This window comes from Muscardinus avellanarius (assembly GCF_963383645.1).
Source record: "Muscardinus avellanarius genome assembly, chromosome: 10".
Lineage (NCBI taxonomy): Eukaryota > Metazoa > Chordata > Mammalia > Rodentia > Gliridae > Muscardinus > Muscardinus avellanarius.
The window spans coordinates 74691432-74832458 of record NC_137796.1 but is presented as its reverse complement, the minus strand read 5'-3'; the positions used below and the strand labels follow the sequence as shown (position 1 = coordinate 74832458).

Genomic DNA, 141027 nt, shown 5'->3' with positions numbered 1-141027 from the left:
GTGATAAAAATAAAAACTCTCTTACTTACCACATCACTTGCAGCATAGGAGCCTCCTCTCCCGTTGTCATGGAATTGACAATACCGATAAGATCAAAAGGACCAGAATAGACGCTACAGCAGTTTCCCGCTAACTCTCAGAATTTCTCTCTCTCTGAAGAACATTCTAGGCACTGTAGTGTGACCGTCCATCACTCCAAGTGCCCGCACCTCACTCTGCCCTGGGCCAACGCCCATTCTTGGGAAAAGCCCCCTCTCTCCACCCCCGCCATGTGACAGGCTATCCAACTGCCCCTGGCCAGTCCTGGTGACCACGTGGCCCAAGCTGGGCCAATCAGAATTCTGCCCTGGGATTTTGCCTATTAGGACCAGCAGAGAGGGGTCAGGCCCTCTGGGGACACAAAGGCATCTCTGTGAGCCTGAAGCTGTGGCTAAGCAGAGTCAGAAGACAGAGAGGGCCCTGGCTCTAACCAGGCCTAAAGTCCAGCCTCATCCTGGCTCTTCCCTTGATGTCTGTTTTGTTTGTGGTACTGAGGATTGAACCGGAGTTTTCTACCTCTGAGCTACACCTCCAACCCTTTTTTAGCTTTTGTTTTGAAATAGAGTTTTGCTTGATGAGTCTTGCTACATTGCTGAAGCTGGTCTCAAGACTGTGATCCTCCTGTTTCAGCCTTCCCACTACTGGGATTACAGGTGTGCACAACCTCGCCTGGCTTAGATTACGTTTAGAGTCTATAATTTGCTTCTGGGCATTGGGGATGGAACCCAGGGACTTGAACATGCCAGCAAGTAATAGACTCTCAGCTCTACCCTCTGGGTCTAAACTCCTCTGACTGGGTTTGTGTTCCAAGAAACTCCCCAAGCTGGCCTGGGCCCCGGCCCACCCCTCCTTGTGCCACAGGAGGGGCAGGTGGCCTGTCCCCATCTACCAGTCCCCTGGCCTTCCTGGATGCTTCTGTCTTATCGCAGGCTGAACATCACCTCCTCCAACACCCCCCCCAGCCACCCCATCTAAATGAACCCTGGCTCCCCAGCCAGCCCCCTCGATTGTTTCCGTCCTCACATTTGTCTCAAATTGTAATTATACACAAGTGGGCTGTCTCCTCTGTCACTGCACGCACTGCGAGGATGGGGACTTAGTTTGTCTAGAGGAATCTGGACTTTCAGCCACAGGTTTCAGATATTTGATCCTCCAGCAAGAAAGGGAACCACTGGCTAGACAGCTGAGCGGCCCAGGCAGGCATGACCTACAGGCCTTGATCCCCTACTGGCCTCTCCACGTAGCCAGGTCAGCCTGGTCAGGAGCTTTGTTACTCTGGGGAAGGCAAACCAGGCCCCTCTGTCCCTGTGTGCAGAGCAAAGCTCAGGGAAGCCTTTAATTGGTCCTGCTGAGGTCACATGGTCAGCACCATAAGCCAACCACATGGCTTGGGGTAGAGCATCACAGTGGATCAACCTGTTGGCCGCATCCAGACATCAGCCTGAGAGCAGGATGCAGGGAGACATGGTTGCATGGTGGTGGGAAGGGGACCCTCCTGTGGAAGGACACCTGCACGTTCTCTGTGGGGACAGGCTGGCCACCAATGTCACACGGTGGCTGCGGAGAGTGGACACTGATCGGCATGTATGATTGATGGGTGATAGAGTGGACACAGGCCAGCCCTGCCTGCCCTGTCCCTTTCTAGTGCCTCGCCAAGGGCCCCTCACCCCTCCTCAGGTTGCGGTGGCTCAGCGGGATCCACAGATGGGTTCCATGTTCAATGGAACGTTGGTGCCCAAAGTGGGGAGGTGATCACACCCATCTGGATCAGCCAAAGGACCTGAGGCCCAGACAGCAAAGGCATGTCATCAGGGGTGTGTGAGGCCTGGAGCCCTGGACCCCAGCCCCAGAGGTTCCCGCCCCATGCAGATATTCCACCCGGAGGCCACGGGCTCTGCATTCCCGGAGTGCACAGAGAAGTCAGGCAGGGGTGTGGACAGGGACTCTGTGTCAGGGAGGAGGCCATGGAGAGCCAGGGCAACTGCAGAGAGGATCTCAGGCTGACCCCAAGGAAGCATCTCTAAGATTCTAAGATGCTTAGAATGAACAGCAGGAACCAGAAAAGACAAGCAGAGGGAGAGGTGCAGTGAGGCCCCTCCAGGCAGGCAGCTTCAGGGGACTCCAGGGACAGGATGCTGCTGGGTCAGAGGGGTACGGGCACAGCGCTCAACGCCTGTGATGTTGGGATAATTTGTTAGGTGTGAACCAGGCATGCCCCTATAATCCCAAAACTTGGGAGGCTGAGACAGTAGTAGGCTTGTAGGTTCTAGTCCAACCTCAGCCACTTAGTAAAACCCTCAGCAACTTAGCAAGACCCTTACCTCAAAATAAAAATAAGCAGGGCGTAGTGGCACATGCTTGTAATTCAAGTACTTGGGAAGTTGAGACAGGAGGATCACAGGTTTGTGGCCAGCCTCAGCTACTTAGTGAGGTCCTTCAAAACTTAGTGAGCTGGGCGTGGTGGCGCACGCTTGTAATCCCCGTGCTTGGGAGGATGAGACAGGAGGATCGCATGGGTTCGAAGCCAGCCTCAGCTACTTAGTGAGGCTCTCAGCAACTTAGTGAGACCCTGTTTCCAAATAAAATATAAAATGGGTCTGGGAGTATAGCCCGGAGGTAGAAAGCCTCTGGGTTCCATCCCCAGCACCACACACACACACACACAAAAAAAAAAAAAAAAAAAAAAAAAAAACAACAACAGTGAGACTGTTTCAAAATAAAGAATAAAAAGAGGGCTGGGGGTGTAGCTCAGAGGTAGAATACCCTGGCTCAATCCCCAGTACCACAAAATAAAAATAAAATTAAAATAGGGCTGAGGTCGAAGCTCAGAGGCGCAGTGGCCCCGGGTTTAGCATCCTGTGCCCACCCCCAAATTGTTAGGTGTAGTTGCTGCTCAGAATAACACTTCATCCTGCATCCTCCTGCTGCAGCTTTTGCTGAAAACACATCTGCATTTAAGAGTTCTACATGGAACATCATGATCGCCAACAACTCTGGCCAGCACCCCCATTTCACAGGTGTTATGACCAAGGCCAGTCACCTCCCCAGGTCATACCAGTGGTGCTGGCACTTAGAGTCCCAGAGAAGCTCCTGCCATCTCGGGCCCTTCCCTTCCTTCTTCTGTGCATCAAAACACCAAAATCCGACTCACCCTCAGCTCCCAGTAGCTCAGAAGGCAGCCATACCATCATTTTTTTTTTTTTTCAGTACTAGGGATGGAACCCAGGGGCATTCTATCTCCGAGCTACATCTCCAGACCTTTTTTCTTTTTTAAATCCTTTATTTCAAAACAGGGTCTCACTGAGTTGCAAAGAGCCTCACTAGTAGGTGGGAAATCTGTGAACCACAATCCTCCTGTCTCAACCTCCCAAATGCTGGGATTACAAGCGTGCACCACCACGCCAAGCTCACACCATCAATTAGGAAGCAACACTTAAAGGCTAAGGAAAAGCTGGGCATGGAAGCACATGTCTGTAATTCCCGTACTTGGGAGGTGAAGACGGGGGAATGAAAGTTTGAGGCCAGCCTAGGCAACTTAGCAAGACCCTCGGTAACTTGGTGAGACCTTATTTCCAAGTAAAAAATAAAAGAATAGCTGTGCGTGGTGGCGCACACTTGTAATCCCAGCATTTGGGAGACTGAGACGGTAGGATCGCGGTTCACGGACAGCCTCAGCTACTTAGTGAGGCCCTCTGCAACTCAGTGAGACCCGGTTTCAAAATAAAGAATAAAAAATAGGACAGGGGGTGTAGCTTGGAGGTTGAATGCCCCTGGGTTCCATCCCTAGACCCGAGAAAGAAAGAAAAAAAGAAAGAAAGAGAGAGAGAGAGAGAGAGAGAGAGAGAGAGAGAGAGAGAGAGAGAGAAAGAAAGAAAGAAAGAAAGAAAGAAAGAAAGAAAGAAAGAAAGAAAGAAAAGCTGGACATGGCAGCGCACACTTGTAATCCCAAGTACTTAGGAGGCTGAGAAAGGAGGATCACAGGTTTGCGGCCAGCCTCAACTACTTAGTGAGGTCATCCACAATTTAGTGAGACCCTGTTTCAAAATAAAGAATAAGCTGGGCATGGTGGTGCATGCTTGTAATCCCAGTACTTGGGAGGCTGAGACAGGAAGATTGCAGGTTCTTGGCCAGCATCCGCTACTGAGTGAGTGAGGCCATCCACAACTTAGTGACACCCTGTTTCAAAGTAAAGAATAAAAAAAATTGGGCTGGGGGTGTAGCTTGAAGGTAGGATATCCCTGGGTTCAATCCCCAGTAACACACACACACACACACACACACACACACACACACACACACGGATTCTGAGCCAGGTGTGGTGGTGCATGCCTAGGATCCCAGCACTTGAGATGCTGAGACAAGAGGATTGTGGGTTTGAGGCCAGCCTCGGCAACTTAGACCCTGTTTCAGAATTAAAAAACAAGGGCTGAGAGTATGGCTTCTGGGTTCAATCCCCAGTACCAGAAAGAAAGGAGGGGAGGGTTGTAAATCAACAGAGTGAATTATAAACAATGTATTGGGTGTCTTTCTTTCTTTCTTCTTCTTCTTTTTTTTTTTTTTTGCAGTCTGGGATGGAAACCAGGGGCATTTGACCTCTGAACTATACCCTCTGCCCTATTTTTTATTCCTTATTTTGAAACAGGGTCTCACTAATTTTGCGGAGTGCCTCACTAAGTAGCTGAGACTGTCCGCAAACCGTGATCTTCTGGTCTCAGCCTCCTGAATGCTGGGATTATAAGCGTGCGCCACCACGCCCGGCTTGGTTTCTATCTTTCTAATAACCTAGAAGGTCAGGTGTGAACTGATTCCCTGCCAGGACACGGTGGTAGCAGGCAGGTACACCCTGACATCTGACCCATAGCTGCTGGTCCTAACCAACTTCAGACCACTCCTTCCTTCCTTCCTTCCTTCCTTCCTTCCTTCCTCCCTCCCTTCTTTCCTTCCTTGCTTGTGTGTTACTAGGAATTAAACTCAGGGGTGTTTTACCACCAAGCTGCACTCCTAGCCTGATTTTATTTTATTTTTTATCTTGAAGCAGGTCTTGCTAAATTGCTAAGGGTCTCACTAAGTTTCCAAGCTGGTCTTGAACCTATGATCCTCCTGTCTGAGCCTCCCAAGTACTGAGATTACAGTCATGAACTACCATTCCAGGCTGGTTACATAGTAGTCCCACTATGCAAAGCATGGTGAGAATAACTTCAAAAGCTAGACAATAGCCGGGTGTGGTGGCGCACGCTTGTAATCTCCGTGCTTGGGAGGCAGAGACAGGAGGATCGCACTGTTTAGAAGCCAACCTCACTGGCTTAAGAGACCCTGTTTCCAAATAAAATATAAAATAGGTCTGGGAGTATAGCCCGGAGGTAGAAGGTTTCCATCCTCAGTACCAAAAAAAAAAAAAAAAAAAAGCTAGACAATAATAAAGGAATCAGGAAGCTCCAAGTTCCCATTACCTTTGTAAGTTTATTGAATTTAATTTAATTTTTAATAATGGCCGAGTTTAACGTTTAACAGTCATGAGGAAAATGTAATAATTTGCTCCCCAGGGCCGGTGGGCACAGCTCCGGCATAGTACAAAATGTTCTAGCACTCCTTCCATAGGAGAACCGTGGAGCCATCCACCCTGGGAGCCCAAAGGACCCGGTCCAGCCCCTCCAAGAAGCACCACTCGCCTGGCCGAGACCCTGCCTGCGGGGATCGATTTGCATCTAGTGGCAAGATGCCCTGGGCATTTTATTGTTGGTTCCACCGACCACAGCTAAGGGCTGCTGGCTTGACAACTGTCACACATCCTTAATGATGCAGCAGAGACCAGGGAGGCTGAAGAGCTTGTCTTAGGTGTCAGTGCTGGGCGGCAAGGCTCAGACTCGGACCCTTTCTACTCTCCCAAGGTGGGGGAAAAGAACAAGATGTGTGTGAAGGGTGCCTGGATGGGGGTAGGTAATCTCCCCAAAAATATCCCAGTCTAGCTGCAGCAGCAGCGCAGGCCTGAAATCCCAGCACTTGAGAGGCTGAGACAAGAGGATCACAGGTTTTTAACCAGTCTCAGCAACTCACAGAGACCCTCAGCAACTCAGTGAAACCCTGTTTCAAAACAAAACAAAAATAAAAATAAAAATAAAAAGGGCTGGGGGTTTAGCTTGACGGTAGAACATCCTTGGGTTCAATCTCCAGAGCCACACGCACACAAGAAAATTCCAGTCCACCATCTCCCCCCACCCATGGGCCCCCGACACAGCCAGCTGCTTAGAGAAGGGTCAGGAAAGATATTCTTCCCGACAGCTGTCCCCCTCCAAAAGTAGATACTCGTTCAGCGTACCTTTCTACATCATAAACTTCTGGATCAGTGGATTATTATCTTTATATTCAGAGGAAACAATAAAGCTATTTTCAGCTTGGGAACAAACGAGTCCAATGATAATAAAACCCCAAAGGCAGCTTCAGGAATACCTGCCGTGCCGCCGCCGAGGCGCAGCCTGCTCCTCCGCGCGCCAGCCCGAAGGGGCCTGGCAGGAGGGGGGTACGGGCAAGAGGTGAGCTGCAGGGAGGCACAGGGCGGGGGCATCCTGGAGTCACACGGCTGGACAGGCCCCTGGGCTTCACAGAACCACACCCTGAGGCCCAGAGAGGCAAATGCCGTGCCCCGGGACACACAGCTGCGGGCGCCAGCGCCCATGCTCCCAAGCTTTGCTGGGTGCCATAGCTCCGGCGCCGACTCCAGTGTTTTCTCAGCACTTGGGAACAGATGGCTCCAACTCCCACCCACGGAAGCCAAACATTTTCCCTGGTTACCTTGCTAATTTGCTCACAAGCCTCCTCTTGTAAATAGAGAGTACAAAGGATCCTCCATGCAGCGTGGCTGACGGAACACCCTGGCCCCAGGAGGAGAGGCCTCCAAGGGAGGCCAGGGGAGGCCAGGTAAGGCCAGGCCCCTCAGCCAGCTGATGGGTCACGGGAAGGCACCGGCTTGGGCCCGCCCGGCCGGGGTTCTGGTCCTGGCCGGGGACGTTGGGACAGCCTCTGGCTCCCTGGCGGCGGCCTTGGCATCTGTGAAATGGGTGAGCTGATCCCTAAGGAGCGAGGCCGCACTGGTCTGTCTGTGCTCTGGGCACCAGGTGTGCCCTGGAGCCTGGGCGTCCGGGCAGGTGGTGTGGGAAGACCCTGGCCCGGGGTCACCAATCCTCTCTTCCCTCCTCCGCCTGGCCCAGGGCACAGAGAGAAGCCCATCCCTTCAGGCTTCTCAGCTGTGTGACCCTGGCCAACTGCCTTCACCTCTCTGGGCCTTGCCCCTCCTGGAAAGTAGGGTGCCTTCAAGTCTCCCTCAGAGGCCATATGCATATGGCCCCAGATAAGATGAGTGCTGGGGTTACCCCTTCCTCCCAGAGGTGCAGGGAAGCTTCCTGGTGGAGGGAACGGGGTTGCTTAGACCTGAGGGAGAGTGGGCGTCGTGGTATGCAGATGGGCCGGCCCCCCAGGCGGTGGGAACTTTCAAGGTAAAACATGGGTAAAAGAGGCACCTGGTATCCGGGCAGGCGGCGCATGCTTGTAACCCCAGCATTTGGGAGGCTGAGATGGGAGGATGGAGGTTCATGAACAGCTTCAGCTTCTTAGTGAGGCCCTTTGTAACTCAGTGAGACCCTGTTTCAAAATAAAGAAAAGCCGAGCATGGTGGAGCATGCTTATAATTCCAGTACTTGGGAGGCAGGCGGAGACAGGAGGATTGCAGGTTCAAGGCCAGCCTCAGCTACTTAGTGAGGCCCTCCGCAGCTTAGTGAGACCCTGTTTCAAAATAAAGAATAAAATTGAGTGGGGGAGTGTAACTTAAGAGGTAATATGCCCCTGGGTTCAATCTTCAGTAGGGAAAAAAAAGAATAAAAAATAGGGCTGAGGGTATAGCTTAGAGGTAGAATGCCATTGGGGTCTATCTCCAGTACTGCAAAACAAGAAAGAAAGAAAGAAAGAAAGAAAGAAAGAAAGAAAGAAAGAAAGAAAGAAAGAAAGAAAGAAAGAAAGAAAGAAAGAAAGAGAGAGAAAGAGAAAGAAAGCAAGCAGGCACCTAGTGAGCAGGGCACACACCTGAAATCCCAGTACTCAGGAGGCCGAGACAGGAAGGTTGAAGTTTCGAGGACAGCCTCGACAACTTAGCAAGACCCTGTTTCAAAATGAAAAATAGAATAGGATTGGGGGTGTAGCTCAGAGGTAGAACATGCTGGGATTCAGTTTCTAGCACCAAACAAGGAAAAGAGGTGCGTGGTGGGGTAGAGAGATGCCGCAGTTCGTCGGGATGCCGGCTTCCAGGGAGAGCTGTCTGCGGGTTAGTGTGGAAGGGCTAGAGCCCACAGGGGTCGGGCCCAGGGGAGCTGCAGGCCCAGGATATCTGAGGCTTCTGGTCTGCAACCCCCCCCACCCCCTTCCCGCCCAGCCAGCCTCATCCTCAGCAGCTGGTAACGAGAGCTGCTTCCAGCTAAAAGCTCTTGGCGCCTAGCCAGGCAGCTCCTCCCTCCCTCCCTCCCTCCCGCTGGCCTCCAGCAGCATCTGCGCCCCAAGGGAGCCTTCACCCTCCTCGCTGGCCTGCGCCCTCCTGGGGAACAGAGCCTCAGAGGCCACAGTGGCTTGGAGCACCTGGGAGCCTGGCCTGAGGTGCCACTCTCTAAGCTCCAGGCCTAAGGTCTGGAGGCGGGGCAGGGAGCAGGTACGAAACAGCCTGGGGGCTGGGGAGGAACAGGCGGGCATCTGCCTGGCTATGCTGTGTGGCCTGGGTAATCTCCTCTGCCTCTCTGAGCCTCCTCTGCCCTCTGAAATAGTTGTCCTTTTCAGAGGCACTGGGAGGAGCTGAGCCAACTATCCCCAAGCCTGGCACCGGACCCTGTGCTCTGAGCCCCACAGCAGGACCGCACGCCACCCTCGCCCTCCTGGAGGGACTCGCGGGTCCCTTCAGTTTATTCAGCTTGCCTTTCTGCCCAGGTGGTTGGGTCTCCTGTCTCCCAGAGTCTGGCTCCGTGGAGGCAGAGCTGGCTGACGGACTTGTCTCCCCGCCGAGCTCGCAGGACGCTTTCTGTCCAGGCCAGGCTTTGTAACAAGGCCACTGCTCCCCTGTCCTAGGACTGTTGTGGGCATAAATTTGGTTCCTGTGTCACCGTGACATGTCACATCTAAGTCCCACCACCCTGGCCGGCCGTGGTGGCTCACACCTGAAACAGGTTGATGAAGGCCAGCCTCAGCGACTTAGCAAAACCCTGTTTCAAAATAAAAAAGAAAGCCGGGCGTGGTGGCGCACACTTGTAATCCCAGCATTCGGGAGGCTGAGACAGGAGGATCACGGTTCGTGGACAGCCTTGGCTGCTTAGTGAGGCCCTCTACAACTCAGTGAGACCCTGTTTCAAAATAAAGAATAAAAGCCAGGCGTGGTGGCGCACACTTGTAATCCCCGTGCTTGGGAGGCAGAGACAGGAGGATCGCACAGGTTCGAAGCCAGCAGCGATGGCTTAAGAGACCCTGTTTCCAAATTAAAAAAAAAAAAAAAAGAATAAAATAGGTCTGGGAGTATAGCCTGTAGGTAGAAGAGTTTCCAGGAACCCCAGTACCACAAAAAAAAAAAAAAAAAAAAAAGAATAAAAAATAGGGCTGAGGGTGTTGCTTGAAGGTAGGATGCTCCTGGGTTCCATCCCCAGTACCGCAAAAATAAAATAAAATATAAATAAATAAATAAATGAAGCTGGGTGTGGCGGTGCAGGCCTGTAATCTCAGTAGCGGGGAGGCTGGGACAGGAGGAGGCTGAGAGGAGGTGTGGTGTAGGCAAGCCACACGCTGCACAGGGGAGCGGGAGGCGGCAGGCCCCCCTTGGCCAGCCTGTGGCCCTGCTCTTGCAGCACCGTCCTGTGTCCTGAGCAGCCTCACTCAGGCTTTCTGGTCAGCTCCGCTGCTCGTGGGGTTGATGGGAAAGATTGTAATGGGCTTTAAGCTAATAAGTTGGGAATAAATTAGGTTTGCACTCACGGGAAGCAGGTGGCATGGAGCCCGGCTTGGAACAGCCCCGCCGGAGCGGACGGGGGAGGGGCGCCCTGCACTCTGCCCTCCCCCCCACCTTATCATGAAGATTCCAAGCACAAAGAACAGTGGAAGGGCTCTGCGGGGACGCCCTCGCGGGCTTGCTGCGGTTTCCGCTGGACTTGTTGGCTGGCTGTTGATCCCCTCCATCTTGCTTCACAGGCAGTCATAGACCAGAGCTTGCTTCACCCTTAAACGTTTGTCTCCTGAGCTAAGGTCAATATTTGCTTTGGAGTTGTACAAAATGCATTTTTTTTTTATTATGTTGCAGGTGGAACCCGGTCCTCACCCAGCGAGGCACCTGCTCTACCGCTGGGCTACAGCCCGGCTGGAATTGCACAAATATTTTTCTGTTTTGGTACTGGGGATGGAACCCAGGGGCCTTCTACCTCCTTGATCCACATCCCCAGACCTATTTTATTTCTTATTTGGAAAGAGGGTCCCACTTAGTTACAGAGGCTCTCACTAAGTTCCTGAGGCTGACTTTGAACCTGCGATCCTCCTGTCTCAGCCTTCCAAGAACTGAGATTACAAGGCCACCACCATGCACAGTTGACTTCTTTGTTTTTGTTTTGTGTGTGTGGTACTGGGGATTGAACCCAGAGGCTGAGGGTCTGTCTCACTAAGTTGCTGAGGCTGACAGGTTTGAGATCCTCCTGTCTCAGCCTCCCAAGTACTGGGATTACAAGTGCCACCACACCCAGCTGTTTCCAATTTTATACTATTATGAATAAAATTTGGACAGCATCCCTTGGTGTCTGTGGGGGCACTGGTTGCAGGACCCTCACAGATATTGAAATCTCTGAATGCTCAAGTTCCTTATACAAGATGGTCTAGTATTTGCATTGAACCTATGTACATCCTCTGGCATATTTTGTTCATACATATACATATATATATATACTGTACCCAGTCTCTAGTATATTTTATATAATCTCTGAATGATGTAAAATCCCTGTAAATAACCCCTGTATGTAATGTCCAGTAAATAATTACTGTACAGCCAAGTGTGATGCGGTACACCTGTAATCTCAGTGCTTGGGAGGCTGAGACAGGAGGATCACAGGTTTGAGACCACTCTCAGTAACTTAGGAGGCCCTCAGCAACTTAGTGAGACTCTTTTTCCAAATAAAAAATAAAATAGGGCTGGGCGTACGGCTCAGAGATAGAGTGCTCCTGGATCCAGTCCCTAGTGCTACATACACACACACACACACACACACACACACACACACACACACACATTGTTGAAATATGTTGTTTAGGAAATAATGACAAGGAAATATGGACATATTTGAAACAGATGAAATTTTCTTTCTAAATATTTTTCTTTTTTCTTCCTTTTATTTTGGCACTAGGGATTGGACCCAGGGGCATTCTACCTTTGAGCCACACACACCCCCCTAGCCTTTTCTGTTTTGTTTTGAAACAGAGACTCGCTAGGCTGCCGAGGGCTCTGCCAAGTTGCTGTGTGCTCGCTTCCAACCTAGGATCCTCCTGTCTCAGCCTCCCACATACAGGTACACAGGCATGTACCACCATGGCCAGCTGAATATTTGGAATAGTTGGTTGAAAACTCAAATACAAAGCTCATAGACATGGAGGACCGACTATCTGTGTCTTTGTGTGAACATTCAGTTTATTATTTTTATTTTTTATTTTTTAATTTTTATTTTTTGGTGGTACTGGGGTTCCTGGAAGCCCTTCTACTTCCAGGCTACACTCCTAACCCTATTTTATACTTTTTTTTTTTTTTTTGGTGGTACTGGGGTTCCTGGAAGCCCTTCTACCTCCGGGCTACACTCCCAGACCTATTTTTGCATTTTTATTTGGAAACAGGTTCTCCTAAGCCAGCGCGCGGGGCTAGCTTCGAACCTGCGCGATCCTCCTGTCTCCGCCTCCCAAGCGCGGGGATTACAAGCGTGCGCCACCACGCCCAGCCTATTTTATACTTTTTAATTTTTGGAAACAGGGTCTCTTAAGCCAGTGGGGCTGGCTTTGAACCTGCGCGATCCTCTTGTCTCCGCCTCCCAAGCGCGGGGATTACAAGTGTGTGCCACCACGTCCGACTTCAGTTTATTTTTAAATTTACCTTAAGCCCGGTGTGGTGATGCATGCTTGTAATTCAAGTTCTTAGGAGGCTGAGACAGGAGGATCACAGGTTCGTAGCCAGCCTCAGCTACTTAGTGAGGCCCTCTGCAACTTAGTGAGACCCTGTTTCCAAATAAAGAATAAAAAACAGGGATAGGGATATAGATTGGATGTAGAATGCCCTGGAGTCAATCCCCAGTACCACACACACACACACGCGCGTGCGCACACACACACACACACACACACACACATACACACACGCAGAATTTACCAGACCTTCTCTTCTCCCATATAAGACAACTCTGCCCTTCATAAAGCCACCTTAAATTAGCTAGAGGGAACAGACAGGAAAATGTCTCCGCAGGACCTCTGGTTTTTGGTTGGGCGCGCTCCCCCCATCTTGAAGGTGATGGGGAAGGCGAGGTTCTCTAGGGCACGGCTGGCTGCCGGCTGACCTAGGAGGTTCTGCCTCAAGATGAGGCTTCTGCTAGTCTGCGAGTCCACACCAGGCCAGCCCCCAAGAAAGGCTCCTGGCGTGGCCAGGGGGTCCGCCTGCCTTCTCACGGTTCAATAGCCAGTAAAACACACACACACACACACACACACACACACACACACACACACACGTATTCCAGGGTGCCCTATCTTATTGGCATTGCAAAGAAAGTTTTCTTTACGTGCCTTTTTCTGATTGTCTTTTGCACCCATGGAGGACGGCTGTTGAAATGTCTTAAAGTTATCTGGGTCACTTGAGTCCTTCGCCTACATAATCCCATTACCTGAAAATAACAGTAATTTAACTCTTTTCCAGTCTTTTACATGTTCTGTTTCTTCTCCTTGTCTTACATCAGCTCGGATTGATTCTAACGGGGAGGAGGAGGAGGTGACGGACCAGAGCAAAAGCAGACGTGGCGGTCATGCCGTATGCTTGCCGGTGCACCTCTTGACTGCAGTAAAATATCCACTGACTTCTACACTATTAACGCTCTTTTGTGTGTGTGGCACTGACTGGAGATTGAACCCAGGGACATTCTACCTCTGAGCTACACTCCCAGCCCTATTGAATCTTACTCCTTGCTGAGGTGGTTTTCAAACCTGAGATCCTCCTGTCTCAACTTTCCAAGTACTGGGATTACAGGCATGTACCACTATACTCAGCATTATTAATGCTTTTTATATTACAAGTGCATATTATATTTTGGGGTTCTGGGGATTGAACTGAGGAATGTTCTATCTCCAAGCTATACCCTCAGCTCTTTTTTTTAATTTATTTTTTATTTTCTTGGTGATACCTGGGGTTCCTGGAAACCCTTCTACCGGCGGGCTACACTCCCAGACCTGTTTTATACTGATTTGGAAACAGGGTCTCTTAAGCCAGCATGGCTGGCTTCGAACCTGTGCGGTCCTCCTGTCTCTGCCTCCGAAGCGCGGGGATTACAAGCGTGCGTCACCATGCCCGGATTTTTATTATTATTTTTTAAACAGGGTCTCACAAAGTTGCTGAGGCTCTCTCTAAATTGCTGAGACTGGCCTCAAACCATCGACCTCCAGCCTTAGCTTCCCAAGTATGGGGATCACAGGCACGCACCACCACACCGGTACAAATGCATATTATATTTTATCAAATGCTTTTTCGGTATGTAGATAATCATAGAATTTTTTCTTTTTTCTTTTTTTTCTTTTTTTTTTTTGTGGTACTGGGGTTCCTGGAAGCCCTTCTACCTCCGGGCTACACTCCCATACCTATTTTTACATTTTCATTTTGGAAACAGGGTCTCCTAAGCCAGCGCGCGCGGCTGGCTTCGAACCTGCGCGATCCTCCTGTCTCCGCCTCCCAAGCGCGGGGATTACAAGCGTGCGCCACCACGCCCGGCAGAATTTTTTCTTTTGATCTCTGAATATGATGAATTATATTAATAACATTCTTTATGTGAGACCATCCTTTCATTTGCAGTGTGTGGGATATTCTTATTTTAATATCTCCTGGATTCCTTTTGCCAATATTTTTCTTAGGATTTTATGCTGATATTCATAGATGAGACCGGTCTGTTTTTTCCTTGGGGTTTAGGAGTCTTTGCCGAGTTTAGAAACTTTTTTCTCCCCCCGCCCCCCGTGCTCTGACATATTTTAACCAGCATCCTCTCACCTTTCAATTATGCTAGGATCCATAATTCAGTGAACCCGGGGAAGCCAGGTGTCTGGGGAGCAGGGGAGTACGAGTTCTTTATCAGATGCCTCTCTTTCCTCTCTAGGGATTGTTCTATTTAAGTTTCTTTCTCTTCTGATAGCAGCTTTTCTGCTCATTTATAGTCTCCCAGAAAATCATTTTCCCAGCTTCTCCAATTTTTTTTTTTTTTAATGGAGTGGAAGTTATCTTCTGCGTTTCTTCCCATTTCCTATTTGTGTGTCACTTCACACCCGCATACTGCCAGCTCTCGGGATGATTATAAATCCTTCCTAACCACACAGCCCCGCAGCCTCAGAGTTCTCTCGAGGGTTCCACGATTCCAGTAATTTTCTTGGGTTTTTCCAATGCGACGATCTCGTAGTCCCCCGGCCTCACCCCGTGAGGACTGTGACTTACACACCCGCCTTGGGCAGTGGGGCTACTCGCTTCTGTTATGATCATCTTTGGATACAAAGCCTTTTCTATATTTAGAATTATTTCCTTGGGCTAGATTTTCTGGATCAAAGAGTAACTATGTTTTTTAGGCCAATTTACTTTCCAGAAGGGTTGTTCTAATTAGCACTTGCACCAACAACCCACCAAGGGGAAAGCTTCAAAACCTGGGGCCATTCTTCTTATCACCCCATTGAGTGTGTGTGTGTGTGTGTGTGTGTGTGTGTGTGTGTGTGTGTGTGTGTGTGTTTCAGCCTTATTTTCCTTTTTATTTTGAAACACAGTCTTACTAAGTGACTGAGGGGCTGGCTAAGCTGCTAAGGCTATCCTCAAATCCACAGTCCTCTCGACTCAGCCTCCCAAATCTTGGGATTACAAGTGTGATCCTCTATCTTTTTTTTTTTTTTTTTTTTGCAGTACTGAGGGTTAAACCCACTACCTCTAAGTTACACCCTCAGCCTCATTTTTTTATTCTTTTATTTGAAACAGGGTCTCATTAAGTTGCGGGGGGCCTCATTAAGTAACTGAGGCTGGCTATGAACCTGTGATCCTCCTATCTCAGCCTCCCAAGTACTGGGATTACAAGCGTGTGCCACCATGCCCAGCTTCCCCCCCCCTTTTTTTTTTGACAAAAACTCTCTGGGTCTCCAATTCCTTCCAGTGACCAACAAGAACTTCCTTTGCTGTCTTCTGTTCCCAACCCCATCTCCTGTCCCTTGTCCACCCTCCCTGTGTTCCTGACATGCTGCCTGCACGCATGAATGTAATGAATGAGCTTTTATTTATTTATTTGTGGTACTGGGGATGGAACCCAGGGGAGTTCTCCCTCCAAGCTACACCCTTCAGCTCTATTTTTGTTTATTATTCTTTATTTTGAAACAGGGTCTCACTGAGTTGCAAAGGGTCTCACAAAATAGCCGAGGCTGTCCAGGAACCGCGATCCTCCTATCTCAGCCTCCTGAATGCTGGGATTACAAGCATGCGCCATCGTGTCCGGCTCTGTAATGAGCTTTTTTCCAGCCTATGCACTTCATACTGCCTGACCCCCTTGACCAGAACATCCTTCCACAAACAGCCAGCCTGCAGGCTCCTCTTCATCCTCTGATCTCACAGCCCAGGTGTCCCATGCTCGGACTGGCCTTCGCCGACGGTCTGGATGACCGCCCATGCCCTCCCCCATGGCCACACGATCGTCCACTCCATCACTCTGTCTTACCATCTTCTGGGCACTCCGCGCTCTCAGAATCATGGCCCTGGTTATGGCCAGTGTCCTCCTCCATCAGGCTGAAGCTCGATGATTCCCCTGCATCTAGGACAGTCTCACACCCATGGAGTTATTTTATTTGGAAGCCTCCCACACCCAGGCAAGAATGCCGGTCAAAGCCAGGCTCATACACTTTTATGGGGTTTTGGGGAGAGTGATGGTACAAGCATGGAGACAGACCAAGGGTCCAAGCAGAGGAGTTCATTCAGCTACGCAGGGATGAGGATGGGGTTGAGGATGGAGATGGGGATGGGGATGGGGAAAGTGATAGGGTCTGAAGAGAACTTTAGCCCACCCACTGTTGGGCATTGCAGCCTTCATAGCACAATATTGGGACAAGGTCAACTAATAGTCAAGGATGGGAAGGGGGAGACATTTGTTGTTATGGGGACATTTGAAGGTTATGGAACAGAAAAACATTCTGCAGTATGTTGACAGGGCGGTCACGGGCAGAATGTCCCTGACAAGGTAATGGCCGGGCCCCATGGGCCAAGAATGAGAGGCTGAGAGAAGGGGTCTTGCATACCTTTTCTTACAACTTTGAGATTAAGTTGTGGGCCAGCCTCTGACCCAGCCCACAGCAGAGGAAGGGCTGGGTGACACATCCCACCATTAAGAGTGGACACAGAAGCTGGGCATCGTGGCGCAGGCTTGTAATCCCCCCTCCCCCGCTTGGGATGCAGAGGCAGGAGGATCGCGCAGGTTCAAAGCCAGCCTCGCTGGCTTAAGAGTACCTGTTTCCAAATTTAAAAAAGTATAAAAATAGGTCTGGGAGTGTAGCCCAGAGGTAAAAGGGTTTCCAGGAACCCCAGTACCACCAAAAAAAAAAAAAAAAAAGAATGGACACAGGCACTCAGCTGGACACGGAGAACCAGGAGGAGGTCACTAAAACAGCCTCTATTCTCAGGGGTTCATCTTCCGAGAGGTGGATGAGTCCCTGGTGAAGACCCCAGCCCTGGGCGGAAGAACCCCTGGCTCTCTGGGGGGAGAGGAGCGGGACCCAGGCGGGGGAGAGCTGTGCGCTCCAATTGGGGGGCACCTGGGTCCAGGTGGCGGTTTCCTTGGCGGGCACCGCTCCTGGTCCCAGATGGCGCCTCAGTCCTGGGCGGCCCTCTCCTTATCCCCACGGAGCGACCCAACCTGGAGGGGCCCAGGGCGCTATCTGCTTCCCACCGGGTAGAGAGCCGAGGCGCCGCGCTGGGAAACCACCTGGTAGGGTCGGACCCAAGGCTGGGAGGAGGTGCGGCCGGGCGAGGGCAGAGGCACCCCCAGGCTGGCTGGAATCGCGGCGGACACTTTCTCTAGCTCTCGAACTTCTATTCATCCTGAAAAACTTTCAGTCTGGTTACCCCCGCTGGGGAGAGGAGGAGAGGAGCTCTGGGGGTGGGCAACAAAGACGGAGGGTAGCCGACCCCTCTAACAGTGTCGGTGCTGGAAAAGACCTCAGCCTCGGTCCTACCTTCGCCCCTGAGGGGTGGATCCGGAGCGGGACTGTGCAGAGAGGGAGGGAGGGATGGGGAGGAGGGGTGGGGGACTAAGAGGGAAGGGAGGGGCATGGGCGGGGCTAGAGGAGAGGATTGAGGGAGGGGGAGGGGAGAAGGGGGCGAAGGAGGGGAGGGCGGGGTTGGGGGCCGAAGGGGAGAGAGATGGATGGAGAGGAGGGGAGGGAGGTAGGAGGGGCTTTGGGGCAGATGGAGGGATGGAGAGGGGTGGGAGGGAAAGGAGGGATGGGGGTCTGCAGGGGGTTGAAAAGAAGGGGCGGGGCGGGGCGGGCCTGGCGGGGTGGGTAGGGATGAGAGGGGCGGGGCCGGGTGGTGGCAGGGGCGGGCCAGGGAGAGGTGGGCGGGTCCTGTCTTAGGCTGAGCGAATGGTGCGCTGGGGGCGTGGCCTGGGGGCGTGGTCTGTGGCTGGGGCGGAGCGCGGGCCCGGCTGTGCTCGCCGCCGCCGCTGCGCCCCCCGGACGCGCTCGGGGACCCCGGGCCGGCGGGACCTGGGCACCGGCGGAGCACGCCGGCCGCGGCGGGCCGGAGCGCGGTGGGCGGGCCGCCGAGGACCCCGGCCGGAGCCGGCGGGCGAGGTAAGCGTCGCCGGGGAGGTGGCGCGCGGGGCGGGGACCGGCCGAGGCGCGGGGAGCGCGGGGACCTGTCGGAGCCTTTGTCTGCGGCGCGCCGCCCCACTCGCGCCCCTTCCCCACGCCGGCGGGGTCGCCGCGTCTCCCACCGTGCCCCTGTCCGGGAAGAGAGGGGCTCCCCCCGACCCGTCCGGCGTCGGAGCGAGCCAGCACGCAGCACCCAGGTGCGAGCGCGGGACTCCGACCCGGGAAGGGGACGGCGGCGGTGGCCCTGGCCAAGCTGGGTCTGGGAGCCACCTCCTCCTCCGGGCACACCCCAAGTTCCTCCTGGGCCTCCCTCCACTCATCTTATCCCTTTCCCCAGACATCCCTCCTAGTTCTTGGGAAAGCTGCTGGAAGAGGCGGGGCCTGGGCCCAGGGGTCACCTAGTGTTGTCTGAGGGGTCTCCCTTTTGCCCAGTTGCCGAGGCTTAGGATCCAACTTTGCTGCTGCTGGGGCCTGGCAGACAGGGGTCTTTGGGGCTGCAGGCATCTGGGAACTGCAGGGACCCTGGCTGGAGAGGGAGGTGGGCCTGGATCGCCACCCAGAGCCTACCCCGCATCCCAGGCCCTGCCCAGCCTGTGGCTTGGCATTCATCTGTCCTCTGGGACTCCGGGAAGGGGATGGGCAGAGGATCGTGAAACCCACCACCCTGCTGCTGTGAGTCAAACAGCCTGGCAGCTGGGCTGTGGGAAGAACACCTCCCCCCCACCCCCAGCCTGGCCTGGGCACAGGGGACGGGGCATCCAAGGGCATTCAGCTAAGCAGGACTTGTGGCAGAGCCAGAAGTTCAAGGCCTAGGAGGGCGAGCAGGCTGGCTTCCTAAGTGGATTTGGTTTCCCTTGTCCCCTCTGCTGGCTGGAATTGGAGTGCAGCAGCCTCAGAGCCTGGCATTAGGGTCCAGACACCCAGCACGTCCACTGCCTGGGCATGTCCAGCAGTAGCTGCAGTGTGGGGGCCTCAGCCAGGTCAGCTGCCAGACCCAGGAGTTGGCCTCTTTGTGCCTCAGCCACCCTTTCTGCAAAGTGGGGGCGTGAGCCCAGCCTTGGAGGACCCCGAGGGTCAGGAGCCTTGTGGCCCACATGGTGTGCTCTGAGTGGCGGCTTGTGCCACTATTGAACACTTACTGTGTGCAGCTAAGCCTTTCCTACCTACCCCCTAGCTCCTCTCCATTTGTGAAGTACTCTTTCCCCCCTCTTTTCCACTACTGAGTCTTCATAATAGTGAGGCTGGGAAACTGAGGCCCAAGGGGTGGTCCAAAGGCCAAAGAAATGACCTGTGTCTTCTCAGCTACTCTATGGGGCTGGCACTGAGGGGTTCCCAGTGGCTTGGGGCGGGGAAGCAGAGAAGTGCCCTGTAAACACTGGGTTTTAAGCTTATATTTGCATCCTTACATTTTAATTAAAGTGGACAGGGGAGGAGGCTCCGAGGCCTCCCCGAGCAGCTGGTGTTGGAGTGAGGGGCCGGGAAGGAGGGAGCCGAGGGCCCTGGGGACAGTGCTGGAAGGGCAGTGTGGGTGGCAGCTGCCCGCCACGCCACCCGCTCCAGCGGGAGGGAGCAGAGGCCGCCTCAGGCTGGATGCTGAGCACGTCGCCTTCCCGGATGGCGGGGCCTCAGCTGGGCGGAAGCCTCACATGCTGGCCGGCCGGGCATGGCCGTGCGAGTCCTGGAGCTGCGCTCAGGAGCCCTGCTGTGCATGAGCCAGGCCCTTGGGGGTTTTGATGCCCACCAGAACTGAGCGTCCATCCTGGGCAGATTGGTGGGAGGAGAGTTTTCTGGGGACTGTGTTCTGAGAAGGGACTCTGTGGGCTGGGACCCTGAGGAAGGGTCTTTAAGCCTTTCCGAACCTAACAACTCTTGTGGTAAGGCCATTATGTCCAGTTGGCAGGCAAGGACAGATGGTGCCCAAGGCTACTGTTACTCAAGCCAGGTCAGCTCTGTCCCAGGCCCCCCCTCCCCTGCCCCCACCCACCGAGGAGCCAGGCTGGCGGGGGGGGGGCATCCGGATGCAAGAGTCAGGAGGGGAGGTGCACCTGGCTTCTCTGCGCCCAGACCGGAAGCCCCCCAGGCTCTTCTCTGCCGACTGTGGGTACCGATCACCTGGGTCAGCCTTCTAGCTGACGGCGGCGACTGAGTTTCCCCAGCTCTCCAAGACCAGAAGCAGGCTTCTGGATGCAGGCTCCAAGACCCCAGGGAGGCCCCAGTCTGTGCCCCTGGCCTCAGTAAAACTATATAGGAGTGGGGCGTGGTGGCTCACACCTGTAATTCCAATACTTGAGGAGGATCGCAGGTTTAAAGCCAGCCTCAGCAACTTAGCAAGATCCTGTTTCAAAACAGAAAATAAAATAGGGCTGGGGGTGTAGCTTGGAGGAAGAATGCCTCTGGTTTCAACCTCCAGCCCCTACCCTCCCCAGAACAAAACTATATAGAGAGCTAGAGAAGAGGAACCCAGGCAGAGCAGAGCGTGGTAACCAGTCAGCACAACCCACCTGGAGGCTGGGAAAGGGGTAAACTGAGGCAGGAGACTTCATGACATGAGGCCTCGGAGGTGGCACAGCAGCAGGCAGGAGTGGTTTGGGGAGGTCAGCCCCAGAAATGACTGAGTAACTCTGACCTGGGATCCCCGGGTGGGCCTCTCTCCCTTCCTCCACGAGTTCACACACATCTATGGGGCCAAGGAGGCCAAGGCTCCGCGTTCCTGCCCAGTACCATCCAGCTTTTACGCCCCGCCCCTGTGTTTGCCTCAAGTCCCTACAATGGACACAGATCCAGTCTACAAACATAAATTAATCAGTGTTATTAGAAAAGTCAGTTGAGCTGGGCGTGGTGGCGCACGCTTGTAATCCCCGCGCTTGGGAGGCGGAGACAGGAGGATCGCGCAGGTTCGAAGCCAGCCGCGCGCGCTGGCTTAGGAGACCCTGTTTCTAAATAAAAATATAAAAATAGGTCTGGGAGTGTAGCCCAGAGGTAGAAGGGCTTCCAGGAACCCCAGTACCACAAAAAAAAAAAAAAAAAGAAAAGTCAGTTGATAGCCAGATGTGGTAGTGCATGCCTATAATCCTGGTATTTGGGGGGCTGAGACAGGATGATTGCAGGTTTGAGGCCAGCCACAGCAACTTAGTGAGACCCCATTTCAAAAGTAAAAATAAAAAGGGTGAGAAGTGTAGCTCTGAGGTAGAACACCCTGGATACAATTCTCAGTACTCCTCCTAAAAAAAAAAAAAAAAACAGAGGAAAAAAAGAAGTCAGAACTGGGTGTGGTGGCACATGTTTGTAATCCCAGGTTTGCAGCCAGCCTCAGCTACTTAGTGAGGCCCTTTGCAATTTGGTGAGACCCTGTTTCAAAATAAAGAATAAAAAAAGGCTGAGGATGTAGCTCAGAGTTAGAATGCCCCTGGATTCAATCCCAAGTACTGCTGCAAAAAAAAAAAAAGAAGAAAGAAAGAAAGAAAGAATAAAAAGAAGTCAGCTAATAAAAGTTTTAGGGAAGAAGCCAGACATCTTGTGTATGCACAGGCTCGCCTATATGGTGGGGGCATTGCTCCATCATAGATCACTGGGCTCCTTCCCTTACCCCAAAGGTGCTAGCAGATACAAATAGAAGCAAAAAATAGGTCAGCCAGGCGTGTTGGCCCATACCTGCCATTCTGGTACTTGGGAGGATGAGACAGGAGGATCCCAGGTTCAAAGCGAGCCTCAGCAACTTACTGAGACCCTCAGCAACTTAGCAAGACCCTGTGTCAAAATAAAAAAGGGCTGAGGGTTTAGCTTGGAGGTAGAACCCTACTGGGTTCAATCTCACCCCACCAAATAAAATAAAATAAAAAAATAAAATCCAGGTGTGGTGGCACATGCCTGTAATCCCAGTACTTGGGAGGCTGAGACCAGAAGATTGAAGGTTTGAGGCCAGCCTCAGCAATTATTGAGACCCTGTTTCCAAAATAATAATAATAATAATAATAATAATAATAAAATAGGCCTGGGATGTAACCTGCAGGTAGAAGGCCTCTAGGTTCCATCCCCAGTACCACCACCTCCAAAAAAAAAGAAGAAAAAGAAAGGAAGAAAAGAAAGAAAGAGAGAGAGAAAGAAAGAAAGAGGGAAGGAAGGAAGGAAGGAAGGAAGGAAGGAAGGAAGGAAGGAGAGAAGCACTGAGGCTAGACCATAGGAAGAACTGGCTGCCGTTGAAGGAGGTTGGCCCCAGAGTTGAGAGCCATGTGACTCAGGGTCACACAGACCTGCTTTGGGGTTCACACTGCACTAGTTTCTGCCTGTGAGACCAGAGTGGCAGCCACTCAGACATGACCCTCCTTTCCTTCAGCTGAATAATGAATGAACCTGGGCAGCTCCCTCCCAGGGGGAAGTGTAAGAGGCTTCCAGCTTGGTGCCCCCCACCTATTTCTCCCAGACTGGCTGCCGCCACCCACATGCAGGCCACCCTGGTTGCTTCCTGGGCGCAGCCCCTGCGCTGGACCTCTGAGCTCCAGCCTCCACTCTGCCTTCCCGTCTCCATAGCAATGAGGGTGCACTTCCCAGGACGTGTGAGGCGTCACCTCCCTCCCAAGTTTGGACAGGAGGGGTGAATGGAAAGGGCTGCCCGGTGGTGTCCCTTGAGAGCTGGCAGTGCGCCTGGTCAGGGGTGCCCTCTCCTTCCTCGCAGCACTGGCTGCCATGGGCTCCGTCGGGAGTCAGCGCCTCAAGGAGCCCAGTGTGGCGGGCTCGCCTGACCGCAGCGTGGTGACCACCAGCTTTGGCTTCCAGCTGGAGGCAGCAGCGGCCGAGGCGGCTCGGGACCAGGGCCTTAGGGCCAGGGGCATCTCGACCTCCATGGACTCCGGTGAGTGCGGGTGCGGACCAGGCGTCCACCCCAAGGTGGAATTGGCAGGGGTGGCAGGTCCTCCACCCACTCTGTGCGTCCTGTGCAGGAGGCCACCTGCGTCCATAGGCCGGGGCCGAGGAGACCCTGCCTCCCCTGGGCTCCCGCACATGAATCGTGTACTGACCTATGTGGCTTCTTGCATCAGGAAGTGACAAGGCTCACCTAGGTCACATCCACTGGGCAAAGCAAGTCGAGCCTAAGGAGACAGGAAGGAAGGTCGGATGCATGCTCTAAAGCGCTGACCTCTCTAGCCTGTTTCCGGCAATGGGGCCGGGTGACTCTGAGGTTGGACTTGCAGAGTGGGTCTGAAGTGGACCGCCTGGTCCACCCCGCCTGCTTGGGGATGGTGTGGGGGAGCCCCTGTTCTTCTCTTGCGGTTGGTGTATTCAGCTGGGGCCAACTGAGTTCATAAACCCTTGCTCAGGGCTGGCCCTGGCACCCGGCTGCCACCCACAAGTGGCATGCTCGTTTGGAGAGGGCTGTTGTTTATACCAGCAGCACTTCAGGCTCCAACATGTGCTGATTCTCTGGTCCCCTCTCCGCACGTGGGCAGTGGAGGTTCTGCTGGCTGAGCCCGTGGTGCGTGGGGATGGGCCTCTCTTGGGGAGGGGGACCAGCTCGGGGCCTGTCCCCCAGGGGTGGCAGTAGACATTATGGAACAGGGCCTTTGGCAGCGCTGGGCAAGAGGGAGTGGTGGGCATGGTGGCAGCACTGATTTTAACTGTGATGGCCATGGTGAAAGCAGGCCTGCTGATGGATCAGTCAGGTTTCCACTAGAGAAACAGAGTCCATAGGAGATAGGAGGGAGGGAAAGAGGGAGGGAGAGATAGAGTTATAGATATGATATAGAAATATGCATGTCTAGGCATGTATATAGGTTAATTACAAGAAACTGGCTTACTAATGTGAGGGCTGGTAAAGTCAGTGTCTTAGTCTGTTTTCTGTTGCTATAACAAAATACCAGAAACTGGATACATTATTTAAAAAAGAGGTTTCTTTAGCTCACAGTGCTGGAGATTCAAGAGTATGGCATTGGCTTCTGCTAGCGTCTGGTGAGAACCTCATCCAGCCCCATCCAGCTGGGCACTGCAGTGCACAGTCTGAAATCCCAGTACTGGGGAGGCTGAGACAGGGGGATCGCTGGCTGGGGGCCATTCTCAGCAACTTCGTGAGACCCTGTTTCCGAATAAAAAATAAAAACCTGGCGTGGTGGTGCACACTTGTAGTTCCAGTACTTGGGAGGATCTCGCAGGTTTGAAGCCAGTCTCAGCTACTTAGTGAAGCTCTCAGCAACTCAGTGAGACCCTGTTACCAAATTTTTAAACAAATAGATGATAGATAGATAGATAGATAGATAGATAGATAGATAGATATAGTCGGGAGTGTAGCCTGAAGGTAGAAATCCCCTGGGTTCCATCTCTAGTACCAAAAATAAACAAACAAATAAAAAATAAGCCAGACATGGTGATGCACACCTGTAATTCCAGTACTTGGGAGGCTAATCCAGGGGGATTGCAGGTCTGAGGCCAGCCTCACAACTTAGGCCTATTTCAAATAAAAATTAAAAGGGCTGAGATGTAGCTTGCAGAAGAATGCCCCTGGGTTCTATCTTCAGTACCAAAAAAAAAAACAACCTGTCCACTAATGGAGTCGTGGTGGTCCTGATGGACAGCGCACACGGTGGTGACGCTCATGTTGACGGGAGCGCTGGCGTCGTGGCCGCGGTGTCTGGGGCGGGTGGCAGTGGGCATGGTGGCCTCGGGGTGCCGCCCTGGCCTTGCCGGTCTCACTGGCATCTCCGGGTCTAGCGATGGAGGAGCCGGTTCCGGACGATCGCTACCACGCCATCTACTTCGCGATGCTGCTGGCCGGCGTGGGCTTCCTGCTGCCCTACAACAGCTTCATCACCGACGTGGATTACCTGCATCACAAGTACCCAGGTGGACCGCCCACCCGGCTTCCCTGAAACCCCACGGGGCGGACCCTGCCCTGGACCCTGTGATTGCTGAGTGGCCTTGGGCAGCCGCTGGCCGGGCCGGGCGGGGCAGAGGGCAGGGCCGCCCTGAGTGCGCTGTCTGTGTCACCTGGCCTTGCAGGGACCTCGATCGTGTTCGACATGAGCCTCACCTACATCCTGGTGGCCCTGGCCGCCGTGCTCCTCAACAACGTCCTGGTGGAGAGGCTGAACCTGCACACCAGGATCACCGCGGGTGCGACCTCCACCCCAGCTCCCGCACTCCGCCCCGCATCTGCAGAGTGGGCAGGTTGCCTGGGGGCGCCCTGGTGCCTCCTGAGCCAGCAGCGTGCCTTGACCCCACATTCAACCCTGGGCCCCTGCTCAAGCGCCCCCCCCCCCACGCCCTGTGCCCCTCCTCCTTGACCCGCTTCATGGCGACATCCAGCTTCAGGGTTCAACCGCGATGGCGCTTCCTACAGGAAGCCCCTCTAGACCTCCCTCCCAGTCGTCCCTGGCCTGCCCATTTTTAGGGGGAAGGGCAGAGAAGGGGAAGGTGAGGGGCGCCCCGGCCAGCCTGCCCCCCTCATCAGCCTCTCCCCGCAGGCTACCTCTTAGCCCTGGGGCCCCTGCTCTTTATCAGCATCTGTGACGTGTGGTTGCAGCTCTTCCCCCATGACCAGGCCTACGCCATCAACCTGGCTGCTGTGGGCACCGTGGCCTTCGGCTGCACAGGTAGGGAGGGGCCCCGGTGGGCAGCGCTGGGCCGAGCTCGGCCGCTGGCTGCCACCACACCCCACACCCCGACGCTCAGGCAGCCCCTGGCCTCTGCTGATTCCCCAGGCAGTGCTCCCACCTCACTCCACTGCTTCTCCAACTTTTCCAACAGTTTTTTAAAATTTGAGCCAGGCAGGGTGGTGTACATCTGTAATCATAGTACTTAGGAGGCTGAGATAGGAGGATTACTGCTTTGAGGCCAGTGCGTGGTAATTTATCAGGATTCTATTTTAAAATTAAAAATAAGCAGGCTGGGGTGGTGCACACCTGTAATCCTTGTACTTGGGAGGCTGAAACAGGAGGATCACAGGCTCAAGGCCAGCCTCTGCAATTTAATGAGACCCTCAGCAATTTAATAAGACCCTGTTTCAAAAAATTTTTTAATTAATTTTTAAAAGGGCTAAAGAAATGCCGGGCATGGTGGCGTATGCTTGTAATCCCAGTCCTTGGGAGGCTGAGACAGGAAGAGCACAGATTTGAAACCAGCTTCAGCAATTTAGTGAGGCTATCAGCAACTTAGAGAAACCCCGTTTCCAAATAAAAAATAAAGTAAGTCTGGGATATAGCCCAGAGGTAGAAGGCCCCTGGGTTCTATCCCTAGTAACACACACACACACACACACACACACACACACACACACCACACACAAACTAAGGGAACCAGGCATGGTGGCACACGCCTCTCATCCTTGTATTTGAGAAGCTAAGACAGAAAGACCGCAGGTTCGAGGACAGCCTTAGCAAGGAGTGAGACTCTTACCTACCTAGAAAGACCCCGTTTCAAAATAAAAACAAATTAAGGTTGGGCATGTAGCTTGGAGTTCGAATGCCCCTGGGTTCAATCTTCAATACCAATAAATAAATTAAATAAATAAATAATAAAAGAAATTTTAAAAACAGTTTCAAACCTACCAAAGGATTGCAAGAATAAAACAAGGATCACCCACATGGGCCCTCCCTTCTGTTTTCTCTTTTCTGTGGGTATATAAACTTCCCCCAAGCACATATAAATATACAATAACACATATTTTCCTCTTACGCCATCATTACCTTTGTTGCTTCAATTCTAATGGTTTAGGGCGTATTTTCTAGTTTTTTTCTGTGGTGAAGAGTGAACATAGGGTCTTCTGCGTGCTAGGCAAGCGCTAACACTGAGCTATATCCCGACACCCTCCTTCTTTTTGCAACTTTAACAAGTCTTTATTATAAAATCAGTAGGAAATAGAGAAGGCAGCGGGCAGCTACGCTGAAGAGCCTGAAAGTGGAACTCTCTCTCAGCCCTTTTTTAAATTTTATCTTGAGACAAGTCTTACTAAGTTGCCCAGGTTGGTTTCAAACTTGCGATCCTCCTGCCTCAGCCTCCTAAGTTGCTGCATACACGCACCGCCACACCCAGCTTCGAAAATACTTTTATAACCATATTACAGTTGCTGAAGTTCAGAATTTCACACTAATACAATACTATTATCTAAGGTAGGATTCGTATTTGCTTTTGGTTTGTTTGTTTTTGCAATACTGGGGATTGAACGCAGGGGCATTCTACTTCTGAGCTACACCCCAGTCCTATTTTTTATTCTTTATTTTGAAACCGGGTCTCACTGAGTTGCAAAGGGCCTCACTAAGTAGCTGAGGCTGTCCTCGAACCGTGATCCTTCAGTCTCAGCCTCCTGAATGCTGGGATTACAAGCGTGCGCCACCACGCCCAGCTGACACCTTTCTGTTGTTGTTTTCTTAATGAAGGATGGTTCCTCTGTCCACCTGTGTCATTCATTCATTGCCATGACATTGGGAAGGGTCTAGGGCCCGTAGTAGTTTTGTAGACTTCCTTTTGTGTGTGTGGTGTGTAGTGTGGTGTGGTGTGGTGTGGTGTGGCTTGGTGTGTGTGTGTGTGTGTGTGTGTGTGTGTGTGTGTGTGTGTGTGTATTACTGGGGATTGAACCCAGGGACAATCTAGCTTTGAGTTACCCCCCCCCAGCCCTATTTTTTTTTTTTTGGTGGTACTGGGGTTCCTGGGAACCCTTCTACCTCCGGGTTACACTCCCAGACCTATTTTTTATACTTTTTTTATTTGGAAACAGGGTCTCCTGCAATCCTCCTGTCTCCACCTCCCAAGTGTGGGGATTACAAGCGTGTGCCACAACACCCGGCCCCCCACCCTATTTTATTTTTTATTTTGAAACATAGTCTTGCTAAATTGCTGAGGTTAGCCTTGAACCTGTGATCTTCCTGTCTCAACCAAGTACTGGGATCACAGGGCTGCAGTTTTTTAGCAAGGCTCAGGATAGAGCCCAGGACTTCCACAAAGGCTAGGCAAGCACTCTCCCACTGAGCTGCACCCCCAGCCCTCAAATTTGTTTTTACCATAACTTCCAGGAAGAATGCACTAGATGTGTGCGCATGTGTGTCTGAGCGAGCCAGGCTTCGTGAAGTCGTACTCTCTACGCAGGCAGGGTCTGTTCTGTTGATTTGTCAAAAAGCAAATGCTGAGCCTGGCGTGGTGGCGCTCACTCGTAATCCCAGCACTTGGGAGGCTGAGACAGGAGGATCGCGGTTCAAGGACAGCCTCAGCTACTTAGTGAGGCCCTCTGGAACTTAGTGAGACCCTGTTTCAAAGTTAAGAATAAAGCTGGGCTTGGTGGTGCACACTTGTAATCCCAGCATTCAGGAAGTGAAGACTGGAGGATCGGGGTTCACAGACAGCTTCAGCTACTTTTTGGTGAGGCCCTTCTCAACTCACTGAGACCCTGTTTAAAAAAAAAAAAAAAAAAAAAGACTAGCCGGGCGTGGTGGCGCTTGTAATCCCCACACTTGGGAGGCGGAGACAGGAGGATCGTGCTGGTTCAAAGCCAGCCTCGCTGGCTTAAGAGACCCTGTTTCAAAATAAAAAAAATATATAAAATAGGTCTGGGAGTGTAGCCCGGTGGTAGAAGGATTTCCAGGAACCCCAGTACAACAACAACAACAAAGACTAAAAAATAACTTAGCAAGACTGTCTCAAGATAAAATAAAAAGGGCTGGGAGTATACCTCAGTAGTAGAGTACCCTTGGGTCCAATCCCCAGTACTGCAAAAAAAAAGCAAATGCCAATTTTCTGGAGGGTTTAGCCTGCCACGCCCACCCTGACTCAGGCCAGGCCTGGCTGGGTGTGGACTTGTGGGGTTCCAAGTCCGAGCCACCACGTTTCCCCTGAATCCTGGATTTCTATGTTGGACAGGACAAGAGAGGCTGTGCTGTCATAACAACGAAGCCCAGAACTTGCAGTGGCTTCACAGAACAAGATTTATTTCTTGCTCTTGCTACATGTCCAATGCGGGGGTGGGGGTCTGTTCCATAGTCCTGGGGGGACTCAGCCTCATGCCCCCTTCCCACACACATGTGGCCTCTTCTGTTCATGGTGGCAGAAGACAGAAGGGTCAGGAAAGTTTGTGCTACGTCTTCCAGAGTGATCACACCGGGGCTGCTCGCGTCCCATTGGCCAGGGTTCTTCTGTGGCAGGGATGTGGACAGCATTATTTTGAGGGCACCTCTGTTGCCACCATGGGCTGCCAGGTGGTCTGAGCAAACTGCTGGGCCCCCGGTGATGCTGATGTCTCCTTACACACTTGCTCTGCCAACACAGGGCTCTCGGGGTTCTCAGAGTTGCATTGTTTACAGCTGATGGGCGACAAATGGTATCTTAAAGCTGGGTGTGGTGGTACACACCTGTAATCCCAGTACTTTTTTTTGGGGGGTGGTGGTACTGGGGTTCCTGGAAACCCTTCTACTTCCAGGCTACACTCCCAGACCTATTTTATATATATATATATATATATATATATATATATATATATATATATATATTTTTTTTTTTTTTTTTAAACAGGGTCTCTTAAGCCAGTGTGGCCGGCTTCGAACCTGCCCTGCGCGATCCTCCTGTCTCTGCCTCCCAAGCGTGGGCCACCACGCCCGGCTTAATCCCAGTACTTGAGAGGCTGGGACTGAAGAATTGCAGGTTCAAGGACAGCCTCAGCAACTTAATGAGACTTTCAGCAACTTAGCAAGACCCTGTTTTAAAATAAAAAGAGCAGGTCTGGGAGTATAGCCCAGAGGTAGAAAAGCCCCTGGGTTCCACCCCAGTACCACACATACACACACACACACACACACACACACACACACACACACAAAATAGCTGGGTATGGTGGCACAAGCCTGTAATCCTAGTACTTGGGAGGCTGACGCAGGCTCGAGGCCAACCTCAACAATTTAGCAAAACCCTGTTTCAAAATAAAAAGGAGCTGGATTCTGCCCCCAGAAGTAGATCACCCCTGGGTTCCATTCTCCAGTGCCAAAAACACAAATAGTGAGCCAGACATGATGGCACACCCCTGTAATCCCAGTACTTGGGAGGCTGAGGTAGGAGGATCGGAGGTTCCAGGACAGCCTCAGCAAGCAGCGAGCGTCTCAACTTAGCAAGACTCTGTTTCAAAATCAAAGTGAAAAAATAGAACTAGGGGTGTAGCTCGGAGGTAGAATGTCCCTGGGTACAGATGGACAAACAAGCAAATGGTGTCTCATGGTTTCCCCTCTCTCTCTCTCTTAAGTGCAGCAATCCAGTTTCTATGGGTACACGGGGATGCTGCCCAAGAGGTACACGCAGGGGGTGATGACCGGGGAGAGTGAGTATTGCCGACCGGAGAGGGGGCACGGGCTGCTGCCACTCCTCAAGCTGCTTCTTGGGGAGCCCCTGCCGTGTGCCCGGGACCCAGAGAAGCTCTGAGCGTGCCGGGCGGGGGACAGTGGCCACATAGGTCCTCCCTGGCTGGGGCTGGGGCAGAGAGTGCACCCCCTGCACACGTACCTCGGAGCACTGCGGGGGTGTGGGAGAGGCTGCGCGGTGTGGTGTGGTTCTGTGCATGCTCTCAGTTCCCGAGCGGGCAGCGGCCGCCCCTTCAGCGCCATGCTCTCCCAGCCCCTTGACCCACCTGCCACCCCTGCTTGGCACGCACACTTGAGGGCCTCACTGGCTTCCCAGACGCACTTCTCCAGCCACCGCGCCACCTCCCAGCTGCCCCTTCTCAACACATGGCGCCTCCATCACTCAAGCCCCAACTGATCCAGGTCTTTGAGTTGCCCCCTTCGCTCCAGGGCCTGGGCTGAGCACCTGGTGCCTCTGGTCCTGATACCTCAGGCCCGGCCTGTGCGTGGGGGCCAGTGCCTGGAGCCACCTATTTTCGGTCTCCCAGGAGGGCGCCCTCAGACCACGCCCCACCTTCCCCTTGGGCGCCCTCTGCCTGGTGGTGAGGCCCACCAGATGCCCTCCGGACCTGGGGGTCTGGCTCAGGGGTCCCCGCCCACCTGCTCTCCTTCACCTCCCTGCACAGGAGCGCAAGGCTCACGCCAGCCCCTGCCGCCATCTCGGGCGTAAGCTTGTGTATCCACAACCCCAGCCTGCATCCCACACTCCATGCCTGTGTCCTGCGACTCATTTGGGCCTGCCCCCACCAAGCCCCAGGAAGGCAGAGAGCCTTCCTGCGTGTCCCCACTGGGTCCCCAGGATGGGATGATGCTGCTTCCTCGGGAAATGCCCAGCTCCTGGGGGTCTGGGCCCCTGGAAGGACCAGGAGCCACTGGGAGGCCGGGTGGGCCTGGGGGGGGCAGTGAGACCAGACTTCAGTGGGCCAGGCTGGGGGCCCTGAGGGTGATGGGAAGACTGGAGCTGGGCAGGGCTGGGGGCATCGACGGGGAGGGGCTGCCCCTCTCCATAGGGTGAGCCTGGGCGGGGCTCTGGGATGGGGATGGGGGCGTGCGGGTGCTGGGGGAGCGGGACCAGGCCCGAGCCCCCCCTCCGGGCCCCCAGGCACCGCTGGAGTGATGATCTCGCTGAGCCGCATCCTCACCAAGCTGCTGCTGCCGGACGAGCGCGCCAGCACGCTCATCTTTTTCCTGGTCTCCGTGGGCCTGGAGCTGCTCTGCTTCCTGCTGCACCTGCTGGTGCGGCGCAGCCGCTTTGTGCTCTACTACACCACGCGGCCGCGGGACAGCCGCCGAACCTGCCGGGCTGGCTACCGCGTGCACCACGACGTCGCCGCCGGGGACATCCACTTCGTAAGTTCCCCGCCAAGTGCGGGTGGTGCGGGCTCTGAGCCTGACGCCAGCGAGGAGAGCCGGCCTGGGCGCATGCCTTCGCGGGGTCGAGGCCCTATCAACGGTTCTGCCCACTTCTTTTTTTTTTTTTTAAGTATTTTTATTTTTTGCAGAACTGGGGATTGAGCCCAGGGGCATCCTAACAATGAGCTACATCCCAGTCCTATTTTTTCATATTCTTTATTTTGAAACAAGGTCTTGCTAAATTGTGGAGGGCCTCATTAAGTAGCTGAGGCTGGCTGTGAACCTACGATCCTCCTGTTTCAGCCTCCCAAGTACTGGGATTACAAGTGTGTGGCACCACGCCCACTTCTGAGGTCGGAAGCCCCTCCAACTCCTGCGTCCTGTGATACAGAGGGCACATGGTCCCTGGCGGCTGTGACAGCCCACATACTGTAAAGTCCCATCCTGTTGGGACAGCTAGGGCTGAGGCTCCTTTCCGCTGGTTCAGGTGCACAGCCGCCACAGCCAGGGCGAGGAACCCAGGGGGTGTGGCAGGACCCAAAGCCAGGGAGGAAATAGAGAAGCCTGTAGGAGCAAAAGAGGAGGCCAGAGAGGGAGGGCAGGGCCGGCTTCCGAGCACCTGGCTCTGCAGAGGTCAGGGCCCAGCTGCTGTCAGCTGCTTAGCTCCTGGTGAGGCGCTTCCCTGAGTCTTTGGACGGGTGGGCCGCCACGTTCCTAGGAGCCGGGGTGCCCTCTGGAGGCAGCAGTGCCACATGGCACCCCTCACCTGAGGCTGTTGGGTGTGGATACCTGTCTGCCAGGGCCCCAGTCACAGAGGGAGACAGGGCGGTGTGAGCTGTTGCTCTTTGGGAACCAGAATGGTCAGGCAGGCATTGATCCAAGGAGTCGCCTGGGCCCTTGGTTGGGGACTATGCAGTGAATTGTCCCTCATAGAGTCAACAGACCCAGAGATGGACCTGTGATGGAAAAGGACAGATGTGAAAGGGCTCCCCATTTGAGGGGTCCCCCAGGAGGGGCTCGTGGGCTGAGTGCTGCCCACCTGAGGGGGAACACAAAGCCCACCAGAAGGGCACAGGGCTTTGGGGCAGGGGCGTGAGCGCGGAGTCCTGGACTAGGGGTCTCTGGGAAGGCGGGAGTGGGCTGCAGTGTGGGTAGGGGATTCATGGGAGTGACAAGATGGAATTTACCATCTCAGAAATATAAGGCACACTCTGTAATCCCAGTACTTGGGAGGCTGAGCAGCAGCGCAGTGAGACCCTGCTTCAAAATACTTTTGTAAAAGGCTGGGGGTTGTGGCACACGTTTGTAATCCCCGCGCTTGGGAGGATGAAGCAGGAGGATCGTGCAGGTTCGAAGCCTCAGCTGGCTTAAGAGACCCTGTTTCCAAATAAAATATAAAATATGTCTGGGAGTGTAGCCCGGAGGTAGAAGGCTCCTGAGTTCCATCCCCAGTACCACCAAAAAAAAAAACAAAAAACAAAAAAAACCCAACAACCTTTTGTAAAGGATTGGGGGTATACTCAGAGTTCAGTTCCCAGTAAAAGAGAAAGAGAAAGAAGTCTAAGGCTTTTGTAAGCAAGGAAAGAGGGGGTCTCTCTATACGGTGGGCACTAGCTGAGTGCCCACCTGAGCTTGGGTGCCTGACCTGCGCCTCCATCCCACTGTGTGGTCTCTCCAGGAGCACCCAGCCCCAGCTCTGGTCAACACTGAGTCCCCGAAGGACAGCCCGGCTCACGAGGTGGGCGGAGGTGGGGGCACCTACATGCGCTTTGACGTGCCTCGGCCCCGCGTCCAGCGGAGCTGGCCCACGCTCAGAGGTGAGGACGAGCCCCGGGAGCCCTCCAGGCCACTCCTGGTCTGCACATGTGGGCAGTGCCCAGGCTGAATGCGGTGCCGCCCTCTAAGAGACACCCCCGTGTCCCCAGCCCTGCTGCTGCACCGCTACGTGGTGGCGCGGGTCATCTGGGCCGACATGCTGTCCATTGCGGTGACCTACTTCATCACGCTGTGCCTCTTCCCCGGCCTGGAGTCTGAGATCCGCCACTGCGTGCTGGGAGAATGGCTGCCCATCCTGGTCATGGCCGTGTTCAACCTCTCGGACTTCGTGGGCAAGGTGGGCCACCTGCCGGCTGGGGGTTGCCTGGGCAGGTCCCTCGGGCCTGCAGGACAGCTCCCATGGCGCCCCTCCACCCCGTGGTCAACTAGTCAGTGGGTTTCTGGGGTGACCCTCCCCGGGTGAGCACAGGCGGTAGGCAGGGTCGCCCAGAAGTGGCTCCAAGGAGCTGGTGTGTCAGGGCCAGAGTAGGGGCCAAGCTGCCATTTCTGATACGTCCTGCAGGTACTTCCTGCAGATCTAGGGCGGGCCTGATCAATGAATGACTTGGGGCTCAGCGAGAGGAAGCCATTTGCCTTGAATCACATAGCTGAAAAGTACAAGAAACCAAGCTTGTGTTTCCTAAGGGAGCAAGGCTGAGAGCGGGTCCCAAGCCCAATCCCGCTGCTGACTCAGACTTTCATGTCTCAAATAGTGTCAGTCCTCACCTCTCAAGAATGCTGTGAGAACATTGGGGACACGCGGTGTTTGATCAGGAGCAGGCACGGGGCAAAGACCATCTGTTGATATCACGAGCGGGATTGGTGGGCCGGAGGGGGCTGGGACCTGGGCTGTGCTGGACACAGGCAGGGTGTGGCTAACACACAGCTCCCCGCAGATCCTGGCAGCCCTGCCCATGGACTGGCGCGGCACCCACCTGCTGGCCTGCTCCTGCCTGCGAGTCGTCTTCATCCCCCTGTTCATCCTGTGCGTCTACCCCAGCGGCATGCCCGCCCTCCGTCACCCGGCCTGGCCCTGCATCTTCTCCCTGCTCATGGGCATCAGCAACGGCTACTTTGGCAGCGTGCCCATGATCTTGGCAGCAGGCAAAGTGAGCCCCAAGCAGCGGGAACTGGCAGGTAAGGCCGCCGACCGAGGGACAGCGCCCCCTAGTGAGGAAACCGAGGGCAGCCGTCAAGAAGGGTCCTGGGGTCTAGGCAGTTGTAGGTGTGGGGAAGGTTACCAATTAATTTCACTCATTTGTCCCACAGCTACTTCCTGAGCTTTTCCTATGTACCAGGCAGGGTCCTCGATGCCAGGGACACAGTGATCCCGTGCCGTGGGGCTACAGTCCAGTGGTGGGGACAGCCTATAATCAGCCAAGGGACGGTGTCAGTGGTAGAGGCTGGGACAGGAGGATCACAGGTTCAAGGCCAACCTCGGCAACTCAACAAGACCTTCAACAACTTAGCAAGACCCTGTCTCAACACAAAAAATTAAAGAGGGTCTGGGGTTAAGCTGTGCATGATGATACATACCTTAATCTTAGTACTTGTGAGACTAAGACAGGAGGATTGCAGGTTTGAAGCCAGCTTCAGCAACTTAGTGAGGCTTTCAGCAACTTAGACCCTCTGTGTGTGTGTGTGTGTGTGTGTGTGTGTGTGTGTGTGTGTGTGAGACTGGGGGTGGAACCCAGAGACTTTCTACCTCAAGGCTATACTCCCAGACCTTTTTTATAATTTATTTGAAAACAGGGTCTCACTAAGTTGCTGAGGCTGGCTTCGAACCTGTGCGATCCTCCTGTCTCAGCCTCCCAAGCGTGGGGATTACAAGCGTGCACCACCACGCCCAGCTATAGACCCTGCTTTAAAATAAAAAAGTAGCCGGGCGTGGTGGCGCACGCTTGTAATCCCCACGCTTGGGAGGCTGAGACCGGAGAATTGTGGTTCCCAGACAGCCTCAGCTACTTAGTGAGACCCTGTTTCAAAATAAAGAATAAAAAACAGGGCAGGGGGTGTAGCTCGGAGGTAGAATGCCCCTGGGTTTCATTCCCAGACCTGCAGAAAATAAAAAAAAGTAGGGCTGGCGTTATAGCTCAAGAGATAGAATACCCCTGAGTTCAATCCCTAGCAACCCCTCCAAAAAAATACAGATATTTTGACACACTATAACATTGATGAGCCCTGAATATATTACCCTCAGTGAAATTTGCAAGTCACAAAAAGGTAGCTCATGTGAGGTCCCTAGAGGAGGCAAATCCACAAAGATAGAAAGTGGGTTCATGGATGCCCGGAGCTGAGGAGAGAAGAGCGGGGAGTTAGTGTTTAATGGGGACAGTTTCAGTTTGGGGAGATGAAAACCTTCTGGAGCTGGCCGGTGGTGACGGCTGCTTGGGTGTAAATGTGCCGCCTGTCCCTGGACTGCCACGTGAAAGTGGATAAGGCCCTCAGCAACTGAGACCCTGCTTCAAAGTAAAACATAAAATAGGGAGCCGGGCGTGGTGGCGCACACTTGTAATCCCAGCATTCGGGAGGCTGAGACAGGAGGATTCGGATTCGTGGCCAGTCTCAGCTACTTAGTGAGGCCCTCCGCAACTCGGTGAGACCCGGTTTCAAATTAAAGAAAAAAGACTGGGCTGTGTGTGTAGCTCAGAGATAGAATGTCCTTGGGTTCAATCCCCAGCACCACATACACACACAAAAAGTAAATAAAATAAAATAAAATAAAATAAAATAAAATAGGGTTGGCTGGAGGTATAGCTTAGAGGTAAAATGCACCTGGGTTCAGTCCTCAGCATATCCCCCCCCACACACACACACACATACACACATACACACACTCACATGGCAGTAAGGGGACAGAGGAGCACAGAGGCTGGGTGCTCCGTGGGGAAGGAGCACCTGCCCAGACCCTGAGAAGGGTCACGGGCCTCGGGGAGGTGTGCCCCATGTGCCTGGGCAACTGTGGCTGTGCCCCCTCAGCCAGCCTTGTCCACAGGGAACACCATGACCGTGTCCTACATGTCGGGGCTGACGCTGGGCTCTGCCGTGGCCTACTGCACCTACAGCCTCACCCGGGACGCCCACAGCAGCTGCTTCCGCACCGCCACGGCCAACGGCTCTGTCCCCACTGGCCCCTGAGCCTGCCCCGCCCGGGACAGCTGCTGGGGCCCAGAGGGGCCCTGAGGCCCGAGGCCCCCTCCCTGCCCCTGCCTGCCGTGCCTGCGGGGCCCCGGCCTCTTCCTGTGCCAATAACACCACCTTGCTGGGTCCAGCCTGCCCCTGCCCAGCTGTGTCCTGTGTCCGGCCTCACGCCCACCCTTGCCCTCTGTGTGCGTCCAGTGGCCCTGGCTCCATCAGGAGCACTCTGTAGGGTCAGACTCACAGCCATCCCTACCCAGGATGGCAGACCTAGTGTCCCCGTGTCCGCCTCACAGTGACCACCTCAGGACCTGCCTCCAGGGCCCCATCATCCTCATCACTGTCCACGGTGCTGGCCAGGGTGGGGAACCCCTCCTCATGGACAGAAGAGGCCCCTGGATAAGAGGGCAGTCCCTGGCCTTGTCCCTGTTCTGAAACACCAGGCGTTCATTGCTAGGGAGGAATCCCAGCGCTGGGGCATCTGCGTGGCCCTCTGCCTCCCCGCTGCCCTCGTCCTGCCCATGGTACAGAGGGGAGACAAGTTTAGGGGCCACGGAGGAGTATCCCTGGGATCTAGGGAGGCTCAAAGAAGTATAAGTCAAGCCCAAGAGACCTGGCAAGAGGGGAGGGGCCAGGGGACACTGCCAAGGACAGTGTTCCCAGGGGAGGACACCTGCCCTTCTACACCCGCCCCTGCTGTCACCACCCCCTGCCGTGTCCCTCACCTGTGAGTCCTCTAACTGTACCGCACTGGCCATTAAAAGATGAAGGTAGAGACCGCGCTGCCTGCCTCTGAACTTTGTGGTGGGGTGAGGGCGGGACTGCCATCTCAGCCACTGGAGTGGAGGCAGGGGGCCTAGAGACACGGCCACTTTCAGTGCTGGGGCCTCCCACCCGTGGGGCAGCCCTGCCTGCACTAGGCTGGCGGCCAGGTAGCAGGTGTCTGCACATGGTGGGGGGTGGAGGAGCAGAAGCTTTGGGGTTCATGGCACACCTTGACACCCCTCCAGCCCCCATGAGCATCAGGACAGATGGCTGCACCCACCTGGCTGGAGAACTCAAGGAGGGAGGCAAAGCCGGGTTCTAGGAGTTGGAGCTTCCCAGGCTCTTTGCTCCAGCTTTGTGGCTGATTTGTGCGATCTGGACAAATTCCTACACTGCTCTGTGCCTAAGTTCCTCCAAGGAGTGGGACTGGGTCTCTTGGAAGAAGGTGGAAAGCTGCACAAGTTCCAGGTCTGTGGTCTCTGGAGGAAGGTCCTGGATTTCAGGACCTGCACAGGTAGCAGGTGGGTGAGCCAAGCCCAGAGGGCGATGCCAGAATGGCCACCAGGTGGCGCCCGTGCACCGCCCTTTCTGCGCCTCGGAGTAGGGGTCGGCCATGGAGCGGGCACATCCTTAGCGCGGAGGAGCTGCCTTCCCAGTGTTAATGCTTGTCGTGGCCTTGCCTTCTTCCACAGTCACTACAGCAAAGCCTGAGTGACATCTGCAGCCATCCAAGGTGACCGCCGCTCTGCAGCACTGGGACAGCCTCTCACCGCTTCCCAGGCCCAGGTTTTGGGGGCTAGAACTGCCACCTCTCCCAGCTGCAGGGGTGCCACCCCGCCCCATCCAGGTGGGGCTCAGGGTTACTTGGACCCTTGGGGCCTTCTCCAGGTGTGGCCATGAAACCTTTTTTGTGGTACTGGGGATAAACCCAGGGGTTACAGTCCTTTTTTTTTTTTTTTTTTTTTCAGTACTGGGGAATGGAACCTAGGGGCATTGTACCTCTGGGCTACACCCTGTGTTTTAGTCTATTTATTTATTTATTTATTTATCTATTTATTTATTTTTAAAACAGAGTCTGAGTTGCAAAGGGCCTCGCTAAGTAGCTGAGGCTGGCCACAAACCGTGATCCTCCGGTCTCAGCCTCCCAAATGCTGTAATAGTCCTATTTTGTAACACAGTCTAAGGGTTTAAGTTGTTGAGGGTCTTGCCAAATTGCTGAGGCTGGCTTCAAACCTGCAATTCTCCTGTCTCAGCCTCCCAAGTACTGGGGTTACAGGTATGTGCCATCACATCTAGCTGACATAGAACTTTTGAAATGCGGGACCTGATCTATTATGTCCTGAGCACTAGAAATGTGGCGGTACAACCAAGAAACAGCTTTTCACGCTCCTTCATTGAAATTAGCTCAAATTTCAACACCCACATGTGGCCTGTGGTTGCTGGGTTCAGCTAACTCCAGGCCTCCACGCGCCTGTCGAAGCCGGGTCCCAGAGCCCCAGACGCCAAGTCCACCCTCGCCGCAGAAATGAACCACTCCAAGCCACGGTATTTTTTTCCAATTAAATCTTTTTCTTTTCTTTTCTCTTTTTTATGAAAAAAGATCACACAGAATTTGCCAACAAACAAAATTGCAAAAGAAACTTAAAAAAAAAAAAAAGGAAAACAATTCCCCCAAAAAACAAAACCAAAGTCTGGCTTTTCCTTCCCTCAAGATTGTCTGCCGGAGGCCTCCTGCGGGGGTGCGGGGGGCGGGCTAAGTGCTTTCTGGGCCAGCGGAGGCTGGGCCGGGCTCCCTCCCTCTCCCTCTCCCAAAGTCCTTCTGTCTGGGGGCGAATACAGTACACGTGGGCTGGGGGGGTGTGCAGGGGGGGGCGGTGAAGCCGGGTGCTAGACACTCACAATCTAACAGGAAATAAAAAATAATATTCTGCACGTCAGAATGTGTTCGCTTTTTTTTATAATTTCATAGCTATTTTTCACAGTTTAAAAAGTTTATATTTATATATATTTATATATATTTATCTTTATATATATAATTAAAAAGTTGACTCCATTTAAAGGCTTATGATACAGGGGCAGGGTGAGTCTCAGTACAATAAAACTGTACAGGTTAAGAACTGCTGCCTCCCTCCGGGTGGGAGGGCCGGGCATGGCCGGTGAGGGTTTCAGCACCATTTGGGTTTTCTGTAGTGTGAGGGTCTGGGCTGGGGGAGCCAGCTGGTGCCTGGCTGATGCTCCTGGGCTCCCCCCACTCGGCTCCGTTCCTCAAGTCCAGGCCATCCTGAGAGGGTGGAGGTGGCTGTGGCAGGCACCGAGTGGCCCGGCATGGTTGGTGAGGATGGCCAGCAGGGCACACCCCATCCAGTGGTGGGTGGGCTCCTTGCTGAGGGTGGCCGAGAGCTCAGAACGAGCGTCAGTTTGGGTCCTTAGAAACCCCTTCCCCACAAAATCCCCAGCCTTCTCTGCCTGGGGGGCTTCTGGGCCTGGAGGGGCAACCGCCAAGTGCTTACAAGGTGCTGGGGGCCGGCAAAGCCATACCCTGATAGCGGAGAGGGCCCCCTGTCCTGGGGGCACTGAGGGGTTCCAAGGGGCTGCAGACGTGTGCACATGTGCGCACACACGTGCATGCATACAGGCACACACATGTACACACTCACACTGGCCCAGGGCGGCCACGTGCACACGCCCATGGGCACACTCGCATGCACACAACGCACGTGGTCCTGTGCCGCGGCCGAGGCGGAGGGGTCCCTGCGGGCCCTCGGCGCAAGGCTGCCGGGCCGGGCCGCGCTCAACAGAGCACAGGCACGCCGTCCGTGGAGAAGATCATGCCCGTGGTGGGCTCGTAGGTGCCCGCGAGGTAGTACAAGCCCTCGCTGTCCTGATACTTCTTGGTCTTCAGCATCTGCTCGTACTGCTCCAGGCCCACCACCAGGCACTTGTGCGACACCGTCTGCACATCGTTCTCGTCCACGTGTGAGGACTGGTACAGGGCACGCTGTGGGCGGCATGGAGGCGGGTGGTCAGGGGACCGGAGGGACCGAGGAGACCCTGAGGGTATCCTGAGGGTAGAGGCCCAGAGACAGACGGGGGCCAGGACCTCCAGAGACCAAGAGGTGAGGGGTCAAAGACATGGGGATCGGTGAGGGGAGACTAGGGGGTATGGGGACTGAGGCCAAGAGTGGACAGAGACTGAGACACAGGCCAGGAGCAGCGAAGCTCAGGGCTGCAGGACAGGGGCAGGCAGCCAGGACAGCCAGGCGGTGAGTGCGAGCTGCCACTGGCCGGGCAGGGCTGAAACAAGGTGGCCACCCTACCCACCCAACACCTCCTACCTCCATGAAGTCCTTCCTCTGGCTGGAGGCCCGCAGGGCCGCGGGAAGGCTGCGGCCGGACTTCTGGTCCCAGTGCTGTGGGGGAGAGACGAGGGCCGGTGAGCAAGCCCTGGCCCCACCTCGCTAGGTCTAGAGGGACCTAGGCAGGCCCTGCCTCCACCTCCCCACTGGGTCGGGCCCTTGCTCCCCAGCTCCCAGAAGGCCTGGCCCGGGGGACCTCAGGCCCATCTGAGGGAGCCTGTGACTGGACCCGGGGGAGGACACGCAGCCGGCTGCTGGGCTCACCTGGCCCTCGTGGAACTGCTTGCCCGGGCTGGTCTCCTCGGGGTGGTAGAACCACTTGACGCGGACCACCATGTTATTTCCCCATGACTCCCACATGCTCTGGATGCGGCCGATGTAGGGCAGGTTGGGGCGGCCGGCCGACAGGAACACCGCGCAGTCCCCGATGCGGATCATCTCCTTGCCGCGCACGATGGCCTTGTAGAAGAGCTTGCGGGCCTTGCCCTTCATGCCGCGCCGCTGCGGAGGACACGGGTCAGGGACAAGGGCCCGGGCCTCTCAAAGTCACCTGATCTCAGCCTCAGAGGCAAGAGGTAGGCAGGAAGATGCCCCTGTCTTGCTCTAACTTAGGAAGCCCCGCATTCAGCTCTGACACACCAGGTGTAGGAGGGACTCTATCTCCTCGTCTCCTCATCCTGTGCCAGCAGCCTCACTCACCCCACAACCTTCACCTAATAACGCCTTGAGCGGCACGGTCCCAGGGGGTGTCCCCTACACAGCTTCTGAGGTTGACAGAAGCCCTGGTTGCGGAAAAAGACTCTGAGACGCGAATGCAGGTGAAAGATTTATCTGGATACTTTTCCAGCAAAAAGCAAGAAGTGGGACCCAAAAGGCAGATGCCACACCAAGTCCAGTGGGATGTCAGCCCCTTTGTGTCCTACCCAGGGCGGGAGCTAGGCCCTACCCCGAGGTGTAGGCAAAGGGCTGCCCTGGGAGACCCACCAAGACCCACCCACCATGGCACACCTGCCTGCTGACCTAGCACCAACCAGGCTCCCTGGTGTGTTGGGGTTTGTTTATTCACCCAACAAACACTTCCTTGGTACCCCAGGGAAACCCCACCCTGCCCAGGCAGCACTTCTGCCTTCCCTTGGCTGTATGCTCCTCCAAGAAGGGCTAAGCAAGGCTTAGCAGAACCAGCATGTTCTCACCTCAAACTAACAGCTAGTGTTGGCTGTCAGGCTCAAAGTCAAATTTTCTGCCTGAGCGGGGGGACGCTATGCACTAATCTGCCTCATCCAGCAGTCTCTTTTCTACTTTGAATTCGCAGCGTCTTGGTAGTAACAGACTCTTCATCAGCCACAATGCTAATTTCCCTGCCACGTGCTGTCAAGCGCTCAGATTCCCTTCCTCTCGGGCACAGTGGCCGCCAGGGTTGCTAAGCGACTCTCACAGCAGTTACGCTTTCTGCCATCCGGCAGCTACTCCCCTTCACAGATGCCCCCCCCCTCGGTCCCCAGGGTACCCTGAGGGGATGATTCCGCGCCAAAGGGGCAGGCACAAGACTTGCTCTGGCCAATCAGAACATCCCACCTTCCCACTGGCCACTGTGAGTGGCCCTGGATCAGGTCAGACATTCAACTGACTTTGGTAGTAAAGTCCCCAAGAGGCCCTTCCTTCCTTCTGTGACTTCTGAGCTGTGAGGACATGAGCTGAAAGCTACTGGACCTTCCTGTTGCCTAGAGAGAGGGGCGACGGTGGAGGAGGCCAGCACCAAGAGAGGAAAGAGAATCTGAGGACCGGGCCTGAGAGAGGATCAGACAGTGGGGCTCCCAGGCCACCCGCACTCGTAGCCCAGCACCCCTGGACCTTCCTGCTCTAGAGGCCAGCAGATGAGACCCTGGTTTAAGTCAACTGCAGTTAGGCTGCTTTCCTCTGCAGGAGTACCAGGTGCTGCTGACATCAGAAACTGCAAGTGGCAGATGGTAGTGAGGGACGGGCCAGCATTGACAAGGATGCGCAGACCCCACCTTGACATCTCCCCTCAGAGAAAGCACCTGCAGGGATTAGAGCCCAAGGGGCTGGTCCTGCCGCCTTTAGTAAAGATTCTACAAGAATCTAGCATGGAGAGGCTACTTTGGCCTGTAGCTGGTAATCCAGGAGGATTTAAATCAGATGACCCAGTGCCTGCAGTCAGAGGAGACAGGTTCAAGTAGAGCCCTAAAGAGGGGAGGCCCAGGGAGCTGGAGCTGCAGTCCAAGTGGCCACACCCACCACTGCACACTCTGCACCTCACCCAATGAAGCAGGAAACAGCCCTGTTCTGAAGCGCCCTGCTGGGGTGTAGATGGGGCTGCTCTTACACTTCCAGGGCTTTCTTTTTCTGTGTGTGGTGCTTGGGATTGAACACAGGCATTCAACCTCTAATCTACATCCCAGCCCCTGAAACAGGGTCTCAGTAAGTTGCTGAGGCTGGCTGTGAACCTACGATCCTCCTGTCTCAGCCTCCCAAGTACTGGGATCACAGGTGTGTACCACCACGCCTGGCTTTTCAGGGGGGTTTGACTGGCCCCAATAGCAATGACGGCCCTAAAAGGCCGCCCATAAGAGACAGAAATCCCCAAGCACTGATTCAGGATACTCTACAACCTCTCCAGCTTCACTGACCCAGCCCAAGTTGCTGATAGCACATGCCAGAGGTCTCCCAAATGCTCAGGAGGTGTGCCAAGGCCCCCGGCCTGTCACCATCACCCCCAAACTATTAACCCTGCCTGGCAAGAGCAAGACCTAAAAGAGGTCATGAGCCAGCAAAGGCCTCTCTGCATGGCCCATCCTATGTAGCCTTGGAGGACTCTCTGGTCCAGGGACGCGGGGGCCTGGGCATCCGTGTTGCCTGCCGACAAGGACCCCCTCCCCACATGCCAGGGGAGGCACCTGGATGCTGGCGTTTGGTTCTTAGTATCCGCCAAAGGTCTGTGTGCTGAAGGCTCTGTCCCCAGGGGAGCTACTGAACGGTGACGGAGCCTTTGGGAGGTGGGGCCTGGTGAGAGGACTTGGGCTCTTGGTGGGGATGCCCTCAAAGGACGCTGTGGGACCTGGGCCCTTTCCTCTCCCTCTTCTGCTTTCTGGCCATGAGGTGAGCATTTTGCTCTGCCACCCACTCTCACCAATGTTGCCCGGCACCCTCACCAGAGACCTAAAAGCCATGGGTCTGCCCCATCATGGACTGGGACCTCTAAAACCACAAACCTCATCTCTTTTTAAGTTATTTAGCTCATGGACTTTATGATAATAACAGAAAGCTGGCTCTTCCTGTCCGAGTGTGGGATGGACTAGGAACCATGAGGGCTTTTCCCACTGTCCACACAGAAGGTTCCATAATAGCTACTGACAAATTCACTGCTGAGAAGTGCGTGTGTATGTACATGTGTGAATACATATGTGTGCACCTATATATTGCATGTACATGGGCACTATATATTGCATGTGTACTCATGTACCTGTGTGCACCTATTTGTACACATGTGCATGTGCTATGTGCACACTATACATCCATGCATGTGTGTGCATGTATGTACAAGCATGTGCATCTATACCTACATGTGTGCTTACACGTGTATGTGCTTGCAAGTGTGTATGTGTGAGTGCATGTGTGCGTCTGCTTGGGCACATGTGTGTGCAGGGAGGCTTCTGGATGGCCACTCCCCTATTGCCAGGTAGACGTGAGACCCATGACCCAAGGGGAGACTCTGGGGCCTGGGAATGCGAGGACAGGGCCATGGCACAAGGGCATGGGCCTGGAGAGCCAGCGTGGCCATCTGTAACACAGGCTGTGGCCATGTCCTGACCCGCCCTCCCCCCGGGGATGCTGGATCTTGGGGGAGGGAGGGAGGACCTGACCTAGAGTGGCAGAAGCAGAGCTGGTTACCTGGGTGGGTTTGCCGAACCACTTCCAGAGCTGCCGGGCAGGCAGGAAGGCGGCGATCTTGGGCCGGTTCTCCACGGATGGCAGGCGCTGCCTCTTGGCCAGCTCCTTGGTGGTGGGGAGGTGGACGCCCTCTCTCTTCTTGGGCCGGCTCTTGGCCCCGGCCCCAGCCTGAGCTTTGGGCTGCAGGGGCTGTGGTGGGGGGGCCGGAGGCTGTGCGGCGGGCGCCTTCTTGCTGGGGGTGTGGGCTGAGGAGCGTGCCTTGCTGGCCTGCTTGGGGGCCTTGGCAGGGAGTGCCGGCTGGGCAGAGGGGCCGGCTGCGGGGGTGGGGGCTGCCTCATCATCTGAGCTGCAGGAAGAATCCTCGTCTGTGGTGGAGGAAGAGGAGGAGGAGGAGGAAGAAGAAGAGGAGGAGGAAGAGGAAGAGGAAGAGGAGGAGGAAGAGGAGGAGGAAGAGGAAGAAGATGAGGAGGAAGAGGAAGATGAGGAAGATGAAGAGGAGGAGGAGGAAGAAGAGGAGGAGGAGGAGGAGGAGGAGGAGGCGGGGGAGGATGCCCTGGAGCTGGAGGCGCTGCAGGTCCGGCCCCCTGCGCCCCGGCTGTCCTCCCCGTTCTTTTCGCCGTCCTCCTCGCCTTCTGTCTCTGAGCCGCTGCTGCTGCTACTGCTGCTGCTGCTGCTGCTACTGCTGCTACTACTGCTGGTCTCTGACTCCTCTGCCCCGTCCTGCTCAGCCTGGGCCTTGTCTGGGCTCTTAGGGTTCCCGGGGTCCTCTAAGGGGAGCCCTGGGCCAGGCTCCTGGGTGAGGTCCCCCTCCAGGGCCTTGGGCCAGGCCGTCTTGGGCTCGCTGCTGCTGGCCGCTGGGGGGAGGCCGCTCAGGCTCAGCAGGCTCTTGGGCTCCTGCCAGCCCCCAGCCCCCGGGTCTTCCCGCAGGAGCAGGGCCTCTTTGGCCTTTTTGCTTTTGGGTGATGTGACCCCCTCGTGGTCCAGTTTGACGAGCAGCTCAGCCTCTTCCCCAGGCCTCCGGGGACCCTTGGCGCCCGACTCCTCAGTGGCCCGAGCCTTCTTGGGCTTGGGACGGGTGGCAGGCATGGTGATGAGTGGGGCTGGAGCCGGGGCCACAGTGGGGGCCGGCAGCTCCCCAAAGGCCTCGGGGGCTGGGCAGCTGGCGAAGGAGGGAGGTGCGGGGTTGGGCTGAGGGGGCGTCGGGCGAGCTTTGGGGGCTTTGGCCCGTTTGTCCACAGGTTCTGGGGGGCTCTTCTTAGAGTTTGGGGTGCCGATTGGTTCCAGGGCTGAGGGGGTACTGGGGACCTCATCCGTGGAGGCCCCTTCCTCCAGGACAGCAGCTCTGTCTAGAAAAGAGAAGACGACAATGGCAGGGTGAGGCGGGACGCCTCAGAGCCCTGGCCTGGTCCTGCCCTGGCCCCTTGGCGGGGCCTCAGGAGCAGCTCCTGCACACCAAGCTGCTCGGGTGGTCTTGGCCTGAGCCACAGCACTTAACTCTGCTGTTGGCACCAGGCTGCATCTCAGCTCTGCCTCTGACAACTCGGCTTGCCTCCCTCAGCCTGGGAGGAACCGCCCAGCAGCACAGAGTCCTCACAGGGACGCAGACCAGTCACTGCACCAGCCCTTGCCCCCCACCCTACCCCACCCTTGAGCCCTGGCCAGCCTGGCCCAACATACCACCCTTGGCCTTGGTGCTGGGCTTCCGGCCACGGCCTCGTGCCTTGGCCCCCGGCTCCTCGGATCCTGTGGCGGTCCCCTCTTTGCCTCCCCCGGTGTCTCTGCTGGTCTTCCGGCTACGGCGCTTGGCGCTCGGCACCAGGAGGGCTGGGGACGGCTCGGCACCTGCACGGCAGATGTAGCGGCTCAGGCCTGAACTTCTGCTCTCTGAGCTTCTGGCTTGTGGTGGGGAGAGGGACGCCCGGTGGCTGAACCTGATGGGCTATGCAGTCCCGCAGGAGGCGCCACGTGGGCACAAGGTGCTCAGCAGAGGACCCCAGATGAACCCGCTGAAGGGCTCTACAAACTCCAGGGCTGAGGAGGGCCGACTGGTGACGGTGACCCGCTTAGGAAGCCGTCCAGACTCGGGCCTCACCCACCTGGGGAAGCCAGGCTCTGACGAGGGCGAGTCATTAGCCTCCCTGAGCCCCAGTCACAGGGGCCAAGGGGACCGCATTCAGCACTATGGTGGCCACAGGGAGCTTGGAACCATCAATATTAAGATGTGACAAGTGTCTCAGGGCTGGTCTACCCTACCCACCATTCCTGCCACCCATCCCCTGTGGATCCCAATGGCCCAGACGGAAGAAAGGACCTAAAGCCAGGCTGGAGGGGACCTGCTGCTGCCAGGGGAGCAGGGCAGGGGCCTGAGTGGGCGGCCCCAGGGGCAGCAGGAACCCTAGCGATAGCCCGTCACTCACACTGGATCTTGTAGTCGGGAGGCAGGAGGCGGATGTGTGAGAGAGGGATCCTGCCCGTGTCCCCGTCGTCAAACTCCACGGTGATCAGGTCCCCATCATCCTCCAGGTCCAGCAGCCCTGGGGGTAGGGGTGGGGCGTCAGGGAGGCCATGAGCTTCGGCACCCTCAGGGGCACGAGGGTGAAGGGCATCAGGAGCCCGCATGCACACGTCCTCAGCCCCGAGGCCCAGCAGGGGTAAGGGGAGACGAGCGCAGGGCAGCAAGGGCCATCGGAGCCACGTCGTCTGAGAAGGGAGGGTTGCTGAGTGTGTGCCCTGGATGTTGGTGCTACAGGACACCTAACCACACACCCTTGTGTCTGTTCACTCCCAAGACCCTCCCCAAAATGGCAGTAAGGGGGTCCAGAGCATCAGCATTGAAGGACAGGCAGGGGAGGGGCAGACATCTGCATCTGGGAGGATGCCCAGGGATGGCATGTGGGGACAGACTGTATCTGAGCTTTGCTGCTGTCAGGTGCTAGAAGGAGGTGATCCCCAAGGGAAGGAAGCCAAGGCACCCTACAGGCTAAGCACCACGTGAGCACTGAGGACTGGAAGACGCAGCACTGGCAAAGAGGGGGACCACGCCAAGCCAGGGGTGAACCAGGAAATCTGCCCCTGAAGTGACACTGCTGCCTCCTGCCCAAACACAGGCGCACACAGACCTTGGGGAACTGCCTGCCGACAGGAAAAGACCTACACACCCCAGTACTGGGGGTCCCCTGGCAAAACGTTCCTGCCCATCCACCATCGTGAGGCCTCGCTCAGGCACAGAGCCATCGCTGGGCTCATCCATCCATCTCTCCCTGCACTAAGGATCACCAACGCTGTCAGGAACGCCTCCTGACACAAAGAAAGAGCCCAGAACCAAGGAGCAGAGAGAAGAGGGATGAAATCTAAAATGAAAATATGTATCTTCTGAGGAATAGCTCATGTGATAAAAGGCAGGAAGTTTTATTTTTTTAAAGAAACATTGGGGATTAAAAAGAACTCTTGGGAATTTTCTAAATGATAGCAGAAACTTTCAAGTTCAAGACAAGAGAAGAATTGAGATAAAGTAGAGTGAATCTTGCAGAAAGTTGAACAAAAAGATAAAGAGACAATAAGGGAGGAAAAGACAGAAATACTGAGGGCCATGAGACTTGTGGACACTCGGGAGTGCAGATGAACTAAGCCGGTTGACACCCACCAGAAAAGCTGCCAAGACTAGAGCACAGTGCTATGAGACCAAAGCCCCCACACCTTCCCCAAACACCTGGCACAGAAAACCCACATGGAATGGTAGACCTAGGGATAACGTAAAGACCTTAAAAGTTTCCAGAGAGGAAATAAAAGAGGTCTCCTATGACGATTTAGGAACCATAATGGCAGTAAACTTCCCAAACAACAGAGGCTTTTTTTTTTGGGGGGGGGGTGTTACTGGGGGTGGGATCCAGGGGCTTTTTTTAATCTCTGGGCTATACTCCCAGACCTATTTTATACTTTATTTGGAAACAGGGTCTCACTAAGTTGCTGAGAGCCTCACTAAGTAGCTGAGACTGGCTTTGAACCTGTGCGATCCTGTCTCAGCCTCCCGAGCGCTGGGTTTACAAGTGTGTGCCACCACGCCTGGCTAAACAGAGGGCTTTAAAGTGGTAAGAAAAAAGCCAGGCATGGTGGTGTGCACCAGTAATCTCATTACTCAGGAAGCTGAGACCGGAGAATCACAGATTTGAGACCAGTCTCAGCAACTTAGCAAGGCCCTTGGTAACTGTGTCAAAACAAAAAATAAAATAGGGCTGGGAGAGCAAGGCCTGGTGGCACATACTTGTAATCCCAGTACTTGAGAGGATGAGACGGGAAGATTGCAGGTTCGAAGACAGCCTGAGCAAACAGTGAGACTGTCATCAACCTAGCAAGACCATTTCCAAATAAAATAAATAAGGCCGGGGTGTAGCTCAAAGGTAGAATTCCCCCAGGTTCAATCCCCAATGCCATTTAAAAAAGAAAGTGAGAGAAAGTTACTTTTAAACTAGAATTAATACCCAACTCAACTGTCTCTAAAGAATAAGGATAGAGTAGGTGCAGTGGTGCATGCCTATAATTCCAGTACTTTTAGATTAAGACAGGAAGATTGCAGGTTCAAGGCCAGACTCAGCAACTTAAGTCAGACCCTCAGCAACTTAAAGCCTGTTTCAAAAGAAAACATAAAACAGGGCTGAGAGTATAGCTCAGTGGTAGTGTGGCACTGGGCTCAAGTCTCAGTATCAAAAAAAAAAAAAAAAAGAAGAAGAAGGGTAGAATAAGAGATTGCAGACAGAGGGCTTGAAAAACACATCCCCCCAAGAGTCCTTCTCAGAAAGCTACTGAAAGACCTTCACTAAAGCAAGGAGTGAACCTAGAAAGAGAAAGGCTTAGGCTGCTGCACAGCAGGAACCAGGGAGTCTCAGGACACCGGCCAGAGGAAGGCCCGCGACTCCAGGAGCGCTCTATGCTGGAGGGCAGGACGCTCCAGGGGACTGGAATCCAAGACCAACCTTTCCCATAGCAGTAAGGTTTCCAGGGTTTTGATGAGAGATGGATGGAAATATGGGAAAATAAACCCTCCCAGCCCAACACCCTGTGGCTCAGACTGTAGACATCTGTTGCTTTGCTGCCCATCATCCGGGCTTGCACCTTCTGGTGCAGATGCTCGGGAGCTGAGCAGTGGGCTGTGTTTGGCACCTGGGGGCCTAACCAACATCCACGCCCTCGTGGCTGGGTATGTTGGTTTTGTGCAACAGCCGAAGGCAGGGCTGCATTAGTATCTGACCCTTGTCTGACAACCCCACCTGCATCTTCTGGAAGACCTGTTATTTCTGTCTGCCCAGCTCCCATCCCTGCCGCCCCCAGCACTGGGGATTAAACCTAAGGGCATTCTACCTCTCGGCTATACCCTTATCTCTTTTCATTTATTTTATTTTGAAACAGGGTCTTGCTAAGTGCTCAGGCTGACCTTGAACCTGCAATCCTCCTGTCTCAGCCTCCCAAGCACTACTACTAGGGTTACAGGCGTGCGCCACCATGCCCGGCTCCTATTCCTTCTATTAAACCAACCCCCCAATTTTCTTGGGGGAGCCACCTGCTCCATCTTTCTCACTCTGTTATTAAAGGAAGCCAACCTCACCCCGTAGCTTCCAGTACAAGAAAATGACCCGGGCACAGCCCTTTGGACTCAACAAGGTTCAACTAAACCCAAGTGAACCAAGTATGTTCACCCTGTGACTTGTACGGGAAAACCTGGAGAAAACAAATCCGGTCATTCTCTGATGCCCCAAGGAGCTGGTGTGCAGCCAGCACTGAGGAGAGCCTGAGTACTGCTGACCTTATTTGAATAGCACCTGGATCTAACCATGCCTAAAAGCCCTACAGTTTTTGCTTATATAAGCCAATACCAGTCTCTACATCTCAGCTAGTTAAGGTCGGGTTTGAGTGACCAAATGAATGTACATTGGGACACGTGGGAACACCGTGCAGGGGTGTCTCACCTCGGACCACAGTGCCGGGGTACAGGCAGCGGTACTGCTGGCTCCAATAGGCTGCGATCCTGGTCCCTTGTGGCAAGAAGCGAGTGGAGGCCGGCCTCACATCGATGATCTGGAGAGCAAGGGACGGAGTCAGGAGGTGACGGGGAACAGAGTGGTGGCCACTGCCTGCAGCCTCTCCCCCCCAGGCCCTCCCATCCCTCGCTCACCGCCTCCTGCAGTAGCTGCTCCAGGCAGTAGATGTGGGGCCGGTTCCCGCGCTCGCCCTCCACCACCACACGGTATCTGCGAGGCCGGGCAAAGGTATGAGGCGGCAGAGGCCAGAGTGACCCTGACCCAGTGCCCAGCTCTGTTCCCAGGCCACGGGGACGGGGCACCAGGATCTGGAGGTTTGCTGAGTTGCTATTTAACATGGGAGAGTCCTCTCCCCTCCTGGCCTGGGTTTCCCCATCCATTTGACTAGGGGCTGCAGAGCATGCTGGGCCAGACCAGCCAGACCCAGACCCTAGCCAACACGGACTCCCATCTTCCTCGCTCAGGCCCACTGGGGAGCTGGCCACCCCCAGCAGGAGCCCCTTCCCTAGCAGGGCCCACCGGGGCACGCTTCCCATGTGCAGGGCCCCACTGAAACCCTGGCGCTCCTCCCACTGCTCAGAGGGGGGAAGCTGTCTGCAGGGGAGGCACAGCAAGGCAGCAGGAGCCGGGAGGCGCACCCTGGCCCCCACTCACATGTCCGGCGAGTGCACCGTCTGCACGTGCCCTGCGTACAGCAGCTTGTCGTCCATGGGGATGAGCACGCGCAGGCCGTCCTTCAGCTCGTCCTTGTCGATAATGCAGGAGCGTGGGGCTGCGGGGGATGGGCAGTGAGGCCAGGCTGGAGCCAGGGGTGTCCAGGAGACCCTCCCTCCTCCCCAAGTTGCCTTTGGGAAAGAGGCTCTGGGGGCCTGGGCGAGCCTGTGGGGCTTGGCGTGTGCGTAGCTGGACCTGCCCGTGTACACGTGCATCATATAGGTGGGCAGGTGCCCGAGAGCACACACAGGGGCGTCCAGATGCCTGGATGGAGCCAAGGCAGCTGTGGACCAGGGTGACCGCCTGTGCAGGCGGCCCCTCCTCCACCCCAAGGACCAAGGCCGAGCCATCAGCCACCTCCCACACGCCCAGACCGGCATCACCCTTGCCCTCCCTTCCCCTTCCCGGTGCTCTGCTCCTGCCTGGCTTCAGGCCAGGGCTTAGACCTAATGTCCAAGGACTCCCGGAGCCCCTCCCAACACACAGCAGGCGCCACACACCTGGGGTGAGCGGCCGCTCCACGGCCCCCGTGCGCGGCAGGTGCTCGTCCTCTGAGAAGCTGGAGTCCTGGTTAGGCTCGAAGTCCTCCTCGGCCGCCATGCTCTCCATCAGCTTGCTCACAGCGCCCCCCTTACCCCGGTTCTGGGGAGGAAGCACAGCGGACCAAATGCTCAGGGCCTGGCACGAGGGTCCTGCACCGCTGGAGACCCTCCCTGGACACCCGGGGTCACGGTCAGGCACCCACCGCATGCACAGTGGGGATTCTGGCTGGGTGCACCTGCGGCCAAAGGGAAGATGAAACCGGCCGTAACCAGGGCCTGTGGGTACTCAGCACAGTACTTAGTACTCCATGCTCAGTACTGTCCTCATGTTCATCTCCGCAGCAGACACCTTGATTTCCTCCTTGGAGAAACTGAGGCATCTCTAGCCATGTAAAGAGGGTTTGAGGAAAAACAGCCTGGGCAGAAGCCAGCAGGCACGGGCGGCAGGCACATCCAGGCACGGCCAACTGTGTCAACTGAGTGAAACCAGGGACCCTGTGGGACCTGGCGCTGGCCTCCAGCCCCCCAGCAGGCTTCATGACAGTGGCTCAGGTGGTCTCCATCCCTGCTAACGCAGGAGCTGAGAGCACGGGACTGCAGCGGTCACCTTGCCAGCCGAATCCCAGCCACAGGGAGGGTGAACAGGGTGGCAGGTAGAAGAGCCCCGGCCGCACCGCCCGCCCTGGCCTCAGCAGCGCAGAGCGGGGACGGTGGGCTCGGGAGCCACTGCACGCACCTGGGGACCGGCCCGCCCCAGCCCCACACCTCTCCACTGGGGGCCTCGCCTCACCTCCTTCTTGGTCTCCTTCCCTTTGTTGGCCTTGGCCTTGCTCCTCTTGGCTGCCAGGGGCCCCGTGTGAGTGGTCCTGGCGTCGGGGGCCAGGGCAGGGACGCGGGGCGGTGGCAGCGCTGCTCCTGAGCCGGCCTCCTTCCCCTTCTTCTTCTGGAGGAGGAATCGACAAGTGTAGCCCTCAGCGGGCAGGGAGGGCCCAAGGAGGACAGGCCACCGGCAGGCGGGGAGGCCCCATCCTGCCTCCCTCGCTCAGCCCCTCCAGGCCTGGGCGAACCTGAGGCCTCCCCTCCCTGCATATTATTATTATTATTATTATTATTATTATTATTATTAATTATTATTATTATTTGTACTGGGGATTTAACCCAGGGGCATTCTACCTCTGAGCTATACCCGCAGCCCTATTTTAGTCTTATTCTGAAACAGGGTCTCACTAGGCACACATTTGCTGAGGTTGTCCTCAAACCTTCAATCTCCTGTCTCAGCCTCCCAAGTACTGGAGTTACAGGTGTGCACCACCATGCCTGGCTGGCCCAGTCCTTTCAAAAACGGGCATCATGTACAAATGGGAACAACCTGCCTATCCGGCAGCCCGTCACAGAAACTGGTGCCTCCACATACGCGAGTGCGAGGCTTATGACAGCTGTGAATGCTGAGTGCTGAGCAAGAGCTGGAGGCATGAAAAACCAGAAATGCTGACGCTTGTGCAGAACACCCAAGACTAAAGCTGGTGTGATCCAGAGGTTATGGGTGGTGGGAGAGGGGATACAGGACTTGAGGATTTATGGGGGAAGGAGGGAAACCAGGTATTGAACTCAGGGGTGCTCTACTACTGAGCTACACCCCCAGCCCTTTTTATTATTTTTCATTTATTTTTTCATTAAAAAAAAAAAACAGGGTCGCTGGGCACGGTGGCGCACGCTTGTAATCCCCGTGCTTGGGAGGCTGAGACAGGAGGATCACACAGGTTCAAAGCCGGCCTCAGCTACTTAGTGAGACTCTTGGCAACTCAGTGAGACCCTGTTTCCAAATAAAATATAAAATAGGTCTGGGAGTGTAGCCCAGAGGTAGAAAGCCCCTGGGTTCCATTCCTGGTACCACCAAACAAATAAATAAAAACATGGTCTTGCTAAGTGCTGAAGCTGGCATCAAACCTGCAATCCTCCTGTCTCAGCCTCCCAAGTAGTGAGATTATAGGCATGGGCCACTACACCCAGCTTCTCATTTAATTAAATTAATTAATTAACTTATTCATTTTGCAGTACTAAGGTTTGAACTGAAGGGCATTCTACCTCTGAGCTATACCCTCAGCCCTATTTTTTATTCTTTGTTTTGAAACAGGGTCTCACTAAATTGTGGAGGGCCTCACAAGTTGCTGAGGCTGGCCACGAACCTGTGACCCTCCTGTCTCAGCCTCCCAATTTCTGGGATGACAAGCATGTAATTACATTACCACTCCCAGCTCCCCTTTTATTTTAGAAAGAAATTAACTTGCAGTGTGACAGAGGTTTCTGACACCAAATAGAGATGTTCGTTGCTTTAGTAATTATAACAGCAAAACTCCATCAGGAACCAATTGCCAACAGCCAGTGTGTGAGTGGCAAGAGGTGCCATCCATGGGATCCCCAGACAGCCATGGTATCCAACTGATTAAAAATATTGATAAAAGCCCACATGGTGGTGCATGCTTGTAATCCCAGTACTTTGGAGGCTGAGGTAGGAGGATCCCCCGTTCGAGGCCAACCTCAATAAATCAGGCTCTTTGCAACTCAGTGAGACCTTGTTTTAAAATAAAGAATAAAAAAATAGGGCTAGGAGTATAGCTCGGAGGCATAATGTCCCTGGGTTCCATCCCCAGTACCACACACACACAAAATATTTTGATAAAGACGTAGGTGCAGTGCTGCATGCCTGCAATCCCAATACTTGGGAGGCTAAGACAGGAAGATCACAGGTTGAAGACCAGACTCAACAATTTAATAAGACTCTCAGCAACTTAGTTTTCAATTTTTAAAAATAATAGGGCTGGAGGTATAGGTCAGAGGTAGAATATCTCTGGGTTCAACCCCAGTATTGTAAACAAATAATAATAGAATTTTAAAAATAAAACAAAAGCCGGGCATGATGACACACACTTGTAATCTCAGCCTTTAAGAGGCTGGGACAGGAGGACTCAGGTTCATGGACAGCCTCAGCTATTTAATGAAGCCCTCTACAACTTAGTGAGACCCTCTTTCAAAAATAAAGAATAAAAAAATTGGGCTGGGGGTTTAGCTTGGAGGTAAACAAGGTTCTATAACCCCAGGTTCTATGCCCCAGGTCCTATAACCAGTAATGGAAAAATAAATGAATAAATAAACATAAATAAATAAATAAAACAGGGCTGGGTATGATAGTGCATTCGGGAGACTGCGATAGGCAGACCGTAGGTTCAAGGACAGCCTCAGCTACTTAGTGAGATCCTTCACAACTTAGTGAGACCCTGTTTCAAAATAAAGAATAAGAAGCCTGGCGTGGTGGCACACGCTTGTAATCCCCGTGCTTGGGAGGCTGAGACAGGAGGATCGAACAGGTTCAAAGCCAGCCTCAGCTACTTAGTGAGGCTCTCAGCAACTTAGTGAGACCCTGTTTCCAAATAAAATATAAAATATGTCTGGGAGTATAGCCCGGAGGTGGAAAGCCCCTGGGTTCCACCCCCAGTACCACCAAAAAAATAAAATAAAATAATAAAAATAGGGCTGGAGTGTAGCTCAAAGGTAGAATGCTTCTGGTTCAATCCCCAGTACCACAAAGAAAAAATAGTAATAATAAAATAAAGGGGATGTAGCTTAGCAGTAGGCAGTGTCCCTGACTTCAATTACCTGCACCAAAAGGTTTATAATGATAAAAAACTAAAGTAAAATAGTTGGGTGTGGTGGTACACATCTGTAATCTCAGTACTTGGGAGGTTAAGACAGGACGATAGCAGGTTAGAGGCCAGCCTCAGCAACTTAGCAAGATTCTCAACAACCTAACACGATTCTGTTTCAAAATAAAAAATAAGCACTGGGCCGGGCGTGGAGGCGCACACTTGTAATTCCCGCGCTTGGGAGGCAGAGACAGGAGGATCGCGCAGGTTCGAAGCCAGCCGCACGCGCTGGTTTAGGAGACCCTGTTTCCAAATAAAAATGTAAAAATAGGTCTGGGAGTGTAGCCCGGAGGTAGAAGGGTTTCCAGGAACCCCAGTACCACCAAAAAATAAATAAATAAATAAGCGCTGGGCGTGGAGGCACACACTTGTAATCCCTGCGCTTGGGAGGCAGAGACAAGAGGATCATGCTGGTTCGGAGCCAGCCACGCTGGCTTAAGAGACCCTGTTTCCAAATAAAAAAATATAAAATAGGTCTGGAAGTGTAGGTCAGAGGTAGAAGGGCTTCCAGGGACCCCAGTACCACCAAAATAAATAAAATAAATAAATAAATAAGAAATAAAAAATAAAATAGGGCTAGAGGTGTAGCTCAGAGGTAGACTGCCTCTGGGTTCAATCCCCAGTAACACACACACACACACACATACACACACACACACACACACGTAAAATAAAAGCCCATAACATGAAAACATAGATGGTATAATATTAAGTTTAAATAAGAAGCGAGACACAACAGCAAATCTCAAAAAGACGCCGACCAGGGCCGCTCCTGGAGTGTCAATTCTCCTTGTCTTGATAATTAATCTCCTCTGCTGTGGTCTTTTTTTTTCTCTCCCTTTTGAAACAAGGTCTCGCTAAATTGCTGAGGTTGATCTCACTAAACTGCTGAGGCTGGCCTCAAGTGATGCTCCAGTCTCAGCCTCAAGTACTGGGATTAAAAGTGGTCCACCACGCGCGGCTCTTGTTGGAGTCTTTTGCTCCATCACCAAACGGCTGGAACTGACCGAGCCCCACGTCCTCTCCCAGGAATGGAGCCCAGGGGCCCCAATAGAAGGCACCATCCCGGGCAGGACCTATGGGGCAGTGTGGCCCAGGCCTGGCCAAGCCTGGGCAGGTGGCCCGGCGTGCAAAGGTGGGCTCTGTTGAGGGCAGTGGGAGGCTCCTGACTTCCTCCAGGCCCCCAGGAAGTGCGCTGACCCCAGGGACCTGCTGCATGTGGTCTAGCGAGAACTCAATAATTAACTACTGCGGTTCCCCTTATCTTTGGCTTCTTTCTGTGGTTTCAGTTACCCAGAGTCAAATGCAGTTCGAAAATACTAAACGGCAAGTGTCAGAAATAAATAATTCATCGGTCTCCACTGCACACCGTCCTGAGGAACATTATGACTGTTGCCACCTGTGCTGTCCTGCCCGCCTTTGTCCGGCGAGTCCTCACTGGGTGCTCGCCTGCCTGTCACACTCCGTGGCTGTCTGTTATCAGAAGCACAGCCGTGGTGTGGCAGCCTGGGTACGGAGGCTTCAGGACTACCTGCAGTTTCTGACACTCGCTGGGGGTCTGGGAACATGTCACCCACACAACTCTCTATATGTGGTAAAGTGGTTAGAACATGTCTGAGCCTGTTACTGGCTACCCAGCGTATTACCATAAATAAACCATTCTGACGGGCATGGTGGCAGACGCTTGTAATCCCAGTACTTGGGAGACTGTGACAGGAGGATCGCGGTTTGCAGCCAGCCTCAGCAACTTAGTGAGGCCCTCTGCAACTTAGTGAGACCCTGTTTTAAAAAGGGGGAGACCCGCCGGGCGTGGTGGCACACACTTGTAATCCCTGCGCTTGGGAGGCAGAGACAGGAGGATCACGCAGGCTCGAAGCCAGCCTCGCTGGCTTAAGAGACCCGGTTTCCAAATATAAAATAGGTCTGGGAGTGTAGCCCAGAGGTAGAAGGGTTCCATCCCCAGTACCACCAAAAAAAAGGGGGGAGGGGGGACTAGGGGTGTAGCTCGGAGGTAGAATGCCCCTGGGTTCAATTCCCATACCAAAAGTTATTCTGGCACCTTCTCTCCAAGGCCCTGAAAAACAGGAGAAGGCTCCAGACATAAGGAGGTAAGAGGTGGTGAGCACAGACCCACAATGTCTACGGGTGAAGCTCAAGCCCAGCCCATCATCCCTACCACATGTTACGGGAAATCTTTTTTTTTTTTTTTTTTTTTTTTTTTCCGGTACTGGGATGGAACTCAGGGGCATTCTACCTCCGAGCTACACCCCAACCCTATTTTTATTTCATTTTTAAATAGGGTCTCACTAAGTAGCTGAGGCTGTCCACAAACCGCGAGCCTCCAGTCTCAGCCTCCCAAATGCTGGGATTACAAGCGTGCCCCACCACGCCCGGCTCAGGAAATCATTTCTGAATCTCATCTTTTCTCATGGCTTTTCTCTAGAAGGTCACCGTCATTCGAGGGCTCATTCTCCATCGAGGACTCAGGGTGGAGAGGCTGAAGCCAGAACACTGTGGAGAGCTGGCCATTAAGCCTGAATGCAACTGCTTAAGAGGACAGCCATTTGCCATCACTTTCCTAGTAGCTGGTACAAAAACGGTAATAGGTCTAATTATCATAGTTCTTTTTCTTTTTTTCTTTGTGGATTGAACTCAGAGGCATTCTACCTCCGAGCTACACCCCCAGGCCCTATTTTTATTTTGAAACAGAGTCTTGCTAGGTTGATGAGAATCTCACTACTTGAGGAAGCTGTCCTCAAACTTGTAATCCTCCTGTCCCAGCCTCCCAAATACTGGGATTGCAGGCGTGCGCCACTGCACCCTGCTTATCACAGAGTTCTTGAAAAGCAAGTTTTCTTAATCAGAATGTCCATGGAAACAACAGAGGAAAAACTGTGATCTTGGGTGGGAGGAAATTCCATTTCGGCTGCAGGTACAGCTTAGTGGCAGAGTCACTGCCTGGCCTGCCTGAAGCCCTGGGTTCAATCCCAACACAACCAGCAAAAAAAAAATTCCTGTCTCTATTTTCACTTCTAAGAAATGAGGTTTCCCTGCAGTTGAGAGTGGAGGCCACAAAGCACAAGAGTCTCAACAGTGCCAGTGACGTTGCTACCAACAGGGACCACAGGGTCCCCAGCATGTGACAGTCACTGCAGAGACTGCAGAGTCCTCACTAGACCCTTACCAGGACAACTGCTGGTCCCCAGGTATCAAACACATCCCCGGGGGAGCAGGTACAGCAACATATCACAAATTCTCCTCCGCTTACCCCCTGAGGACTGAACCCAAGGGTGCTCTACATTTGAGCTATACCCATAGCCACTGTATTTTATTTGGTACTAGGGGTTGAACCCAGCGGCATTCTACCTCTGAGCTAAACCCCCAACCTATTGGGGGGGATGGAACCCGGGGGCATTCGACCTCCAAGCTACACCCCCTGCCCTACTTTTTAGTCTTTATTTAAAAACAGGGCCTCACTAAGTAGCTGAGGCTCCAGTCTCCACCTCCCGAATGCTGGGATTACAAGCATCCACCACCACCGCCCGGCCTTGGGGTGGGTGGGTGGGTGTGTGTGTGTGTGTGTGTGTGTGTGTGTGTGTGTGTGTGTGTGTTTAATGGGGTCTTGCTAAGTTGCTGAGGGCCTCACTAAGTTCCTGAAGCTGACCTTAAACCTTTGATCCTCCAGTCTCAGCCTCCCAAGTACTGGGATTATAAAGCATGAGCTACTGTGCCTGGGTTTATCAATATTTTTAGTTTTGGGTACTGGAGATTGAACCCAAGGGCATTCGAACTCCAAGCTACACCACCAGCCCCTTTTATTTTGAAATAGAATCTCATTAAGTTGCTGAGCCTGTTCTCAAACCTGCAATACTCTAGCCTCAGCCTCCAAGTACTAGAATTACAGGTGTGCCTGCTCCATCATGACCAGAAACTTTAGTTTGCGTGCGTGTGTGTGTGTGTGTGTGTGTGTGTGTGTGTGTGTGTGTGTGTGTGTTACTGGGGATGGAACCTGGGGACATTCTACCTCTGAGCTACACCAGGATTTCCCTGAGTTGCAAAGGGCATCACTAAGTAGCTAAGACTGGCTGTGAACCTGGAGCCTCCTGTCTCAGCCTCCCAAATACTAGGATTACAAGCGTGCGCCACCACACCTAGCTTTGTTTGCTTTTTATAAGTTAATTATGTCAGCATTTTTTTATTATAGCGATGGAAACTTGACTAGCCAGGTTGCATACACGTGTGCGTGCGCACTCACGCATGCACGCACGCACATGTGTATGGTACTGGGGATTGAACCCAGGGGCATTCTACCTCTGCCTCTACCTCAGCTACACCCCAGCCTGGTTTTATTTTTTTATTTGGAAACAAGGCCTCACTAAATTCCTATGGGCCTCACTAAGTTGCTGAGGCTGGTATGAACCTGCAATCCTCCTGTCTCAGCCTCCCAAGTCCTGGGATTACAAGTGTGCGCTGCCACAGTCTGCTTACACTTCACATGACCCTGAGAGGGGATAGGAGATCAAGGCCCTCTTAAGGAAGAAGTTGCAGAGCCCCCTCCCACCACCACACTGAGTCCTACCTCCCGAGGACCCCTCCCGCAGCCCCGCCACTGTGCCAGGCCCTACCTTCCTGGGGTCCTTCCTGTCCTTGGCACGGCCTGTGTCCTTGCGCGGGCTCAGCGGCCCGCCCTTGCCACAGCGGCTGGGCTTGGTGGCAGGCGCTGCACTGGGCGCAGGGGCCGCGGCTGAGGCGTCGTGCAGGAAGATGCGCTCGCTGCGGCGCCTGGTCCACAGGTCGTCGTCGCTGGCCTCGGGCCCCGCCTCAAAGCCAGGCTCTTTGGGGCCCCGTAGCTTCCGGGCCTTGCGCCCTTTCTCTGCCGCCAACTTGGCCTTGTCGGGGCTGCTGGGGCCCGGGCCCCGGGTGGGTGCGGGCGTCGCCACGGAAGGGCCCGGCTCCCCTAGCCCCTTCTTGGGCCGCAGAAGCCCTGCGGGTGACTGCTTGCGCACCTTGACCTCACTCTCCGAGTCAGTGTACTCGAACTCCGTGCCTGGATGCGGGAGGAGGTAGGAGGCTTGAGGGCAGCGTCTAGGGCCCTCTTCCCACCCACCCACCAGCAGGAGAGCCACAGACCCATTCCTCCTAGAGGAGCATGTCTCCTGCTTCCCACAGAAGAAACTGAGGACCAGCGAGGCAGAGGAAGCCAAGGCCACCTCCGATTCTCTCCCCGGGCTCCCCAGCCACTGTCGCCAAGGCTGGGAGCAAGGCTCTGGCCTGCCTGGGCCCTCCAGCAACTCCCCAGCAGCCCCTGGAAACCCCAGAAGCCAGGCGGAGGGAGAAAGGTGCACACCTGCAGGGGCGTCAGCCCTGAAGGGAGAGGAGGGGAAGCCCACAGAAAATCCCCAAGCCAGTCTCTCCTCCCTGTTTCCTGAGGCCCTGACCTCCCCAGGCCTGCATCTCTGCAGAGAGTGGGACCTCCGGGCACCCCAGAGCCCTGTGGCCCAGCCCTCCTCTTACCACCAGGCCAACTGGACATCCCTTGTCACAGCCAGGAACCCCTTTAGGTTCCCGGGACATCCAGAACAGGCCCTCGCACACTGACGCTATCCTCTGCCCTCTGCCTCCACCCTTTCTAATCTCCTGCTTCTGCTCCCGCTGCGTCCTTTGCCCCAGCACCTTCTCTCTCTAGCCTCAACTCAGAAAACCCGTGAATCCACTCAATCCCTGGGGACCCCGGGGCACTCTCTCTGTCCACAGCACCCTCATCATCAGTGTCCATCTCAGCCTGTCCTACCACTCCCAGAAGTGGCTCTGAGTTCTCCCGTGGCCTCCAGCGTCACTCAGCTCAAGTCGGGCACAGAACTGGTGCCCAGACAAAGCCTGTGAGCGGGGGCTGGAGCCTCTGATCCTACTGGCCAGACCCCAGGAACAAGGGGCCTGTGACAGCCTGGTGGGCTGATAGCCCCGGAGAGGGCCAACGGCCTGCCTCGGTCCTCCCAGCAAAGAGGCCAAGATGCCAGGGCCCAATCTCAGCCCTACTAATCCCCAGGCAGCCACAGCAGCACGGACAGGGAGGGGCCATCGCCCACCTACCTGCTGGGAAGGAAGGAGTGGCCTACAGAACCTAAGGATCCCACTAACTGATCTTCTGCTAGCAGACTTCCCACTGCACAGAGAGGCAGCTAGAGGTTCTATGCTGGTGGCCCAGGCTGTAAACTCAGCCTTGAGAGTTCTGCCTCAACCCCGCCCCATGGCTGCCCCCTGCAGAAAACCACAAGCACAGCTGGATCAGCAGGCGCTTGTGCAGGGAGAGGGCTTGGGGCCTGGATGGAGCAGTGGACAGAAAGAAGGCTCACTCAGAAAGGGGGTATCTGTACCTAGGAGCAGCAAGACATTGTTTCTATAATATTTTTTTTTTCTCTTGGTGCTGGGGATTGAACCCAGGGGCATTCTACCTCAGAGCTAATACCCTAGCCCATTTCATTTATTTATTCTGAAACACAGCCTAACTAAGTTCCTGCTGCTAAGTTCCTGTGATTCTCCTGTCTTAGCCCCCCAAGTCCTGGGATTACGGGCATGTGCACTGCACCCAGCTCGTCCTTGGTTCTAGGCACAGTCTTCTTGGAGCACACAGTAGGGAGGGTGTGGCATGTGTGGAAAAGAAATCAGTCCTTCAATCTCAAAAAAGCAGGAAAGAGAACCAGAAAAACTGACAGCACGGAAGAGAACGGAAAGAGTGATGCCCAAACCTTCCTGAGCCAAACACACAGAACAAACGGACAGCAGCGAGAGCGGTACCAGCAAAAACCAATCTGAACAGACACCAGAGCGGCCACTCGAGACAGAAATTGGAGTTGAAGCCCTGCCAGTGTAACACCTGACGCGGTAAAGGAAATGCCACTTGCTAAGGAAAACGAGGGAGGGCACGCTGACCCCGCAATGCCCTGATCACTGGATGAAGACCCACGGACATGCAAAACGTTATAGAGAGAAGAGAAAGCCCGTGGGTCACCCCAAGACAAAGCTAACAGCGGAGCCAACAGACAGGGACTCTTTCTAGGATGCCACAAGTATCTCAAACAAGAAAAACAGAACTTGTTTTCAATGCATGGAAATTTCACCTGAGAAAGAGGAAGGAGGACCAGCAGAGGAACAGAAACAACTGAAAAGATCCACATGGGACATCAAGAACAGAAAACTAGTTTTGGAAATAAGAAATTCACGGGAGGGACTGAAGAGCCCAATGGAGATGACTAAGTGAAGCAAGTCTGAAAAACAAAACAAAGCCGGGCGTGGTGACGCTCACCCGCAATCCCAGCGCTCGGGAGGCCGAGAAAGGAGGATCCCAGGTTCGCAGCCAGCCTCAGCTACTTAGTAAGTCCCTCCACAACTCAGGGAGACCCTGTTTCAAAATAAAAAATAAAAAAATAGGGCTGGGGGTGTAGCTCAGAGGTAGGTTGCACCTGGGTTCAACTCTTAGGTCCAAAAAAAAAAAAGTCCCTTATAGCTAGGCATGGTGGTACCTGACTATATTCTCAGTTCTTGAGAAGCTGAGACAGAAAGATGGCAAATTTGAGACCAGCCTGAGCAACTTGTGAGGCCCTCTGCAACTTAGTGAGACCCTGTTTCAAAAATAAAATAGGGCTGGAGGTGTAGCTCAGAGGTAGAAGGCCACTGGGTTCAATCCAGTAAAACACACACACACACACACACATACACATACACACACAAATAGGTGAATCCTTAAAGACAGAAAGAAGACATCGCTTAGGACTGGAGTTCTGTGGGAGTATGAGGATGAATGGGTATGGGGTTTCCTTTTGAGATCATGAGAATGATCTAGATAAGTGATGATAGTTGCACAACTGTGGATATAATAAAAACCAATGAACTGTACATTTTAAAGGAATCATTTATGGTAGAGAAGTTATATCTCAACAAGTAGCTGTTCTTTTTTTCAAGTTTGATTCAACGTCAACTATATTAATAATTACATTAAATGTTGTGAATAGTCCAAAAAAAAGGACAGAAATAAACCAGGCGTGGAAGCCACATTCCTGTAATCCCTGCCGCTCAGGAGGCTGAGACAAGTTGGCAAGTGAAAGGCCGGCCGAGGCAGCTTAGCAAGATCTCGAGATCCTATCTCAAAGTAAACTAGAAAGGCTGGGGATGTAGCTCAGTGGCAGATACCTGCATGCACGAGGACCTGGGTTCAAACCTCAGTACCATCAGCAACAACAACAAAGGCAGAAATTACAGAAAGAATAACAAAGCCTCAACTATGTACCATCTACAAGAGACTCATGTTAAGTATAAAAACAAAATGAGGGTAAACGGATACATTAATTAGGAAACACCACATATCTTCAAATTCCAAAAAAAAATTAAAAGACTAAAATGATAGTTTTGTTCTCTAGCCTCAAAAGGGAGAGGGAAGGAGAGAGAGAGAGAGAGAGAGAGAGAGAGACAGACAGACAGAGAGACAGAGAGACAGAGAGAGAGACAGAGAGACAGAGAGACAGAGAGACAGAGACACAGAGAGAGAGAGAGGCAGGCAGGCTGGGATTGAATTAAAGGGTATTCTACCTCCAAGCTACGTCCCAGCCCTATTTTTTTTTTTATCTTGAAACAGGGTCTTACAAGGTTGCTGCGAGTCTCACTAAGTTGCTGAAGCTGGTCTCAAACTGGTGATTCTCCTGCCTCAGCCTCCCAGAAACCAGGATTATTTGTGGGCCACCACACCCAGCTCCACAATGGAATTTAATTAAAAATGAGTAAGAATAAAAGTACCACACAACTTTAGAATAATACCATTGTAAATAACCACTGAATTAAAATAAAATTTAAAAATACAGGAAATATTTGAAATAATAATAAAACTGGCAGGCATGGTGGTACATGCTTGTGATCCCAGTACTTGGGAGGCTGAGACAGAAGGATCGCAGGTTCAAGGCCAGCCTCAGCAAGTAGTGAGACTCACTGACCTAGTGAGACCCTGTTTCCAAATACAAACATAAAAATAAATAAAACTGACGACTATCACACAAAATGTGTGAGATGTAACTAAAGCAGTGTTTAGAAAGAAGTACAGAGCCTACATCTCCTCTACTGGAAAAGAAAAAGGTCCCAAATCAGTGACCTAAGTAAGCTTCTGCTCTAAGATATAGAAAGCGCTGGCATATGGTACCTTAAGAAAACAGAAAGAAGAAATTAACAAAGAGCAGAAATCAATGAAGTGAGTAACTCCAAGCCAGGCTTATCAGGAGAGAGGAGAGAAAGCTGGTACCAACGATCTATGTGCACAATGCAAAAGGAAACACCACTACAGACCCTACAGACATCAACAGGATAAAAAGGCCGCGATTTGAGCTCCACGCCAATACCTTCGACAATTTAGATGCAAGAGATGTCTGGTTCTGTAGAAATAAGTACAGAAACCTGAAGGCACTAGGGATAGGCTGGTGGTAAATCCAGGGTCTGTGATAGGGGTTGAGAACAGGTTGCTGCTGGTGGGGGGACAGACAGGTGGTAGATAACCAGAAGGGACTGGGAGTGAATTCTGAACAGAAGGACCCTTGTCAAACTTGGAGCTTTGAGGCAAAATCTTCCAGCTGCTTTTGCGTGAAGCTTACCAACTGGGGGTGACCTTGGAGGGAAGGAGGTGCCACTGTCCAGAGGAGCCAGGCCTGAAGCCAGGGATAATGGCAGGGCAGAGAACAAAAATAAGGAAGGGAAGGAGGGCCAGGGCCTGGAGCCTGGTGTAGGTGCTAGAAATGGGGCCCTGGGAGGTGGCACAGGCTGGGGATGAGGCTTTGGTCCCTGAGTTGGGGTACCTAGGGAGGCCTGCAGGAAGCAGCAGTGTTGCTCCACCATTCCCCCTTCCCTAGCTCCTACCAGGAGGGCCCCATGCCTACTCTTAAGGCTGAGAAAAGGAGCCTGGGGGGTCACCAGGAACACAGGGCCCTGACCCAAAGATATGATCAGGCATGAAGGAAGTAGGGCTGGGTGAGCCCGAGCCTCCTGCCCGGGTGCTACGGGTGCACCCTCAGTAGACCCATGGGAGGGTGTGCCTGGCCTCACAGAGTGGCCCTGAAGCTCAACTATAACAGACCCGGGATGCAGTCCCAGTCCCACAAGGCCCACCTCCTCGTCTCATTGACTGCAGCCCTCCAGTACCCAGGTGGGAGCACCTCCCCTCCCCTTCCCCCATGAAGCCTGTCCCTCCTTGCACATCCTCAGCCAGGGCCCAGGCCCCTCATGGGCCAGCCGGGTGTTATAAACCTGCAGAGGCCTCTTCTCCCCAAGCTGATCAGGGGCCTCCCTTAGGCTCCAGCAGCCCCCAGAGTGCCCCACATGGTGGTGTCTGTTAAGAGCATGAGTGTGAAGGAGGCTGGTCTTTGGGTGGCCACAGACCCATTCTAGGAAAACAGCATGCCAGGGCCTAGCACAGGGCTAGACCATGCGGCATGGGCTCCACCCACTCCAGGCTTTGCTCCTACCCAGTTCTGAGCCTCAGTTTCATCTGGGGGATGCAGGCCCTGGTACCCACCACCTTGCATGGTACTCACCCATCAGCCCTTGCCGCTCCTCTTTCTTCCGGGCCTTCTGCTTGGCCTCCAGCTGCACTACCGACAGGGGCGGCCCCACTGTGGGGCTGGGGAGGGCACTGGCCGCAAAGCGGGCCAGTAGGCCCAGCCCGCTCTCCTCCAGGCCTGGAGACAGGGCCCGCTCCCGGGCGCCCAGCCTATAGCCACTGCCGGCCTCCTCCTCCTCCTCCAACTCCTCCTCCTCGTCCTCCTCCTCCTCGGAGCTCTCATCTGGCGTGCAGAAAACAGGGGGCAAGTCAGGGCCCTGGCCTGGGTGTGTGCAGCCCCCCACCACCCCCCACCCCCAGGAGCCGGAGCGGCCACTTGGCTCCAGCTCACCCTCTGTCCTCACCACAGGGCTGCTGGGGGAGCATCCAGAACCAGCCCACAGTCCCACCCGTGGCCCAAAGCCTCCATCAATCAAAGCCCAGCACACAGGCATCCCCCGGAGGTGGGCAGCGGTTCTGGGTGTCAGGGTGGGCTTCTGTGAGGGGAACACCGACATGCACCTGTGCTGTGGGCAGGGGACAGACACACAGACAAGGACTGGAGACAGCGCTCACTACATTACTTACACACACACACACACACACACACACACACACACACACACACACCGACATAGACATGGAGGCCGAGGAAGGAGGCAGGAGAGGAGAGAAGGCAAAGGAGGCAGAGGGGGGTGGGAGGGGATGGGGCTTAGGCTGAGGGGGGGCTTCAGGCAAGGAGTATGTGGCAAACTGCAGGAGGCCTGTGGCTGGTGGCAGGAAAAGGTGGAGTTTGGGCTCTTCCTGGGGGATTGGGGACTCCCATGGTCCAAGTCCCTGAGCAGGGCCTTTTAGTCCAAAGTTGACTCCTAGCAACACCCCATGCTGGAGAGCCCGGGAGCAGGTCTCTGCCCTCTCTGAGCGGGCGTTTTCTCATCTGTGGCATGGGGTGACCCTCCTGTCCACCTGTTAAGAGGGGCCATGCGGGAGCCTGTGTAGGAGAAGGAAGTGCCTTGCAGGCTCAGAGAAGATGAAAAGAAACAGGACCTGCCCGTGGCCTACAGAGAAACTGCATGGTCCCACTGCTGCCCTCCTGGCTCCTGCCTCAGAGAGCCCTCAGGGGCAGGGGAGGGGAGGAGCCCATTCTGCAGCAGGAGACCCCGGGCTCCCTGGGCCAGGTGCTCAGGCGGCACAGCAGGGCTGGCGGAAGCCCTAACCTATCTCTCTGGTAGGTAAATAAGGACACGTTTCTTCTCCCCAGCCCTGGCCCTGCCAGCCTGAAATTTAGTAGCCACCCCAGGGCCAGCTTAGGGTACCCACTGGTAGTGCAGAACAGAACTGGCAAGGAACAAGGCTCCCTGAATGTGAACCAAATCCTCCACCAGAAAGACTGTCTTGAGGCACAAAGTTGCTTCTGACTTTCCCAAGAAGATGGCCAGCTGACCCGGCACGAGGCACCTGGTAGCTCATGTCACAACCAAGGGGCTGCCCAAGGGCAGGTGCCCCAGGTGTGAGTCTGCCTCAAAGGCCAAAGTCCAGGCAGGACTAGAAGAGAATTCCCACCAGCCATAGCTATCAGGAGGCACACAATCTGAGCTGGGGTTTGGGGAGGGAGACAGATGGCCAAGTCCACATTCTCCTGCCAATGCCTCAAGCCGCCACTTGGTTAACTGGTGGCTGCAAGTGGCAGCCCCAGGGGTGCTCCTGAGGACAGAGGTTCTCTCTACCATTCATCAGAAGGAGGCTGGGACTCTGCTGGACCAGCTCTGGGAGAGGGAGAGGGAGAGGGAGTGGGTGAGGAGCTGGCATGGAGAGAGGGAGGAGGCGGAGAGAGGGGGAGGTCTGCTAGGGGAGCGAGGTGGGAGACTGGCTCCCAGAGCGATGGATGCAGCAGGCTGGGGAGGCCGGCAGGGCAGGCAGGGGCAGGCGGGCGGGCAGTGCACACTTGCGATCATTCACATTGCGACGTCACATGGTTCTGTCTCCGCCCCAGTGGGCCACAGCGGCAAAGCGGGCTAAGTGTAGGCAGACTTTCGGCAGCGCCCGGGTCCCCCACATCAGGCCTCCCTGCTGCTGCCAATTTGGGCAGGGTGGCGGGAGGGCGCTGGCTGGGGTGGGGGCACAGGGCTGGGCAAAGGGCCGGGGGTTTTCCCTTCTAAAAATAGCCTCCCTGGCCACTCAGGTATGGAGACGCAGAAACTCCAGAAATCTCCCCTCAGGAAGGCCTCAGGCCAGCAGTATTGGTGAGAGGAGACAGGAGGGCCAGCCCTGGGTTTCTGGGTGCCCCACAGTGGCTTATGTCAGCTCCCAGAATGCCAAGATCAGGCCAGTCCCAGCACCCTGAACCAGACGGCAAAAGCCCAGGAAGGGTGCTTTCTGCAAAAAAAAGACACATCCTGCAGTCCTCCCCGCTTTCCTGATGAGTTTTAGGGGTGCCTCCCTCCAAAGGCTGGTCTGCTCGGGCCAGGGGCAGAGGGGGCGGGGGAACCACAGGAGCGTGGGGGCCTTGAGGGCCTTTCTGGAGTCTTCCACACCTGAGTCAATAGCATGCCAAGGGCAGGGGTGGAGGGAGTCTCAACAAAGATACCCAAGGAAAGGCAGAAAAACATTTTTCATATTGAAAAAATCTTGGCTTACGGCAGGGGTTGGCCGTTGTAACTTGGTTTGGTTTCCCAAAACCCGATAACCGCCAAGGTGATCTGCTGCTGCCAGACCCGGTGGGGGCAGGCCCCGAGGAGGGGAGGTGTACAGAGGACAGAAAGAAAAGGGTTTTGCCTACCTACGGAGCAACGAGCCAGGCTCGGACCCAAGCTCAGTGACCCGCTGCGCCGTCTGCCCTACTCCCAGCCTTCGCTTTGCGTCCAGAGTGCAGCGTGAGAGCAAATGCAAGAGACCGAAACAGACACTCAAAGCATCATGGGTAGGGGTCAAGGGTGGAGGTATGGTCAAGCTGCTGGGAGGAGAAAGCAGACACACTAGAAAAGCCAAGCCAATTAAGTGTTTTAGTACCAGGGGTCAGTAAGGCCCTATTACCCAAATATCCCTTTGGAGACCTCAACGGTATGCTCTGCTCACAGGGCAGGCTGGGGAGCAGACCCCTCCCCTCCCCTATCTGGGCTCACTGGCACTATGGTGTCCAGCTCTGGGCCCCCACTCAAGGCAAACTGCCCCTTCCTGAGAGGTCTGCGGGGTCTGAGCTAGGGCGGGAAGAGTTCAAAAACTTGGGAGCTGGAGCCCCAGCTTTAAGGGTGTGTGGGGAGGGGGCGGAGAGGGGTCTAGCCAACAGAAGGGACAGTGAGGAGGTGGGCAGGGAGAGGGAATGCAGGCCAACCGGACTCATCCACAGAAGGCTGGGCGGGGCGCCTTGGAAACTGGGCCAGCCAACAGGCTAGTGACCTCTCTTCTTGGCCCAGGTTGCGTTCGTTCAGATGTGAGCCCAGAGGGCATCAGAATCCCTGGGTGCCATTCCCTGGTCACCCCAAATCCATCTCTGCCAATTTGGAGGGGAGGTGTGGGAGGAAAAGGACAGACCAGGAACTGGAATGCAAAGCTGGAGAACGGGGCAGTGTCCTGGTGCCAGGGCCCAGGCCGGGTCATGGCCGGGTTCACTAGGTAACCCCCAGGCCTTCCTCAGGGAGCAGCTGGCTTTGGGTGTTGCTACCCAGGGCTCTGGGGATACCCCACGGCCTAACCCTAAAGGGACCTCACCCGGAGGCAAACCCTAAAACCAGGGCTAGGAAACATTTCACTTGCTTCCCCTTCTTGGGACATTTCTGATTGAAGGGCCTGAAGGACCAAGACATTTCTAAGCCCAGGATATAATTCTGAGGTTAGAGAATTCAGAGCCAGAAGGTCCTTGGGGGTCATGGAGCCTGACCTTTTTAGAGAGCTGGCTGAGTGGAGGCCAAAGCAGGCCTCGGACTCCCAAGCTCTAAGCCCGGCAACTTTGTCTCTCTTGTCTCTCGCTGTGGCAATGAAGCCAATGTATACAAAGTTAACAAAAAAGTCAGTGATAGCAAAAAGCCTTGACCCCGAGCTGCCTACATGCCCTTCAAAACAGAAACGTGAGTTAGAAGACAAGTGTTTATATGTAAATATTTTTTAACCACTGGTGAGTTAAGAACAGAGCTTTAAGAAAATAAAACACAAACAAGCAGCTTAAAAAAAAAAAAGATGATGCTGGAGGTGAGCGGGCTGTCGACCTGAACAGTGGGATGGATGCCAAAGCCACCAGGGATATTTGAATAATAGAGCAGAGCGGGTACCACCGTCTCTACTCCTGCTGGGGTGGGGAGGAGGAGCGGGAGGGAGGAGGGGGAAGAGGAACAAAATGGAGGGAAGCGTCAACCTGATGTCTAGTAAGGACACAGCAAGAGAGACAAGGCACACGGTTTAGTTAAAAATGAACTCGGTATGTTTAATAAAGCTTGGTATTACCAAAATCGCAGTACAAACATCAAGTCACACGCCCACACGACAGAAGTCCATTTACAAAATGCTCCTCAGGAAGCCCCTGCTGCCCGTGCCAAAAGAGAGGCTGGCCCGGGCCGTCTGGGAGGACCAGCAGGCGCAGGGCCTGGGGCAGGGAGGAGGCACGGAGGGGAGAGTGTAGGAAAGGAGAGACTAAAAACCAGTCCGTGTAAGAGCTCAAAAAGAGCTAGCCAGGGATATTATCACAATGATACAGTGCAAGTAAAAAACAAAAACAAAAAATAGGCTGATACGGCAGGCTACGCTGCCAAGAACCAAGACGGCTGCCTTCTGTGGCCATCCGAGCGGGACGGCCCAGCGCCACCATCTCTGCTGTGTGCACGCTCTCACTCTCTCGCTCTCTCTCGCACTCACTCTCTCGCTCTAAAACATGGAAGGTATTTCGCGTTGGGAGCTAGTAACCTTGGTCAAACGAGTCCTCCGAAGAGTCGCTGAAGGAGGAGCGGGCCTCCGCCTCTCGAAGCAGCAAACAAAACGGCTGCTTCCTGCTGGTGGCTGGCTTGGGTTTCAGAGTCCGGGGGGCCGCCAGGCCCCTCTTGGTCAGCTTGGGGCCTGCAGCTGGCTTGCTGTTCTTTGCCACCATGCCACACAGGAGGGAGGAGGTCAATTTGGAGCTGGAGGGGCCTTGGGCAGACCACTCATCCCTCAGGAAGTCTTCGTCTTCCTCTGAGTCCGTATCTGCAGTCAAAGTAGTTTTTAATAAAGATAAGTCACAGGCCGCGGGGAGAAGCAGGCTGGTTTCTTTAGTGGCTGCTTTCAGTGATTGTGAGAATGCACTGGAACGTGCCAGGACAGAGGCCCAAATGCCTCCTGGCCCTGGGTGAACTCTCCAGGCACCCCAACTCTCCTGCTGGCCCCACTGACTCACCATCACCCGGAGAAGGGCCTGCGTACCCGCGCTGTGCAGCTGGAACCACCGGCCAAAGTGCCGGGCCAGACCCTCTCTAGGCAAGGCGCCATGGTGCCCCACCTTTCCAGGAGCTGGGTGGGGGAACAGAGGAGCCCCAATCTCAGAATAACTCTCTCTCTGAGACCTTTGGACCACTGCCATGTGGTTCCCTTCTACCCACAGGGTGCACACAGCCCACAAGCTCCTTTTGGTGCAGGACACAAACCACAAAGGGAGGGCTCAGAAGAGCCAACAAGGCACACCTCGTCCCAACTCCCCGTTCAGCAGCATTGCAACAATAGCTTGAAAGGCGCCTTGGTGAGTTCTCACACCAAGGAAACTGGTGAATGATGTCACAATTAGGGTTCCCTACCCTCTTCTCATCAGAGAGCAGGTGCCCAGCATACCACCACTGGCTTCCTGTAAGTCTCTGGCCTTACTACATGACTAAGGGCCAGGGGGTCCTGGGAGAGGACCAACCAGCTTTGGAGAGGGGCATAGCTCCAGTCTCTTCAACTTCAACCCAAACCTACACCATTTTACATACTAAGCTATCAAGCAACATAGACTCCATAGCCAAAGACTAAAATTCCTTACCCTGGTAAAACCCACACCAAACAGAAGGAACATTAAGCCATATAACTACAGCTCTCGTAACACCTGTCACCTCCAAGTCTGAGAGAAACCACACACATGGAAGGAGAGGGGTCCCCTGGCTGCTCCCATCAACTTCCCCACTTTCCACTCCAACCCCTCAGCCAACTCCAGGACGGCCTGGCAAGCCCACTGAGCCACCAGCCCATCACAGCTCCCTTTCCAAGGCTAGAGGCATCAGTGGGTGACAATAACTTGCCTTCTCACAAGAAGCAGGCATGCCTCCCCACCCCACGCCCTACCATCCAAACTGGAGAAGTGAGATGGCACTGATCTCTCTTCCGCCTCCAGGCAGCATAGCATCTCCCTGCTGGAACACGCCCCCCACCTCTGTGAGACCTCACTCTCCCTGACCTCCCAACTGCAGAAAAGTAAACTGTAAAAAGTAAGCAGAGAAGAGCTCTCTCCACAACCATGCCCCTTGTAGCTGTACTCTAGGCGGAGACACCACGCCGACTTTCCCGTTCCAGTGCCAGCCCACTTCTCTCCCCCAGACAGTGAAGTTTTAAGCCAAGGCATAAGAGAACTAGAAGAGCCAAGGAGTTTTCAGGACTCCTTCAAGTCCTGAAGACAAACCAGTACAGGACCAAAAAATTAAACAACAGCTCAATTCCATACCAGACACAACATCTGGCTCTTTGCCCACAAGAGTGCACTTAAAATCTGAAGAAGCCCTGGGCAGGAGACAGAGCAGGTGATAATGTTTCAACTTCACAAACTCTTGTATTTTCATCCATTAAGAAAATGCTTCATTATAACATTAAGTATGTCTGGTTTTTTACATATGGCATTCACACACACACACACACACACACACACACACACACACACCAGCCAAAATGCCCAGGGCAATGGGACCTGGGGACTCACACACTGCTTGGACCCAAGAAGCCCCTCCTGCAACAGCCATGTCTTTGGTATGCAGCCACCCTAGGCAGGAGGTGCTCAAAACCTAGTGAGCACCTTCCGCCTGCCAGGCAGCTAGGGACAACGGAGGGCCGCCTCGTTTGGGAAAACAATAGTTCCAAAGCGGCAGGCTCTGCTTAAATGAAGTGAGCCTCCCTCTCTCAGACCCACGGGCTATTCCATTATCAAGGGCTTGACACCCACATATGGCATCGCTGTCCAAAGTGGGAACAAGTCCACAGTGGCAGAGACTCCAGCAAGTAGGTGGGTAGGAGAGAATGGGGTCTGACCCAGGCTCGAGTCTCTCCACCCAAGGCGCACACTCCTCTCTCGGCCTCCAGCAACAAAACGGGAGTAACGGTTTGTATGGCTGTCATGGGTTCAATAAGAACGCTCCAGAGAAGCCCTCGGTTCAGAGCCCAGCTTGAGGTGCACGCCTTAACCACTGCTTCCGCGGACACCTGGCTACAAGCCGTCCGCCGCACAGGACCTTCCTACAGGCAGGGAAGCCCGAAGCCTTCAGCACTCATAGGAGTCGTACTCCAGGCCTCTCTAGGCCGAGCAGCCACAAACGCTATGGCACGCAAGGCACGCAACAGCTTCCAGACAGCACCCAGCTTCCAGACAGCACCCGGAAAGACACCAGGGGGCAAGACGGACATCCGCTTCCGCCCGCCAATCACAAACGCCCACCAATCACAGGCGCCCGGCCAGCAGACCACGCCAATCACAGGCATTTCTGCTTCGGGTGACCGCCCCCACTTCTGGCCTTGAGACCACACAAAGCCCAAAGCAGCCTCCAAGTGCCCCCCGGAGAGAAAGAGAAAGAGAAAAGTGAAGGAGGGATGCAGCAGCCGGAAGGCGGCAGGACATTAGCTACTTACTGTAGGAGTAGCTGCTCACTTCTGAGGCGAACGGGGAATGGACAGACTTGGGCTGGCCTCGGACCTTGAACCCCGCCTCCATCTTCCTGGCTTTGGCGGCCCTTTTGTGTTTACCTTCTTTGGAGGATTTGAGAGACAGACCGAGGCCTTTGGCCAGCGCCTTCCTGTCCTTGCCCAGCAGGTTGTCATAAGGAGTCAAGAACCTGCCACAGCCCCCGCTGGTTTTCGATTTCCCCCCAGAACTTTCGGAAAACTTGAACGGCGACTTCAACTTGTCTTGTTTCGTAAGGGAGAGGGCCTTGTCTAGCTTGCTTGCCAACTGCTCCTGGTCGCTGGCCATCTTCTTCTTCTTGATTTTTAGCTGGAAAGGAAAGTTGGGTCACAGGTTAAGACATGGAAAAACAGGATTATGGGTTTTAGTGCACAAATCTAAGGAGCCTGATCTCTGCTCCTGCTTCATGCCTTGACTTCTATCCAGCAAGTTGCTTAACTCCTCTTCGCCTCAATCCTTACATTCTGTAAAATGGAGGTACTTGTGTCTGGGTATCACAAGGTTGTTATAGGATGAACTGAAAGTAAGGCACATAAAGCACTTATCAAAATGCCTGGCCCACAGCGAGGCCAGAACCGGGGCCTCCCATGAGGCAAGGCCGCTGCTTGAGCCAGCGAGGTCTGGATCAGTCCACCGGGTAGCCAGGCCACAACTGGGGCCGTCAAGAGTGGGATCGGTATTTGCAACACGGCATGCACAGAGAAATATCGCAGAAAATTAAAACCAGATGCTTCCCCTAATCAGCAATAACTAGGAGGAAAGGGGCAACAGGAAGAGGTTGAGCTATAGAAATGGCCCTATAGTGAAGCAATTAAGGTGACCAATCAGAGGGAATGGAATAGGGGAGGATGGAGCCTCTTTAAAAAGCAGGAGGTATATAAACATATGTATCAAAGTTAATCACCAAACAAGCATGGGATCGAGGGAGGGGGAGGGAATGGGATGGGGACTGGATGAGGGCTAATTGGATAATGTGTGCTTGTATATCCTCTCAAGTCTTATATTCCAATGTGATGTGTATGATTACAATGCACCAATAAAAATAAATTTAAAAAAATGCCTGGCCCAAAGTAGCCACTTATTAAATAGCTATTACTGTAGTTACAGTCATCCATGGCACTGGTATTTCTACCCTGGCTTTCTAGGATACTCTCTGTACCTCCTAGGTAAGTGCTGTAACCAAACAGAGCTGCCAATAGCCTGGGAAGGTAGCTGGTTTAGGAGAGGAGGAAGGGAACCAAGATTGAAAATCTAGATGGGAACATAGCTGATCTGCTTATCTCAACCACCTACATCAGCTGATGGAGACTACCGCACAGTCTTAAACCTGCCTGTCCAACTAAAAGGGCCAAAGCTGCCAAGAAGATGCCTGGAGTGTGCCTTGGATGCCTGAAGCAGAAAGAAAGATTAGAGATTTTACAGATTAAATTCCTACTTGCATGTCTATCGTCAACTGTAGCCATTTGTTGAAGCAAAATGTGCAGTTTCAAAGCCATTAATGCCCTGCATTTCAACATGTTTATCTCTTATTTTCTTTAATCGGGTGGCATTTCATAAGGAGAAAAAGAGGTTGGGACAGTGTCATTTAAACCACCAAAGCATCCCTCGCCACAGTTTGAGAGTAAAATGGATCCCAACGTACAAACTGGCAAACTTTTTCCGCCTAGACCCAATACCCCTATATGAATATTCCCCTCTGATGGCCAAATCTGCACAGGGTTTTATGGGGAGGGATTATATTAGCATTTACAGATGAGGGCCTTAAGTGGATGGTTTCAGTGCTCTGAAGAAAGAAGAAAAATCAAGGAGTTGGCTCTCACGCCATTACCCCTGGAGAGTTCACAGAGGAAATTACAATGGCATCAAGCCCTTATTTCTTAGAACTATGGAATGGTGAAGCTGCTCATTAAACAATTATACTGTTAAACAACAGAGTAACTGCATTATTTGGTTAAGAACTTACAGTCTTCCCTGCGTGGCTTCAACAAAGGGTCACAGAGCACTAGAATGGATGTAGCTTTTGGTTCTGGCTCTGCCTCTTTGAGGCTGAGCTACTTTGGTATGTCCCTGACTTTCTAACCATTCCTATGGTTTCAATACAGCACAGGGGCTGACAGACCTGCAAGAGGAACGTGTACTCACTGGAGCATACCTCCAGACCCTTCACCTGAGCACTGTGGCATACCCGTACGGCTGAGTTACTGACCTGACTCATGAAGTCAGATGAGGCTTCATGCTCATCCCAGCTCTGGTTCTTCCCCCTGGCTTTCCCCATTCCAATGAGGGCATCGTGTTCCTCCTCAGGACCCTTGTGTCTCTTTCTGATCCCTGCTCCCAGCTCATAGTCATCTGATGTCAACAGGGACTTGCTGCTCAGCCTGAAATGCAAACACACCACAGGTCAGCACTTTGGCCCAGCCGCGCTCAAGGGTTGGGGTCCACTCTCATGGCCCTGAAAGGCTGAGCTCTGGATGCTGAAGCACAGACAGTGACGAACGCCAGAGTGACCAGTCCGGGGAAACAGATCTTATAAAACTACAGTGCTGGAAGGCTGGGATATTTGTGAATGAAGCAAAATAAGATTTTAACGCAAAAGAAGAAAAAAACCTTCAGGTCAGTAGTATCATCTGCCAGCCTCTTTCTTAAGTGCTTTTCCACCCATACACGCACACGCACACACGCCTTTAAACAGATACCTCTTTACCAAAACATGCCAAGAACAAAGGATCAGAATTGCTAAGGAAGTCCACCAGGATGGGAGAGGGAATTAAGATTAAGAGCTCATACGAACAGGGAGCAAGCTGGGCATGGTGGTGCACGCTTGTAATCCCAGCATTCGGGAGGCTGAGACAGGAGGATCACGGTTCACAGATAGCCTCAGCTACTTAGGCCCTTTGCACCTCACAGTGAGACCCTGTTTCAATAAAAAATAAGGCTGGAGGTACAGCTCAGAGGTAGAATGCCTCTGGGTTCCATCCCCAGTACAGCAAAAAAAAAAAAAAAAAAAAAAGAGGGCACCAGTCACTGTCACTGGAACCATTTCCTTGTGAGTACAGGGAGCTGGGATGTGGACAAAGGCTTTGCTCACCTGCTTTAAGCCAAACCTCACAAGTAACAATAAAAGGAGCTAATCTTCGCTTGGTGCTTACACCGTGTCTTGTACTGTGTTAATGTCTTATATTTTAGCCACAATATAATACACTGTTTTTTATAGACGGGACTCTTAACAGGCTTGGAAAAGCTATACCTGGCCCAAGGTCACAGGAAGGGGTGGAGCTGGGGCAGACGCAGGAATGGCACCTAGTAGGGCACACACTCCTGACCACTAGGCCTGCGTTGCTTGAGGCCCTGCCCACTCACTCATTTCAAGGCCTCTTCCCAGGCTCCTATGGCTGGTGGCAGGGCACGTCTTCCTCTCTCCATCTTCTCAAACAGGAACACCCAAGGAGATTAGATGTGAGACGTGGGGGCCCTTGGGGCTGTGTTTTTCTGAGCTGACTCATGGCCATCCCATTGCCTTTCCTGCACCCTCTGAAGGTCCTCAAAGCCCCTTTCGCTCCCCTGCACTAGTCGTATCTGCCCAGACCTCATGTGACTTAAGAGCTGCAGAACCACCCTTTCCTCAATGGGCCTCATTTGGCTTGACTAGTCACCCACAGAGGCCCAAGGCCCCGCCCTGAAGGGAAAGCTCTCGTTCCAGCTAGCATCTTTGGAGACAACCTCCAGAGGTACCACGTGAAGCTGTTGCTGCTGCCACCAGAGAGGACCTCATCCCCAGAGGACATGGAGGTGGCGACCCGGTCCAGGGGAGCAGCCCTGGTCTCGGGCCGGATGAGCCAGTGGGTCAGCCCAGGAGGAAAAGTCCGGCACAGAGAAAACCAAGCAACGGCACCAATCAGAGCCTGTGCCTGCAGGGCTGGCAGCTCGGGGGTCCCTCCACATAGAGGAGCAGGAATTAGTCACTAGCAGTGGAGGAAGCAGGCACAGCAGGAAGATGGGCCGGATTCTTGGATTATGCCTCGGGAAGACCTCTAACCGGGACAGCCCTTCCTGCTCAGTGCTCACTCGCCTGGCTTGCCCTCCTGGCCCAGGCAGCACACTGTGCTCCCTGGGCACTGCCATTCTAGGAAGTGAGAGCCCCAGGGACTCAAGGTCCCCAGCGCCCCGGGGCAGGCTCCGCGCAGGGCCCTGCTCCTCCCCTCCGAGCTCCGAGCCAGTCCCCGACCCACCGAGGGGCCAGCCTTACTTTCCGCTACTGTTGCGGCTCTTCCCTCTCTTGCGGGGGGGCGACAGGGTGCTCGGGGCGTGGGTCCGTTTCCGCGGCCTGCCAGGGCCTCTGCGTGCCAAGCTTCTATGGGGATCCTCGTGCCTGTCCCTTAAAAAAGAATCACAGGCTCGGCTGTGAACCTGGTGGCGGGCGGGGCGTGGAGAAGGGCACACACTAAACACAAGGGACTCGGGTCCACGCACACCTGACAGCTGCCGCAGCTGACCTACCAAACACTAGCACTGGCAAGGCGGGCCAGGCTGCCCGGCCGCCCAGGCGAGCACCACGGGCTGCAGGCTGGGCTCACACTCACCCGGAGTCCCGGCGTCGCTGGAGCTTCACCAGCTCACGCTGCTTCTCTTTGTACTGCCGCTGGACCTCCGCCAGCCGCATCCGGAAGTCCAGCTCCAGGGCATCCATGTCCTCCAGGGAAGACTTCATGGCGTACATCTGGAGGGCAGGAGAGGACAAAGGGATGAAGATGCTGACACATCTGGCTCCCACCCCCTGGGCAGGTGGCCACTCCCAGAGATGGGGACAGTGAGAGCCAGGCCCTTGGGGCCACAAAGATCCCAGCTCAAATGCCATTGCTGCCACTTCCTACCTGTGGCCTCAGCTCTTCTCAATGCTAAGGACCCCATGGGACCAGCTTTGTAGGGTGGTGTCAGTGCTAAGTTAATGATGCCAGTAAAGCCCAGTGCCTTGCCTGTCACAGGCTCAGGCAATGAGGGTGAGCATGTTATCATTTATGTGAAGTCTCTGAGAGCAGAGGGCCCCACAGGCAGCACAGAGCAGAGCCAGGCCTGATTCCAAGGCTGCTCTCTTCCCAATCCATCAAGCTGTCACCCCTGTGACTTGCCTGACTTGGAATCAGATGGATAACAAAAGCCAAAAGGGGGAACCACCTGCCTGGGACCACAGCAAGTCAGCGGAGGCAGCTGGGTGCAGGCCAGGCCTCGCCAGCCCCAAAGCCAGCCAGATCCAGCAAGATGGCAACCGTGTGCTGGGACTCCTGTCCCTCCCACCACCATACCACACACAGTCCACTGGCAAGAGGAAAGACCAACACGGCTCACCCGCTCCTCCTTCTTCTGCATCCAGCTGTACTTCTTGTTGGGGTTCAATTCCCGCGGAAGCCGCAGGTTCTTGAGCGGGTCCACAAAGGGGGCGTCTAGCACCTCCTTCAGCATGTGGCTGCTGGCAGCCAGCAGGCTTTCCAGTGAGGGTCTCACAGCCAGGCCTGGCTCCACACCTGCAGACAGGAGCCAGGTGAGCCCGTGCAGGTAGAGGGGCCTGGGCCACCTGCAGGCTGCCATGCCTGTCCTGCCCAGAGCTCCCTGGGCAGACACAACTCACTGACATTGTAGCCACCAACTCCCTGATTCCAAATAGGAGAAGCCAGGCCCAGAGTGAGCACAGGTCCCAGACCACACAGCAACACAGCACTTGGACTGTGAGGCCTTCCTGAGACTCAAGACACAGCGCTAAGAGCAGAGAACGGGCAAGGAGGCGGTACGCGTCCCAGTCTTGTCCCCAGTGTGTGGGAGCAAAGAAAATCTTTAGGAGAGACACCAAAGGATAACACAGGTTCCTTTTAGGAGTGTGGATCTCTCTAATGATCTGTATTTATTGTTGTGGGGTTTTTTTGTTTGTTTGTTTGTTTGTTTTGAGGGACTGGGGATGCAACCCAGAGGTATTTGACCTCCGAGCTACAGCCCCTGCCCTATATTTTATTCTTTATTTTGAAACCAGTCTCACTAAGTTGAGGAGGGCCTCACTAAGTAGCTGAGGCTGTCCGCGAACCGCGATCCTCCAGTCTCAGCCTCCCGAATGCTGGGATTACAAGCATGCGCCACCACGCCCAGCTAATGATCTGTATTTATAAAGTGAACTTAGTGTAGTGTACCCACACTCAGTACCTGAGAGGAGGAGCACAAGTTCGAGGGTAGCCTCACCTACTTAGTGAGACACTCAGCAACGTAGTGAGACACTGTTTCAAAATAAAGAATAAAATAGGGCTGGGGGAGCCAGGCGCTTAGGAGGCAGAGACAGAAGGATCAGGCAGGTTCGAAGTCAACCTTGCTGGCTTAAGAGACCCTGTTTCCAAATTTTAAAAAACTATAAAACAGGTCTGGGAGTGTAGCCCAAAGGTAGAAGGGCTTCCAGGAACCCCAGTACCACCAAAAAAAAAAGGGGGGGTCGGGCTGGGGGGTGTAGCCCAGCAGTAGAACGTCCCTGAGTTTAATCAAAAACAAAAACCAAAAACAGGGTATCTATGTAGCTCAGAGGTAGAATGCCCGGGTTCAGTCCCAAACACTGCATGTATATTAAACACACACAGTATTTTTAGCTTTTATTCCCAATACTTGAGAGGCTGAGATAGGAGGATCACAGGTTTTGAGGGCAGCCTCAGCAAGTAGTAAAGACTCTCATCAGCCTAGCAACACCCTGTTTCAGAGTAAAAATAAAAAATAATAGGGTTGGGGTGTAGCTCAGCATTAGATTGCCCCTGGGTTCCACCCCCAGTACCACACACACACACACACAAAGGTGTTTTTATAAGGGTCAAGCTAATAAGAATGAAGTCTCACTAAGTTACGAAGGGCCTCATAAGTAGCTGAGGCTGGCTGTGAACCTGTGATCCTCCTCTCAGCCTCCCACATATGGAAATTACAAGTGTGAACCACCATACCCAGCTTATTCTTTGTTTTGAAACAGGACCTCACTAACTTGATGGGGCTGGCTTTGAACCTGTGATCCTGCTGTTTCAACCTTCCAAGTACTGGGATTACAAGCATGTGCCACGACACCTGGATCTTGCCTTTTTTATTCTTTAATTTTTCCTGTGGCACTGGAGATCCCCACCGCCCCGTGGTACAGAGGTAGAAGCCAAGAGTCGAGTTCTATTTGACTTTTATTTTAAAGCAGGGTCTCAGTTGCTCAGCTTCCCAAGTACTAGAATTATGTCCATGTACCAACACACCCAGCTTATTATTTGTTTTTGTGGTACTGGGGATTGAACCCAGGGGCATTCTACCTCTGAGCTATAACCTAGATCTGTTTTATTTTTTAATTTGAAACAAGGTCTCAACTAGGTTGCTGAGTCTCACTGCTTGCTGAGGCTGTCCTCAAACCTGTGATTCTCCTGTCTAAGACTCCTAAGTACTGGGATTAGAGGCCTGGACCACCATGCCCAGCTTAAAAATACCATTTCTGAAGGTCAAAAATACTAGAATATAAACCGGGCATGGTGACACATGCTTGTAATCCCAGCATTTGGAGGCTGAGACTGGAGGATCATTGTTTGCGGACAGCCTCAGCTGCTTAGCGAGGCCCTTTGCGACTCAGTGAATCCTGTTTCAAAAATAAAAAGACTAAGATGGGCGTGGTGGTGCACATTTGTAATCCCAGCATTTGGGAGGCTGAGACCAGAGGACCGCAGTTCGCAGACAGCCTCAGCTACTTAGGCTCTCTGCAACTTAGTGAGACCCTGTTTCAAAATAAAGAATAAAAGACAAGGCAGGGGGTGTAGCTCAGAAGTCAAATGCCCCTGGTTTCCATCCCCAGACCCGCAAAAAACAAACCAAAAAACAAACAAACAAACAAACAAAAACTAAATAAATTAATTAATTAAAATAAAATAAAATGGCCGGGCGTGGTGGCACACACTTGTAATTCCCACGCTTGGGAGGCAGAGACAGGAGGATCACACAGGTTCGAAGCCAGCTGCGTGCGCTGGCTTAGGAGACCCTGTTTCCAAATAAAAATGTAAAAATAGGTCTGGGAGTGTAGCCCGGAGGTAGAAGGGCTTCCAGGCACCCCAGTACCACCAAAATAATAAATAAATAAATAAATAAATAAATAAATAAATAAATAAATAAAATGACTAAAAAATAGGGCTGGGGGTGTAGTTCAGAGGTACATTGCCCCTAAGTTACATTCCCAGGACCAAAAAAAAAAAAAAAAACTAGAATATCAGCAATTTTATAAAGACAAACCTAAGAACAGCATTAATTCTCTTGCATTATGAGTTTTAGTTGGTCTAAATAGTCTATATTGGTGATATTTAGGTTGTTTCAGTTGTTTTATTTATTATTTATTTATTTATTTATTTATTTTGGTGGTACTGGGAGTGGAATCCAGAGGCTTTCTACCTCTGGGCTATTCTCTCAGACCTATTTTTTTATATTTTATTTGGAAACAGGGTCTCACTAAGTTGCTGAGAGCCTCACTAAGTAGCTGAGGCTGGCTTTGAACCTGTGCTATCCTCCTGTCTCAGCCTCCCAAGCGCGGGGATTACAAGCGTGCGCCACCATGCCCGGCCTCAGTATTTTTTTTTAAAGTGAACAGAAAGGTACATAGCTTGAATGTGTTAGGAAAATTCCTACCAGCATAATTCATATGACGGAAGTCATCTGCATTGAATGCATGGCAATTCTAAGAAACATTCCACTGTCCTCCAGAGAGGCTACCCCAACCAAGAACTTCAATATCAGGAAGGGGTCTCCACCAAATTAAAATGTTTTGGTCTCAGCCGGGCGTGGTGGCACACACTTGTAACCCCCGTGCTTGGGAGGCGGAGACAGGAGGATCACGCAGGTTCAAAGCCAGCCTTGCTGGCCTAAGAGACCCTGTTTCCAAATAAAAAAATATAAAATAGGTCTGGAAGTGTAGCCCAGAGGTAGAAACCCCAGTACTACAAAAAAAAAAAAAAAAAAAAAATTTTGGTCTCCATCAAATGAAAATGGATTTTTATAACTTTGGGGGGAGAACGGGTACTGAGGATTGAATCCATGAGCATTCTACCCCTGAGCTACACCGCAAGTCTTGTGTGTGTGTGTGTGGGGGGGGGTATTGGGGATGGAACCTAGGAGCTTTCTACCTCTGCGTTATACTCTCAGACCTATTTTATCTTTTATTTGGAAACAGGGTCTCACTAAGCTGCTAAGAGCCTAAGTAGCTGAGGCTGGCTTCAAACCTGTGCGATCCTCCTGTCTCAGCCTCCCAAGTACTAGGATTACAAGTGTGTGCCACCACGCCTAGCTCCCCAGCCCTATTTTATTTGGAAACAGGATCTCTCTAGGTTAATGAGAGTCTCACTACTTGCTGATGTCTCAGCCTCCCAAATCCTAGGATTACAGATGTTAGCCATCACACCCAGCTCCTTTTTATTTTTTTATTTTTATTTTGGGGGGACTGAAGATTGAACCCAGAGGCATTCTACCTCCAAGCTACACTCCCAGCCCAATTTTATTTTTATTTATTCGGAAACAGGGCCTCACTAGGTTGCTGAGCCCCTCACTAAGTTGCCAGGGCTGGCTTTGAACCTGCGATCCTCCTGTCTCAGCCTCCCAAGTATTGAGACTACAAGCGTACACCACCATGCCCGGCTATTTTGTTTTGTTTTGAAACAGGGTCTCGCTAAGTTGTTGAGGCTTGCTTTGAACCTGAGATCCTCCTGTCTCCACCTCCCACGTACAGGGATTATAGGCATGCACTACCACACCCGGCTCTGGCTATGATTTTTACTTCAACGAAATATTTTCCTTTTATCTAAAATATGATCACTTTTTGTGAACATTCCACACGTGCTTGAGGGGGAAAAAAGCATACTCTCATCATTCAAAGTTGCATGAGATGGACAGTCATAATTACACTGTTGACACTCAGGCGTTTCTACCTAGGCCTTCCTCACATCTGGGGCTGGGTGGACCCTGCTCTGCTGCGGGCCCTCAGTCATGGTGGAGGTTTAGTAGTGTCCCTCGCCTTTCCCCACTAGGTGTCAGTAGTGCTCCCCTTAAACTGCCACAGCCCAAAGTGTGAGTGTCAATAGCTACAGGAGGGTAGGGGGGCAACCACCATCCCTGGCTGAGAATTATGGGTTCTGCTCTTTCATTTCTTTAGGGAAACCGAGACCACAAGGCAGAAGCCCCTATCGGTTCCCAAGGGTCAGCATCAGCCAAAGAAGGCTGGCCGTCCTGCTGTGACACCACCTTCAAGGTCCTTGGTAAGGCAGGGACAGCTGCTCCACGGTACAACTTTGTCACCTCCTCCTCCCTCCCACAAGCAAGGCTCTCAGCTGACATCCCGAAACGCCCAAGTGACCTCTAGGCCAGTGTCACAGGTTTAGTTGTACCCCCCACCCAATCTTGTATGTTGGAGCCTAACCCCTAGTACCTTAGATCATGGCTTTATTTGGAGAACAAAGTCATTACTGAGGTGATCAAGTTAAAGTAAGGCCCGTTAGCAGGGCAGGATGGTGTATGCCTGTGATCCCAGCTCCACTGGAGGCTGAGACAGAGAATCACAAACTTGAGGCCAGCCTGGATAATTTAGTGGAACTGTCTCAAAATAAAATAAAAACAGCTGGGTGTGGTTGTGCACCCCTGTAATCTCAATATTTTGGAAGCTGAGACAGGAGAATTCTGGATTCAAGGCCAGCCTTATCAATTTAATGAGACCCTGCTTCAAAATGAAAAGTAAAACAGGAATGTAGTTAGGAATGTAGCTCAGAGGAAGAATGCTCCTGGGTTTCAATCACCAATACCAAAGAAATAAGTAAGTAAAAGTAATTTTTAAAAATGAGGATGAAGCCGGGCGTGGTGGCGCACGCTTGTAATCCCCGCGCTTGGGAGGTGGAGACAGGAGGATCGCGCAGGTTCGAAGCCAGCCGTGCTGGCGTAAGAGACCCTGTTTCAAAATTATAAAATAGGTCTGGGAGTGTAGCCCGGAGGTAGAAGGGCTTCCAGGAACCCCAGTACCACCAAAAAAAAAAAAAAAAAAAAAGGATGAAGCCGGGCGTGGTGGCGCACGCTTGTAATCCCCACGCTTGGGAGGCAGAGAAAGGAGGATCGCGCAGGTTCGAAGCCAGCCTCTCTGGCTTAAGAGACCTTGTTTCCAAATAAAAAATTATTAAATAGGTCTGGGAGTGTAGCCCGGAGGTAGAAGGGTCTCCAGGAACCCCAGTATCACCAAAAATAAATAAATAAACAAATAAATAAATAAATACACAAACAAATAAATGAGGATGAGTGCCAGGTATGAATGCGCATACCTGTGATCTTAGTATTTGGGAGGCTGAGACAAAAGGACTGCGGGTTCAAAGCATGTTTCAGCAACTTAAGCAAAATCCTAGGCAACTGAATGAGACTTTGTTTCAAAATAAAAAATAAAATAGGCTGGAGGTCTAGCACAGAGACAAAATGCCTTTGGGTTCAATCTCAAGTACCAAAAATAAGGGGGAGGGGGTCTTGGAGATGCAGCTCAGTAGAAGAATGTGCAAGGCATGTGTTCAATCCCTGGTAGCACAAGAAAAAAGAAAGCAAAAGTCGGATGTGGTGATGCACATCTAATTCCAATACTGAGAGCCGAGACAGGAGGATGGCAGGTTCAAGGCCAGCCTTAGCAACTTGGAGACACCCTCAGCAACTTAGTGAGACCCTCTTTTAAAATAAAGAGTAAAAAAAGCTGGGCGTGGTGGCGCACGCTTGTAATCCCCACGCTTGGGAAGCAGAGACAGGAGAATCGTTCAGGTCCAAAGCGCCAGCCTCTCTGGCTTAAGAGACCCTGTTTCCAAATAAAAAAATATAAAATAGGTCTGGGAGTGTAGCCCAGAGGTAGAAAGGTTCCATCCCCAGTACCACACACACACAAAGAAAAAGAGTAAAAAGATCTGTGTCTTTTCTACAAGCTCAGAGGTAGAATGTCCCTGAGTTTAATCTCTCAGTATCAAAAAGAAAAGAAAAAAGACAGTGAGGTTATTAGGGTGCACTCTAGTCTAATATGGCTGGTGTTTCTATGGGAAGAGGGAATTTAGAGACAAAGACACTCCCTGAAAGAAGAGACACAGGCAAGGAAAAGACAATACTCTACAGGCCAGGAGAAAGGCCTGGAGTGATCTCCCCAAGCCCTCAGCCCAAGCCTTGAATCTCAAAACTTCTAGCCCTGAGAGCAGGAGATAAGAAAAGTCTCTTGCTGAAGCCACTCAGTCTTTGGCCAACTGTGACAGCAGCCCCAGCACACCAGCACAGCAGGCTGTGGCTTTGCAACCCCAGAGATGAACCAGAAAGCCCGCGCTGCCAAGGAACCAAGGAGCCAGACCTGCACTGAACCCCAGCCACGGGCCAGGCCAGGGGCACAGGCAAGAGGGCAATGGCATCACACTGGACAGCCCCAGGGCCACGGCCCTGACTGCAGGCCCCTCCCCCCAGTTCCCTGGGGCCCTCGCCAGGCTCCAGTGAAAGGAACACCACCAGGGGAATCAAGGGGATTTTTTTTTCTTCCAAAAGGGGAGAAAAACCCACCGGACTTTATTAACTTTATTTATTTATTTATTTATTGCTGTATTGGGGGTTGAACCCAGAGGCTTTCTACCTCCAAGTTATACCCCAGCCTTTTTTTTTTTTTTTTTTTTTTTTTTTTTTAGTACTAGGGATGGAACCTGGAGGCATTATAACTTCAAGCGACACACCAGCCCTATTTTTTATTCTTTATTTTTTGAAACAGGGTCTCACTGATTTGCAAAGGGCCTCACTAAGTGGCTGAGGCTATCTGCCAACAGCAATCCTCCTGTCTCAGCCTCCGGAATGCTGGGATTACAAGTGTGTGTCGCCACGCCCAGCTCTATTTGTTATTCTTTACATTGAAAATGGGCCTCGCTAAGTTGCAGGGGGCCTACGTAGCTGTGGCTGGCTGTGAACCCATGATCTTCCTGTCTCAAACTCCCAAGTACTGGGATAATAAATGCGTACCACCATGCACAGCTCCTACTGAACTATTTTACTGAAAGAAAAACCAAGATGAACTTCAGAATATTCACACACCCCCATGGAGGCGGGGGTCACAGAGGCCAACAGGGACACCACTTGCCCAAGCTTCAGAGGAACCATGAGGATCTAAAAGCCTTGACAATGTGGCTTGACTGTGATGGATCAAATCAGACACAGGGACAACAATTTTTCTACAAGAGTATCCTTTTTGGTGGTACTGGGGATGGAACCCTTCTACCTCGGGGCTACACTCCCAGATCTATTTTATATTTTTATTTGGAAACAAGGTCTCTTAAGCCAGCAAGGCTGACTTCAAACCTGCACGATCCTTCTGTCTCCGCCTCCCAAGTGCAGGGATTACAAACGTGCACCACCACCACCACACCTGGCTCTACAAGGGTATCTTTAACAGCAAAGAAAAAAATGTTAAGGCAAATGAAAATGCCTGAAAATCTAAGAATAGGTCACCAAAGACCATGCCTTCACTGGCATCCCCCCAAAAAAGGGCTTTTTGGCTGGGTACAGTGGTGCATACCTGTAATCCCAGTATTTGGGAGGCTGAGAAAGGAGGACTGCAGGTTACAGCATCTTAGTGAGCCCCTCAGCAACCTAGCGAGACCTTGTTTCAAAATAAAAAATAAAATAGGGCTTCCAGGCGTGGTGGTGCATGCTTGTAAACCCAGTACTTGGTAGGCTGAGACAGGAGGATCTGGGTTCACAGCCAGCCTCAGCTACTTAGTGACACCCTGTTTCAAAATAAAGAATAAAAAATAGGGCTGGGGGTGTAGCTCAGAGATAGAATGCCCCTGGGTTCAATCCCCAGCACCACAATAAATAAATTAGTAAATAAATAAATAAATAAATAAATAAAACAGTGCAAATGAGGTATAGCTCAGAGGTAGAATATCCAAGTTCACTCCCCAGTACCAACAACAACAACAAAAAATGCTTTTTGGAAACCACAGCTTTGAAAAGCATTTCATGATAAACACATTAAGTAAGAAAGGCAAATTTAGAGCACTGTTTAGAAAACCATCTTAATTTTATTTTATTTATTTTTATTTTTATTTTTGGTGGTACTGGGGGTGGAACCCAGAGGCTTTCTACCTCCGGGCTATACTCCCAGACCATTTTTTATTTGGAAACAGAGCCTCACTAAGTTGCTGAGAGCCTAAGTAGCTGAGGCTGGCTTCGAACCCGTGCGATCCTCCTGTCTCAGCCTCCTAAGCACGGGGATTATAAGCGTGCGCCACCACGCCCGGCTACCATCTTAATTTTAGAAGTAAATGCACGTTTGGGTGTACAAGAAAAGTTCCAGGGGAAATGGAAGATGCCAAGGACATCCTGATCTCTGAGGGCCACTGTAGACTCTCCTCCAGGGCTGGGTTCTGGCCCTCACTTGGGCTGCTGGGGCCACAGCAGCCACAACTGCAAACCTGGAGCACCTTGACATTCTGCGCTGACCATCAGCCATCTTGTGCCCAGCCCAGAATTCACCGCACCCTCCAGCTCAAGGCTCTCGAAGACCACCTCTCCGTACACCGACAGCCAGGCCCTTTTCCCAGCCACAGGATCTGCACGAACCCCTCACAGCACACGAGAGCTAGTCCCAGCATTTCCACTAGAGCTACCAACAAAGACGTGGCCTCTTTCGTGAGCTTGCTGAGCTGAGCAGCCCACGGACCTGGGAGGAGCTGCTGGACCCCATGAGGGCAGTGAGCCTGCTTCAAATGAGGCCAACAAGAGCAGAAAGTGGAACAGAGGGAGGGAGGGAGGATGAAGGAACACAGAAAAGAGAAAGTGCTAGCTGGACATGGTGGTGCTCGCCTGTCATCCCAGTACTTGGGAGGCCGAGACAGGTGGACTGCAGGCTCAAGGTCAGTTTTTTGTTTTTTTTCTTGGTGGTGTTAGGGGTGGAACCCAGGCCTTGCACAGGCTTGGCAGGCGCTCCACCACCAAGTTACATCCCCTGCCCTTTCTATTTTTAAAACAGGCTCTTGCTAAACTGCCCAGGCTGGCCTTGAATTTGTGATCCTTCATCTCTAGTGCCCGTTTTGTTGGTTTGGTTTGGTATTGGGGTTGAACCCAGAGGCATTCTACTTCATCACTCCAACAAAGATTTCAGTTTCTTGCAACCCAAAGAATCCTGCTAATTCAAAACACATCACTGATGGAATCAGGAGATATTCCGCCACCTGAAACCCAGAGATTGGTCACACAATGGTATGACTATATTTAATACAACTCAACTGGACTATTGAAAAGGATTGCGGTGGTACATTTTATTATGGGTATTTTACAGCAACATTTTTTTTTGTGTGTGGTCCTGGGGATTAAACCTAGGGGGGCATTCTACCTCCAAGCTACACCCCCATAGCCCTATTAAATTTAATTAATTAATTAATTAATTTTTATTTTTTTGAGATACTTGAGATGGAACCCAGGGGGATTCTACCTCTGCGCTCTGCCCCCAGCCCTATTTTTTAATTCTTTATTTTGAAACAGGGTCTCACTGAGTTGCAATGGGCCTCACTTAGTAGCTGAGGCTGTCCTCGAACCATGATCCTCCTGTCTCAGCCTCCCAAGTACTGGGATTACAAGCATGCGCCAACACATCTGGCCCTATTTTATTTTTGAAACAGGGTCTCGCTAGATACAGCAACTTTAAAAAACTGAATACAAATAAGCCATATTCTGGGAATCTTCAGGGTTAGAAATTTTATTAAGAAGTCTTGAAGCACTCACCTCCGGCCTCCTGGCCCCTCCGCTCCAGCTCCAGCTCCGCAATCTCACTCAGCAGGGTGATGCCCTGCAGGAAACTCGGCTCCAGGACCAGATTCTGGGTGCTGTCCAGCTTCTCTGAGGCCTGGACTCCGGCACTCGTGGAGGACAGGGGCCTGGCCTGAGGCAGCTCTGCCGCTGCAGCCAGGGCATTCATGCCGGCCAAGGGGTCCTCCAGGGTGGGCAGGAACTGGTCAGTGCTCCCTTCCTCCAGGTAGCAGGTGGTACCAGGCACAGGCGTGACCTCCTGGGCCTCTAGACTTGGGCACTGCCCTTCCCTGGTGGGCAGGTCACAATCTGGCAGTTCTAGGCTGGGTTGGGGCTCACTCAGGGCTGGCTGGGCCAAGCCTTCCTCGGGCTCTGCCTCCGCCACAGGAACCTCCATAGGCACGTCGAGGGGTACCTCCACCGGCTCCTCCTTAGTCTCTACCAGCGGCTCGGGTGTCAGCCGTTCCCCCAGTTCCAGGGCAGTCACAGCAGATTCTGTCCGGCTGGACAACTCCACCCGTGCTTCGGCCCTGTCCTCAAAGTCCGTGCCATCGGAGGGCTCCGAGCAGGTCTGCCCAGCGGCGCTCAGTGCCTGGGCCTCCAGCAGGCCGTCTTCGCAGCTGCCCGCAGGGCTTGCGGCCACCATGGTTTCCGGGACAGGTAGGGCCAGCGGCGATTCCAGAGAGGGCAACTCCGCGGGGCCCTCATCAACGTCCTCCACCTCTGCCTTCACCTCCCTGTCGGCCAGCGGCTCTTCCTCTGGGCTCTCCCGCAAGGGCTCTGGGATCTTGGAGGGAGACAGGCAGATGGGCTTGTCTTCAGGCGAGAGTGCCAGGCGCTCCGGCCCATCGGCGGGAAGCGGCACGTCGGGGGCCAGGCCATCCGCGTCAGCGGCCGCCGTGGGCTGCAGCAGGAACGGGTACGGCCTCCCATAGTGCGGTGGCAAGGCTTGGAACGGGTACCTGGGTGGGATATCTGCCAAAGACACTTCAGGTCAGTGTGGGGGGTCTCCAGGAGCCTGTGTTCCCACCAGCACCTCCCACTACACAGGGCAGGGCACAGGACACAGCCACCCTCTGCTTGCCACCCTCTGCTTGCTTAGGAGGGGAGATTCCCAGTATCACCTCTGCAGGGCTAGGAGCATTTCCAGGTGATCCTGAGAAATCCCAAGACATCTTCTACATGTCTGGGCTGCACAGGGAAAATGAGCCACCATTGTGTCCCCACGGATCTTGCAGTCTCTGAAGGCAGAAACCGCAGCCCAGGCAGCTCTCTCACGTCCCCCACCCCAAGCTGAGCCAGAAGCAAATGCTTAATAAAGTCTGTAAAAACCAGAAACAAGCCGGGCGTGGTGGCACACACTTGTAATCCCCACACTTGGGAGGCGGAGACAGGAGGATCGTGCAGGTTCGAAGCCAGCTGCGCTGGCTTAAGAGACCCTGTTTCCAATTTTTAAAAAGTATAAAAATAGGTCTGGGACTGTAGCCCAGAGGTAGAAGGGCTTCCAGGAACCCCAGTACCACACTCACACACACAAAAAAAAAACCCCAGAAACAAAACAAGCCAGGCGTGGTGGCATACACTTGTAATCCCAGCATTTGGGAGGTTGAGACAGGAGGATCACAGTTCGTGGACAGCCTTAGCTACTTAGCTAGGCCTTTCCCAACTCAGTGAGACTCTGTTTCAAAAAAAATAAAAAGGCTGGGCGTGGTGGCACACACTTGTAATCCCTGGCGCTTGGGAGGCGGAGACAGGAGGATCGTGCAGGTCCGAAGCCAGCGCTGGCTTTAAGAGACCCTGTTTCCAAATTTTAAAAAAGTATAAAATAGGTCTGGGAGTGTAGCCCGGAGGTAGAAGGGCTTCCAGGAACCCCAGTACCACCAAAAAATAAATAAAAAATAAATGAATAAATAAATAAATAAATAGACTAAAAATTAGGGCTGGGGGTGTAGCTTGGAGGTACAATGCCCCTGGGTTCTATTCCCAGTACTGGAAAAAAAAAATGTCCTAGGCCCAGGCAAGCACTCAGCACTAATCACCCCAGAGAGGGGCAGTCAGACCTGGCAAGCTCACAGGACACTGGTGCTGGAATTTGAATTTGAAACCATGTCCTCTCTAAGCACAAGCCCAAGCTCTTCATGGCCCCAGGGAGGAGCACACAAGTCTTGGCCCCTAATGCCACAGGTCCCAGAGGGCATGGGGAAAGCCTGCGTGTGCACTTAGCACCTGGGATCGGGGAACTGCCGTCCAGAACAGGCACCTCTGCCCTGTTACTACCAGTGTGATAACTCAGCAGCGACTATGTGCTCAGAGTCGTACAGGTCTTGCTTTGCTTCATGCTCAGAACAACCTCTTCCGGGGTCGCTTTTAATATTCTGCCCATGTCCCCTGGCCCCACCACTGAGGAGGGGCTGCAGAGAGACAGAAGGGCCTGCATGCCTGTGAACTCATCCCAGCCTGGCATCAGGGTGGGGACAACAGGTGCTCCGCACAGACAGAATGAACACGCGTGAACAAATGAACGGAGTGGGACTGATTTCACGGCAGCCCAGGGTCAACGAGTGCTGGGGCAGCCCTGAAGGCAGGGGCTCGCTCCTACCTGAGAACAAGGCCTGGAAGGGGCTGGGGGCCTCCTTCTCCAGCTCCAGGTCTTTCTTCTCCACCACATTCTCAGGGGCCTCCTCCTTGCGGGTGAGGGCAGGGGTGGGCGGCGGGGAAGCGGGTGGCGGGCTGCTGGGGTGGGAGCTCGGCGTGGCAGGGTAGGCGTAGGTGGCCGGCTTGGACACGTCCTCCAACTTCCGGATGACCTTGGCCTTCAGCGCAGCCACGGGGGAGGCACGGGGAGATGGCGGTGGGCTCATGGCCTTGCCGTAGGCGCCCGTGGGGCCGGTAGACAGGCCGGGGGGCTTCCGCGGCAGCAGCCCGGGGCCTGCAGCGGCCAGGCCGGCCTTGCCTGTGGTCTCCAGGTTCCGTTTGTTCACCTTCTCCTCCATCTCGGCCCGATGCTCTTGTGCCTTTAGCCGCTCCTGCTGGGGATGGGCCAGCAGGCAGGGTCAGCGTACAGGAGCCATTTCCCGCACCTACCTGGTCCCCTGGTGCCCGGCCTGGAGAGCACCTCGGGCAGGGTCCAAGGTCCAGGTCGCGCACCCCCTCCGGGGCAGGCTTGGGGTTCCGCCACAGCTTACGTGTAACAAGGACAGCATTCCAGGTGGAATCTCAAAATACAGGGCCGGGGGTGGGGTGCAGGGCAGGTCGCTGCTGGGTAAGAGCCCCAATGGGCCTAAGTCCTTCCCCATGAGGGTGAGCCATCTGGACCCTACACCCTCTCAGTTAGGGAGGAGGGAGCCGGGCAGAGGCTCCCGTAGATGAAAGGGCTGCCCCACCCCCGCATGGTGTTTTTGACAGCTGCCTTTGGTGGGAGGCCACTACCTGAGCACGACACTGCGCTTTCCCTTTTGGGTCTTGAAACACCCAAAAAGAGGGCAGGAAGAGCCTGTCCCTACTTGTGATGACAAAATGGAAGAGAGCAGGCTCGGCAATGCATTGCCACGAGAACTGGCTGCCAGCACATGAAACACATCAAAGGAAGGCCTTGTGTACCAGCTGCCCCATGACTATCAGACCACAACTCGCAGCCCAGTGACTAGCGATTATTGGCATCTGTGTTTTCTTTTTCTTTCTTTTTTTGTGTGTGCAGGTCTGGGGATAGAACCCAGGGGCATTCGACTTCTGAGCTACAGCCCCTGCCCTATTTTTATTCCTTATTTTTTGAAACAGGGTCTCAAAATAAGTTACGGAGGGCCTCACTAAGTAGCTGAGGCTGTCCGTGAACTGCGATCCTCCGTTCTCAGGCTCCCAAATGCTGGGATTACAAGTGTGCGCCACCACACCTGGCTGCATCCCTGTTTTCTAGGAGAAGAGACGTGAAGCCTTTGGGGTGAAGTTAGTTGCCCAAGGGCACTCAGCGGGGCCTAGCCAAGTTAAGATTCAAATCCAGGGCTCAGTCCCTGGGAACTGTGCCCTGGCCGACTTCCCCAGAGTGGCCACTGCTTGAGGGAGGGATAAGACTATATAAGGCACAGACATCCTAGAACATTTCAAAGAGACAAGAGGACTGTGGGTCTTAGGGACCCCTGTGTACCCCATCTTCTGAGACCAGGCAACTGCAGCAGAGCCCAGGTCCATTAGCCATGCAGCCAGGCAGGCTTCCCGAGTCTGTTCTGAAAGGCCATCCAGAGAGAAGAGACCAGGCTGGGTCCATCCAAGCTCAGTTCCCTCAGCATCTAATCCAAACTCCAGCCCGCGGGCGGCCTCTGCCTTGGTTTCTCCATTGCTCCCTGGGCCCCACTTTCTGGGCCGGGCTCCACCTACCTCTGGGCCTTTGCACATGCTATTCCCTCTGCCTGGAGGGCCGTTCCTTAGCTGACTTCTTATCTGTATTTTTTTTTTTTTTTTTTTTTTTTTGGTGGTACTGGGGTTCCTGGAAGCCCTTCTACCTCCGGACTACACTCCCAGACCTATTTTTACATTTTTATATTTGGAAACAAGGTCTCCTAAGCCAACGCGTGCGGCTGGCTTCGAACCTGCGCGATCCTCCTGTCTCTGCCTCCCAAGCGCGGGGATTACAAGCGTGCGCCACCACGCCCGGCTTTCTTATCTGTATTATGATGCTGTCTCCTGCAGGGAGCCCTCCCTGAGCCCCACCTCCGGCCCTCTCCTCCCACACTGCCGCCCTTTGGAAGCTCCAGCGCAGACTCACCACCAGCTGGGCGCTTCTCTGCAGCTCCAGGGCCTGTGCCGCCTGCTGCTGCAGGTACAGGAGCTCCTGCTGCCGCAGGAAGTGTTGCTGGGAGAAGAGCTGCAGCTGCTGGGCGTGGTGCAGGGGGCTACGACCCGGCGGGTACAGGGCCGGCCAGAGGGGTGGCACCGCAGCGCGCTCCATCAGCTCCGCTGTGGAGACAGACGAGAGTGAGCTGATGCCACACCTCCTAGACACCAAACCCCTTATCACAAAGGGAGACACTGGAGCCCGGAGCAAGGTGGCTAGGCAGCGGCACAGCACTGGCCCTGGTCACTTTCAGGGGGCCAGGAAGCCCTGTCCTCCACTTGCTGTGTATGAGCTATACCCCAGGCCCAGGGGACCACATCCCTGGGCAGGATGACCCTGGCCTTACAGCTGGAACACTCCAGTGGAGTGTGCAGCAGGGCCACCGTGGGGACTGCACCCAGTGGTATGCAAAGCAGGCACAATGCTGGGAAAAGTCTAACCGCCCAGGGCTGCCCTGCTAGGTTCTAATTATGGGGTTTCTGGGTGTGAGCTCATCACAAGGATTTGAGGAAACCACTGGGGTCAGGATGCTCTCTCTGGGCCTGCTCTCCCCCCACCCAGCGCTGCGAGGTCACCCACCCTGACGGGACCACCACGCAGGCGCCACTTACCAAAGTGAGGCAGGTGATCACTGGGAATGACCACCAGCTGGCCCGACTGGGGGTCTCTAACAAACTGGTAGGCCGATGGCAGGGAGCCCCCCAGGCCGGGTGGGAATGCAGGAGCCATGCCCTGGTGCAGAGAGGGGGGACCCAAGCCTAGAAAGAGAAAGCCAAGCCCATGTTAATGCTGGGACACCCCAGACTATGGGTTTGAGAGCAGAACCAGGCCTGCCCCGCCCCAGGGTCCAGCCTAGGCATCACTGGCCAGCTCCCTAGTCTCTGAACCTCTTGGGGCCTCCAGGAGGGAGCCGAGGGGGAAGGGCGCTGGTTGATGGCTGCAAACAGGGCCACAGAGCCACCCACCATAGGACACCTCCCCAACAGGCGGCCAGAGGAACCCTGAAGCAGATGTCCCTTCTGCCTCCTGCTCTGGGAGGAGAAAAAGTCTAGCCTGGGTTCCTAGCCAAGGGAGGCAGGAGCCAGCTCTGGGCTCCCGCCCTGCATGCAGCCCTACCCACCCTCCCCTACCCCTCACTCACCATAGGGGTGTCCAGCGAGCCACACGGACGTGCTGCCCGAGCGCGGCAACCAAGGGTGTGTGGCCAGGTGGGCTGCGGGGTCAGCGGACCAGCGCCCAGAGCCCGCCAGTGCTGGGCCCCCAGTCACCATGAGGTTGGGGTTCAGGCCATTAGGAGCACAGCTGGTAGGGTGCAGGCGGGCCAGGTCAGCAAGCTCCTTACTTTCCCTAGAAGGGGAAAGAGAGGCATTGGGGACCACCCAGAAGCAAGAGAGAGAGAAGGTTGTTGGGACTCGGAGGAGGGCCCAGGCCTCCCCCGCTCTCAAGGGGAATGCGGGAGCCCCTGGCCTGACCCAGAGGACCAGTGTCCTGCGCCAAGCCAGCTCCAGTTCTCAGAACTGCGGTGCCCAGCAGTCAAGGGCCCGTGCCCATCAAGGTCCATCCAGTGCCCTCCAGACCCCAGGTCCCCAAGTCCTCACCGGAGAAGCTTCTCCTGGTCCCGGTCCAGCCGTCCCCCCAGCAGTCGTTCCTCCCGGTGCCTAGCCCGGTCATCTGCACAGTCCTCATCAGCCCGGCCATGACCTGGGAAGGCCCAGGCAGCAATGAGAGCCCCGCTGGCACCAGCGACCAGGCTCTGCCCTGTCCCCTCTCATCTCGCTCCCCGCCCCTTCTATTCCCAGATCCCTAAGAACCCCCAGTGCCTCCTATGACCCCCTGTGTGGCGGCTCCTCCCTGCCCGCAATGCCATTCCTCATGACTCCCTCCAAAGCCCACTGGGGTCCCCTGTGCCAGGAAACTTCTCCTCCATCCCCCTCTCCATCCCCCAAGAGCCTGCCCTATCACTCATACAGACAACAGTGGCCAGAATCGAGCCAACAGTCATGGAGATTATAATAAAACATCATAAAACCTATCCTGTAACAATAAAATGTGGTCAGACCGGACAGGCCAGCATCAGTCCCCACAGGCTCAGCCCAGAAGCATCGGCAGCCACCTTGGGGGCTCAGCACCCTGAAAGAGACCTCAAGGGTCTTCGGGAGACGAGGCACCTTCTTGGGCACCTTCTTGGGGTCTGCAGCAGCCCAGGGTCAGGACACAGGTGGGCAACAATCCCACTTGGAATGCTGACATCAAGCGTCTCCCCCTCGGCTCCCTCTTCCAGTACCCCCAAACCAGGAGCTCCTGCAGAGCAGAGCCCCCAGAAGAGGCCCAAGGATGCCCCTTTTCCTCCAGGAAGGGGTGGGCCTGCCAGTCCCAGAGCAGAAGAGAGGAGCCCAGAGAGAGCGGGCACGGCCCAGATGTCCCAGGGCTAGGCATGCAGAGCAGCCGGGCAGCCCGGCATGGGGAGGGATTGGGAGAAGAGGAGGGAGCCAGGCCTGGCAGCAGGAAGCGGCTGGGTGGCTTTCTGTTGCTTGTTTTGTTCTGATACTAGAAACTGGACCCAGAGGCTCCAGTAGTTCTACCGCGGAGCTACACCCCACAGCCTTTTTTTTTTTTGTTGAGACAAGGCCTCACTAAGTTGACTTAGGCTGGCCTCAGACTTGTGAGCCTGCTTCAGCCTCTAGAGTTGCTAGGATTACAGGTGTGCAACCATCCCACCTGGTCCACCATGTTCTGTTTTTGGGGGGCCCGTATGTGTGGTACTGGGGATTAAACCCAGGGCCGTTCTACCTCCGAACTATAACCCCAGCCCAATGTTACTACTGTTTTTATTTGAAATAGAGTCTAAGTTGCTGAGGCTGGTCTTAAACCTACCATCCTCCTGTTTCAGCCTTTCAAGTACCTCCCAAGGCATCTACCACTGCACTTGACCTGTCATACTCTGTGTGTGTGTGTGTGTGTGTGTGTGTGTGTGTGTGTGTGTGTGTGTGTGTGTTGCTGGAGATTGAGCCCAGGGCATTCTACCTCCAAGCTACACTCCCTCCAAGCTATACTCCCAGATCTATTTTACTTTTATTTTCAAACAGGGTCTCATTAAATTAATGAAAGTCTCACTACTTGCTGAGGCTGTCCTTAAACCTGTGATCCTCCTGTCTCAGCCTCCCAAGTACTGGAATTAGAGTCATGGGATACCACGCCCAGCTCTGCCATGCATTTTTAAGCAGCCAGCGGGTGGGTGTCTGGTGAGGGGCAGGTGTAGAGCAGACCATGTCTCCCTGACTTGCCCTCCTCCCTGCCTGCTTTGTTGGGAGCTCTGGGAGGCATTACCCAGTGCGAGGTACATCCCTGGCTGTCCCCTACACTGCTGTCACGCTGACCAGTCTGCAGAGACGCTGAGCACACTTCGCTCATGCCAGCACAAAGTCACATGCTGAGCACGCAGAGGAAGCGGTGGGGAGGCAGCGGAAGTGGAAGGGCTGTGCCAGCCACAATCGGGGTGACTGGTCAGGGTGCCCTCGCCTGCAGGTCAGCATGGTGTCTCATCAAAGTGGGCTATGACCCTCCCCAAGCTCCCTCAAGCATCATGACCCTAAGGAAAAATAGAGGACCAGAGAGGGAACTGAGGCCCAAAAGGCCATTGATGGGTTTCAGGCAAGGCTGGGGTGTGGGGAGTCACCCCAGAGTTCTGCAGCTGTGCCAGGAAATCAGGATCTGCGCCCGAGATTTCTTCTCCCAGGGGACACAACCGCCCTTGGCCTATGAAATCCCAAGGGCTCAGCTATCAGAGGCGGCCCCCCCTCATACCTGCTGGGCTCTGGGTCTGGAACAGGCTGTGGGTACCATGATCCTGGTGCCCCCAGAGGGCAGGCACTCGGCATGTAGCCTGGGCTCAGCCCCAAGCCCTCTGCCCTTGCCAGCCCTCTCCACCACTTGTGGTCTCAGGGGCTTCCCATCTCCAGCGCCACCTGCCCTCAGGAACCCGTCTGCAGCCAGCTTCATCCTGGAGCAGCTGCCAGTCTCAGGGCCGCTGAGGCGGAGCCTGAAGGCATGCCTGCCAGTGTGTTTGGTCTCCCCAGGGCCAAGACCCCTGGAAGCCAGGCAGATCCTTTGTGAGTCCCTGGGTGTGGCACAGAAGGAAGATCTAAGACTTCAATGCACTATCAAATTCCCTAAGACCCTAACAGCTGATGGAGCAGAAGAATTGAAAGGCTTGCTTATAAAGCACCTACTAGGCCAGGCGTGGTGACACATGCCTGTAATCCCAGTACTTGGGAGCCTGAGACAGGATTGCAGATTTAGGGCCAGCTTTGGCAACTTAGGGAGGCCCTCTGCAACTTAGTAAGACCCCATTTCAAAATAAAAAGTAAAACAGGAGCCGGGCGTGGTGGCGCACGTTTGTAATCCCAGCGCTTGGGAGGCTGAGACAGGAGGATCACACAGGTTCAAAGCCAGCCTTGGCTACTTAGTGAGGCTCTCAGTAACTTAGTGAGACCCTGTTTCCAAATAAAGTATAAAATAGGTCTGGGAGTATAGCCCAGAGGTAAAAAGGCCCCCTGAGTTCCACCCCCAATACTACAAAAAAAAAAAAAAGTAAAACAGGGCCAGGGGTGTAGCCCAGTTAGAGTGCCCCCGGGGAGGAGGGTCAATTCCCAGTACAAAAAAAAAAAAAAAAAAAAAGGGAGAGAGGATAGTCTGAGTGGAGACCCAGGAAACCACAGGAGACCTGGGCTGACCACCAGCTGGGGGATGGCACCACATGTATGCACAGACACCCTGGGACCCCAGCCTTCCTTCTTAGGTCACTGGACTCTGGGGCCAGGCTGCCTGAAGGAAAACTACCTTTCCCTTCTGGGGAACTTTTAGGAAAGAACCCAGTACCTGCTTTTTATCATCACACCAAAAGACAAGAAATCCCCAGAAGTCTCATTCCAAACCCTGTCCATACCCTTCCATTCTCTCTTGCACACACACCCACAAGCCCACAGACCAGGTCTCCTGGGCTCCAGGACAGGCTCTGAGGACCCTGAGCTCCCAAGAGAAGTTGCACACTGTGTCACAGAACCCCAGACATCTGCCTCCTAGGGGAGGGGGAGCCACAAACCACTGAACAGAAGGTTTCCCCACCACCCAGCTAGCCACTCTTGCTTACTCCTTCATGCTGCTCCTGCAGACTTCCCAGGGTCAGAGGATAAGGCTTCCCTGGCACCAGGATTCTCTGGAGCAACAGGCTCAACTAGCCAGTCAACAAACATTCACTACAGATCCCTCACACTGCCATCCAGGCTGGAGAATTCCAAGACAGAGCCCATATGAAGCCCCACCTACCCACTCCAAAGGCTGAGGCCACCCTGGCTTACAGGGACGTCCAGACAGCAGCCACAGATAGGCACCGTCAAAGGCAGCTCCCAGGGCAATAATGTCTGGACACTGAGGATGAGGGGACATCCCCAGGCAGGAGTGGGGCACTTCTGGTAGAAGGCACAACATGAAACCTATGGGGGCCGCTACGGCGGTGCACAACCTGTGATCCCAGTACTTGGGAGGCTGAGACAGGAAGATATCAAGTTGGAGGCCAGTCTCAGCAACTTAGAACCTCAGCAACTTAGCGAGACCCTGTTTCAAAATTAAAAATATAGCTGGGCATGGTAGCACAGCCCATAATCCCAGTACTTGGGAGGCCAAGACAGGAGGATTGTAGGTTCAAGGCCACCCTCAGCCACTTAATAAGACTCTTGCTTCCAAAGGAAAAAAAATAGGGCTGGGGGTATACCTCCGAATAGAATGCCCCTGAGTTCAATCCTCAGCACCACAAAAAAAAAAAAAAAAAAAAAAGGCTAGGGTATAGCTCAGAGATAGACTGTACCCCTGGGTTCTACCTGTAATACCCCCCAAAAAAAAATTAAAAAAAGGAAAAAGGGGGAAAAAAAAGCCACAAAGACAGGATGAGTCATCATATTGGTGTGAAAATACTACTGGGAGAGCTTGCTGCAGAGCGCCCAGCCCTGGATCCCATTCCCAGGAAGGGGCACAGGCTCTGGGCAGGGAACCATCAGACCACCCTTGGCAGCCTCAGTGTGCACACGGGAGCCTGGCCCTACTGGGCTCACCTAGAAAACCGGGTTGAGACAACAGGCTGGAGCCATCTATGAGGAACACAGCAGTGACTGCTCACCAGGAGCCAGAGTCCGCTGAGGCCAGGCCAAGAGAGGAAGAAGCCCAGGAAGAGCAGGGGACCTGCACACAAGACACCTCTGCAGCCACAACAAGCAATCATGTCGAGGCACGGCAGGAAGCGGCTTTGTGGGTGCCACAAACGGGTACAGACCGAAGGCCAAGGCTGAGGATGGGGAAGGGGCTGGGGCTAACCTAGAAGCCATGATAAGCAAGGAACAGCCAAACAGAGCCTTCTCTGACTCCCCCACACACCTGGCCTCGAGTGCCCGGACCCCAGGTAAGTCCAGACTGCCAACAAATATGTCGCAAATAGCAAGTCTCCAAAATCCCAAGAGGGAACCCAACAGCAAAATATCCAAAGGACACAAGGAAACCCAACCAGCCGCCCAGGTTCTGGAAAACATCCAACCTCGCTAGTAACTAAAAGAAATGTTCCACTCTTCCCACTGAAATTAGCAACTGCTGTTTGTTTTCATTTTTAAATATTAAAACACAGCCAGAATGCTGGGCGTGGTGGTACACGACTGAAATCCTAGCACTCAGGAGGCTGAGACAGAAGGATCACAGGTTCAAGGCCAGCCTCAGCAACTTGCGAGGCCCTCTGCAACTTAGTGAGACCCTGATTGAAAATAAAGAATAAAATAGGGCTGAGGGTATAACTAGGAGGTAGAATGTCCTGGATTCAATCCCCAGTACAAACACGCACACCCAGGATGCCAGCTGTGGTGGCGCACACCTATAATCCCAGTACTTGGGAGGCTGAGATGGGAGGATCACAGGTTTTGAGGACAGCCTCAGCAACTTAGGAAGGTCTTCTGCAACTTAACAACACCCTGCTTCCAAATTAAAAAAAAAAAAAAAGAAAAGAAAAGAATAGGGCTGGAGGTGTAACTCAGAGGTAGAATACGCCCCCTGAGTTCAATCCCTAGTCCCCCCCCCCCAAAAAAAAAGACTCATAAGAACTCAGGACCCTAGCTTCTACCCCTCACACACATTCACTCATTTGCAAAGCATCTACTGTTCCAGTCCCCACACTGGCTGGCTACTTAGAGACCCTGAAGTGCACAATGCTTGGTTATCTCACTCAAAGACTTAGAATCGACAGCTTAAGGTTAGTCTATTCCTAGGAATCTCTATTCTTAGCAAAACGACTCAAAATATCATGAAGGCGCAATGCACAAAAATATTCCATGCAACGTTCTGAACACAAAACATCAGAGAGAGAGGAAAGCTAAAATGCCCACCAGGGAATGGAGACCTGAACCACGGGTACCTGCCGCTGTGTGCTCTCCACAGAATATTAAAGGCCATAAAAAAATGATGCCATGAAGAGTTTGCAATAGCAGGGGGAACAACTCACACCGTAATACGGGATCTCGCACAAGCCGGAGAGTGTGCGCGCGCCTGGAGCTCTACAGGCAGAAGCAAATTGCACGGGAAAATGAATTCAGGGAAAGATTCGAAAGTGCTCAGGGTGCTGGGAAAATATAATGGTCCTTTTTTCTTGGTTCTCCTCGTCTGCACTTTATGCCACCTTTGTATGTGCGTAATGGGAAAGGCAATAAAACTTCCAACAGCAGCCCAGCACATGAGCGGGACAGGCGCAAATGGTACCCAGAAGGTGGGCAGAGAGGAGGGGGAGAGGGAGGGGGATGAAGGAGACAGGGAAGTGGAGGGTGGGGTTACAAGGGGCCAGGGTGGGACCCAGGACCTACCTTTGACGTTGCTCAGTGACAGCGAGCGCTCCTGGTCCACCAGCCCAGGCCCCAGCCGGCCACTGCCACCACTGTCCTTCTGCCTGGCCACAGCCACAGCGATGCCCACAGGCGGGTGCCGCACTTCAGCCTCCCCCTGGGCACCGGAGCCCTCGCGGCCAAAGGCCTTGGCACTCTCCGGTCTCTCTGGGTCCCGCTTTAGCTGCCGGCCCCCGGCCACCGGGGGGCCGCCCGCGTGCGGGAGCCTTGCTTGGGCCCTGGGGGTGCCCACGGAGGTGGGTGCGGGCTCGGGCTTCATGGTGCCCAAGCCTCCAAAGGGACTCTTCTTGCCGCAGCCGCCAGGGCGCACGGCCACCGCCTCGCGGGCAAAGCTGCCACTGTACTTGATAAGGCTCTGCATGGCAGAGGCCTCCCCGGGTCCGTGGGCCGCGGGATGCAGGTCTGTCCCCGGCCGGCCGCAGGTGGCTGTGGCCCGGGGCAGCGCGCCTCCAGGGTCCAGGTAGGCTTTCTTGGAAGCAGCGGCCGCCTCCTCCTCGGCGCGGCTGGCGTGATGGTGCTGCGCGGCCAGCACGGCCATCTGCGTGGTGGCGAAGTTGCCCAGCTCGAAGGGCTTCCACTTGTGGTCAGCGCCGGCGGGCACTGCGGGCCTCCCGGGCTCCAGGCCGAAGAGCTTGGCGGCCTGCTGGGCGGTGGGGCCGCGGGGCGCCCGCTCGCAGGGCCGCGGCTCGGCCTCGGGCTTGGGCAGCTCCTTGGCGGGCAGGTGGGCGCGCGGGTCCGGGGAGGCGCGCGCGGCGCGGGCGGGGGGCGCGTCGGGGGGCGGCGGCGGGCGCTTGAGCGAGCGGATGACCGAGTTCTTCTCGCGCAGGACCTCGGGCCGGTCGGTGCGCGGGGAGCCGGGCGGCGCCTGCAGCACCCCGGGCCTGCCCGCCTCGCGCTCCCGCGCCCGGGCGTCGCGCGCCTGCGAGGCGATCTGGATGGGCCCCGCGCGCTCGTCGAAGGCCTCCACGGAAGGCACGAAGGTGGGCGCCACCACGCGGTGCTCGCGGCCCGGCTCGCGGAACACGGTGTAGACGCCGGCGGGCGCGGGCGGCCCCTTGGGCGGCGGCGGGGGCAGCGGCGAGGGGCAGGGGCGCGGCGCGGGCAGCAGGGCCTCCGCGCGCCGCAGCAGCCGTGCGCCCTCGTCCTGCCGCGCCGCCTCCTTGGCCACCTGCGCGGGCAGCCCCGCGTCCGCCACGCCGTTGCACATGGCCAGCGCCGCCGGCGGCAGCGCGCCCTTGCCTTTGGCCTCGGCCAGGAAGGGGGACAGGCGCTCGGCCAGGCGCGGGGGCCCGCGGTCCTGGCGGCCCTCGGCCCGCGCCTCCTGGGTCAGGTCCACCACGCCGCGCCCCGCCGCCGCCTCCTCGCGCGCCCGCGGGTCCTTCTTTCCGAACAGGGGGGGCGGCTCCCCGCCGCGGCCGGCTCGCTCCTTGGCCGCGCCTTCCCGCGATGCGCCTTTGGCCGGGGTGCTCGAGGAGTGGCCGCCGGGGGTCCTGGATGAGGGCGCGTGAGAGTGCAGGGCGCCCGGCGCCCCGGGCGCGGGCAGGTAGAAGCCTTCTGCGGAGAAGAGCGCACAGTGAGGCAGGCCCGCGGCCCACCGCAGCCGGGGGTGCCCGCCCAGGGACAGGGGAGGCAGGCTCCGCAAAGCTGAAACCTGGAGCCGCCCATCTAACCTTCCTGAGCCTCGGTTTCCTGGCCTGCAAGAGGGGCTGAGACCAAGGGTCGTTTTAGGAGCTGCCTAGAGGGGGCTGATAAGGCTCAATTGGAGGCTGTGGGTGACCCAGTGCACCTGCGGGATCCTTAGGGTCTGGGATCTCAAGGAGGCATCTGGCAGAAGCCTGTAACCCCAGTGCTTGGGAGGCTGAAACAGGAGGCATAAGGGTAGGAGATAAGCTTCAACAACTTAGCGTGACTCTCAGCAACCTAGCAAGACCTTATTTCATAAAAACAAAAACACAGCCAGGTGTGGTGGAGCACGCTTGCAATCCCCACGCTTGGGAGGCAGAGACAGGAGGATTACGCAGGTTCGAAGCCAGCTGCGAGGGCTTAAGAGACCCTGTTTCCAAATAAAAAGTATAAAAAATAAATAGGTTTGGGAGTGTACGTAGAAGGGTTTCCAGGAACCCCAGTACCACCAAAAAAAAAAAAAAAAAAAAAAAACCACAAAACATAAAAAGGGTGGTGAGAGAGCCAGGTGTGGTGGCCCAGTACTTGGGAGGCTGAGACAGGAGGATCACAGATTCCCTGCCAGCCTCAGCTACTTAAGTGAGGCCCTCTGCAACTTAATGAGATCCTGTTTCAAAATAAAGAATAAAATATAGGGCTGGGGGTGTAGCTCAGAGGTAGAATGCACTTGGGTTCCATCCCCAATATCACACACACACACACAAAGGCTGAAGGTGTGTTTCCTTTGAGGTATCAGAGGTAGATGCCTCTGGTTTCAATCCCCAGTACCACCCAAAAAAAAAAAAAAAAAAAAGCATGTGGAACAGGTGTAATCCAGACACAGCTGGGAGCTGGGAGCTGCCTGGGATACTTGTGAGGGTCCCAGAGATTTCCCCTGAGAAGGTCCTCCCACCTCTGACACCCCCTCTCCAGTCCCCAGAGTCCCACCCGCTTCTGTCTCCTGACCTTTCTGGGTATCGAAAATGCTGGGCTGGCCCAGCTGGCTGAGGAGGGGGCTCCCGCTGCTGGGGGGCTCCAGGTGGTTCAGGTGGAGGTAGGATGGGTACAACCCGCTGGGCAGGTGGGAGAGGCCTGGAGGAGAAAGAGAAAGAGCTGTGTTAATTCTGCCTCCCAAAGGCACCCCTTTCAGCACCTCTTGCTTGGGACTGCACCCCCAAAAAGCTGCCAGCCCCGATACAGGGCCCGAGGTTTAATATCAGCTCCCAGCCCTGCCACTTCAGGCCTCACTCCAGTCCCAGGCAGCCCTCAGGGGTGGGAGTTCTCAAACCCCCAGGAAGGAGGTCAGGATGGAAACCTCAAAAAGAACCTGGGAGGCCCACACTCTTTCTTTTGTTTTTGTTTTTGTGGTTTGTTTTGTTGTTGTTTTGCTTTGGTTTGGTTTGATTTAGTTTGGTACTAGGGATTGAATCTAGGGGCATTCTACTTTAGAGCTACACCTTAGCCCTTCTGATTTTAATGTTTATATAGGTATCTACGTATGTATCTTTAGTACTAGGGATTAAACCTGGGCCATTCTACTGCTGCTGAGCCATACCCTCAGATCTTTTATATTTTTTAGTTTTGAAATAGGGTCTAAGTTGCAGAGAGCTTAAATTGCTGAGGCTGGCCACAAACCTGCAACCCTCCTATCTCAGCCTCCCAAGTACTGAGATTACAAGCGTGCGCCACCACACCCAGCTCCATATTCTTAAATCTCCCATTTTATAGATCAGAAAAACTGGGCTCAGAGAGGACCATGAGGCCAAGGGTATACAGCAGAGGACCCTGGCTTTGAAGTGGGGTCAGCTGACCCCACTGACTGGACTCTCCACAACAGCCCATGAGGACCGGGATGAGAGCCGCCACCGCCGCCTCCTCCTCCACCTCCTCCTCCTTCTTTTTTTGTGGTACTGGGGATAGAACCCAGGGGCTTTTCTACCTCCAGGCTATACTCTCATACCTATTTTATACTTTATTTTGAAACAGGGCCTCACTAAGTAGCTGAGGCTGGTTTCAAACCTGTGCAATCCTCCTGTCTCAGCCTCCCAAGCGCTGGGATTGCAAGCATGTGCCACCACACCTGGCTCTCTCCCTCCCTCCCTTCGTTCCTTTCTTTCTTTTGGTGTATGTGCATGGTACCGGGAGTGGAACTCAGGGGCCTTCTACCCCCAGACCTATTTTATTTTTATTTGGAAACAAGGTCTCACTAAATTGCAGAGGGCCTAAGCTGCTGAGGCTGGCCATGAACCTGCGATCCTACCATCTTAGACTCCCAGGTATATAGGATCACAAGCAAGTGTCACCATGCCCGGCCAAACAGGCCTTTCCTCTGCTGAGTGTCCCACAGCTGGTCACTCGCCTGTTCTGAACTTTAGTGGACCCAGAATCTCTGGCTGACAGGATTCCAACAAAGGTGTTGGGAATTCCTCCCACGAGGATTCTCGCAGTCTCCCAAAAGACTTCCGCCAGCAATGCCCAGAATCAGGGCCTTGCAGGGCAAAGACAGGAAAGGGGAACTACAGACAAAAAAGACGCCTAAGAAGGCACATGGAGAATGAGGGGCCAAGAGGCCATTTGGCAGGGTGCGAGGAGACCAGGCGAGGTGGGCAGGCACACACGGGGGCGCCAGGCAAGGATCCTGATGCGCTGCCTCAACCCAGCGGCCTGCTGGAAATCCCCGAATAAGCCAGGTACCCCATGGCCCTAGTTGCTCCCTCTGAAGCCAGGGGGTACAGGCCCTGTACAGGCTGACGTCTTTCCCCAGCATCATCTGATAATGACAGGAGTGACAATCACAACACAAAACGGACCACCCCGATACACATTATCTCAATCACTGAAACAGCACTCCGGAGCAGGCATCAGGTCACTCTGCTCTCTCATCTGTAAAACGTGCACAACAGCCCCTTACCCTGTGGCTGGTTCTGAGGATCAAGTGAGCTCGAGAGCGCGGCACCTGGGACAAGCAAGCGCCTTCTGTCTGCCATCACCATTATCGCTATTTACCAGGCTTTGTCGGCAAAGGAGAAGAGGAACTCTTGGGCAGGTTGGAGGAAGGGGCTCGTGCCTGGGGACCAGAGGCGGCCTCTGGCCTTCCAACCCTGGTAGTGCTTGCCCTGGCTGGCTACAGGGGGAGCCAGGGCAGGACCCAAGCTCAGAAGGGCCTTCCCCATCCTGGGCCTATGGAGAATGCTGGCCAAGGTGCCCCCCCCCAGTGCAAGGTGCACACTGTTCCTGGATGCAGAGGCCAGTCCAAGGGGCCTCAGTGGCTTCCTCTGTACAGTGGGGACCTTGCTGTATGCGGCCTGGCCAGATTTCTGTGGCTAGGAATACCTCTGGCTCCAGCTTTTGCCTCCTAAGGGAAATGTAGTCTCAGGTTGCAGGTGGACCCTCAGTAACCCAGACCCAGGACGCCAGGAGGAACTGGGAAGGAAGGGTGTTCGGAAAGGCCAGAGAGCTCTGAGCCTGCAGTGGAGACTTCCAGGGGACACCATGGGCCCCCCAGGAAGGGAGGAGGGACCTAGTGTCAGTATCCCAAATCTGCCAGTCAGGGGTGGGAAAGGTGCTCAGGGGTCCCACAGGCCCCTGTTTTGGGGAGATCTGGAATTTGCTCAGGGTGGGAGGACAGCCCCCACATCAGGCAGCACTGCAGGGCTGCAACCAGGGGCCGGCGGCCAGGGTCCCGACGGCTCCCACACTAGTCCCCAGCTCCCTGAGCACCAGGGAGTCGGCATGAGCAGGGCACACCAGGCCCCAGGCGCAGAGTTCCTTCTGGTGGCAAAGCCAGCCTTTGGTCGGGGGAAACACAGGTAAATCTCACATTGCTATAAAAAAAGAGCTGAGAGGGTGCGGATCCAAGCTGGCCCCTAGAGGGGCAAGAGAAGTCGGGGGATGGGGATAGAGGCCGCAAGAAGAAGGATCGGCCTGTGCAAATGCCCTGTGATAGCAACAAGAGGAAGCACTGGGCATTTGGGGACAACAGGGAGGCTGGCTGGCCAGCCAGGGCTGAGCCCACTGCCCACAGCAAGGAGAGGTGACTTTGGAGGTGGCGGGGAGGGGGCCCATTTGAGAAGTGCTAGGGACATAAAATCCTGAGAGTGGCAAGGACAGTGGCCCAGCAGCCCCCAGCCCCGCCCCCTGGCACGCTCCTTACCTTCATGGGCATGGGCGGCCCACAGCTGCACCATGGGCAGGTTGCTGGGGGTGGGGGAGCGGAAAGAGAGGTCAGAGGGCAAGGGCACCGGGCTCCCCTGGGACGAGGCCGAGGGCCCCATCCCGCTGGCCACAAAGCTGCCCAAGAAGGCCTCGCCTGCAGAGAGAAGGGGGGCCATCAGGCAACCGCCACCCGGAGACCCCCATTTCCCCCCACAACTGAGACCCAAGAGACCTCCCCCCAACCCCGCCCGGCCCTTTGGCCACAGGATGAGCCGGGATCACTTTAACCACACCCAGAACTTGAGAAAGCCGCAGAGACCCCAGGAAAACAGCCAGGAGGAACGCCACCCAGCAGAGCTGCCCCTGGCACCCAGGGGCTCAAAGGGGGGCTTTATCACCCTTACTGTGTGGCCAGCCCAGGTGTTAGAGGGCACCCTTCTCCCCATTTGTAGATGGATGCCTGAGGCCAGCAGGGGCTGGGGGACAGGGCCCTCCAAGGCCACAGATTGGGGAGGCTCAGGTTGGGAGCTCTGTTGAGCTCCTAGGCAAGGGGCACACCCTCCAGCTAGAGAATGGCCCCGCAGCAGCCCTGAAGGAGGAGGGCTGCAGGCCCGTTTCACAGACCAGGAAGCTGAGGCTCAGACATGGGAGGAGCCCTGTCACAGGGCCAGGGAGTGGTGACTCAGTGCACAGCGGGCAGGGCATCCCAGAGCCCACACAGCGGGTTGGGGAATGGACCAGCCACAGAAGGAAGACAAATAAGCATAGCAGTCGAGAATGGGCAGAAGGAGCGCGAACCCACCCAGGGGCCCACCTCCAGAGAGCAGGGCCCCACACAGAGGGCACCTGCTATGGGAGCCGCTGTGCCTTCGCTCACCACACCCACGCCCGGCGGGGCGCCTCCTTGTGCCACCCAGGGGCTCTACCCCAAGTTCCAAGCACCCCACCCTCCCAGGGGAGACCCTGCAGGTCACAACCCAGGGCGAGGCCTGCAGGCCCGGGCCAGGGGCTTCCCCTGCCAGGCCGCAGTGTACTCATCAGCAAAACCTCCCTTTGAGAGCCACAGGGAAGACGGGACCAGCATGCAGCGGCAACAATGTATGACGGTAACAACAAACGATAATGACAGTCATCCTCATCCGCACCAGGCACTTCGGAAGTGATTTGGGATCCTCCAGAGAGAGCCACAGGGCCCCAAACACTGGACACGGCGGTCACCAAGCACCCACCAGACACCTGCCTGGCCAGCCCTCAGAGAAGGGCTCCCACGCACATCCTCAAGGAACCTCTCTGAGTCCACGGGCGGAGGGGACTGTTTACTGGTGGCACAGAGACGTTACCAAACTTTGCAGGGGACACACAGACAGTGGGTGTGTGGTTTTGGTGTCCAGGAAGCCCCAGTTTAGCCCAAATGGGCTCACAGACTCCAGCCCAACCTCTGGGTCCCCTGCATCCCTCCCATGCAGGACTTGCAAACAAGTGTTCTCTGACCACCTCCCAGGGGCACAAAATTCCAAAATGTCCATCCCAGCTCCCTTTGGGGGATGCTGAAGCCCCAAGGGCAAGGCCTCCACTACAGTCTCCCAGAGTGGAGACAGGCAACCAGAGCAATCAGGGAGCCCTCATGCCACAGGCCCCAACAACTACGGCCCATGAGCAGCCCCCCACACTCCAGCCCGAACCCTCACCAGCCTCCAGCACCAAGCCCTCGGGCCCCAGGGCCATGACGGTCAGTCAGTCCATCCATGTGGCCCAAGCTGGGGCAGCAGGGCCTCTGAGCCCTGCCAAGCCCTAGGCTTCCTCCTTGGCGTGGCGGGCGGGCAGGCGGGCGAAGGCTCCGGAAGCAGCAGCCGGGGCCTTGCGCAAGGGTTTACATCAGCCGCCAGCTCTTCCTGCCCTGGGCCACACGGAAGCCCAGGGCCCGGCTTGCCCCTGCCCGGGCTTGTGAAACCTGCCCAGCAGCACCCTGGGCCCAGTGGGGCGTTGGGGGCCCGGATGCCACCAACGGCTCCTACCCACCACAGGGGCTCAACGGCGCCCCAACTCCCTCCTCCCAGGCTGGGCGGGGCAGCTGGGGAAGGTGGGGGGAGCTGGGGCGAGCCAGGGTTGCTCAGTCGCAGGGTGCTGCTGGTATATACCCTAAAACAGACATGCCATCCACCTGCTGCTCACAGCCCAGTGCCTGCCTCCTGACTCCCACGCCACCCATCCCTGGACCTCAGAGAAGACACCAGGGCCACGTGATCCAAACAGGCCCAAGCCACTCTCATCCGCCTGTGACAACCTAGAGACACAGACCTACTGGCCTGACCACAGGTCTACACACACACACACGCACACACACACCTCCCTCACTGCGGTAGGGATCTGCCCTGTTTCCAGCATGTACCATCCCCAAGACCTGGCCCCAAAGAACATCCCTTTTGGGCTGACCATGTGAGGTGTGCACACATGTGCATGCCTGCCTGTGTATGTAGTTCTGGAGATTAAACCCAAAGGCTATATTATATCCCCAGCCCTTTTTTATTTCTTTGTTTTGAAACAAGGTCTTGCTGGGTTTCTAAAAGCTGCTAAGTTGCTCCTGGCTCAGCCTCTCAAGTCCTGGGATTGCAGGTGTATGTCACCACACTTGGTTCTGAGTATTATCTTTAATGCTCACAGAGCTAGGGCAATATGGATACACCTCAAGGATTTGTACAGATCAGGACAGCTCCCGACCCCTAAAAGGGGCTCAAAAGGCTCAAGGAAGTCAGATGTGGTGGCACATGCAGGTAATCCTAGTACTTGGGAGGCTGAGACAGAAGGATTGCAGGTTCGCGGCCAGCCTCAGGGACTTGTGAGGCTCTCCATAACTTAGTGAGACCCTGTTTCAAAAAAATAAAGAATAAAAAAATTCCCAGGGGTGGGAGTAGAGATCAGAGGTAGAATGTCCCTGGGTTGTATCCCGGGTACCACACACAAAAAGAAACTCAAATAGACCTCGTTCCACTGGAACTGTCCTGCCCACTCTCCCTAGGGAAGAAATGAGGACCACAACTGACTCCAGCCCCAAGGGGCCACTCTGCCAAACCGAGCCCCTGTGTTTCCCAACATAGGTCTCCCACCACACCCATGACTGGAGGCGTCTGTCACCTGCTCAAGTGACACCTTAGAAGCCAAAATCAGCAACTGTCAAAACTTAACCCAAACCCGGGGATGGTGGTGCACGCTTGTAATCCCAGCATTCGGAGGATCACGGTTCTCGGACAGCCTCAGCTACTTAGTGAGGCCCTTTGCAACTCAGTGAGACCGTTTCAAAATAAAGAATACAAATAGGGCAGGGGGTGTAGCTCGGAAGTAGAGTGCCCCAGGTTCCATCCCCAGACCTGCAAAAAAAAAAAAAAAAAAAAAACCCTAATCCAAGCTACCCAAGGTAGGCATGGCCTACTTCTATAACCCCCAGTACTTGGGAGGCTGAGACAGGAGGATTGTAGGTTCAAGGACAGACTCAGCAAGTAGAATGACTCTCATCAACCTAGCGAGACTCTGTTTTAAAATAAAATAATAAAGCCAGCTAGGAGCATAGCTCAGAGAAAGATTGCCTCTAGGTCTAATCTCCAGTACCGCAAAGAAAAAAAAAAAAACAAGCTGTGGTGGCAATGCCTGTGATCCCGGTAGGTGGGAGGCTGAGACAGGACTGCAGGGTCAAGGCCAGCCTCGGCAATGTAGCAACACTCAAACCTAGCAAGAACCTGTTTCAAAACAAAAAAGCCAGGCGTGATGGGACACTCTTGTAATCCCAGCATTTGGGAGGCTGAGACAGGAGGCTTCAGGTTCGGGGTCAGCCTCAGCTACTTAGTGAGGCCCTTTGCAATTCAGTGAGACCCTATTTCAAAATAAAGAATAACTCAGCAACTTAGTGAGACCCTGTTTCCAAATAAAATATAAAATGAGTCTGGAAGTATGGCCCGGGAGTAGGAAGCCTCTGGGTTCCACCCCCAGTACTACTAAAAAAAAAAAAAAAAAAAAAAAAAAAAAAAAAAAAAAGAATAAAAAAATAGGGCTGGGATTGTAGCTCAGAGGTAGATTGCCCCTGGGTTCCATCCCCAGTACCGCAAAAAAAAAGGACTGGGGATATAGCTCAGAGGTAGCGTGCCCCTGAGTTTATTTTTTTTATTTTTTGGTGGTACTGGGGTTCCTGGAAGCCCTTCTACCTCCGGGCTACACTCCCAGACCTATTTTTACATTTTTATTTGGAAACAGGGTCTCCTAAACCAGCACCCGGCTGGCTTCAAATCTGCGCGATCCTCCTGTCTCCGCCTCCCAAGCGCGGGGATTACAAGCGTGCGCCACCACGCCCGGCAAGCTTGATTTCTAGTAACACACACAGCAATAGCAAATGACCATTCACAATATCAGAGACGGCTGATGAAACTCTGTGAATCTGGGGCACCATACAGCAATTCCCTGAATCTGCCCACCCACCCTTCCTGCAGAAGACAGAGCCCAAGGTCACGCAGGCACCAGCTCAGGCCAGCTCAGGGCCCACCAACCTACATCTGAACACCTCCCTACAGAACACAGAGCAGCCCCGCTGCCCTGCCTGACTCCCTACTCCCTCGACACACTCAAACAACCCGTGTGTCCATCAGGTGAGGACTGAGTACAAGACACAGCAGTGCTGGCCCATGGGGACCCAACAGAGGTTCTGTATCCCGGCCGTACAACGCAGTAGCCACTGACCACGCGCGGCTACTGGGCATTTGAAAGGTGGCCCGCGAGCCTGAGGAACTGCATTTTCTGACCTCATTAAATTTTAATTAAATTAGATTTAATTTATCAACATCCTGGGTGGAAGGTTCCGCCCCTCTGGCAAATGAAAGGAGTGGAGAGGGAGGGTGAAGATCTCCCGTGGGGAGAATGGACAGGAGGACTCACCACGAGAGAGAGAGAAGAGACAAGTCCTGGCTCCCAGGCCCACTGGCTCCCTAATTTGGGGCAATTTTCTTAATTTCCCCAGGCTGTATGAAATGGATACTACAGTAACATCTCTCCCTTGGGGTGAATGCAAAGATTAAATGAGTTCCTATTTGTAAAAGGCTTTGAACGTCATCTAGCAGGAGGTGCTGTGTAAGGCTGGCGGTTACTGTTATTATTTATGATTACAAAACCTGGGGCTAAGAGAAGCAGGGCAGCTCCTCCGAGGCCAGGGTCAGAGAGGAATCATTTCCTCTACCCAAAAACCATTTGTCCTTCCTTCAAATCTACTGTGTGTGGGCAGAGCGGAGGGCGTACTGGGGATCGAATCCAGGGGCATTCTACCACTGAGCTACACGCCCAGCCTTTTTATTGTGAAACAGAGTCTCCCTAAGCTGCTGAGGGCCTTGCTAAGTTGTTGAGGCTGATCTCAAACCTGTGATCCTCCCATCTCAGCCTCCCAAGTGCTGAAATTCCAGGCATGCGCCACCACCCACGCCCATCTCAGAGCAGATTTTTTTGGGGGTCATTCTTCTTCTGCCCTAAGCACAAGACTCATTTAACAAAATTGAAGAGCATGAAGCCGGGCGTGGTGGTGCAAGCTTGTAATCCTAGTACTTGGGAGGCTAAGACAGGAACATCCTGGTTGTCAGCCAGCCTCAGCTACTTAGTGAGGTACTTGCAACTTAGTGAGACTCTTGTTTCAAAATAAGGAATAAAAAATCAGACTGGGGGTATAGCTTGGAAGTCAGATCCCCTGGGTTCAATCCCCAGCACCAAAAATGAAAAAAAAGAAAAAGAAAGAAGCCGGGCGTGGTGGCGCACGCTTGTAATACCAGCATTCTGGAGGCTGAGACCAGAGGATCACGGTTCGTGGACAGCCTCAGCTACTTAGTGAGACCCTCTGCAACTCAGTGAGACCCTGTTTAAAAAATAAAGAACTAAAAAGTAGGGCAGGGGGTGTAGCTCAGAGGTTTAATGCCTCTGGTTTCCATCTCCAGTATGACAAAGAGACAGACAGAAAAACAAAGAAAGAAAGAAGCAAAGAAAGAAAGAGAAAGGCAGGCAGGCATGTGTCCCTGCCGGGTAACCTCTCATCCTCTCATCTAAGGGAAACAAACAGAGGGTCAGGAAGAAAGCAGGAAGCGCTGCACAACTGGGTTCGGGAGCCAAGAGTCCAACGAGGTCTCGGGTTCTCAGGAGGCTGAGGGCGGCTGCAAGGTACAGCACTTGCCTGGCAGGCGCAGAGTTCTGGGTCCCATCCCCAGCACCACTGCAGAAATTAAAAATAAATAAATACATAATAACCAGGGTCTGTTTGAGATGGGAGAAAAACAAGGGGCCACCCCTTCCCAGACACAATGGCCACCGACTTGGATGTCTCTGCTCCTTACACAAGTATTTAATAACATTAACAATAAAAATAATAACAAACTCTCTTGAGCCCTTTTACTACATGCCAGGCTCGGTGCCAAGCGCCTACGTCACTGACTCATGGACTCCTCACACCCACTGGAGGAGGGAGTCAGGCACTCTGCCCCGTTTCCAGAGGCGGCTGACTCCAGGCTGGCCCAGGTCACCAGAGGGTGGAGCTGGAATCCAGACAACGGGCCTCCCTCCTTCCTTGAATACTCCATGAGGCTCCTGTGTACGGGTGCTGGGGTGCGGAGGTCCCTTGAGAGCTGAGCAATGGCAGGTCCCTAATACAGACTCTACTGTGGACGGGGCCACACAGGACCCTTCTAAAAGCTGACTATCGCCCGGCATGGTGGCGCATGCTTGTAATCCCAGCATTCGGGAGGCTGAGAGGAGGATCACGGTTCGAGGACAGACTCAGCTACTTAGTGAGGCCTTTTGCAACTCAGTGAGACCCTGTTTCAAAATAAAGAATAAGCCGGGCGTGGTGGCGCACGCTTGTAATCCCCGCGCTTGGGAAGCGGAGACAGGAGGATCGCGCAGGTTCGAAGCTAGCCGCGCGCGCTGGCTTAGGAGACCCTGTTTCTAAATAAAAATATAAAAAAATAGGTCTGGGAGTGTAGCCCAGAGGTAGAAGGGCTTCCAGGAACCCCAGTACCACCAAAAAAAAAAAAAAAAATTATAAGCCAGGCGTGATGCCGCACACTTGTAATCCCAGCATTTAGGAGGCTGAGACTGGAGGATTGTGGTTCGTGGACAGCCTCAGCTACTTAGTGAGACCCTGTCTTAAAATAAAGAATAAAAAAATAGGGCACGGGATGTAGCTCGGAGGTAAAATGCCCCTGGGTTCCATCCCCAGACCTGCAAAAAAAAAAAAAAAAAAAAAGAATAAAAATAGGGCTGGAGGTGTAGCTTGGAGGTAGAATGCCCCTGGGTTTCATCCCCAGTACCCAACCAATCAATAAATGGCTGGAGAGTATTCCCTGGGTTCAATCTTCATAACAATAAATAAATAGATTAATAGATGAAAAGATAAATAAAAGGAATCTGGGCATGTGGTGCACGCCTGTGTCCCAGTACTTGGGAGGATCGCAGGTTCTCAGCCAGCCTCAGATACTTAGTGAGGCCTTTAGTGAGACCTGTTTCAAAATAAAAAATAAGAGCCGGGTGTGGTGGCGCACACTTGTAATCCCAGCATTTGGAAGGCTGAGACTGGAGGATCGCGGTTCGCGGACAGCCTCAGCTACTAAGTGAGACCCTTTGCAACTCAGTGACACCCTGTTTCAAAATAAAGAATAAAATATTGGGCAGAGGGTGTAGCTCGATGCCTCTGGGCTCCATCTCCAAACCCGCGAAAATAAATAAATAAATAAATAAATAAATAAATAAATAAATAAATAAAATAAAAAATAAAATTGGACTAGGGGTGTACCTCAGAAGTAGAATACCTCTGGGTTCGCCGGGCGTGGTGGCGCACGCTTGTAATCCCAGCATTCGGGAGGCTGAGATCTGGAGGATCGCGGTTCGCGGACAGCCTCAGCTACTTAGTGAGGCCTCTGCAACTCAGTGAGACCCGGTTTCAAAATAAAGAATAAAAAATAGGGCAGGGGCTATAGCTCAGAGGTCAAATGCCCCTGGGTTCCATCCCCAGACCCGCAAAAAAAAAAAAAAAAAAAAAAGAATACCTCTGGGTTCAATCCTAGTACTAAAAAGAAGATAAAAGGAAGCTAAGCAGTTCCTCCTTATCCACAGTCTCAGCTACGGCCCAAAAATATTCAATGAAAAATTCTAGCAATAAACAATTGGAAAATTTGTCTGTCTTAAATGGTGAACTCCCTATATTGCCCAGGCTGGCCTCAAACTCTTGGGCTCCGGGGATCCTCTCCCTTCCTCGGTCTCCCAAGTCACTGGGACTGCAGGCGTGCATCTCTGTGCTCAATAAGTTTTCAATCGCATCCATTCTGAGTAGCCTGATGAAATCCTGGGCTGTCCTCTTCTGTTCCCCTCAGGGAAGTGAATTATCATTTTGGTCCAGCATATTTGGGGCGTGTGCACCACCCACCCACTCATCACTCAACAGCCCTCTCTGTGTGGCAATGTTTGTGTTTTTTGGTGTTTTGGTGCTGTGGATATAACCCAGGAGCGTTCTACCTCTGGGCTACACCCCCAAGCCCTACTTCTTAATTCTGAAACAGCGTCTCACTAAATTGGGATTCCAGGTGTGTGCCACCACAACCCGCGTCAGTGTTTGTAAACAAGGAGCCTGCCCTGGCCTAGGCTGGGCCTCCTTGGGGCCCTCCCTTCACCTCATGGAGACACTGCGTCATTTCACGCAAGCACAAGAAGGCCGGCGTTACACAGTCAGCTATTTTAAGAGAGAACACAGCCACGTGGCTCTAATTATGGTAGGCTGTTATAATTGTTCTTTTCATCTTTATTTACTTACTTTCTTATTTACTTAGAACTAGGGACTGAACCCAGCGGCACTGTACCTTGGAGCTACACCTCCAGTCCTTTTTATTTTTTACTTTCAAACAGAATCTTAAAGAAATGCTGATGGCACAGGACTGTAATCCCCAGTACTTGGGAAGTAGAGACAGGAGGACCACAGGTTAGTTGCTAGCCTCAGCAATGGAGTAAGGCCCTCGGCAACTTAGTGAGACCCATTTTCAAATAAAAAATAAAGCCAGGCATATTGGCATACACTTGTCATCCCAGTACTTGGGAGGCTGAGACAGGAGGATTCGCAGGTTTGCAGCCAGCCTTAACAATTGAACATGCCCTAAGCAACTTAGTAAGACCCTGTTTCAAAACAAAAAATAAAATAAAAAATAGGGTTGGGGGTACAGCTCAGAGGTAGAATGTCCCTGGGTTCCATCTCCAGTACCACACACACACACAAAAAAAAAAAGGGTATTGCTAAATTGCTAAGACTGACCTTGAACCTGCAATCCTCCTGTCTCTGTCTCCCAAGTACTGGGTTATAGGTATACACCACTATTCCTGGTTGCATATATGTTTTCAATCCGTAATTATATAACAAATAACATTTTCCCTTGCCTTTTTTTTTTCCCCCTTTTCTGGTGCTGAGGATGAATCCCAGGGCCTTACAGGTGTTAAGTCTGCCTCCAGCCCCATCCCTTCACATTTTAAAATGTTTCATTCTCTTAATGAAACCTGAAGGCATCACCAAACACCTCCAGAACCTCATCGGCATGACCGAAGCAGGGCTGTCCCTCAGGAAAGAGCCCAATCATGCCAAGCACCCATGTGTGATATAAGCATTTAAAAAAAAAATTTTTTTCTTTTTTTTTGCAGTACTAGGGATGGAACCCAGGGACAGTCTACCTCCAAGCTATACCCCCAGGCCTATTTTTTAAAATTTATTTTGAAACAGGGTCTCACTAAGCTGCAGAGGGCCTCACTAAGTAGCTGTGGCTGTCCATGAACTTTTGATCTTCCTGTCTCAGCCTCCCAAGTACTGGGATTACAAGCGTGTGCCACCACACCGGCTAATGTGAGCATTTCTACAAAAGCACTACAAGGATCCTCCAGAGAGAATGCTCTCCAAACTTCTGAGGACTCTCCCAGTACCTAGGCCAGAGAATGGGGTAAGGCTCTGGCTGCACAAAGTTTTTGGTCATTCCCAGGCAGATGGGTAAAAAGTTCAACATCATCGGCATTACAAAGAAGCACAGAGTGATGTCACTTTCACCTATCAAAATTAAGTCAGGCATGGTGGCACATGCTTGTAGTCCCAGCATTCAGGAGGCTGAGACGAGAGGATCCCAGGTTCACAGACAGCCACAGCTATTGCATAGTGAGTCCCTGCAACTGTGAGACCCTGTTTCAAAATAAAGAATAAAAAATGGAGCTGGGGGTGTAGCTTGGAGGTAGAATCCCCCTGGGTTCCACCCCCCAGTATCACAAAAAAAAAAAAAAAAAAAGTAAATTTTAGCCGGGCATGGTAGCACACACTTGTAATCCCAGTACTTGAGAAGCTGACACAGAAGGATCAAAGGCCAGCCTTAGCTACTTAGTGAGGCCCTCTGCAACTTAGTGAAACCCTGTTTCAAAATAAATTTAAAAAAACAGGGCTGGATACCAGGCGTGGTGGCACACACTTGTAATCCCCACGCTTGGGAGGTGGAGACAGGAGGATTGCACAGGTTCGAAGCCAGCCTCACTGGCTTAAGAGACCCTGTTTCCAAATAAAAATATAAAATAGGTCTGGGAGTGTAGCCTGGAGGTAGAAGGGTTCCCAAGAACCCCGGTACCACCAAAAAGAAAAAAAAAATAGGCCTGGAGATGTAGCTTGGAGATAAGATGCCCCTAAGTTCAATCACCAGTATCGCTAAATAAATTTTGCGCCTTGTGTGGTGGTACACGACGGCAATCCCAGTAGTTGGGAGGCTGAAAAAGGAGGATCACAGTTCCAGCCCAGCCTCAACAACTTAACAAAACTGTGTTTCAAAATAAAAAATTTAAGCCAGGCGTGGTAGTACAGGCTTGTAATCTTGCAGGTTCGAAGCCAGCCTCAACTGGTTTAAGAGACCCTGTTTCCAAATAAAATATAGTGTAGCCCGGAGGTAGAAGGCCCCCTGGGTTCCATCCCCAGTACCACCAATAAATAAATAAATAAATTTATTTTAAGCCAAGTATGGTTGTACTTATGCCCTCCACAACAGTGAGACCCTGTTTCAAAAATAAAGAATAAGCCAGGCATGATGGCACATGCTTATAATCCCAGTATTCGGGAGGCTGAGACAGGAGGATCATGGTTCACGGACAGCCTCAGCTACTACTTAGTGAGGCCCTTTGCAACTCAGCAGGATCCTGTTTAAAAACAAAAAATAGAGCCGGGCGTGGTGGCGCACGCTTGTAATCCCAACATTCGGGAGGCTGAGACCAGAAAATCGCGGTTCGCGGACAGCCTCAGCTATTTAGTGAGACCCTTTGCAACTCAGTGAGACCTGGTTTCAAAATAAAGAATAAAAAATAGGGCAGGGGGTGTAGCTCAGAGGTCCAATGTCCCTGGGTTTCATCCCCAGACCTGCAAAAAATAAAGTAAAATAAAATAAAAAATAAATAAAAATTAAAAAATAATAAGCCAGGCGTGGTAGTGCACCCTTGTAATCCCAGTGCTTGGGAGGCTGAGACAGGCAGATCGAAGCCAGCCTCAGCTACTTAGTGAGACCCTGTTTCCAAATCAAGTATAAAATAGGTCTGGGAGTATAGCCCGGAGGTAGAAAAGCCCCTGGGTTCCACCCTCAGTACCACAAAAAAAAGAAATAATTAAAAAATAAAAAGAAAGAATAAAGAAATAGGGCTGGAGGTGTAGCTCAGAGGTTGAATGACCCTGGGTTTCATCCCCAGTACCGCAAAAAAAAAAAAAAAAGAAGGGAATTCAAGCTATGACTAAAGGACAGATACTGTATGATTCCTTTGGGAATGAGGAATCCAGGATCATTGAATTTACTGAGAAAGAATGAAGAACGGTGGGGTAAGGAAGCAGGGAGTGTTTAGTGTTTAAGGGGTGCAGAGCTCCACTCTGAGCTGATGAAAAAGTTCTGGAGGTGGATAGCGGTGACGGCTGCCAACGAGGATGTACTGAGAGGGGTGTGTGTGTGTGTGTGTGTGTGTGTGTGTGCTCATTCACTCATTCAAGTACACACTGGGGATTGAACACAGGGGTGTTCTACCTACCTGCTATCCTCAGGTCTCAACCTCCCAAGTCCTTGGACTATAGACATATACCACACACCTGGGTGTTTTTTTTGGGGGGGTAGTAAAAGGGACAGTAGCTCAGTTGTAGAGCAACCCTGGGTTCAATCTCCAGTACAGAAAAAATAAATATTAATATAACTTAATTATAAAATGGGCAGGGGACGTAGCTCAGCGGTAGAACACTTGCCTAGCAGGTGTGAGAGTTTGGGTTCAATCTTCAGCGCCATAAAATAAAGGGGGATTAAAAGAAGAAGAAAAAAAACACTATAGGGGAAGAGGACAGCCAACAGCTAATGTGAACACAAGGGGTAAATATTAACCTCGGAGCAATTTTTATGCTCTTGGACAATGACATCATTTCCAAAACCAAAGCAAGTAAATAAATTAAAAAGGAGCAAATAAAGCCGGGCGTGCTGGCACCCGCTTGTAATCCCAGCATTTGGGAGGCTGAAGCTGAAGGATCACTGTTCACGGACAGCCTCGGCTACTTGGGCCCTCTGCAACTCAGTGAGACCCTGTTTCAAAATAAAGAATAAAAAACAGGGCAGGGGGAGTAGCTCGGAGATCAAATGCCTCTGGGTTCCATCCCCAAACCCACAAAAAAATAAAAATAAAAAAAATAATGAAAACAGGGAAGAAAAATTCCTGTCAATACGCTGGCTCCCAACAGCGCCCCCCACCCCTGCCCGGCTTTCCGGCAGAGCCAGGCTTGCCTCAGCAGGGCTCCCCGCGAAGTGAAATGTAGAAGCAGAAGGGGCAAGACCCTGGGCCCAAAGACCTCAGCTTCACCACAATCGGCTCTAAGTGAGGAGGGCCAAACGACCAGGCCCAGGGAGCCCCCCCCCCCCCCCCCCCCGCCGCCGACCAGGCCCAGGGAGCCCCCCCCCCACCCTGCCTCCTTCATTTGCACCTAGTAGGTGCAGAGATTTAAAGGGAATTCCAAAGACAGCCAGGAAGAGGTCAAGGCCTCCGCCCAGCCAGTGATATGCAAAACCATCCAACCCCGCCGCCCCGGGGCTCCAGACAGTCTCAATGCTAAAGAAGTTACAGAGGATTTCCCCATTGATGGAAACTGCCCCCCAAGAGGGATCCCTGCAGAACCCTCCAGGAGCTGCCGGAGGGAAATCCGGGAGGTGGTGGGATGGGGAAGGCAGGAGGAGGGCGGCCTCCTCAACACCAGCCTCTGGAGAAATGGGGGCTGGAACCTGGAGGGTGTAAAACCCAGCCCAAGGTTGTACACTGAGAAATCCTTTCCCCAAAGCCATAATCGCACAAACATTACAACCATGGGGCTTAAGAAGGAGAGAAGAAGGAGAGAAGTAGAAAGGGGACTTCCACAAGTTTGGAAGCAGAAAAAGCAAGGTAGAAGAGTGGGGAAAATTGACACTTAACGCCTGAAAGGGAAATCAAGAAATAATCCAACCTAGCAAAACTCTCTTCTGTTTTTCTTTTGCAGTACTAGAGATGGAACCCAGGGTCATTCTACTTGAGCTACATCCCAAGCCCTATTTAGTGTGTGTGTTTTGGGGGCGGGGGGTACTGGGGATGGAACCCTTCTACCTCGGGGCTACACTCCCAGACCTATTTTTATATTTTTTATTTGGAAATAGAGTCCCTTAAGCCAGTGAGCTGGTTTCGAACCTGTGCGATCTTCCAGTCTCCACCTCCCAAGCGGAGAATTACAAGCAAGCACCACCATGCCTGGCTCAAGCCCTATTTTCTTATTTTTTTTATTTTTTTCTTTGTGGTATTGGAGTTCCTGGAAACCCTTCTACCTTCTGGCTACACTCCCAGACACCTATTTTTTATATTTTTATTTGGAAACAGGGTCTCTTAAGACAGCGAAGCTGGCTTCGAACCTGCCCGATCCTCCTGTCTCAGCCTCCCAAGCGCAGAGATTACAAGCCTGCACCACCACGCCTGGCTTTTATTCTTTATTTTGAAACAGTTACTTCATTAAGTAACTGAGGCTGGCTGCGAACCTACAATCCTCCCATCTCAGCCTCCCAAGTACTGGGATTAGGAGTGGGTGCCACCTCCACCTCGCCTAGTTTACAAAACGTTTTTACAGAGACAAACATTCAGGAAGTTCAATTGCCAGAAAGCTCCACCCCTGCATCTGAGACCCACCTGCTTTTTAATGCTTCTCTTAAATACAATGAGACACCTGAGAATCAATCAGCAGGTGCTTACTGGAATTTCCCACAAGAAAGACAAATAGGGAAAGAGACTTACAGGAAAAAACTGGAATTAATATCATTCAATCAGTGGGAGTGGTGGTACAGGCTTGTCATTCCAGTACTTGGAAGGATGAGACAGGAGGATTGTAGGTAGAAGGACAGTCTCAACAAGGTAGCAAGGCTCTCAGCAACCTACCGAGACCCTGTTTCAAACTAATAAAATATGGCTGGGGGTGTGGCTCAGGCGCCCTTGGGTTCAGTCCCAAATCATTCAAGCAGTAAAAATTAGTGTATCAACTGGGCGTGGTGGCGCAGGCTTGTAATCCCTGCAGGCTGAGACAGGAAGATTGTAGTTCTCAGCCACAATCTTTATTCTCAAAATAAAGAATAAAAAAATAGGCCTAGAGGTGTAGCTCCTCCGAGGTAGAATGTCCCTAGATCCAATCCTCAGTACCACAAAGGGGGAGGGGGATGTAGCTCAGTGGTAGAGCACACCTGGGTTCAATTCCCAATACCACAAAAAGAAAAAAAATGATATGAAAAATTTAAATTTCCAGACGGATGTGGCCATAAAAGGGCTCATTCCACAGGCTTCAACATGAAATTTCAAAACAACACGATGAGAAAGGCTAAGACAGGAGGATCATGGTTCATGGCCAGCCTCAGCTACTTAGTGAGGCCCTCGGCAACTTAGACCCTGTTTCAAAATAAAGAATAAAAAACAGGGCTAGGGGTGTAGCTCAGGGGCATAATGCTCCTAGGTTCCATTCTAGTACCAGGAAGAAAAGAAAAGAAAGAAAAAAAAAGAGTAAAAAATAGTGCTGAGGGTATAGCTCGAAGGTACAATGCCCTGGGCTCCATCCCAAGTACTGCAAAAAAAATTATTAACACTGTAATGTGGAAGATTAGTCATACAGGCTATTCAAATCCTAGGAGGAAGCCAGGCATGGTGGCACATACCTGTAATCCCAGTACTTGGGAGGCTGAGACAGGAGAATCACATATTCAAGGACAGCTTCAGCAAGTAGTGAGATTCTCATCAACCTAGCAAGACCCTGTTTCAAAATAAAAATAAAAGCCACGTGTGGTGGCCCACGCTTGTAATCCCAGCATTTGGAAGGCTGAGACAGGAGGATCACAGGTTTGCAAACAGCCTCAACTACTTAGGCCCTATGCAACTCAGTGAGACCCTGTTTCAAAATAAAGAATAAAAAATACGGCTGGGGATGTCACTCAGCGGTAGAATGCCCCTGGGTTCCATCCTCAGTACCGCAATAAATAAATAAATAAATAATAGGGCTGGGAGTATAACTTGGAGATAGAACGCCCCTGAGTTCAATCCCCAGTACCACACCAAAATAAAATCCTAGGGGGAAATTATTTCCAAAATACCACTTAAGTGCAGAAGAAAAAGAAAAGCATTTTTCAAGCGCACTAGGGCCTTAAAGGATTCAACTTCCATGCACTCTTTATGCAAAAAAGCTACTATAGGATGTGCCCCACTAAAACAAGGAAGTAAAACAGTAAACAGGAAGACATGGAAATCAGGAAATAGCAGATCCCACAAGGTAGAAAGGCCACAAGGTAGAAAGGCCACGCAGGTTTGAAGAATGGCTTTACAACAGACTCAAGTACCAGTGGAAAGTTCCAGGAAAGAGATCTCCAAGGGAAAAAGGGGCGGGTGGGCATGGTGTCCCACACCTGTCATCGCAGTACTTAGGAGGGTGCGAAAGGAAGACCACAGGTGCAAGTCCAGCTAAAGCAACTTAGGGAGGCCCTAGCAACTTAGACCAGACCCTGCTTCAAAATAAAAAATAAAATAGGGCTGGGGGTAGAGCTCAGAGGTGGAAGGCCCCAGGGTTCAATTCTCTGTACTGAAAAAAAATAAAAAATCAACTGCCTGGAGATTGGAAGCCAATCTCTCAACAAATTAAAAGGCAATTAATAACTACAAGATAAAGAAATTAATTTTGTTATCCCACTTGGCTCAAATGAAGTGTGTGTGTGTGTGTGTGTGTGTGTGTGTGTGTGTGTGTACTGAGGCTTGAACCCAGAGGCATTCTACCTCTGAGCTACATTCCCATCCCTGTGTGTGTGGGCGGGGGGGGGGGGGTATTGGGGATTAAACCCAGGGGCATTCTATCTACAAGCTATACCCACAACCCTATTTTTTTTATTCTTTATTTTAAAACAGGGCCTCACCAAGTAGCTGAGGCTGGCTGTGAACCTGCAATCCTCCTGTCTCAGCCTCCCTAACACTGGGATTACAGGTGTGCACCACCATGTCCATCTCCCTCCTTCCCCCTTTTTTATTTTGCAGTACTGGGGGTGGAACCCAGGGGCATTCTACCTCCGAGCTACACTCCAAGCACTATTTTTTATTATTTATTTTGAAACAAGGTCTCACTGAGTTGCAAAGAACCTCACTAAATAGCTGAGGCTGTCCTGTCTCAGCCTCCTGAATGCTGGGATTACAAGCATGCACCACGACACCCAGCTCCTATTTTTTATTTTTACTTTGAAACAGGGTCTCACTAAATTGCAGAAGGCCTCTGTAAAGAACTGAGACTGGCCGTGAACCTGTCCCAGCCTCCCAAATGCTGGGATTACAAGCATGCACCACCACACCCAGCCAGCACTATTTTTTATTTTGAATCAGGGTCTCACTGAGTTGTGAAAGCTTCACTAAGCTGAGGCTGGCTGCGAACCTATGATCCTCCTTTCTCAGCCTCCCAAATACTGGAATTACAAGAGTGTGCCACCACACCCAACTTCAAATAATATTTACAAAGCCATAAAAATAAAACTGGCTTAAATAAAATTGTGTTTCACCTATATTAGGAGGATGGTACAATAAAATTGGGGAAGGAGTAATAGCAATAATCATAAAGATAAACATTTACTAAGTGCTTATTATATGACAGTTTTTCTTTTTTTGTGTGTGGTGGTACTGGGGATTGAACCCAGGGGGATCTACCTCTGTGCTACACCTCCAGCCCTACTTTTCATTCTTTATTTTGAAACAGGGTCTCATTAAGTTGCAGAGGGCTTAAGTAGCTGAGGCTGGCTTCAACCTGTGATCCTCCTGTCTCAGCCTCCCAAGTACTGGATGACAAGTGTGCGCCATCATGCCCGGCAGGGAGTTAGGATTTAGAGTTGGGCGATCTATGCAAAATCCTCCTCTTCCATAGTAAAAGTCAGTGCAGAATCTAAAAAAAAAAAACAACAACCTAACCAGCAGTGGAAGCAAGTAATTACTTAGAAAATACGGAGGAAACAGCCAAGTGTTAAAAATAGAAATGAGGAATGAGGAGAGATGAGACTGGGACTTGCTCATTTTCTTTAGAATCCTGCCAACACTGTTTGAATTTTTAAATGATGTGTAACTCTTTTCCTTGTTTTCCACCCTACAGCACTGGGGATTGAACCCTGCACTGTACATACTTAGCTATACCCCCTGCCCTGTGCAACTTTCATTTTAAATGCAATTAAGCCAGGTGTACTTCCTAAATACTGTTATCCCAGTACTTAGGAAGCTGAGACAAGAGGATCCTGGGTTTGAGGCCAGCTTCAGCAAATTATCAAGACCCTCAATAACTTAGTGAGACCCTGTTTCAAAACAACAACAACAAAAAAATAGCCGGGCGTGGTGGCGCACGCTTGTAATCCCGTGCTTGGGAGGTGGAGACAGGAGGATCGCGCAGGTTCGAAGCCAGCCACGCTGGCTTAAGAGACCCTGTTTCCAAAAATAAAAAAGTATAAAAATAGGTCTGGGAGTGTAGCCCAGAGGTAGAAGGGATTCCAGGAACCCCAGTACCACCAAAAAAAAAAAAAAAAAAAATAGGGCTGGGGTACATGTAGCTCGGAGGTAAAAATGCCAGTTTTCAATCCCCAGTACCACAATTTTAAAAAAATGGATATTAGGCATAAAACATAAATATATATACTTTCCCCCCCCCCTGGAGGCTGGAAATAGGCTATACCTCCCAGCCCAATTTTTTATTTCTTATTTGGAAATAGGGCCTCATTAGGTTGCCGCAGCTGTCCTTGAACCTGCAATCCTACAGTCTTAGCCTCCCAAGTACTGGGATTACAGGCTTGTGCCACCATAACCAGCAGGAAAAACATTTTGTGTGTGTGTGTGGAGGGGGGGGTGCCTGGGAATGGAACCCAGGGGCATTCTACCTCCGAGCTACATCCCCTGCCCTATTTTTTATTCTTTATTCTGAGACAGGGCCTCACTAAGTAGTTGAGGCTGTCTGCGAACCGTGATCCTCCAGTCTCAGCCTCCGGAATGCTGGGATTACAAGCGTGCGCCACCACGCCCAGCAGGAAAAACATTTTTTAAATGCACACACTATTGAATACCAATACGTGCTCACCAGAACAGGCAGGGCTTAAACTGCTAAGCTCTTTTTTTTTTTTTTTTTTTTTTTTTGCGGGTCTGGGGATGGAACCAAGGGGTATTCGACCTCTGAGCTACACCCCCTGCCCTATTTTTTAATTCTTTATTTTGAAACCAGGTCTCACTGAGTTGTGAAGGGCCTAAGTAGTAGCTGAGGCTGTCCGCGAACCGCAATCCTCAGGTCTCAACCTCCAGAATGCTGGGATTACAAGTGTGCGCCACCACGCCCGGCTTAAATTGATAATCTCTTAATGTAAGTAAAGACAGGAAGCTGCTGAAACTGGTTTGGAACTACTGAGGATGCCAAACAGCACAACCCCTGCATATCCTACAGCTACTATGGCGGAGGCCACGGCCTTACATAGTATTTGCCCCACAATTCCACTCTGAGGTATACGTCCAAAGAAACGTGTATATACGTGCTCAAAAGACAAGTTCATAGCATTACTCACAGGAAACTAAATACTCATCAACAGGGAAGTAGGTAGATTATGCCACGTTCATAGAGTGGAATACTATACAGCAGTAAGAAACTGCAAATTCCTGCTACATCCTGCAGTGTGGATGAAGCTCACAGATGCCATGTTGAGTAAAAGCAGCCAGAAATAAAGGAAGGTGAGCTGTGTAGCTTCATTCATAGAAACCTCGAGAAGAAACAAAACTATGGCACTAGAAATAGGAATGATTGGGGACTGGAGGAGGGTGCTAGCCCAAAGAGGGCAATGGGAACCCCACAGAAGGGCTAGAAATGGCCTGAGCGGGCTGGCAGTTATAGGATGTGTTCATTTTCTAAAAACTCAATTAACTGAACCACTTAAGATGGCAACATTATACAGTCTAGCTATTATGCCAAAAAGAATAAAATATAAACAATAGACTCGGGCGTGGTGGCGCACCCGTGTAATCCCAATACTTGGGAAGCTGAGACAGGAGGATAAAAGGTTCCAGGCCAGCCTCAGCTACTTAGTGAGGTCCTCCACAACTTACTGAGATCCTTTTTCAAAATAAAGAATAAAAGCTGGGCGTGGTGGCACACCCCTGTAATCCCTGAGCTTGGTAGGCTGAGACAGGAGGATCACATAGGTTCGAAGCCAGCCTCAGCTACTGAGGCTCTTAACAACTCAGTGAGACCCTGTTTCCAAATAAAATATAAAATAGGTCTGGGAGTATAGCCCAGAGGTAGAAAAGCCCCTGGGTTCCACCCTCAGTACCACAAAAATAAATAAATAAATAAAAATTTAAAAAAATATAGGGCTGGGAGTATAAGTCGGAGGTAGATTGCCCCTGGGTTCCATCCCCAGTACTGAAAAGAAAAAAAAAAGAGAGAGAGAGAGAGAGTGGGAGGGAGGAATGGGGATGTAGCTCAGAGATAGAATGTCCCTCGATGAAATCCCCAGTACCGCAAAAAAAAATAAAATAACAATAACAACAACAACAATAATAATAATAAGGCTGGAGTATAGCTCAGAGGTAGAATGGCCCTGAGTTCAATCCTTATCACTGCAAAAAAACAAAAAAAAACAATGAGAAGTGGGTGTAACTCAGTAGTAGTGTGTGTGCTTAGCATGTGCAAGACCCTGGGTTCCACGCCCACTACCAAAAAAAAAAGAGAAAGAAAAAAATGAGCTGAAGTTGGGAGCCTTGAATCTTAGAGACTTCCCCTGCTAGAGAGAATTTTCATGCACAATTCCCGAGGCCCTGGGAGAGGTCTGGCCCAGCCTGGGGATTTGTGAGTCATGAGCTAATGATCCCTGTAATTACAGCAATCACTTTTGCTGTGACTTGTACAGAGGCCTGTACCTGAGCGAGGCACCTACCTGGCCTGTGCTTGCTCCCTCCGACCTCACAACCACCACACGAATTCAATACGGTCAGTGAACCCGCTTTATAGATGAGAACACGGAGGTTCTCAAAATCGTCAGACATAAACCTCAGCCCCCAGACCAACCTGCCTACCCACACAGCTGTTGTGTAATCACGGAGTGTAGGTTAGGTGCGTCAGCATGCTCACGCTCAGAAATGTGTGAAATTGTTAGCAAGGGTGTGTGCACCAGATTTTTGTGTTCTGGTGTGTTTCTGAGCTAAGGGCCCATCAGTTTCATTAGCCCAAGAAGACCCTTTTATACCATGGAAGGTACATTCATCTGGGAGCTTGAGTGGCTGCCACTTGGTGACCTTTGTTTTACCTTTTTTTGGTTATTAATTTATTTTTTGGTACTGGGATTGGAACCCAGAGGCATTCTATTTCTGAGCTACACCCTCCCCCAACCCTTTTTAGTTTTTACTTGGGAATAGGGTCTCACTAATTTGCTGAGGCTGGCTTCCAACCTGTGATCCTCCTGTCACAGCCTCCCAAGGACTAGGATTACAGGCCTGGGCCACCACGCCCAGCTCACCTGGTGACTTTTCAACCTCCAAAGTCAGATGCTGGGCCTCTGAAGGCAACAGGTGCTATCAAGACCCTTGCCCTGTGTCACTAGGCAGAGCATGCGCTAGCATGTGCTAGGCCCTGAGTTCAATCCCTAGCACTGGGGGCGGGGTGGGGGGTGGCAGGAAAAAGGCCCCCAAAACAAGTTTAGTAGCGCCCGTCTCTTATCACAAGACTTTGGGAGGCTGAGACAGACTGCAAACTTGAGGTCAGCCTCAATAACTTAGTGAGACCATATCAAAGTAAAAACAAATAAAATAGGGGGTAGGGGTTCTGAGGCAGAACGTCCCTGGGTCCAATGACAAATGCTAGTAGCAAGAAATGAATAAAAGGACCCTAGTAAGGTGTGGTGGTTCACTTGTAATCCAAGTACTTGGGAGGCTGAGACAGGAGGACCACAGGTTTGCAGCCAGCCTCAGATACTTAGTGAGGCCCTCTGCATTTTAGTTTCAAAATAAAGGATAAAGCTGTGCGTGGTGGCGCACCCTTGTAATCCCAGCACTTGGGAGGCTGAGACAGGAGGATCACACAGGTTCAAAGCCAGCCTCAGCTACTTAGTAAGGTTCTCAACAACTTAGTGAGACTCTTTTTCCAAATAAAGTATAAAATAGGTCTGGGAGTACAGCTCGGAGGTAGAAAAGCCCCTGAGTTCCACCCCCAGTACCACAAAAAATAAATAAAATGAAAAAATAAAAATAAAGAATAAGCCAGGCGTGGTGGTGCATGCTTGTAATCCCAGCATTTGGGAGTCTGAGACTGGAAATCCCAGTTCCTGGACAGCCTCAGCTACTTAATGAAGCCCTCTGCAACTTAGTGAGACCCTGTCTCAAAATAAAGAATAAAAAATAGGGCAGGGGGTGTAGCTCAGAGGTAGAAAAGCCCCTGGGTTCCATCCCCAGATCCGCAAAATAAATAAAGACAAGCCGGGTGTCATGGCACATGCTTATAATCCCAGTACTTGGGAGGCTGACACAAAAGGATTACGTAGGTTCAAAGTCAACTTTGGCTACTTACTGAGGCTCTCAGCCACTCAGTGAAACCCTGTTTCAAATAAAGAATAAAAAATAGGACTGGGGGTGTAGCTCAGAGGTAGAATGCCCCTGGGTTACATCCCCAGCACCACTAAAAAGAAAAGGAAAGGAAAGGGAAAAAAAAGAAAATAAAGAAAAAATAGGGCTGTGGGTGTAGCTCAGAGGTAAAATGCCCCTGGGTTCCATCCCCAGTACTGCCAATAAATAAATAATAAGTAAATGATAAAAAAAAAAAAATAGGGCTGGGGATATAGCTCGGAGGTAGAATGCCCCTGTATTCGATTCCCAGTGCTGCAAAAAAATGAAATAAAAGGAGCCTGACCAATTGCTGGACAGGACTCCAACACACCCTGGAGAAGCCCAGGACCTGACCAGAGAACAGGTCCCCTTAAAAGGTGGGTGGGGCCGGGCATGATGGCCTAGGCCTACAATGTTAGAACTTGGGAGGCTGAGATGGGAGAATCGTGGGTTTAAGAAAAGCTTCTGTAAGTAGTGAGACTTTCATCAGCCTAGTGAGACCCCCCTTTCAAAAATAAATAAATAATCCTGGGAGTGAAGCTTGGAGGTAGAATGCCCCGGGGCTCAATCTTCAGTACCAGAAAAAGAAAGAAGCTGGGCTGGCCCGCCTGCCCCTTGACCCTGCCCCCAGACTGTTCTTCCCATCCACCCCTCCACAAGCAGCTCCCAACAAAACCCAGAGCTCCTTCCGATCATTGTCCCAGTCCATATCTGAGAAGCAGCCCCACTTCCACAAGCCACCTGAGCCCTGGCCACCTCCAGCCTCAATTCCAAGTCACCATCACCCCCAAATGGCTCCTCACACCCACCAGTAGCCCCACTCCCCTTCTTGCACGCCGGTCTCTGGCCTGCAACCAACTGAATTACTTTTAATGTTTGCTTTGGGATATTTTCAGACTTGCAGAAAAGTTTGAAGTATTACATTGAACTACCATATGACCTTCAGCAGGTCTGACAAAGGCACACTGCTTTCTGTGGGATTGTTTTTTTTGGGGGAAGGGCAGGTATTGGGGGTTGAACCCAGAGGCATTCTAACTCAGAGGTGCACCCCCCCCCAACCCGTTTTGTTTTTGTTAAAACAGGGTCTTGCCAGGTTGCTGAGGCTGGCGCAAACCTGCGATCCTCCTGTCTCAGCCTCCGCAGTACTGGGATGACAGGCAGGCCCCCCTCGACATGGGCATTTGTGTTATTTGATGTATCATCATCTTCCCTATCCATACATGGATTTGTATCCAAGTGACATTTTTTTTTAATCCAAGTGACATTTTTTTTCAAGAATAAGTTGCGGACATGGCGCCCCTCGCCCCTCAATGGTCCGGCATTCTTTCTGCTCCCTGAGAACAAGGACTCTCTCATGTAACCATAGCAGTTATCAACTTTGTGGAACATAATATTGATTAGATGCTACCAGTTCATCTACAGTCCATATTCCAATTCCATCAGTTGTCCCCGTGCATTTTTTAAAAGCGATTTCTTCCTCAATCCAAGATGCGAGGGAGGGCCTTTCGTTGTTGGTTCTTTCAGTGTCTTTTAATCAGGAACAGTTGTCAGCCTCCCTTTGTCTTGCATACCACTGACATTTGTGAAGAGTCCGGACCAGTTCAGTAAACTGTCCCTCTGCTTGCATCCCTCCAGGCGGTTTAAAATTCCAAGCCCTCATAACCCGCTGGCCATCCACCAGGGACAGCACGCTCGCTCCGCCTCCCCCATCTCTCTCCCACCGGCCTCTCCGTCCACCGCTCTCCCCTCTCCGCCCCGCTCTCTGCTCTGTGCCACCACCCCCGTGGCACTCCACGGCCCTTCACACACAAAAAAAAGGACAGCTCCTTCCATGGCTGCGGTCAGGCCCTCTGACCCCACCCTCACTCTCGGGCTGGCCCAGACCCGCTGCATTTTTCTTTGTGGCCTGTGTCCCTATTTAGGATGATTTCCTCCCATGATTTGTGTGTTTATTGCCTGGCTGGAATGTGCGCTCCAAGGAGGGCAAAGACTCTTGTCTGGTTCGCGGCCACAGCCCTAGGTCCAGAGCAAGAGAGCCCGGCACACAGTGAGCGCTGGGAAATTATTTGCTAAGTAAATGAATAAGTGAGGAAAGAAGAAAATGCCGGGCTGGCGAGCTGTAGAGCCAGGAGGAGGCGAGAGCCAAGGGGCCCAAGAGGCCCTCCGGGATTCCAGAACCTTCCCCAGGTGTCCCCTGTAGCCAGAGGAGGAAGGACGCAAGCAAATCTCCCTTATCTTTGGGATCCCATCACACGACCAGCCAGTCCTAACTGATTAATCTTTCTAAATCAATCCCAGTAGACTGACAGGCTGGATTCCAGAGATGGATCTGATGGACCCTGTCCGAGGCCCAAGGCCCCTATTGTCCACTGGTCCGGCCAAAGTGCAGGGCCTCCTTGCCTGATCCTGGGTTCCACCCCCTATTCAGTTCAGGGTGTGGGGGCAGGGAGAATAAATAACCCAGTGCAAAATCCTGCTAATAGCTCTTTAATTGCAAGGCACTACAACCCGGTCCTGGGCCGCCCAATCCCAGAGCAGAGTCCTGCCTACCAGGTGCTAGACATTTATTTGTCCATCCCACTGACCAGGCTGTGAGTATTTACTGGTCCAACTCTTATCAACACCCAAGGTTACAAGGGAAAAGCCACCCTTGCTTTGATCTAAACTCCATTCTTGATTTCACCTCTTTTACAGAAGAAGGGACCAAACCCCTTGGCCAGATCTGCAACGCTAAAAGCATCTTCTCCGGGGGACCCCCACCCCGGCTCAATGCAGACCCCTCCCCACCTCCCTGGAACCCTGCAGCCCTGAGCTCTCCGGAGCAACTCCCTCTACCTAGGAAATTCCACCTTGAGTGCGGCCGGCTGAGCGGCAGCTGCTCTACCAAACTCTATGGGAACTAGTCCAAAGGTAATGGCCTCTCCCTCCCTCGCTGTGTGACCCGGGCAAATCGCTCAGCTTCTCCGGGGTTTTGGTACAAAAATAAACAAATAAAGATGTGGCCGATAACGCTGGCAAGACCTAAGGAGCCGACAGCGAAAGGAGAGAGAAGGTGGTGCACCAGGAAGAGGAAATTCAGTACCTGTACCCCACAAAGGAACCCGTGGGAGAGACACTGGGTGGAGGAATTTCTAATCCATCCCCACCCCAGTGAATGGGGCACGCAGGCTAATGGGATTAGCCTGGGCTTGGCTCTGGGTGTTGGTCTGGGGTCCAGGTCTCCCCACTACTGCTGGAAGTGGGAATGGGGTGCAGCCAGAGAAAATACCCCCACTCTTCCCTCTAGGGCGGGCAAGGTTGTGGGGCGGCTAGTGTGGGCCTTCCCGCCATTTCCTCCAGCTCAGCTGCGGGCTTGCAGAAGTTGGGCATCTGGGGGCACAAGGGACCTGGACACTGGGCTCCGTGGCTACCAACAGCTGATTTTTTTCAACTGGTCCTCACCTCTAGGCCTCAAGCGGTCAGACTGCCCGCGGGCGGCCAGGAAAAGGCACAATTCTGGCACCGTGTGCTCACATAGGCGCTCACCCGGGTGGTGGCTATTTCTCCAGTCTCAGGAGAACTCTGCCTCTGCCAGGACCAGACCTCCAGCAGGGAGCAGAGCTCTGACCAACTAGGAAGACCCCAGGTCCGATTCCCAGGCCGGAGTGTCCCAAAGAGCCCCCAAAACACACACAAACTCACACACATCACCCGGGGGCACAGGGCGCACTAGGGAATCGCACGGGCTGCCTTTGTACCCCAAGGCCACCCCCAAGTCCTGTCTGGGGAGTCTCTGGAGTCCTCCGCCAGGGCGCACAGAACACCCTGACCCTTGTAGCAGCTTGGGACGGAAGGCAGCCCCCAGTTCCCAAGGGGCACACGCGCGCCTGGGGCGGCATCCTGGTCCTCGCACCCCTGCCGGCGGGGATCTCCGCGCGCCCCTCCCCCGCCCGATGCCTCACAAAGGCCCTTTGTCCCGGCGACTCCTGCTCCTGAAAAGTTACAGGAGAAAAATCAAAGAGAGAAGGAAAATCAGGAGCGCGGCCCTGCGGGCGGGGCCGGGAGGGAGGTCGAGGCGGCCTCTCGGGGGCCAGGGTGTCTCCTCCAAAGACCAAGAGAGCAGCGGGGACTCCCTGGGAAACCGCTAAAGTCCTAAACTTCAGATTGAAGAAGTGGATTTTCCCCCTTAACGCCAGGCGCAGAGGCCAGCAGCCGGTCTCCCCGGTGGCGGCCCGGCAGGTCTGCCCGCCGAGTCCGGCTCCGCTCCGCCGGCGAGCGGCCTCCTCCCCAGGGCGCCCGCCCAGCGCGGTCCCCGCGGCCGCCTGGCAGCCCTCTCGGGAAATGGCAGTGGCCAAGGGGCCTTCACGGACACCTCCTCCGCGATCCCCGTCGGACCCGGGTCTCCCCCAGCCGCCGTGCCCTGCGGATCTGCTTCCAGCACCACCTCCTTCCCCTAGGCTCGGGATGGCGGCGGCCAGGTTTCGGCACACCCGCCGCGCCGCGGTTCCTGCAGTGGAACAGGGTCCCCAGGGCCAGGACCGCCGCCCCGCTACCCCGGGGAGGGTGGCTCCAGGGGGCCCGCCGGAGGCCAGGGTCCCGGAGCGGTGGGGGGGTCGCCGTGTTCAACATCCCCGAGGCCCGGTCCGGTGCCGGTGGTGGAGCTCCGGACAGAGGCCGGGGCCAGAAGGCGCCGGGAAGGGCATCGCCAAGAAAAAGATCCGAGCTCCGGGAGCGGGGGTCTCACGGGGCGTGGGGCTGGCTCGCTCATTGCTCGCCCAGATTTCGAAAATTCATCCCAGGCGCGGGCCGCAGGGGCCGGAGGGCTGGAATCGCCCCGGGTGACTCCGATTTTGGCAAACGCTTGGTCCTGCCGAGGGTCGGGCGCACGGGGCCGGCGGCGGAGTGGCCTGTGCCCGGCTCCCCCGGTCCTGAGAGCGGAGCCCGGCCGCACCCGTGGACCGGCCGAGGGGGAGGAAGGAGCCCAGGGGCCCGGCCCCCGCCGAGCACAAATTCCTGGGGCTCCCTCCCCAGGGTCCCAGGACGGCGGGAGGGGGCCGGCGCGGCGCGGGGCACTTACCCGGGTGCGGGTGGAGGTTGAGGCCGGTCATGTATTTTCCGGGCGGCAGAGGGCCGGGCAAGCCCGAGGCAGGCAAGCGTCCGGCAGTGGCCGCGCCCACGCGGTGGCCGTCCATGGCCAAGCCGGACAGCAGGGGCGGCGGGGGGCCGTGCACGGACCGCTGGGGCCCGAAGTCTCGGCCATCCATCCTCCGCGGGAGTGCCGCGGCCAGCCCCCCACCCGGCCCGCGGGCCTCGCTCAGTGGGACCTAAAAGTTCGGCCTCGACGTAGTCCCAGAGTCCTCGGGCGGCGGGGGCTCCGCGGCGGGCATGGCGGCGGCCAGCGGGGCTTGCGCTCGGCGAGGGCCCCGCGGCCCGGGGCGCGCGGACGGCCGGCGGTGCGGAGCAGCGCGAGGAGGCGCACACGGCGTCTTGGCGGGGAGAGGAGACGAGACGCGGAAGACACCGATGGGAAAAAAGAAAAAGGGAAAAAAAAATAAAGACCCGAGTTTCAGAAAGTGGCTTCGCCTTTGGGCATCGGGGGCTGCAGATCTGGTGGCCAGGAATGGTACCGGGAGTAGCCCCTTCCTTCTCCGCGAAAAGTAAAACTCCGGGTGTCCCCCACGGCGGCTTCGGGCTTCCCGGGACCCGGCTCCGGAGAGGGACCTGAGCCCCCCGAGCCCCCGCCCGCACTCTGCCGCGGCGGCCACTGCGTCCTCCCGAAACTGGGGAAGGCCACTCGGCCAGCCGCGCCCGGGCAGCGTAAATACAAACCTCCAAAGGCTGCTTTCTCCCCGGGCGTCACATGCTCCGGGCTTTAACACTGTGAAACCTTTTCACGAGCGGCTCGAAATGTCTCCCTAAACACTGTGTCACTATCTGATCCGGAAAGTTTAATATTTAACCTTTCTGGGCCCTCGCCTCCCTTTTCCGAGTTTGGTTTTCCTGAGCTCGCCCTGCTGAGCCACCAAAGGAGTGTTTGGTTTGGGGCTTTTTGTTGTTGTTTGGGGAAGGGAGGATGCAAAGCGGGTTTATTATTTTTAAAGACGCTAACCGCCACCACCCCCCCCCCGCGCCGCCCCCGTCCGGCGGCCGTGAGAAGCAGAGTCTGGGTCCGGGGACTAGACGTGGCATTCTCGCCCCAGGGCTGGAAAGAATCCTTCAAAACAAGCTTTGGTTTCATTTTCCAAAGCCTGGGCCCGGGAATCCTGCGGCCCGAGGACGTGGCCTGGCGGCGGGGGATCGGGGGTGCGTCAGAGGGGAAGGAAAAGGGGACCGAAGATCTAGGTCCTACCCTAGTACCCCCCCCCCAAAAAAAAAAAACCTACAAAGAAAATCTTCGCCGAGCCAGCCGGCCGAGGGGCACCTCCCCCAGCAGTGGGTAAATCCCTCGGTAGTTCCAGTTTCCAGCTGTTTGTTTAAAAGATTGGTCGTTTGCGGATTCCCGAGGGGAGGGAAGGGGGTCTTGGAGCCCACCTTCCCTCGCTGCCCGTCCGCCCGCCCGCAGCAGCTCAGATTCCCGAGTCCGGGAGGCCCGGGCGGTCTTGGAGCGGCGGATCATGCCAAAGCCACCCGCTCCAGGGTGCCCGCCCTGCGCCCCACTCCGCGCCCAGCCCCGAGCCGCAGACCCGCAGCCTCCTCCACCCCCCTCCCCCATGTTACTAAGGGTACCTATTTTAACGTGGTTTTGGTTACAAACACCCCCTCGCCCTCCCCCCTCTCGCACCAGGCTCTGGTTACCAGATCCGCGTTTACTTAGGAGAAATCTAAGATCGCCACATCCGAGGATACAAGTCTCAAGGAGGCGAGGAGCTTCCCGTGATTTCTAAAAAGAATATTCTTGGGGAAGCTTGCTTTTAAAAGCCAGCGCCTTGGAGTATGCCCTGTGCCCCAGTTCAGAAAAGTCAGGGTGAAGACCCCCGAAACACCCTAGCAACGGCAGAAAAGCTGGCGTGGCCATCCGCCGACTCCGCTGCGTTATCCTTACTTTTTCTCCCTCTCTTAAATGCAGTTAAAATGGCTGAATTCCGGCTTTTAATTAAAAACAGCCTCTAATCGAAAACGTCTCCGCGTCCACGGCTCCCTCGCTTGCCGGAAAACCGGGCGAGGAAATCTACGCCCCTCGGCCGTGCCCGGCCTCGCAGGCTGCAGCGGGCTGGGGGCTCGGGGGCGACCGGGCAGCGCCCCCCCCCCCGGCTCCCTCTCCCCGCAGCCCCGGCCCCCGGCTCGGTTCTCGGGAGCCGACAGTTTCGGGGACTCTCGCGCACCCCGGGATGCAGGCGGGTGGGCGGTGGGGAGCCAATGCACAAGTTTGGAGACCCTCGCGCCCGGCCGGGTGTCGGGGGAGCGGCGGCGTACCTGGCGCGGCGGGACTCCCTGCTCCGGGCTCCGGCGACAGCGACTCTGGCGGCGGCCCCGGCTCCCGGCGCGGCTAGGCGCCCGTGCTGCCCGCCATCCCGCGGCCGCCGCTCCCCTCCGCCACCCGCAGCCGCCTCACACTTTTTGCCCGCCTTTCCTTTTTTTGGTAGAAAACCGCTCCCCGGGCCGAGGGCTCGGCGCGCCAACTCCTCCGCCCTCCCGCGGTCCGGCTCCCGCAGCCCCCGGAAAAGCCAGCTTTCCTCCCGCCGAGCTCCCCGCTTTTTAATAAAATCCAGGTAGCGCCGGTTTAAAGAATCCCAAATCTCCATATACAGCCCGGGATTGGAAAAGGTACATTACACAACCCCCCTTTCAAGTTCCTCTCGCTGGATCTAAAAAAAAAAAAAAAAAAAAAAAAAATCCAACGGGGGGGGAGGGGCTGGGGGAGGGGAGCCCTCGCAGGCGAAGAAACACGCATTGTTCCCCGGCGCCCGCCCCCCCCCCACGGGCCGGCCCCCGGCCGCCGCGCATTGGCCGCGCGCACCGCCCATCACGCGCATGTAAACACCTTGGCCCTCAGCCATTCCTATAAAACCAATTACGGACCTCGGGGCTCCAGCAGTTTCCAGGCTCCCCTCGGCGGGGCTGAATGATCCAAACTGGTGGTGAGAATTTTTCCGGGCCGTTTCTAGGCAGCCCTCCCCCTCCACCAGCTCAGCCCCCCCCCTTGCTCCTTCTCCTCCCTTTTCCTCCCCCCTCCTCCAGCGTCTGGGCTGAGTGATCAAAATAGAGGAAGATGGTTGTCGCCGCAATCCAGGGCTTTGCAAGGCGCGGTTTAATGGGCCGCCTGTCAGCTTCCTGCTCGCAGGAGGAGGTGACAAGCCGAGCGAGCCGGGAAGGGCCTGGGGCCCGACGGGCTGCACCCTGTGCCCAACACTCTGGCCCCCCACCTCCCCTGGGGTGCGCCTCTAGAAAGCGCGCGATGGAGCCGCCAAAACAGACAAGGGCTGCTTTTTCCTTTTTTTTTTTTTTTTCTTTTAAAACAAAGCAGCGATTCATTCCCTCTTCCCCAGGAGCGCGGTCGGGTGGGATGGCCAGGCGAGAAGGCCGTTTTCCTTGCCCCGGCCTGCGGGTCCCTCCCTGAAACGCGGTGTCAGATGGTTACTGATTAATATTTTGGAGAGGCCGCGGCGGCGGGCAGCCGGTGAGTCTAATCTCCTAAAAGGGGTTCCTATAGAAACGCGGACCGGGGCGCGCCCCCAGCTCAGCCCAGGGCCGCGGCGCTTGGTACAGCATGCCCCTCCCCAAAGCCCCTCTTGGCGTGGGCGGCCCCCTCCTCTCCCCCCCAAAAAAAATCAGAGCAGAAAAAAGGATTAGATCGGCTGAGCGCAAGCTGAATCCCTCTCGATTCTGACATTTCAGCCTATTAGCATTTCTCCACGGGGCCTTCTGAAACCTATTAAAGTGTAATATTAAAAACCTCTTGGCTGGGGGCCTCTCTCGCCTTCCATCCGCCGCGCCCCCTCCAGGGAGGGCGAGACCGGGAAAAAAAATCTGTTGAGCTCAGAGGAAGCCGCAGCCAAGCCCAAAAGTGCTTGGCTGGCCACGGCACCCGAAGGGGGAGGGGAGCCCCAATCCCCCAGACTTTGTACTTTTATTTTGCGCTTTCAGCAAAATCCTTTCTGGGTTGAGTCGCGGGGAGCGGCCTGAGGCAGACCTACCTGGCTGGGGGTGCAGGGGGCGCGAGTACAGCCGCAGGGACAGCCCTAGGGGCGCCGCACCCTCTCCGCAGCCCCGCAGGCACCGACGGGGCTAGGCATTACCTACCCTCCAAAGGAAGGTTGAAGGGACAGAAATCCTGGCCGATCCTGCCTCCGAGAGCCACCGTGATAGGATTTTAATTAAAACAAGATAAGTCCGCTTTTTGGTCTCTTGTTGCGGACTCAGCGTTTTCGAATTGCTCCATTTTTTTAAAAAATTAATTTTAAGGCAACTTTTTATAGAGGGAGGGGGAATCAGCTAGTTCGCGCCCATTCGTTCTATTTTCTCTTCGCCACTTTTAGGGAAAAGGGGGATCGAGAGTGAACTGGGGGTGTCTAATTTAATTCCAGTATAAATTTGAGGGAAAAAGTTGGGCCTCTTGAGGGCAGTTTCAAGTTGCCCTTCCTGGAGCCTCCTGCGTTGGTTTCTAGGCTGCCCTCTTTTGGAAGCTGGAGCTCCTTGGGGGAGGGGGGGGAGGGAGGAGTGAAAAAGGAGAAAGGAACGAAAATAGCCGCAGCCGAGGGAAACAAGCGGCGGTGTCCGCGCTCGGAGCTAGGCGCGCCGGTCTCAGTGGCGGCCGGGCCGCGGGAGGCGCCCGGTGGAGCCTCGGGACGGCCCAGGAGCAAAAACGGAGAGGGGGGTTAGAGAAAGGAGGTATTGTGTCTGTGTGCCGGGGGGGTGGGCGACTGCAAAAATAAAATAAATGCAGTTGAGCTGCGCGGAACTGCTGGAAACTACAGCAGGGGAAAGGGGCCGTGCGTGGGGGCGCCGAGCGCCCTTGAGTCCTAACCAGAGGCCTTTGTGGGTTCCTAAGTGAGCCCTCCCACGCCCCGGTCCCCAGCTCTGCCCCCACCCGCACCGCCCTGATTCCCCCACCCCCTTATCCCGCCCGAGATCTGGATTCTTTAATATAGCTCAAGGGGAAAAAAATTATCTTTAGAGAGTTGGGGTGGAGAATAATACAAAAGACTCGCGGGATGGAAAAAAACAAAGACCTATTTTTATAAATGTTTAATGTTTTCGGCCCTGGATGCTCCAAGACGCCGC

The 141027-nt window shown here is 53.6% G+C and overlaps 2 protein-coding genes across 5 annotated transcripts; one reads left to right on the top strand and one right to left on the bottom strand.

Annotated features, from left to right (window-relative positions):
- Window positions 1-22842: 22842 nt before the first annotated feature.
- On the top strand, window positions 22843-36824 carry SLC29A4 (solute carrier family 29 member 4; the record flags this gene model as incomplete). Of its 2 annotated transcripts, none has more annotated exons than XM_080704608.1 (10): window positions 22843-23008; window positions 24859-24990; window positions 25147-25260; window positions 25648-25739; window positions 30370-30439; window positions 31621-31868; window positions 33550-33688; window positions 33797-33984; window positions 34583-34823; window positions 36682-36824. In XM_080704608.1, the coding sequence occupies 10 exons, from the start codon at window positions 22843-22845 to the stop codon at window positions 36822-36824; spliced, it is 1533 nt and encodes a 510-aa protein (XP_080560734.1). The 2 variants fall into 2 exon arrangements, with proteins under 2 accessions (XP_080560734.1, XP_080560733.1); XM_080704607.1 differs by having other exon boundaries at window positions 25611-25739; window positions 30365-30439.
- Window positions 36825-40380: 3556 nt separating this feature from the next.
- TNRC18 (trinucleotide repeat containing 18) lies at window positions 40381-136070 on the bottom strand (the record flags this gene model as incomplete). 3 transcript variants are annotated; one of them, XM_080704185.1, is made up of 29 exons in its annotated part: window positions 40381-40587; window positions 40925-40999; window positions 41210-41446; window positions 44855-46200; window positions 46532-46696; window positions 47272-47388; window positions 50815-50923; window positions 51021-51096; window positions 51541-51658; window positions 52101-52242; window positions 52933-53085; window positions 60469-60890; window positions 66409-66657; window positions 71307-71582; window positions 74238-74598; window positions 76496-76667; window positions 78536-78664; window positions 78870-79006; window positions 79633-79808; window positions 90070-91068; window positions 92693-93122; window positions 94853-95043; window positions 95533-95679; window positions 96063-96268; window positions 96520-96622; window positions 102811-104403; window positions 105460-105603; window positions 108665-108820; window positions 135884-136070. In XM_080704185.1, the coding sequence occupies 29 exons, from the start codon at window positions 136068-136070 to the stop codon at window positions 40381-40383; spliced, it is 8823 nt and encodes a 2940-aa protein (XP_080560311.1). The 3 variants fall into 3 exon arrangements, with proteins under 3 accessions (XP_080560311.1, XP_080560312.1, XP_080560313.1); XM_080704186.1 differs by lacking the exons at window positions 78536-78664; window positions 108665-108820 and having other exon boundaries at window positions 92693-93119; window positions 105478-105603; XM_080704187.1 differs by lacking the exons at window positions 40381-40587; window positions 40925-40999; window positions 41210-41446; ... (9 more) ...; window positions 66409-66657; window positions 108665-108820 and having other exon boundaries at window positions 71299-71582; window positions 92693-93119; window positions 105478-105603.
- Window positions 136071-141027: the final 4957 nt, after the last annotated feature.